General features: G+C 41.6%; 1 protein-coding gene, 1 long non-coding RNA gene and 1 pseudogene across 4 annotated transcripts; 1 reads left to right on the top strand and 2 right to left on the bottom strand.

Moving 5' to 3' along the window:
- Nucleotides 1-10,556: 10,556 nt before the first annotated feature.
- LOC104660954 (zinc finger protein 254) lies at nucleotides 10,557-110,273 on the bottom strand. Of its 2 annotated transcripts, XM_030913522.1 has the most exons (7): nucleotides 110,107-110,273; nucleotides 92,671-92,766; nucleotides 90,447-90,601; nucleotides 53,580-53,663; nucleotides 27,918-28,044; nucleotides 27,344-27,439; nucleotides 10,557-12,685 (listed from the first exon to the last, which is right to left on the bottom strand). In XM_030913522.1, exons 3-7 carry the CDS (start codon nucleotides 90,486-90,488, stop codon nucleotides 10,953-10,955), a joined length of 2,082 nt encoding a protein of 693 aa, XP_030769382.1. In that variant the 5' UTR covers nucleotides 90,489-90,601; nucleotides 92,671-92,766; nucleotides 110,107-110,273; the 3' UTR covers nucleotides 10,557-10,952. The 2 variants fall into 2 exon arrangements, with proteins under 2 accessions (XP_030769382.1, XP_030769383.1); XM_030913523.1 differs by lacking the exons at nucleotides 27,344-27,439; nucleotides 27,918-28,044; nucleotides 53,580-53,663; nucleotides 90,447-90,601.
- LOC104660953 lies at nucleotides 43,003-43,743 on the top strand (annotated as a pseudogene). The gene has a single exon (XR_747792.2). The product of XR_747792.2 is annotated as a mitochondrial import inner membrane translocase subunit Tim17-A pseudogene (transcript).
- Nucleotides 88,965-90,046, bottom strand: LOC115892352. The gene is made up of 3 exons (XR_004052242.1): nucleotides 90,003-90,046; nucleotides 89,238-89,672; nucleotides 88,965-89,137 (listed from the first exon to the last, which is right to left on the bottom strand). It is a non-coding gene; the product is annotated as an uncharacterized LOC115892352 (long non-coding RNA).
- Nucleotides 110,274-144,179: the final 33,906 nt, after the last annotated feature.

Consider the following 144,179-nt stretch of genomic DNA (forward strand, 5'->3'; position numbering starts at 1 on the left):
ATCACTTGAACCTAGGAGGCAGAGGTTGCAGTGAACTGAGATCGTGCCATTGCACTCCAGCTCTGGGTGACAGAACAAGACTCCATCTTGGGGAGGGGGGAATAAGTCTTTCAGAAAACACATTAACCAAGTGAATAAAAGTAATGGGACAGATTGGCATCACGTGCTGATACATATAGGATGATGCAACATGACTTTGGTGAGATTACTGGTCAAAAAACAAATTATAATCTGAATCTGATCATGAAAAAAATGTTTTATGTAAAGTTCAAGCCACATCTGTTGCCCATGTTTTGTAATTTCTAATAGTGTATCTAAATACTCTCTCTTTAGCATTCTAGAAGGTAAATTTATTTGAATTCATTCCCTTACGTATCTTTCTAATTATTCCAGGCTATTAATTCCATTATTTTTAAGTGTGCATTTAAAAATTATGTTCTTCACAGAGCTGATGGAGCATTCAGGTGGAACATAAATGGTGCACTTTTCTCCCTCACTGATATCTGAGGACCCAGCACCATCCCCAATAAGAATGTTTTATATTCCCACCTGCCCAGGCTGATCTGTTAACATAGGGAATACTTTCAATTATTTCAGCATAAAAATTCAAGGTGAGTATCAGTTGTGATATGTAAGAAACCTGGATGGAGAGAATAAATATAAGGCTCTGATATATAAGGCGAATTATTTTAAAGAGGTCCTTTCACTGTCATGAGAAACGAAAAGGCAGTTGAAATAATCTTCTTAGGCAAAAGCATCAGAAGTAGAAATGTAAATGATTGCAATTCTAAACACATGACATTCTAAAAGAAAATGTGGACAGTTTTTACCTGGGACATGCTTATGTGAATCAACCATTTTTTCTCTTCTCTGATTCCTTCTCAGGAGAGATTATCTGAACAAATCACCCCATTTATCTTGAGAATGTGTCTTTAAAGGCATCAGGGCAGACCCTATGAAGGAAGCAGACTGCTCCTGCAGGACCCTGTAGACACTCCAGATACTGTGAGTGCCCCAACTGCAGAAGTGAGAAAGGGAGACCCTCCTCTCCAGAACACATACCCCCACTGGAGAAGCTGAAAGTCTGTTTGTGGGATCACTTCCTGACTACCTGGAGCTGCGTCAAATTAGAGCGCCAAGCTGAGTGAAATACAGGGGTTGAGCAAGCAGAAGGGAGGCCCTGGGGGCTCGATAAATCCCCAAGCAGCCCATTCCTGCCTGGCACCACAGGGATCCATCAGGAGGGAGGACAGAGGAGCAAGGGGTAAAACTCCAAGTGGAGAAGGACTTCCTTAGCTGAACTTTGTAACAATTTGAACAGGGCAAGAAGCGTTCTTGTCAGAACTCAGAGAAAGGCGTGAATCTGGCTTGCAGACTTCACAAGTGGGGAAGAAGTAAAGCCCTTTTTTTCCGCAGCTGGAAGGCAGAAAGCCTTGGGCAATTTTCAAGCCCAACTAGCCTTCCACCTGGAAACAGACTTGGGGTTCCTGTAGGGTGCACAGTGGGAATGAGACTGGCCCTATGGTTTGCATGGGGGCTGAGTGAGGCCTGTGACTACCCACTTTCCCCCATTTCCTTGACACCCTGCATGACTCAGCAGAGACAACTATAATCCTCTTAGGTACACAACTCCAGTGACCTGGGATTCTCACCTGCATCCCCTATACCAGCCACAGCAAGACCCGCCTAAGGAAAGCCTGAATTCAGACAGGCCTAGTGCCCCCTGCACCCGATGGACCTTCCCTATCCACCCTGGTAGTGGAAGACAAAGGACATATGATGTTGGGAGTCCTAAGGACCCACCCATCACCAGTCCTTCTGCACACTACTACAGCTGATGCTTTCTGGGAAGCACTACTTCCTGGCAGGAGGCCCACTAGCAAACAAATAAATAAATAAAGCATTAAACCACCAAAACTAAGGACTCCCACAGAGTCCATTGCACCCTTCACCACCTCCACTGGAACAGGCACTGGTATCCATGGCTGAGAGATCTATAGTCGATTTAAATCACAGGACTCTGTGCAGACAACCCCAAGTATCAGCCTGGAGCAGGGAAAACTCACTGGGTGGCTAGACCCAGAAGACACACAACCAATCACTGCAGCTCAGCTCACAGGAAATCATATCCACAGAAAAAAGAGAACACCTTGTGGGTCAAAAAAATCTAAACTTCTTTCAGCCCTAGACCTTCCCTTTGACAGAGCCTACCCAAATGAGAAGGAACAGAAAAGCAAATGACAAAACAATGTTTATCAACACCCCCCTAAAAAATCACACTAGTTCACCAGCAATGGAACCAAACCAAGAAGAAATCCCTGATTTATCCAAAAAAAGAATTCAGGAGGTTAGTTATTAAGCTAATCAGGGAGGGATGAGAGAAAAGTGAAGCCCAATGCAAGGAAATCCAAAAAAATCATACAAGAAGTGAAGGGCAAAATATTCAATGAAATAGATAGCTTAAAAACAAACAAATAAAAAACAAAAAATTCATGAAACATTGGATACACTTTTAGAAATGTGAAATGATCTGGCAAGTCTCAGCAATACAAATTAACAAGTAGAAGAAGAAATTCTGAGCTCAAAGACAAGGTATTTGAATTAACCCAATTCAAAAAAGACAAAGAAAATAGAATAAGAAAATATAAACAAAGCCTCTAGGAAGTCTGGAATTACGTTAAATGACCAAACCTAAGAATATTTGGTGTTCCTGAGGAAAAAAACAATTCTAAAAGCTTGGAAAACATATTTGAGGGAATAATCAAGTAAAACTTCTCTGACCTTGCTAGGGACCTAGACATACAAACATAAGAAGCACAAAGAACAGCTGGGAAATTAATAGCAAAAAGATCTTCACCTTAGCACATTGTGATCAGGTTATCCAAAGTTAGGACAAAAAAATCTTAAGAGCTCTTACAAGTTAGAAGGGACTGGGGCCCCAACTACGGCTTCCTCAAACAAAACAATTATCAGTCAAGAATTTTCCATCCCATGAAACCAAGCATCATATATAAGGAAAGATACAGTCATTTTCAGACAAACAAATGTTGAGAGAATTCACCATTACCAGGCCCCTAATAGAAAATCTGCTAAGAGAAACTCTAGTTCATAAAATAAATCCTGGAAACATATCCAAACAGAATCTCTTTACAGCATAAATCAAACAGGATTTATAAAACAGAAATACAAGACAAAAAACAAAAATGACAAACCGAAAAACAAAAAAAGGCCAGGCACAGTGGTCCACACCTGTAATCTCAGCACTTTTGGGGGCTATGGCGGGCAGATCACAAGGTCAGGAGTTCAGGACCAGCCTGGCCAATATGGTGAATCCCCGTCTCTACTAAGTACAAAAAAGTTAGCCATGCGTGGTTGCGGGCACCTCTACTCCCAGCTACTTGGGGGCCTGAGGCAGGAGAATCACTTGAACCTGGGAGGCGAAGTTGCAGTGAACCAAGATGGCGCCACTGCACTCTAGCCTGGGTGACACAGTGAGATTCCATTTCCAAAAAACAAAACAAAACAAATCACCAAAGTATGCGGGCAACAAAGAGCATAATGAACGCAGTGGTACCATACATTTCAATATTAACATTGAATGTAAATGGCCTAAATGCTCCACTTAAAATAGAACTGCAGAATGGATAAGAACCAACCAACTATCTGCTATCTTCAGGAGACTCACCTAACACATAAGGACTCACATAAACTTAAAGGGGTGGAAAAAGGCACTTCATGCAAATGGACACCAAAAACAAGCAGGGGTAGCTATTCTTTTATAAGACAAAACAAACTTTAACAGTGGTTAAAAGAGACAAAGAGGGGCATTATATAATGGTAAATGGCTGGTCCAACAGGAAAACATCACAACCCTAAACATATATCCACCTAATACTGGAGGACCCAAATTTATAAAACAATTGATAACAGACCTAAGAAATGAGATAGACAGCAACAACGTAATAGTAGGGAACTTCAACTCCACTGACAGCACTAGACAGGCCATCAAGACAGAAAGTCAACAAAGAAACAGTGGATTTAAACTATACCCTGGAAAAAAATGGACTTAACAGATATATATATAAAACATTTCATTCAACAACTACAGAACACACATTCTACTCAACAGTGTATGGAACTTTCTCCAAGACAGACCATATGATAGGTTATAAAATGAGCCTCAACCATTTAAGAAAATTGAAATTATATCCAAGCACTCTCTCAGACCACAGTGGAATAAAACTGGAAATCAACTCCCAAAGGAAACTTCAAAACCACGTAAATATACGGAAATTAAATAAGCTGCTCCTGAATAAGCACTGGGGCAAAAACCAAATCAATATGAAAATTAAGAAATTCTTCAAACCGAATGACAATAATGACACAACCTATCAAAACCTCTGGGACACAGCTAAGGTGGTGCTAAAAGGAAAGTTCATAGCCCTAAATGCTTACATCAAAAAGTCTGAAAGAGCACAAACAGACAATCTTAGGTCACACCACAAGAAACTAGAGAAACAAGAACAACCCGAACCCAAATCCAGAAGAAAAAAAGAAAATAACCAAGATCAGAGCAGAACTAAATGAAATTGAAACAAAAAAATACAAAAGATAAATGAAACAAAAAGCTGCTTCTTTGAAAATATAAATAAAATTGATAGACCACTAGCAAGATTAAGCAAGAAAAGAGAGAAAATCCAAATAACCTCACTGAGAAATGAAACAGGAGATATTATAACTGACACCACTGAAATACAAAAAATCATTCAAGACTACTATGAACACCTCTACACACATAAATTAGAAAACCTAGAAGAGAAGAATTCTTGTAAAAATGCAACCCTCCTAGCTTAAATCAGGAAGAACTAGATACCCTGAACAGACCAATAACAAGCAGTGAGATTAAAATTGTAATTTAAAAAATTACCAATAAAAAGTCCAGGACCAGATGGATTCAAAGCAGAATTCTACCAGACATTCAAAGAATTGGTACCAATCTTCTTGACACTATTCCACCAGATAGAGAAATAAGGAACTCTCCCTAATTCATTCTATTAAGTCAGCATCACCCTAGTACCAAAATCAGGAAAAGACACAACTATGAAAGAAAACTGCAGCCCAATATCCTTGATAAACATTGATGCTAAAATCCTTAAAAAAATACTAGCTAACCGAATCCAACATGTCAAAAAGATAATCCACCATGATAAAGTGAGTTTCATACCAGGGATGCAGGGATGGTCTGACACACACAAGTCAACAAATGTGATACACCACAAAAATGGAACTGAAAACAAAAATAGCATGATCATCTCAATAGATGCAGAAAAAGCATTCAACAAAATCCAGCATCCCTTTGTAAGTAAAACCCTCAGCTTGGTCTGGCACACGGTGGCTCACGCCTGTAATCCCAGCACTTTGGGAGGCAGAGGCAGGCAGATCACCTGACGTCAGGAGTTCAAGACCAGCCTGACCAATATGATGAAACCTCGTCTCTACTAAAAGTACAAAAATTAGCCAGGCATGGTGACATGTGCCTGTAATCTTAGCTACTTGGGAGGCTAAGACAGGAGAATCGTTTGAACCCAGGAGGCGGAGGTGTGGTGAGCCGAGATCATGCCATTGCACTCCAGCCTGGGCAACAAGAGCAAAACTCTGTCAAAACAAACAAACAAAACCTCTTAGCAAAGTTGGCATACAAGGAACAGCTTAAGGTAATAAAAACAATCTAAAACAAACCCACAGCCAACATAATACTGAATGAGGAAAAGTTGAAAGCATTCTCTCTGAGAATGGAAACAAGACTAGGATGCCCACTCTCACCAGCATAGTCCTGGATGTCCTCCCCAACATAGTCCCGGACGTCCTCCAGAGTTATCAGACCAGAAAAAGAAATAAAGGGCATCCAAGTCAGTAAACAGGAAGTCAAACTGTCCCTGGTTGCTGATGATATGATAATTTACCTCGAAAAGCCTAAGGACTCCTCCAGAAGGCTCCTACAACTGATAAAAGAATTCAGCAAAGTTTCTGGATACAAGATTAATGTACACAAATCAGTAGCTCTTTTATTCACCAACAGAAACCAAATGGAGAATTAAATCAAGAACTCCCCTTTTACAATAGCTGAAAAAAAGAAAAAGAAAAACTTAGAAATATACCTAATGAAGGAGTCAAAAGACCTCTAAAAGGAAAACTACAAAACACTACTGAAAGAAATCATAGATGACACGAACAAATAGAAACACATTCCATGCTCAAGGATGGGTAGAATCAATATTGTGAAAATGTCCATACTGCCAAAAGCAATCTACAAATTCAGCACAACTCTCATCAAAATACTACCACCATTCTTCACAGAGTTAGAAAAAATAATTCTAAAATTCATATGGAACCAAAAAAGGGCCCACAAAGCCAAAGAAAAACGAAGCAAAAAACAAATCTGGAGCCACCACACTACCTGATTTCAAACTATACTACAAAATCATAGTCTCCAAAACAGCATGGTATTGGTATAGACACACACAACAATGGAACAGAGAACCCAGCAATAAAGTGAAATAATTACAGCCAAGCAATCTTCAAAAAAGTAAAAATACATAAAGTGGGGAAAAGACACCCATTTCAACAAATGGTGTTGGGATAATTGGCTAGTCACAGTAGGAGAATAAAACCGGATCCTCATCTCTCACCTTATATATATATAAAAAAATCAACTCAAGATGGATTAAGGACTTAAACCTAAGACCTGAAACTATAAAAATTCTGGAAGATAACAATGGAAAAAACCTTCTAGACATTGGCTAGGCAAAAATTTCATGACCAAAAACCCAAAAGCAAATGCAGTATAAACAAAGATAAATAGCTGGGACTTAATTAAATAAAGAGCTTTTGCATGGCAAAAGGAACAATAAACAGACAACTCACAGAGTGGGAGAAAATCTTCACAATCTGTACATCTGACAAAGGACTAATATCCAGAATCTACAAGGAACTCAAATCAGTGAGAAAAAAAAAAATCAAATACTGTGCTAAAGACAATTCTCAAAAGAAGATATACAAATGGACAACAAACATATGAAAAAATGCTCAACATCACTAATGATCAGGGAAATGAAAATCAAAACCACAACGCAAAACCACCTTATTCCTGCAAGAATGGTCATAATCAAAAGATCAAAAGACTGTAGATGTTGACATGGATGTGGTGATTAGGGAACACTTTGTAAAAAGTAACGTAGAGGTTCCTCTTCAAAGTTTTTTCCCCCCATCTAATTAGGAATAAATGGTAACTTTTCTTAGAAGCAAAATTTATTCAAAGACTTGTACTCCTAAATATTTGCCCTGGCATGCTTATAGTGGTCCACGCAAGCATTAGGTCATAGCCTGTTCCTCCTCCTTATTTAAAAGTGGTTTTACCTTTCTTAGCATTCCACAAGTTACTCACTCCTTTCTTTGTTCTCCTTTACCTTTGCCTCTTTTAAAAACTTCTAAGTTGCTAGCTAATCAGGACAAATACAGAATGTGAGGTCCCATTCCAGCCAACGGAAACCAGACACAGCAGTAGGGTAGAAGCGTCAGGTTATAAATGACCCTGTCTCCTTTGTTCATTGTACTCTCATGGCAAAACTGCTGGTGAGTGTGCACTTTCTGCTGGAAGTAAAAATGGCCTTATTAAACAAATTAAATTTATGTTCAAGTGCTATTTCTTTATGGCACTAAGGAACAAACATTTCAAACAACTTCTACACTGCTGTTGGGAATGTACACTAGTACAGTTGCTATGAAAAACAGTGTGGATGATATTCCTTAAAGAACTAAAAGTAGAACTACTATTTGATCCAGCAAGCCCACTACTGGGTATCTATCCAGAGAAAAACTAGTCATTATTTGAAGAAGATACTTGCACATGCATGTTTCTAGCAGCACAATCCGAAACTAAAAAAATCACAGAACCAACTGAAAAGCCCAGCAATCAATGAGTGGACACACACACACACACACACACACACACACACACACACACCGGACTACTACTCAACCACAAAAAGGAATGAATTAACAGCATTTGCAATGACCTGGATGAAACTAGAGACTGTAATTCTAAGTGAAGTAACTCAGGAATGGAAAACCAAACATCATATGTTCTCACTGATATGTGGAAGATAAGCTATGAGGACACAAAAGCATAAGAATTATACAATGAACTTTGGGGACTTTAGGGAAAGGGTGGTGGGGGGGGAGATAAAAGACAACTTATATGGTGGAGTGTTTCCTGCTCAGATGATGGTTGCACCAGGATCTCACAGGTCACCACTTAAGAACTTATTCATCTAACCAAATACCACAGGTACCTCAATAACTTAAGGAACAGCAAAATTAAAAAATATATATAGTCTTATAATTACAGACCAGCTCACATAATACTTCTAAAACTATTACATAGGTCAGGCATAGTGGCTCACGCCTGTAATCCCAGGACTTTCAGAGGCCAAGGTGGGTGGATCACCTAAAGTCAGGAGTTGAAGACCAGCCTGACCAACATGGTGAAACCTCATCTCTACTAAAAATACAAAAATTAGCTGGGCATGGTGGCGGGCACCTGTAATCCCAGCTACGTGGGAGGCTGAGGCAGGAGAATTGCTTGAACGTAAAAGGCAGAGATTACAGTGAGCCAAGATCGCACCATTGAACTTCAGCCTTGGTGACAGAGCAAGATTCTGTCTCAAAAATAAATAGATAAACAAACAAACAAGCAAACAAGTAACAAAAAAAACAAAGTTGTGGGTCTAGCATGAGTACCAGTCAAGTTAAAACATAGAATTCGCATGGGGAGATTCTGAATCATAAGCCCAAAGACTGTACAGTAATAAATTCAACACAAAGCAAATAGCATAAATTTGGTTTCAGCATTTTTGAAAATTTTTGTTTTCTAGTAAATTAGACACTTCATTAAAATAATTTATTTTGTTCCAATGTTGCTTTTTGCTGCTGAAAACTTTCAAACCTGTACTCACACAAATATACTTAATCCATAATTTATTTACACCTAAGGTTTATCTTTAACAGATGTATATATATTTAATTTTATGTAAATCAATTCTAAGAGTCCATATGTGCTTGCAGGCAGAGGCCACATGCTCAAAGAAAAATATATTAAAAATTTTAAAAATATTTATTCAGAACTCAGGAATGTATGGATTTTACGTTTGTATATAATTTTTTATTATGACCATAAAAATGACCCTGTAGTCAATAACAATTGTAAATTTAAAAATAACTAAAACAGTAGAATTGAATTGCTTGTAATAAAAAGAATAAATGCTAGAGGTAATGGATATCTCATTTCCTCTAATGTGATTATTATATACAGTATGCCTGCATCAAAATATACCATATATGGCATACATATATACACATATTATGTATCCACAAAAATTAAGAAAAATAAATTTAAATCTGAAAATAAGAATAAAAATTTAACCCATAGGAAGAATATTCTTTAACTTATTGGCAATTTAAAGTCACTGGCAAAAAAGATTGCTAGAGATGTCAGTCCATTATCTTACAAAATAGTGTACTGTTATCATCTTTTACCTACACCCTTGAGTAAGGTGGAATAGGTTAATGTTAGTGGCATAAGAACACTTCATTGAATTCACAATAGTATTTAACTAATGTTAAAAATGTTGAATTGAAAAGCGAAGTTCACACATAATTTATAATTTAAAAATATACTGCATATTATTCCATAGAAGTACAATTAATAACATATAACTTAACTAAAATTAAGAATATTTTTCATTCATAATAATGAACACCTACCTCATGCATCACTCATTATAACTTAACCACAAAGAGCCTCTCTACTTAAATTTTCATCATGCATCTTACATTTTAATGTCCTTATCTTTTCATAGAAAAGATCATAAATAATGCCTAATAAAAAAGAATCTCATATATTTTATGCAGCAACAATTAGTCACATGCTTTCACATGTGAATACACTAGGAATGATGAAACAGCATGAAGTAATTTAAAGAGTTTAGCACATTATTCACTTTTTTAAAAATCTGTATTTTTTTAAAAAAGTACTTTGAATGTAAAATTATATACAAAAATGTTTACACAAATTTTAGTTTGTATTATTTTCTACACTCAGCACTCATTTAGTGTAATGTCTAATGTTTGAGCACCCTAGATATTTCTACTGTGAATTGTTCCCTGATATACTCATAGACTTAATTTTGGATTGAATATCTTTCATATTTAATGCATCTACAAAAATATTTTAGATGAACACCTCGGTGGTTTGTAATTTGTAGTTTTTGAAAAAATGTTTTTCCAAATTCATTACACTTGCAGGGTTTTCTTCAATATAAACTCCCTGATGTTCAACAAAATTTTAACAACTGCCTGAGGGTTTTTCTCTAGTACAAAATGTGTACAATAAGATCTGTGATGCAAGTAAAGATATTACAATCCTCTTCATATTTGTAGTGCTTTTTCAAAATAAATACTCTTCTATAAAGACATATTTTCTGATCTTCTGAGAGTATATTTTAATGCTTTTATTTAGTATTAACTCTATGATTTTGAGTAAGATGTGGGCAGGCATTAATGGCTTTTTTACTTTGCCTATATTTGTACATTTGTTCTCAAGTATAAATGCTTTCCTGTGCAATAAGGTGTGAGCATTGGTTCGAAGCTTGGCCACATTGTTCACACTGGTGGTTTTCTCCAGTATTTATTATCTTACCTACAATCAAGTGTGACAATCATTTAAAGGCTTTGTCACATTCTTCACATTTCTAGGATTTTTCAGCAGAATGATTTTCTTTAAAGTTTGAGGTATTGTCAAAAGCATCAGCACCTCTCTCAGGTTTGTAGTTTCTCTCCAGTATGAATAATCTTATATCTATTAAGAATTGAGGACTTTTATAGGCTTTGGCACATTATTCATACTTGTAATATTTCTCTCCAATATGAGTTATCCTATCTGTGGTGAGGTGTGAGGGCTGGTTAACGGCTTTGCCACATTTTCCCCATTTGGAGGGTTGCTCTCCAGTATGAATTCTCTTATGTTTAGTTAGGGTTGAGGACCAGAAAAAGGCTTTGCCACATTCTTCACATTTGTAGGGTTTTACTCCAGTATGAATTACCTTATGTTTAGTAAAAGTTGAAGACCGGCTAAAAGATTTGCCACATTCTTCACATTTGTAGGGTTTCTCTCCAGTATGAATTCTCTTATGGTTAGTAAGGATTGAAGACTGCTTAAAGGCTTTGCCACATTTCTCACATTGGTAGGGTTTCTCTTCAGTATGAATTATCTTATGTTTAGTAAGAGTTGAGGACCAGTTAAAGGCTTTGCCACATTCTTCACATTTGTAGGGTTTCTCTCCAGTATGAATTATCTTATGCGTAGTAAGGGTTGAGGATTGGCTAAAAGCTTTGCCACATTCTTCACATCTGTAGGGTTTCTCTCCAGTGTGCATCCTCTTATGTCTAGTTAGGGTTGAGGACCATATAAATGTCTTGCCACATTCTTCACATTTGTAGGGTTTCTCTCTAGTATGAATTCTCTTATGTTTAGTAAGGGTTGAGGACCAGATAAAAGCTTTGCCACATTCTTCACACTTGTAAGGTTTCTCTCCAGTATGAATTATCTTATGTGTAGTAAGATTTGAAGATCGATTAAAACCTTTGCCACATTCTTCACATTTGTAGAGTTTCTCTCCAACATGAATTATTTTATGTGTAGTAAGAGTTGAGAGTTGCTTAAAAGCTTTGCCACATTCTAAACATTTGTAGCGTTTCTCTCCTGTGTGAATTATCTTATGTGTAGTAAGGGTTGAGGATTGGCTAAAAGCTTTGCCACATTCTTCACATTTGTAAGGTTTCTCTCCAGTGTGCATCCTCTTATGTCTAGTTAGGGTTGAGGACCATATAAATGCTTTGCCACATTCTTCACACTTGTAGGGTTTCTTTCTAGTATGAATTCTCTTATGTTCAGTAAGGGTTGAGGACCAGAAAAATGCTTTGCCACATTCTTCACACTTGTAAAGTTTCTCTCCAGTATGAATTATCTTATGTGTAGTAAGATTTGAGGGTCGATTAAAAGCTTCACCACATTCTTCGCATTTGTAGAGCTTCTCTCCAGCATGAATTATTTCATGTGTAGTAAGGGTTGACAGTTGCTTAGAAGCTTTGCCATACTCTGCACATTTGTAGGATTTCTCTTCAGTATAAATTTTCCTATGATTATTAAGGGCTGAGGACCAATTAAAGGTTTTTCCACATTCTTTACATTTGTAGGACATCTCTCTCTGATAAATGCTTTTGTGTTGGGTTTTATGTGAAAGCATGTAAAATGGTTTGACACATTTTTTACCTTTGGAAGATTTCTTTTCAGTATGTCTTATCTTATGTCTGTTTGAATTTAAAAATTTAAATAAGACTTTCAAATATTTATCACTTTGAAATACTTTGCTCTGAGCAGTTGTGAAACACTGGTTATATGCATTATAACCTTCTTTGTTCACCTTACACTCATCCACACTTTTATAGCCTTTTCTTAACTGTAAATTCTCAGGTCCATATTTTTCATGTCTTCTCAGTATTACTTTTTGAAAAGAATCATCCATGCCCTGCTCTGGCCAAAGGTCTTGAGCAAAATGAGGACATATACCTGAAAAAATAAATACATAAATAAATTACTCCATTTACTAGACTCAGATGAATATAGTTTTAAAATCTTACCTATAAAATTATACAAACTACATAAACAAGATGGCACTGCAAAATACCACAGGCCCTAATTCTTTCATAGACATAAATGTAACAAAAATATACAGACCAAAATACATCTGTGGAAAAGTTATAAATGAGTCAAGTGTGTGCAGTGTCCCAGGTGAGCACAATGCAAAAGAAACACGTGGAAGAAAAAGAAAAGTTTGTTAAATTTACTCAACACATCTTTTCCTGGTTCCCACTATAACATAGTGCCTTTACAACTAAATTGCCAACTCTTGGTTTCTGTTTTAAAAGAAAGGTAAAATACTGGCACATTCATTGTCATTTCTGGCTTTTAGTGGTTTTTCTTGACACTGGTTTCTGTCTCTCATGACATAAAGCACTGAAAGAAATGGTGGTATATTTTGGAATGAGAGTTTGAGTCTGCTGAGACCAAAGAAAAATGTTACAGCAGCAGACAGACTGCAGTACCACAGATATGGAACAGGTGTAGCAAATGATGACTGACTCTACAAAGTAACATGAGTAAACTCTCTTAACTAAAGAATAAACACAAAATTTCAGACAACACATATCCTAAGAACATGTTTAAGGAACTCCCATAATCAACAGCCAAGAAAATTATTTTCAGAATATGCCAGGACAAAGCTACATTATGAAGATTTTGACAAGAAGCTTTTTTTAAAGTCCAAATCTCAATCAAAGATTATAATATATACAAAATAGGGCAATACAATCCCACCAAAAAATCATAAAATTTTCTGAAACCATAAAAAAGATGTATACATTAATTTTAATATTTGGTAATAAACTGAATACTGATTAAAATAGGAACAGAGACAACTATGGAAAATTAGAAAAATTAGGATGAGAATAAAAAATATTTAAGATATCAAAAAACAGAAATTGTGGAGATAAAATATACACCAAAAAACTGACAGATCCTGAAAGTAAAAAAAAAAAAAAGATGCAAAAATAAAAAAGCTCAACAAACAAACTAGAATAAGAAAAAGATATTTATTACAAACACATACATAAGCACAATTTCAAAAGTCACAGACAAAAAGATTATCTTTGAAGCTGCAAGATAAAACTGATGTGCCAGGTCAGGCACGGTGGCTCACACCGGTAATCCAGGCACTTTGGGAGCCTGAGATGGGCTGATCATCTGAGGTCAGGAGTTTGAGACCAACCTGACCAACATGGTGAAACCCCATCTCTACTAAAACTACAAAAATTAGCCAGGCGTAGTGGTGCATGCCTGTAATCCCAGCTACTCAGGAAGCTGAGGCTGGAGAACCACTTGAACCCGGCAAGTGGAGATTGCAGTGAGCTCATGTCGCACCACTACACTCCAGCCTGGCTGAGGGATACAGTGAGACTCTGTCTCCAAAAAAAAAAAAAAAAAAAAAAAAAGAAAAAGAAAAAGAAGTGATGTGCCATTTACAAACATACTCTTATGAGATAATCAGTGAACTATTAACAAAAATTTTTCAGGCCATAAGGGAACTGTGTGATGTAGTCATGAAAAAAATTGTGAAAAAAAAAAGCTTCAATTAATTGAGAATAATACCATCAGTGAATCTGTCACGCCAAATAAAAAAAGTAAACACCTTCCAAAGTAACCAAATTCTAAAAAAGTATATTGGAAGTGCATATGCCCTACAGATAAAAGGTGCTGAAAACAGTTCATTCTACTGAAAATAACATGATTTTTTTAAAAAAAACAATAATATAAAAATATATGATTTTCTGGGAAAAAATATGCAAATACACAAAAGTAGAAATTCTTAGCATTACCCTAGTGGTGCAGAAAACATTTTTAATTATTCTCTGAAATTTGAAGGATAAAAGCATAGAAATCATCATAAATATTCATTAATGAATATACAATATAAAAAGATACCATTAACAACATCAATGACAAATTTGAGGGAAGGTGTAATAAGAACAAATTTTTGTATACAACTTAAGTTTATTTACCAGATTAAAATATGTTGTTGTATCTTTTAGAGATTATGTGTAACACCCCAAGGTACCACAAAAATATTTGTATAAATACACAAAACAAGTGAAAGCCTATCAATACAAATATCAAAAAGACACAAAGATGGAAAGAGAATAAAAGACAAAGATGGAAGGATCAAATAAAATACTTAATAAAGTAACAATCTTTCTATTTCAGAAAATTATTTAAATATATATAAAATTAACTTTTAAATTGAGACATACTTTCAATAAATAGTTTTATTAAAATATTTTAAAAACCGAGATTCATCTTGCCTTTCTACACGAGTCAGTTGAAATCCAATGATAAAAAAAGACTAGAAGAGGCAGGAAGAAAGTAGACATTCCATGAAAATATTAATCAAATGAGAGCAGAAACAGTCAAAATAATCTTACACAAGCTACATCTTAAGTGAAAAATTATAATATATTATAAAATGTACTTGAAATTAAAACTCCAAAGAAACAAAGAAGGACATCAAAAAATAATAGATTTATTCACTGGGAACCTATGAAGAATGTGTGTGTGTGTGTGTGTGTGTGTGTGTGTCTCACATTAGGGTTCCAAATATATAAAGCAAATATTGACAGAATGGAAGAAACACACAGAAAGCAATATAATTATAGCAAGATATTTTAATACCACACTTTCTGCAATAAAAGTAAAATAAGAAAGAATGTTAATAAGCAAACAGACTACTTAAAGGCGGTATAAAACAATTATTCCAGAGTTATGGAGAACACTCCTCAACAACATCAGAATACACACCCTTCTCAATAGCTCATACATTTTCCTTGATAAACCACATCTTAAGCCAAAAAGGAAGTCTTACCAAAATTTTTAAAAGTAAACTTCTATGAACTACTCTCTATGAGTAAAACGGAGTATGAGTATCCAACAATAAGAGAGAAAAACTGAAAAATTTACAAATACATAGAAATTAAACAACACACCCTTGAGTGTGCTTTTATACAAAGGTGGAAATAGTTAATATTGTGAAAAGGTCCATCCTGCTCAATGCAATCCACAGACTTAATGCAATGTTTTTCAAATTTCTCATTGCATTTTTGAAGAAACAGGAACAGCAACCCCAAAAGTATACAGAATCGCAAGAGACAATAAAGTACCCAAAAATCTTCAAAAAATAAAAGAAACAATGCTGCAGACATTAAAGTTCTTGATTAAAACACACTACAAAGCTACAGAATTAAAACAATTTGGTATGAGTATAAAGGTGAAAAAGTAGACTAATAAAATAGAATGCAGCACATATATAAACGTTCACATACACGGTCATATAAGGAGTCATTTACATACTCATAATTATTGCAGCATTGTTACTGCAAGCCAATAGGTAAAAGCAATGCAAATTTCTTTCACCAAATCATTCAGTAGACATAATTTGAAATATAAAAATTCTGAAATATTACTCAGTCTTCAAAAAGCAAGAAATACTGTACCAACTGTAAAGATAAATGTTGATGGCATTATGCAAAATGAAATTAGCCAGCCACAAAAAGACAGATTGTATGAGATACATGAAGGAGTTACACTCTTAGAAACAAAGAACAGAGTGGTGTTCACAAAGTGCCATAAAACAGAAAAAATTGGGGCCAGGCATGATGGCTCACACCTGTAATCCGAGCACTTTGAGAGACCCAAGCAGGTGGATCACCTAAAGTCAGGAGTTTAAAACGAGCCTGACCAACATGGTGAAACCCCATCTCTAATAAAAAATTAGCCAGGCATGATGGTGGGCACCTGTAATCTGAGCTACTCAGGAGGCTGAGGCACGAGAATCACTTGAACCTGGGAGGTGGAGGTTGCAGCGAGCTGAGATGGCGCCACTGCACTTCAGCCTGGGTGACAGAGCAAGACTCCACCTCAAAAAAGAAAAAAAAAAAAGAAACAATTGGTAATCAATAGGTATTAAGATTTAACTTTGCAACACAAAAACATTTTAGCAATGTGTTGCATGGCAATGTCAAGATAATTAATATGACTAAACTGAGTATTTAAAAATATTTTGTGGTAAATTTTGTTATTTTTTTGACAAGTAAACAATAACACCCAAAAGTGATACAGTTATGATAGTTATAAATTATATTCAAATCCAAAAGTGTTTCTCCCAACAAAAATCATATAGATTCATAAATAGGATGTTGAAATTACAAGAATTTTATGAGTACTCATCTACACAGGATTAGAAAACCATTCACAACAAACCTAAACGACAAATATACAAGTAATTAAAACAACAACAACAAGGGTAGCCAGGTGCGGTGGCTCACACCTGTAATCACTTTGGGAGGTTGAAAAGGGAGGATCAAGAGGTCAAGAGTTTGAGACCAGTCTGGCCAACGTGGTAAACTATCTCTACTAAAAATACAAAAATTAGTCAGGCGTGGTGGTGGGCACCTGTAATCCCAGCTACTCGGGAGGCTGAGGCAGGAAAATCACTTGAACCTGGAAGGCAGAGGTTGCGGTGAGCCGAGATCAGGACACCGCACTCCAGCCTGGTCAACAAGAGCAAAACTCTGTCTCAGAAAAAAAAAAAACACAACAACAACAACAACAAAAAATAAGGATAACATTTACACAGGCAAACAAACATAGAAATAATTCCACTGGAAAAAAACATATGGCTGATTCATATTTGATTTTTCTCCACATTGTCTTAAATTGTACAAAGTTACATATTGTCATGCACAATTATGATATATACTACAAAATCAAAACACAAATAACGGATGTGTGGTGGCACATGCTAGAATATATAACACAAAAATATAAAATTGCAAAACAAAATTAAAACATGGAATGTAAAATTTAATTAGATACCATCAAGTAGATCAATATATTCATTAAGGGAATCTTAGAAGAATATGGGAAAAAAATAATACAGTGGTTACTTGAAGATAAAGGGTGAGAACTTCCCAAATTTTGATGTAATAAAAGAAAAAAATTGTAACCAAGAATATTTGATTTAAATTTATTTCCCTTTAAGAATAAGATGAAAATTAAAAATTTCCAAAATAAAAGGTGAGGGAGTTCATCACCACTAGCACAGTTCTACAAAAAAATGCTACATGGTGGCCAGGCACTGTGGCTTATACCTGTAATTCTACAGTTTTAGGAGGCCAAAGCTGTCACAACACTAAAGACCAGGAGACTCAGATCAGCCTGAGTAATACAGCTGAGACTCTGCATGCCGGGCGCGGTGGCTCACGCCTGTAATCCCAGCACTTTGGGAGGCCGAGGCGGGAGGATCACAAGGTCAGAAAATCGAGACTATCCTGGTGAACACGGTGAAACCCTGTTTCTACTAAAAATACAAAACATTAGCCAGGCATGGTGGTGGACGCCCGTAGTCCCAGCTACTCCAGAGGCTGAGGCAGGAGAATGGTGTGAACCCGAGAGGGGGAGGTTGCAGTGAGCCGAGATCGCACCACTACACTCCAGCCTGGGCAACAGAGTCAGACTTTGTCTCAAAAAAAAAAAAGAAAAGAAAAGAAAAAAGAAATGGGCCAGGCACGGTGGCTCACGCCTGTAATCCCAGCACTTTGGGAGGCCAAGGCAGGAGGATCACAAGGTCAGAAAATCGAGACTATCCTGGTGAACACGGTGAAACCCTGTTTCTACTAAAAATACAAAACATTAGCCAGGCGTGGTGGTGGACGCCCGTAGTCCCAGCTACTCCAGAGGCTGAGGCAGGAGAATGGTGTGAACCCGAGAGGCGGAGGTTGCAGTGAGCCGAGATCGCACCACTACACTCCAGCCTGGGCAACAGAGTCAGACTTTGTCTCAAAAAAAAAAAAAAAAAGAAAAGAAAAAAGAAATGGGCCAGGCACGGTGGCTCACGCCTGTAATCCCAGCACTTTGGGAGGCCAAGGCAGGAGGATCACAAGGTCAGAAAATCGAGACTATCCTGGTGAACACGGTGAAACCCTGTTTCTACTAAAAATACAAAACATTAGCCAGGCATGGTGGTGGATGCCTGTAGTCCCAGCTACTCCAGAGGCTGAGGCAGGAGAATGGTGTGAATCCGAGAGGTGGAGGTTGCAGTGAGCCGAGATCGCACCACTACACTCCAGCCTGGGCAACAGAGTCAGATTTGGTCTCAAAAAAAAGAAAAAAGAAATGGGCCAAGGCACGGTGGCTCACGCCTGTAATCCCAGAACTTTGGGAGGCCAAGGTCAGGAGATCCAGACCATCCTGGCTAATATGGTGAAACCCTGTTTCTACTAAAAATACAAAAAAAAAAAAAAAAAAAAAAAATTAGCTGGGCGTGGTGGGGGGCGCCTGTAGTCCCAGCTACTCTGGAGGCTGAGGCAGGAGAATGGTGTGAACCCAGAAGGCGGAGCTTGCAGTGAGCCCAGAATGCGCCACTGCACTCCAGCCTCTGGGCAACAGAGGGAGACTCTGTCTCAACAACAACAACAACAACAACAACAACAAAAAGAAGGTAAAATGAGTCAACTTTGTTTAAAAATAAAATAATACTGGACAGCATCATAAAACCATACATAAAAATAAAGCTCTCTATTAAATGTAAATATACAAATGTATAAATCTTTACTATCATAATGATGACGCATAAAACCCTTAAGAGGTCTTCTGTAGAATATTTAAAACAATAAAATCTGCATAAATATGTTAATACACAAAATAAATTTTAATATTAATAAACTGAAAAATATAGAGGTATAATTTTTATATTCAATTGAAGTTGTCATGAGATTAAAATAGATTGTTTTAATTTTTAGATGTTTTACGTGAACTCCATTTTTAACATGATATGGTTTAGCCGTGTCCCAACCCAAGACTCATCTTTAATTCCCATATGTTGTGCAAGGGACATGGTAGCAAGTAATTGAATCATGGGGGCAGATCTTTTCTGTGCTGTTCTCATGATAATGAATAAGTCTCATGAAATCTGAAGGCTTTATAAGGCAGTTTTCCTGCACAAGCTCTCTTTCTTTTGTCTGCCACCACGTGGGACATGCCTTTCACTTTCCACCATGATTGTGATGACTCCTCAGTCACACGAAACTGTAAGACCAATAAACCTCTTTCTTTTGTAAATTGCCCAGTCTGAGGTATGTCTTTATCAGCAGCATGAAAACAGACTTTTTCATGCTGTTTTGATTATGAAGATAATATTTCTAGAAACAACACAAAACAAAATTTAAAAAATAATTCAAGCTTGTCACTATACAATTAAAAGGCAATAAAACAGTAAATAAGGAAAAACATACCACTCAAACACATAAAACAATAGCAATAAAACTAATAATTTCATTTTAAGAAATAATTTTAAATATAAATTAATTAAACTACTTAATAAAAAGAAATGTAATATCAGGACTTTGGGAGATTAAGGTGGGCTGATCACTGGATCTCAGAAGTTTGAGACCAGTCTCAGCAAGGTGGCAAAACCCTGTCTCAACCAAAAATACAAAAAAACTGGCAGGGCATGATGCTACACACTTGTAACCCAACTACCTGAGAGGCTGAAATCAGAGAATTTTCTGAGTTTGGGAGGTTGAGGCTGCAGTGAGCCATGATCACAACACTGCAAACCAGTCTGGTTGAGACAGTGCGACCCTATTTCAAGAACAAACGAATAAGGCTGGGCGTCATGGCTGATGCCTGTACTCCCAGCACTTTGGGAGGCTGAGGCAGGTAGATCACCTGAGGAGTTCAAGACCAGCCTGGCCAATATGGTGAAACTCTGTCTCTACTAAAAACACAAAAATTCACCAGGCATGGTCGCACACACATGTGGTCCCAGCTGCTTGGGAGGCTGAGACAGGAGAATCACTTGAACCTAGGAGGCAGATGTTGCAGTGAGCCAAGATTGTGTCACTGCACTCTAGCCTGGGCAACAGAGTGAGACTTCATCTTGAAACAAATTTAAAAAATTAAAAAAATTAAAGTTTGATTATTTCCTTAAACCATATGTGGAAAAATCTTTTAATTAGACATAAGAAGATAACGTTTTTTGTTTTTTGAGTCAGAATCTCACTCTCTTGCCCAGGTTGGATGGAGTACAGTGGCATGGTCTCTCCTCACTCCAAGCTCTGTCTCCTGGATTTAAGTTATTCTCCTGGCTTAGCCTCCCGAGTAGCTGGGATTACAGGCACCCACCACCATGTCTGGCTAATTTTTTGTATTTTTAGTAGAAACAGGGTTTCACCATATTGGCCAGGCTGGTCTCAAACTCCTGACCTCATGATCCACCTCCCTCAGCCTCCCAAAGCACTAGGATTACAGGTGTGAGGCGCCACTCCAGGCCGCATAACTTCTTCATCATTTAAAAATATATAGGGGAAACACATGACAATAATCTTGGCGCCACTTTCTTAGATACGACATTAAATGCATAAGCAACAAAGAAAAAAACAGAAAAATCTATACTACACTTCAAAATTTCTGCACATCTAAGTAAACATTTAATAGAGGAACAGGACCTCATAGAAAATGGGTGAAAATATTTACAAATCACATGTGATAGGAGTCAATATTCAAAAAATATAAACAACTTTTAAAACTAAACAATGAATTTGAATGAATTTATTTAGAAATAGGCAAATAATTGAAATACATTTTCATCAAAAAAACACAAATAAAAAATTTGAAAGGACACACAAAATTTCTCATTTCTAGAGAAATGCATAAAAATCACAATGAAAAAAAATTCCCTCACACCCATTTAAATGGCCACTATCAATTTTTTAAAAACACCAAATCTGTTGATGATGCAATAAAACCCTTGGCCAGGCTGTAGTCCCAGCACTTCGGGAGGCTGATGCAGGCAGATTTCAAGGTCAGGAGTTCAAGACCAGCCTGACCAACATGGTGAAACCCCATCTCTACTAAAAATACAAAAATTGGCTAGATGTGGTGGCACGTGCCTGTAATCCCAGCTACTCAGGAGGCTGAGGCAGGAGAATTCCTTGAACCTGGGAGGTGGAGGTTGCAGTGAGTCAAGATCGTGCCACTGAACTCCAGCCTGGGTGACAAAGGGAGACTCCGTCTCAAAAAAAAAAAAAGAAATCCATGTGAATTTTTGGTAGAAAACTAGGACGCACATATTATTTTATAATGTTATAAATGTACTTCAAATAAAAATAAACTATTATCAAATACAGCAATTACATTTACGAATCTGTATCTAAAATATGCAAGAAAAGACCTTGAAGACATGTTTGATACAATGGAATATTATTCAGCCTTAAAAAAAATCTTATCACATTTAAAGACACACTTTGAGAATATTATGTCCACTGAAATAAACCAGTTACGAAATGATGGATGTTATGATTTTACTTATATGAAATATATAAAATAGTCACACTCACAAAAACAGAAAGTGGAAGGGTGTTTTTCAAGGGCTGGAGAGAACATAAAACAAGTAAATGTTATTTAATGGATATTGAGTTTTAGTTTTAGAAGATGTAAAACTTCTAGAAGTCTTTAGCAAAACAATGTGAATATAGTTAACATGCCTGAAATATACAGGTTTTTTGTTTTTTGTTTTTTTTGAAACAGGGTCTCAATCTGTAACCCAAGATTGAATGCAATGGCACAATTATGGCTCACTGCAGCCTCACAATCCCAGGCTCAAGTAATCCTGCCCCTCAATCTCTAAAGTAGCTGGGATCACAGGTGTACATCACCATGCCTGGCTATTTTTTAGAAAAAAAAAATGTTTATATAGAGGGTGTCTCCATATTTTGCCCACGTTTGTCTCAAACTTTTGAGCTCAAGCAATCCTCCTGTCCTCTCAAAATCCTGGTTTTAAAGATGTGAGCCACCACCATGCCTGGCCTTTACATGTACATTTAAGTAGCTTTAAGAAGGTAAATTATATGTTAAGTGTTTTTACAACAAATTTTTTTTTTAAACTGGAAAAAATACAATATACGTATTTTTAAAAATTACCTTCAAATCACGAAAGTGTTTTTCTCACACAAAGGAAATACATATTTATCATTAAACACATGGTGAAAATAAGACTATTTCCAAGGCTACTCACTTGAGACAAGATAAAACCAACATTGAAAATGAGCTAAGAGGCCGGGCACGGTGGCTCATGCCGGTAATCCCAGCACTTTGGGAGGCCAAGGCAAGCTGATCACCTGAGGTCAGGAGTTCGAGACCAGCCTGACCAATATGGCCAACCCTGTCTCTACTAAAAAAAATAAATAAATAAATACAAAATTAGCCAGGGATGGTGGCACATGCCTGTAAATCCCAGCTACTCAGGAAACTGAGGCTGGAGAATCACTTGAACCCAAGAGGCAGAGGTTGCAGTGAGCCGAGATCATGCACTGCACTCTAGCCTTGGCAACAAGAGGAAAACTCTGTCTGAAAACAAAAAGAAAAGAAAAAGAAAATGAGCTAAAAAAGAATATATACAATATATACAAGTAAACTACAACCAAATTTGGGTTATATTTGTAGCTATAAACACACACATATAATCTCACTGTGACAGACATATGGCTCATTTATCTTTTAATTAAACCAGACACTGACTTAAAGTATACAAACAGAATTGTAAATTGTCTAAAATTATAATGCATGAAATTGACAGACACAATAAACTGATATTAAGAAACTTGCACTAAAAAAAACACTAATATAGAACCGTAAGACAATAACGAAAGAAATGTTTACTCATAAAATCTAGTTGGCAACAATAACGTACAATAACAAATAATTTGTCTAGATAACTGCAATGTTTGACTGTAACTGTGCATTCAGGGAAGGCAGGCGTTTTAAATTACTGGCATCTGTTATGTGGCAATAAAATTTTAGACAAAATGCAGTAAAATCGTAAATAGGAGATGCTAATGAGAAACTTTTAATAGATAAGCATTTGACAGATAAGACAGTCAATTTTTATGTTTTAAATATATGTTATTTTACACAAAAAACTACTGTAATCCAAGTTTAGAAGCAAAGAATAGTCTTACATTGCTAAATTATGTATATATTTAGCAGAATATGGTTAGAGCCTCACATATAAAACAAATATTGGGGGAATAAATTATGTTATTATTTAGATATAGGCTGATAAAAGTGGCTGAAATTTCTATAATTCCTTTTTTTTTTGAGATGGAGTCTCCACTCTGTCTCCCAGGCTAGAGTGCAGTGGCACGATATTAGCTCACCGCAACCTCCACCTCCCAGGTTCAAGCGATTCTCCTGCCTCAGCTTCGCTAGTGGCTAGGACTACAGGCGCGTGCTGCCACGCCTGGCTAATTTTTTATATTTTTAGTAGGGATGGGGTTTCATCGTGTTAGCCAGGATGGTCTCAATCTCCTGACCTCGGGATCCACCCGCCTCAGTCTCCCAAAGTGCTGGGATTACAGGCATGAGTCACTGTACCGGGCTCTATAATTCCTTTTTGCTTGCCTGCATGCTAGTTATCTAATTCAGGCACAACGTGTATATTCTAGTATATTGCCCTAAATGTCTGACTCTAAAATTACAGACAAATTTGAAGTAGAAAATAGTAAAAATTTACATGGAGAGTGACATTAATAAGATAAAAAATTAAAGGTGCACTATTTGCTTATTCTCCAACAGCAAGAAAATTTGTCAGCCATTGCTGACAAAAATGCCTTTATTAGAGAACCAGGCATCATGGTTCACACCTGTAATGACAGCTACATGGTACATAAAAGTTGGAGAATTGCTTTCGGTCAAAATATTAAGACCTGCCTGGGTTACGTTACAAGACCCCAGCTCAAAAATAAGTGCCTTTAAAAGTAACTCTGAGATACAGGAAAGGAGTTGTGAAACTCTGCTAAAGCCCAAGATTGAAGGTAATCCTTTTTAGAAGGCAGGCCCTCATTCAGGTGGCAAACTACAGAACTACTGTTTTTGGCTACAGACAAGAAATTGTTCTACCGAACTTGGTTCCCCTGAGAATTTTAAACTTACTCTGTAAATGTCCCAAACTCTTCCCAGTCACAGTGTGGGGGAGGTCCTGCCTTTCCAGAGGCCTGGAGAAAGATACCCATTTATAGCCATGCTGGCAGGCCTGCAGACCTTGACCCTTACTGTGGTCCCAGGAGCACTTCCATAACTCAGTTCCAGCTCCCTGAGCCATAGTTCATGGCCAGTTTTGCCTATGTGGAAACCCAAAGCTACCTGGGAAAATCCGCTCTTGTACTTGTCATCCACATCCTGATATAAAACCCACCATAGGCCGGGCGCGGTGGCTCAAGCCTGTAATCCCAGCACTTTGAGAGGCTGAGACGGGCGGATCACGAGGTCAGGAGATCGAGACCATCCTGGCTAACACGGTGAAACCCCGTCTCTACTAAAAAATACAAAAATCTAGCTGGGCGAGGTGGCGGGCACCTGTAGTCCTAGCTACTCGGGAGGCTGAGGCAGGAGAATGGCGTAAACCCGGGGGGCGGAGCTTGCAGTGAGCTGAGATCCGGCCACTGCGCTCCAGCCTGGGCGACAGAGCGAGACTCTGGTTCAAAAAAAAAAAAACAAAAAAAAAAACAAAAAAAAAAAACCCACCATAGGCAGGCCTGACTGCAGAAACCTGCCCTTAGGTCTGCCCTGCAGAGCAAAGTCCTGAAGAATATTCACTCTGTCCAAAAATTAAATGAGAATTACAACTATCCAAGCTCCTTTTAACAAGACAGCTAAAGGTGGACTCTTGTGCAAACTCAGCAGCCTTAAGGCCAAGCTACAACCCCGCTTTACTACAAACCCAGAGGGCATTTTATCACTCTGTGGGCCCAACAAAAATACATTTTTACTTTCTGAATCCAGTTTATAAAAACTTGAAGAGGTGGCCGGGTGCGGTGGCTCAAGCCTGTAATCCCAGCACTTTGGGAAGCCGAGACGGGCGGATCACGAGGTCAGAAGATCAAGACCATCCTGGCTAACACGGTGAAACCCTGTCTCTACTAAAAACTACAAAAAACTAGCCGGGCGAGGTGGCAGGCGCCTGTAGTCCCAGCTACTCGGGAGGCTGAGGCAGGAGAATGGCGTGAGCCCGGGAAGCGGAGCTTGCAGTGAGCTGAGATCCGGCCACTGCACTCCAGCCTGGGCGACAGAGCGGGACTCCGTCTCAAAAAAAAAAAAAAAAAAAAACTTGAAGAGGTGTTTGTTCCTTCAATTTTTTTTTTTTTTTTTTTGAGATGGAGTCTCGCTCTGTTGCCCAGGCTGGAGTACAGTGGCGCGATCTCGGCTCACTGTAAGCTCCGCCTCCCAGGTACACGCCATTCTCCTTAGTCAGCCTCCCGAGTAGCTGGGACTACAGGCGCCCGCCACCACGCCCAGCTAATTTTTTGTATTTTTAGTAGACACGGGGTTTCACAGTTTTAGCCAGGATGGTCTTGATCTCCTGACCTCGTGATCCACCCGCCTCGGCCTCCCAAAGTGCTGGGATTACAGGCATGAGCCACTGCGCCCGGCTGCTCCTTCAAATTTAGACACTAATGCAAAACTAGCTTCTATTTTAACACAGCGCTCGAAGTATATGGAAGGCAAAATAGTCAAAAGAAAAATTTAAAGTCATTGAAATTGAAGACCAGTAAGTAAAATGTTGCTGTTTGTAGATCATGTAATCATATATAGATATAAATATAGTATATTAAAACCTGTTTAAACTAATGAATACACTCAGTTAATTAGCAAAATATAAAATTAATATACAAGTATAAGTTATGGTTCCATACACTTAAAACAAACTATCTGATAAAATAGAGGAAAAAAACAATCTTATATACAATAGCAATGAAATAATCAATTTTAGAACAAATTTAAACAAGGAGTTCATAAATCTTTTAAGTGAAAGATACATCAATGAACAAAATTAGAGAAGACACAAATACATTTTAAAATATTTTATTTCTACTGAAAGTATTGATTTCTATTGAAAGAATAAGTATTGTGAAACTGCTATATTATCCAAAGTGACCTGTAGATTCAATGAACTCCCTATCAAAATTTCAGTGTTTTTCTTCACAGTAATAAAAAATACAATCCTAAAATATACATGAAACTACAATAAACTTTGAATAGCCAAAGCAATCTTGAGGAAAAAGAAGGAAGCAGAAAGACATCCTACTTTGTAATTTCAAACTAGATTTCAAGACTACAGTAATGAAAACTGGGATGAAATATGCAGGAAAAAAAAAAAAAAAAACCAATAGAACAGAAACTACTACTGTCACACATTTCAGATGTGATGCAAAAAGAGAACTTAAAAAACAGTTTAACAGAGTATCTCAAAATTATGGAGATATCTGTCTGTCCACAAAACAAGAAAAAAGAAGTCAGACTGCACACTCTTTTGTATGCCATGAACAGTACTTTGGCTGTCACTGTAAACTTGAAGGAAGATCATTGAAGGGAAAGTAGAATTCTTAGATTTTATAGGCATAAGCAGAAGATACCCCTATGTGACAGTATAATTTAAAAAATTTTTTTTAGGCTTCCCAGAAACTGTTTCCTTTGGAACACAGCTTCCCAAATTAAAGAGTGGCTTTCTTCTTGACTTTGGACCTCTCAACCATGTCATCTGTTGTATTCATTCTCACCTACCTGGGGACTCATCCGCCATCTCATGTCGTATCATATTCCAGGGCTCTTTTCCTTGCTCCAGACAGGTGATCAGGTCTGGCTTAGAGACAGCAATACCTGTTTTATTAAAAATAACTAACATGAATCTTGCTCATATTCTCCAATTACCAACTTAGTAATGTGCTCAGCAAAGAGGATATAATAGAATATTCTAACAACTTTATTCCAATATACTAATTTATAAAAGAGATTTTTAAATATTCAGAAAATATTTAATTTTTTAGGTTCTTAATTTCACTGCCTGGTACTACTGAATCAAATTTGGTGATGCCAATTAGATTTTAAGGTATAACAATATTTCATGCCACTAAACTTCTGAAATTAGCCTTAATCTAAAGTGCAGGACACAGATCAGCTCAGGAATGTGGAAAGTTCAGGTCAAGATGAAACATCTTGAAGAAATTCTTTTCTCAAGACAAATCCCCACTATTTTCTTGAAGACAGAAATCTGAAAGCATAAATTACCAGAAAACATTCTACAAAAGAGAAATGAAAGCTTTAGTAATTAGGAATTTTTTATTAAAGTTATCCTCACCCAGGAAGGCCAGGTTTCTGTAGTTCTCTAACATCACATTTCTATATAAATTCTGCTGTGCAATGTCCAGGTGTTGCCACTCCTCCAGAGAGAATTCTATGGCCACATCCCTAAATGTCAACAGTCCCTGGAAAACACACACAAACACACATATTTACCGAGTGGCTATGGGCAGAATTTTTCATGTGATTCAAGGTAAAATTAGAGTAAACAGAACTGATTCTGACTTATAAGAGTGATTGAAATTATCCAATAAAATAATTGTCAACACATAAACATTTTCTAATGTATTCTCTAACTCTGAGAAAAGACAGTGGAAAAATATTCACAACATCAGCGTATATATGATAATTGTCTGGATGATAAAATGTAAAATTGAGGGCATAAACACTAACATGCATTTTTGAGTGCTATATTTACATAATACAGAATGAGTTATGTATATTTTTCAGAAGAAAAAGACATAGTTCTTTATATTTTTCAGACAAAATAGACATCTTGAGTTAGAAGGTTCACTCAAATTTTAATGTGTACAATAAACTGGACATCTTGTTAATGCAGATTTTTTTTTTTTTTTAGGAGATCTGAAATAAAGTCTGAGTTACTGAATCTCTGCCAAGCTCACCAGTAATGCCAGTGTTTTGGCCCCAAAAGACTATTTTGTCAAACATCCAGTAAGTGGAAGAGCCTGTGTTTTTTTGTTTGTTTGTTTCAGTTTTTCTAGCCTGTAAACAAAGATGAGAGCTTTCATTTACCAAAGAAAAATAAATGCAAAGAAAATGTAAAAAAAAAAGGGGGGCAGCCAGATTAAATGTGATGGTTTATGCACATCAGTTCCATAAAGATGCTTAATGATGAAGAGAAAAATAACTCTATAGTGAAAAAAATCTGTAAGAGAGATTATTAAGTGAGTTATTAACATCAACATCAACTGCACTAGGACAAGTTTTTATAGTGTGCTGATGCACCCAGAAGGACATGGCATTACTACTGAGATACTGTCCCCACTAAAGTAAATTACAGTCTGAATTTAACCATAAAAAAAATCAGTTTTATGGAAAGTTCAAGATACAGATATCTTTCATGTTCTGCAATTTTTAATAGTGATTTTAAGTAGTCTTTCTATGGCACCCTAATAAGGAGGTATCTCTTGATAATTTTTTCAGAACTTTCTGGGTAATAAATGGCATCCTGTTTAAATGAGCATTTTCTTAATTGTGTAATGCATACCGATAATAAAGAACACAGAACCTCAACATTACACATTCTACATATTTACTAAGAACCCCAGGGTTTCCCCATAGAAATATTAAGTATCCACACCTCTCCATGTTCAACAGCCACAAGGAGAACATTTTTAATATTGCAGACCACAAATTCATGGTAAGAATTCTGCATGGCATATAAGAAGCCATGATGTAGAGAAGGCTCTGGTATATAGAAAAATTTTTCAGACACCCTTGACTATCATAAACATTTTTAAAAGTAGTTAAGATAAACTCATTAGGGAGAAAAAACACAGGTATAGAAGTGAAGATTTGCAAGTACTAAATGCATGGCATTCCAAAAAGCAGAGTAGACACAGCTCTTGATCTAAGACATGTTTAGCTGAAGAAAAATCACTTTTTCTCTTTCTCCTCCTCCTTTAGAATTCTTTCTCAGATGTGATTTTCTGGACTAATTACACCTGCATCTTGAGAATATGCCTTTAAAATTCTGAGCACCACATGTTCACCTGTTACCACCACACTCAAAGTCAGAAGGCCCAAGACAGAAAAACTCTACCCATTTCTGTCCTTTATAACAATAGAGATTCAGGAACAATGAGCTGCTCCACAGAGATAAAAATTTAAGTTTCTCTTTTTTATGTCCCCAGGTGCTCTCCCCTGTTACAAACACTGGCAATTTCTGCTACAGTAATAGAAATATTGAATCCCAGCATTTCGGGAGGCCAAGGCAGGTGGACACCTGAGGTCAGGAGTTCGAGACCAGCCTGGCCAACAGGGTGAAACCCCGTCTCTATCAAAAATACAAAAATTAGCTGGGCATGGTGGCAAGCACCTGTAATCCCAGCTATTCGGGAGGCTGAGGCAGGAGAATCGCTTGAACCCGGGAGGCGGAGGTTGCACTGAGCCGAGATCGTGCCATTCATAAAACTCCAGCCTGGGTGAGAGAGCGAGACTCCATCTCAAAAAAAAAGAAAAAAAAAAGGGCAAGAAATATTGTCCACAGTGTCCTGTCCTTATCAAACCCAAACAGAATAGGTTCCTGGACCATTCTTTAGTGCAAAGGCGGAACTTAACTCTGATGAATGTATCTTGAACTCCACGTATTTGGTTCTGGCACCTGAGAGTCACATGAGGCACTTAATTAAAACAAATAGATGCTTTCACCCAGAACAGAAACTGTGAAACGGGTACAAGTAAAGAGATTTCTGTGAATTGCTCATGAGATTCTAATTAGCAGCCTGAGCTTATAACCACTTACCTAAGCATTGTCATTCTAGCTTTAATGAGCTTATAAATCACTTAGTAAACATGGCCCCACTCTATGTAATGTGATTCTGCAGGTTTGGAAATGGACCATAAATGGGTGTTCTAAACAAGTCTTCTATCAATGCTGGTGTCACTCTCTCTGAGTTCATTATTAGCATTAGTCAGAAAAATGAGGCACAGCACAGAGCTCCTTACACTCAGCAGTTTTGTAACAACACAAGTACTTCTGATGCAAATGAAGACAACCATTCTCTATCTTAAAGTATCATATTATTTTCTAGCTCTTTAAAGTTTACAGAGAAAACAGCAGCAACCTCTGAGTAAGTCTGCATTTGGAAAACAACATGTGCACATGTCCTAATGCAATGTTTATTAAGCAGGTACTATGTGATCAATAGGATGTTGCAAAGCACTGTGATAGCACATTATTTGATTCTAATAACACCCTGTGAGTTGATACTAAGTGTCCAATAAGTCCAAGGATTTAGAATAAAGACCCAGCATTTTTATTTCCTCTTCTGTTTATCTTTCATTGATTTTTTTTAAATGCACAGAATAAAACCTAAATGCAGACAGTTGAGAAGGATACAAATAGAGTTTAATGAAATGTAGATGAATTTTTATTGTGTTTATATTTGCTATTTTGTGACTTGTGAATCAACTACTATATCTGCAGGAACAGAAAACAAGCTGCTAAATGGAATGTCTCTGTAAACACTGGTTTTAATATAAAATTAATAAATTAAGACCCTATAATACATGTTATATTTTCCAGTTATCTGCCATTGGGTTTCAGAAAATTGTGAGCACCAACTCTAAAAAGGCAACAGGATTTATCACCCAAAACTCTGATCTCTTCTAGTTAGTTGTGTGAGGCAAGACTCCAGGGTAGGGAAAGACCTAAATAAGGCCTTCAAAAAGGGTGAATCTGAACAGGGCTGGGGGAGGGTGTAGAGCTGATGTAAAATTCTATTCTTTATGCCACTGGGGAGTATTTTTATTTCTGTTTCTTTTTTTTTAAGCTTACCTAAAAGAAAAAAAAAAAAACTTAAATCTCAAGAGTTTGTGTAATTTTAATCTTTTTTAGCCCCACTGCCCTCTCAATTTTTTATCACATACTAATAAGCAATTTAAACAAATCCCTTAAGGTTTTCTAGAATAATTTTTAGAAGATAAGTATTCTTAGCAAGGCAAAAAAATAAATAACTTTGTTTATTAATATAAGCTCAGGTAGAGACATCAGAAGTCACAATATAAAGAAAATGGCCCAAATAAAGCCCATATTTTTGCACACATCTATTTATTGTACCCACCACGATGCATAATTAAATCATTTATCCAGTTGCTAGTCTAGACTAAAAGTTCCTGCATGGTAGGGACCATGACTGCTTCATCTATTTTTCTAATGACTATATGAAATGGAAGCAATTAGTTTATCTGTTTGAGTCTGCAGACCTCCTCCTTGTTTTTCACCCAAGTATCAGGGAACTGGAGAAACTCTCATCTGGGTACCAACCAAAGACATCTCTTGTATGAGGGGAGGAACAATCACAGGATGATTCATTTCATTTATACTAAGACAGAAGCAAAATTAACCAGTCTTGTCAGCCTGACGCAATTCTGTTCTGGAGATTCTCAAATGTCTCAAAGATGCCTAGGTGATTGTGAGAGCATTTCCAGTGACTCTGGGCTGACGGTTCAATAATAAGCCAGCAGGAGAGACTCAGGCTGATTCTAAATAGAAAATGGAAGTACCCTGGTGGAGCTTCAGAACCTGGATCACCTGTCCTGATTAGCTAGCTTTTGGGTATGTAGAAGTGCAAGAATACTCTAGTATCACATTCTCCAGGTAGGTATATCTCTCAGGGATCTAGCTACTTTGTGGCCTTGATCTCTCACTCCTCAGATGCTTGTTTACACTTAGAGATTCTGCCATCAGATTCTATTTACACCTGGAGCCTCTCACATAACTAGCAGGTGAACACACAAGATGTGAAAAAGTCAAAGAGCCACACTCTCAAAGGAGGGATCTAAAATGTCTATGTTGACATCTCACAATGCAGAAAATGCCTCCTGTTGGTTTTCTGTATATTCTCAATCTCAAGTCAGACCCTGTTTCGTAAAAAAAGAAACAGAAATAAAAAGGCAGAGACCAGACCTTATTTGCAGATTCTAAATAAAATAAACATCACTCTGCATTTTTGGCTGTTACAGAAAGTGGAATACAATCAAAAATCTACTCATAGAGGCTGCTCTTGAAAATTCTAAGTAATATTTTACCTAAAAAAAGGCTGATACAGGTTGGGTCCCATGGCTCATGCCTGTAATTCCAGCACTTTGGGAGGCCAAGGCAGGTGGATCCCCTGAGGTCGAAGATCACCTGAGGTCAGGAGTTTGAGACCAGCCTGACCAACATGGAGAAACCCCATCTCTACTAAAAATACAAAATTAGCTGGGGAAGGTGGCCCATGCCTGTAATCCAGCTACTTGGGAGGCAGAGGTAGGAGAACCATTTGAACTCGGGAGGCAGAGGTTGCGGTGAGCCAAGATCAAGCTATTGCACTCCAGCCTGGGCAACTAGAGCAAAACTCCGTCTAAAAAAAAAAAAAAAAAAAAAAAAAAGCTGACACAACATGACTAAAAGTAGACGGTTTATTTGGGCCAAGTTTAAGTATTGTAACTTGAGAAGAAATATTCAAGATGCCTGGAATTTACACTTTGATTAGCAGCAGTTACAAGTGGATTTGCGAAGGCAAAAAAAAAAAAAAAAAAAAAGAGAGAGACATACAAACTTGTTTGTCAAAAATTCTTGTTTAAATAAATAACTTTAATTATTGATTGACTGTACCCTATGGGTAAGGGTATACAATATAGTGTCCAGTGTGTCATTATTAATTTAACTTACACCTACTTGTGGCAATAGTGAACAGTTTCAAAAGATGAATACATAGTTGAAGGAAGGGAGAAAGACTTAATTGTGCTCTTATTTTAATGTCTCTCTGAGTTTCATAAGTAAAAATAGTTGCATTCTCGAACAAAAGTTTTAGATTTTTCTTTTCTTTTCTTTTTTTTTTTTTTTTCAAATTTCAAGACCTAGATTTAGAATTTAGAGCTGCAGACTTAGGTCCCAGATGGGTGGAGTAGCAGCAGTTGTTACATGCAATTGTGAGCATTTTAGCGAGAGAAGGAAAAGAGAAGTGGAGATTCTCATGTCTCCGTATCAACTCAATGCACACTGTTACTATGATTAGGTTTCTGGGCTCCATGGTCTCTGAATCAGTTTCAGTTCTGAAGATTTCAGGAGTCATTGAATGAAGTAAAATGATTAATATCTGCTCTATAAAGTTTGCTGAAATCTGGTCTAGCCACTCTAGATACCAAATAGGCAGAGACACAATTCTGCCTGCATCTTTAGGTGACAGCATGCACTTTACAGCATAATTGTGAGCTGACTGGAAGACTACGAGGGAAAGTCCCCTCTACAGTAAAGCTTGGTTGGTACCTTATGTGTTTATAATATGTCTGGTAATTCTAGACAGCATTTGGAAAATATAATTTTTTTAAAATTCTCTTTAGCCCCAGAGAAACCACAATCATATAACAGAAAGAAAACTGTTTCATTACACAGTTAAATCTGAATGTCACATATATTACAGTCAGTCTACTTAATAGATTGAAAAGACAGAAAGACAGTTACCATAATTAGTTCACAAGCAGAAGACTTTACAGCACCATGTCATACATAGTTCATCCTAAATTCACCTGGTAACTGGGGAGGCCATCCATGTATGCTAATTGGTTATATTCAATGACAAAATAAGCTTTTCACATCTTCATGACAGAAGGTAGTTTTGCAACTTCAAGCCAGGTAACTGCTTAAGGTAGACTTTCACTATTCTACAATAGTGATTGAATAGGGTGCTATCCTTTTGACTACTTGCATTTTAAATCAGTGGCTCTCTACTCCCTGAGGACTGGGCTAGAGCATTCTTGCTTCACCTCTTCTGGTGGCCAGTGCCCTCTTTTGTTTCCTACCATCTGCCACTGATGTACAGCCCACAGCACAGGGCTCACGGCTGGCAGCTCACATCTTAGGTGAATGCCAATTGTCACAGCAGCACTTCATTGTCACATCAAAGAGTGAAGCCTGGCTGGGCACAGTGGCTCATGCCTGTTATCCTAGCACTTTGGGAGGCCGAGGCTGGTGGATCATGAGGTCAGGAGTTCGAGACCAGCCTGGCCAACATAGTGAAACTCCATCTCTACCAAAAAAAAAAAAAAATAGCTGGGTGTGCTGGTGGGCACCTGTAATTTCAGCTGCTTGGAGGCTGAGGCAGAGAATCGCTTGAACCTAGGAGGCAGAGGTTGCAGGGAGCTGAGATCGTGTCACTGCACTCCAGTCTGGGAGACAGGGAAAGACTTTGTCTCAAAAAAAACAAAAAAGAGTGACGCCTGAGCTGCAGAAGGAGAGCCTGCAGGCCTCTTGGGTAGAACTGCACCTTCACAATATGGTAATGAGAGCATTATTTAAGCCACAGTTTCTATTTATAATGGTTACATGGAAAAAATACTGCTGGATTTCCAGCATGCATCCAAATAAAGATAGCTCCAAGAGTTCTCACTGTGATAGCCCATGTCTTTCAGAGATATTATGGGATACTAATAGAGATTCTAAAACAGACATACAAAGCATTCAAAAGAAAAACAGCTCTCACTCCAAGAAAGATTATACTGAGAAAAAAGGAAGTTAAAAGCGTCTTTAAAAAAAAAACCTGAGATTAGATATAAGATTGATCAAGTCAGCCAGAAAATATTCCTCTAAAAAGAATTTCTCTCTAAATACTCAGAGTGCATAGCTACTCTCAGCATGAGTAACATGAGTATTATGAAGAAAGGGGGCATATTATCAGTGGAATTTTAAGTTTTTATTCATCTCTGCTGCTCTCATCTAGCCACTGAAGGCAGAATCTATATTGAAATATATTTGACAACTTCCACCAGTACTTTTGATAAAAAATTAAAATCTGACTGTGATAGTACAATGGAATATATATGAGCCTGCAACATAGCTTACTAGAGAGTTATTACAGTTTTTGGGTGGCCACATCACTTGCCTTTATTTGTCCTGTAATAGCAGCATTCCAATTTGTGAAATGAAAGACACTAACATTATGCTTATTTATAATTATCCCTATTGGTTAAATTAATAAGCCTATCAGACTAACATCTACTGTAAAAATTTGGTAGTAAATTTTCTTTGGATATTAAACATAAATATGTAAGTATGAATAATTTTAACGTACTACTCATGATGTATGTGGAATCTTTAAAATTTTTCTGTAACTATAATTCAGTTCAAAAACTACATTTCAAAAGTATGAATCACAACACTAAAATAGCTATTTAAGGAATTCATTTAAAGTAAATAGTATGGCTTTATTCATATTATTGTAGAAAATACTAGTGAATGTATATGAATGAGACTGTCTACAAACACTGCACATAACTATACTAATTGTACTGAAGTAATAAATAGAAACCAAGGTATGACAACAGACTCCACTGTTCAGTTTATAAACTGAACTTTTGTTTGTTTGCTTGTTTTTTTAATTTTATTTTTGAGACAGAGTTTTGCTTTTGCTGCCCAGGCTGGAGTGCAATGACATGATCTCAGCTTACCACAACCTCTGCCTCCCAGGTTCAAGCAACTATCCTGACTCAGCCTCCCAAATACCTGGGATTACAGGCATGCGCCACCCTGCCCTGCTAATTTTGTATTTTTAGTAGAGATGGGGTTTCTCCATGTTGGTCAGGCTGGTCTCGAAATCCCAACCTCAGGTGATCTGCCCACCTCAACCTCCCAAAATCCTGGGATTACAGGCATGAGCCACCACGTCCAGCCATAAACTAAACTCTTTTTGCTTTTGTAGTATAAATACTTCAGCCTGCAAACAATCGCCATGGATAATCAGGTTTCTGTCAAACAACTTAGTATCTTTTAATCTTCATAATTCTGTATTGCTAAATTTTATCTTTTATGCTCAGCTTTTGTGTGCTTTTGGAATGCGCTTTACTCTGAACAAATCTGTGTCAACTTTAAAAGACTAAAAATCATAATAATCTTTTGCCAAAGCAAAAACAAAGCAATTAATCTCAGGTCCCAGATAAAGACAATCCTGAGACAAAAAATATGACAAAAGGTTTATTTTGCTGTTAATATGACTTACATATATTTCAAAAAAACAGGGATAAAAATCTACACATAATCTAAATGTTTAAGAAAAGAGGTTTTAGTAAGATATTTTCTCTTATTTTAATGTAGACTAAGCCTCTTATTTCTAATTTATATTTTGTTTTACAACAGACAGGTCTCTAAACATGTCCTTGAACTCTTGGACATCTGAATTTTGCACACTGTGCGCACACCTAAGAATGATTATGGGAGAAAAAGCAGAAGACAGAAAGGTGTTATATAAAATTCATGGGTTCACATGAATAAAGCAAGTTCTTAGAGACCTATGAAGAGTTTCAGATTCTGACACAATAATAGTGGGAGACTACAACATCCCACAGGCACTAATAGATAACTGAAGAAGGCAATTAACAAAACATTAGGATCTAAACTCCACACTTGACCAAATAGTCCTAATAGACATCTACAGAAGTCTTCATCTAAAAATAACATAACATACATTATTCTCATCATCATGTGGCACATACTCAAAAACTGACCACACAATCAGAAACAGAATAATCCTCAGCAAATTCAAAAATCTCAAAATTATACAAACCCAAACACACAGACCACAGATGAACAGAAATAAAGTTCAATAAAAATATAACAACTGATACAATTACATAAAAATTAAACAACCTGCACTTGAATAACTTTTTGGTAAGTAACGATATTAAGGCAAAAACCAAGAAGTTCTTTTAAACAAATAAGAACCAAAAAACAGGCCAAGCACGGTGGCTCATACCTGTAATCAAAGCACTTTGGGAAGCTGAGGCAAGCAGATCACATGAGGTCAGCATTTCGAGATCAGCCTGGCTAACACAGTGAAATCCTGTCTCTACTAAAATTACAAAAATTAGGCAGGCATGGTGACACATGCCTATAATCCCAACTACTTGAAAGGCTGAGGTAGGAGAATGCTTGAACCCGAGAGGCGGAGGTTGCAGTGAGTTAAGACTGCCATTGCATTTGGCCTGGGCAACAAGAGTAAATCTCCATCTCAAAAAAAAAAAAAAAAAAAAAAAAGAACCAAAAAACACATCAGGATCTCTGCAATATAGCTAAGATGGCGTTAAAGGGAAATTTATAGCATTTAATGCTTAAATCAAAAAGTTAGAAAGATCTTCATTTTACAACCTGACATCAATAAAAGAATGAAAGAAGCAAGAGCAAATCAATCCCTAAGGTAGCAGCAGACAAGAAATAACCAAAATCAGATCTAAACTGAGATTTAGACATAAAACTTCACAAAACATAAAAAAATCCTGGAATTAAATCTATGAAAAAAATAAATAAACCACTAACCAGATTAATGCAGGAAGAAGGGGTGACCCAAATAAATACAATTAGAAATAACAAAAGAGACATTACCACTGACCCACAAAAATATCTTGAAGTCTACTATGAACACCTCTGTGCACACAAACAAGACAATCTAGAAAAAATGAAAAAAGTATTGAACAAATACATCCTTCCAAGAATGAACAAAAAAGAAATGAAACCCCTAAATAGATGAATAAGAAGCTCAAAAATTGAATTAGTAATAAATAGCCTACCAACCAAATAAAGCCAAGGACCAGACAGATTCACAGCTGAATTCTATCAAATGTACAAAAAAGTGCTGATATTATGTCTACAGAAACTATTTTAAGCAATTAAGAAAAAGGAACTTCTTTCCAACTCATTATATAAGAACAGCATTATTCTGATGCCAAAACCTGGCAGAGATAAAACAAAAACAAAAAAAAATTAAGGCCAATATCTTTGAACATTGATGCAAAAATCTTCATCAAAACACTGACAAACCAAATCCAGCAGCATATCAAAAAGCTAACCCAGTATGATCAAGTAGAATTTATTCTGGGAATGCAAGGTTGGTTCAACATACACAAATCAATAAATGTGATTCATCACATAAACAAAACTAGATAGAAACCACAAGATTACCGCAATAGATGCAGAAAAAGCTTTTGATAAAATTTAACATCTTTCATGTTAAAAACCCTCAACAACCTAGCCATTGAAGGTACATACTTTAAAATAATAAGTTATCTATGGCAAACCATCAGCAAACATACTGAATGGACAAAAACCTGAAAGTGGATGGGTGCAGTAGCTCATGCCTCTAATTTCATCAATTTGGGAGGCCAAGGCAGGTGGATCACCTGAGGTCAGGATTTCAAGATCAACCTGGCTAACATGGCAAAACCCTGTCTCCACTAAAAATACAAAAATTAGCCAGGTATGATGGCAGGTGCCTGTAATCCCAGCTACTCAAGAGGCTGAGCAAAGAGAATCACTTGAACCCAGAGGGTTGATGCTGCAGAGGGCCGAGATTGTGCCACTGCACTCCAGCCTGCAAGACAAAGTGAGACTCTATCTCAAAAAGAAAAACAAACAAACAAACAAGCAAACAAAGCATTCCTCTTTGAAAACTTGCACAAGGCAAAGGTGTCTTCTCTCAACACTACTATTCAACATAAAATTGGAAGTACTGGTTATAGTAATTAGGCAAAACATAAAAATAAAAGGCATTTGGCCAGGCACGGTGGCTCACGCCTGTAATCCCAGCACTTTGGCAGGCCAAGGCGGGCAGCTTATAAGGTCAGAAGTTCGAGACCAGCCTGGCCAACATGGTGAAACCTCACCTCTACTAAAAAAACAAAAATTAACCAGGCACAGTGGCGGACGCCTGTAATCCCAGCTACTCGGGAGGCTGAGGCAGGAGAATCGCTTGAACCTGGGAGGTGGAATTTGCGGTGAGCCAAGACTGTGCCACTACACTCCAGCCTGGGTGACAGAGCGAGACTCCATCTCACAAAAATAAAAATAAAAATAAATAAAAGGCATTTAAACAGGAAGAGAGGAAGTCAAACAATCCCTATTTGCAGACAACATAATTCTCCATCTGGAAAACCATATAGTCTTAGCAAAAAGCTCTTTAACTTGGCAGAAAAGCTCTTTCTTGGCAGAAAAACAATTTCAGTATCATTTCAGTATACAAAATAAGTGTACAAAAATTAGTAGTGTTCCTGTAAATCAACAACATCCAAGCCAAATACGAATCATAAACACAATCCCTTCACAACTGCTGCAAAAAGAATAAAATGTCTACAAATACCACGAAGGTGAAAGAGCTCTATAAGAATTGCAAAACAATGCTTAAAGAAGTCAGAAAAGGCGCAAATGGAAAACAACTTTATGCTCATAAACAGAAAAGACCAATATCCTAAAAATGATCATAATGTCCCCCAAAATATTTATAGATTTAATGTTATTCTAATCAAATGACCAAAATATTTTTAACAGAAAAAAAAAAAAAAAAAAACTATTGTAAAATTCATGTAAAACCAAAACAGAGTCTGAATAGCCAAGGTAATCATAAGCAAAAACAGCAAAGCTGAAAGCATTACATTACCTGTCTTCAAACTATACTTCAGAGCTACAGTAAACAAAGCAACATGGAACTGGTACAAAAACAAACTCATAGACCAATGTAACAGAATAGACAGTCCAGAAATAATGTCACACACCTACAACCATCTGATCTTCAACAAAGGTGACAATAGAAATGTGGAAACAATTCCCTATGCAATAAATGGTGGTGGAATAACTAGCTAACATTATGTAGAAGACTGAAACTGGACCCCTTTATTACACCATATACAAAAATCAATTCAAGATTAATTAAAGACTGAAATGTTTATTTTAACATTATAAAAAACCCTGGAAGATAACTTAGGAAATACCATTCTAGACATAGAATCTAGTAGAGATTTCATGATGAATATACCAAAAGCAACTGCAAAAAAAGCAAAAATTGACAAATTGGACCTAATTAAACTAAAGAGCTTCTTTACAGCAAAGGAAACTATCAACACAGTAAACAGACAACCTACAGAATAATAGGAAATATTTTCAAACTATGCCTCTAACAAAGGTCTAGTATCCAGAATCCATAAGAAACTTAAACAAGTTTACAAGAAAAAAAAGACCTCACTAAAAAGCAGGCAAAAAAACATGAAAAAGATGCTTCTCAAAAGAAGACAAACATGTGGCTAACACACATATAATAAAATGCTTATCAATAATTATTGGGGAAATGCAAAGAAAAACCATGAGATACCATCTCACGCCAGTGAGAACGGCTATTAAGCCAAAAAATAGATTATGTCAAGGTTGCAGAGAAAAGGGAATACTTACATACTGCTGTTAAAAGGGTACACTGCGGTGGCTCAAGCCTGTAATCCCAGCACTTTGGGAGGCCGAGACGGGCGGATCACGAGGTCAGCAGATCGAGACCATCCTGCCTAACACGGTGAAACCCCGTCTTTACTAAAAAAATACGAAAAAAAAGAAAAAACTAGCTGGGCGAGGTGGCGGGCACCTGTAGTCCCAGCTACTCGGGAGGCTGAGGCAGGAGAATGGTGTAAACCCAGGAGGCGGAGCTTGCAGTGAGCCGAGATCCGGCCACTGTACTCTAGCCTGGGCGACAGAGTGAGACTCCGTCTCAAAAAAAAAGGGGGGGGTACATTGATTCAACCACTGTAAAAAGCAGTGTGGCAATTTCTCACAGAACTAAAAACAGAATTACCATTTCCTCAAGCAACCTCATAATTGGGTATATACCCAAAGAAATATAAATTATTCTGTCATAAAGACACATGCACAAGGGTGTTCACTGCAGCACTATTCACAGAAGCAAAGACATGGAATCAACTTGAATGTCTATCAATGGTAGACTGAATAAAGAAAATATGGTATGATCAGGCACAATGGCTCATGCCTGTAATCCCAGCACTCTGAGAGGCCAAGACAGGTGGATTGCCTGAGCAACATGGAAAAATCCCATCTCTAAAAAACTACAAAAATAAAAATTACCTAGGCATGGTGCTGTATGCCTGTAGTCCCAGCTACTCGGAAGGCCGAGGTACAAGAGGATTGCTTGGCCCAGCGTGATGGCTCACACCTGTAATCCCAGCACTTTGGGAGGCCGAAGCGACAGATCACCTGAGGTCAGGAGTTCAAGACCAGCCTGGCCAACATGGTGAAACTCCGTCTCTACTAAAAATACAAAAATTAGCCAGGCATGGTGGTGGGCGCCTATAATCCCAGCTACCAAGGAGGCTGAGGCAGGAGAACTGCTTGAACCCAGGAGGCATAGGTTGAGGTGAGCTGAGATCACCTATTGCACTCTATCTTGGGCAACAAGACCAAAACTCCATTTAAAAAAAAAAATTAATCACATAGGAACACTTCTAGGAGGTACCAAGTTTCATCACATAAAATGTAACATTAAACTCAAAAATCAAAATAACAGGATATTGGGCTGGGCGCAGTGGCTCACGCCTGTAATCCCAGCACTTTGGGAGGCTGAGATGGGCAGATCACTCGAGGTCAGGAGTTCCAGACCAGCCTGGCCAACACGGTGAAACCCCATCTCTACTGAAAATACAAAAACTAGCCAGGTGTCGTGACACATGCCTGTAGTCTCAGCTACTCAGGAGGCAGAGGCAGGAGAATCAGTTGAACCTGGGAACTGGAGGTTGCAGTGAGCTAAGATTACACCATTGTACTCCAGCCTGGGTGTTGCAGTGTGACTGTTCATCTCAAAAACAATCAAACACACAAAAAAACACAGGATATAGAACAAAGATACTATCAAAAATTTACCCTTCTAAAAAAAGGAATTGAAGTTTTCAGGAATCTATGTAATTCATCAATTATCTACCACATTGTTTTATGGAAATGTATTCATTGTCTACAGCTGAAATTGAAGAGAGTTTTTTCTTTTTTTCCTTGGTAGCTACCAGTCTAAAAGCTAGATGGAATTCTGTTTGAAATCACTCAGCCACAGGCCAAGCATGGTGGTTCATTCCTGTAATCCCAGCACTTTGGGAGGCCGAGGCGGGCGGATCACCTGAGGTCAGGAGTTTGAGACCAGCCTAACATGGTGAAACCATCTCTACTAAAACTACAAAAATTAGCCAGGTATGGTGGTGTGTGCCAGAAATCCCAGCTACCAAGGAGGCTGAGGCAGAAGAATCGCTTGAACCCGGGAGGCAGAGGTTGCAGTGAGCCAAGATGGCACCATTGCACTCTAGCCTGGGCAACAGAGTGAGATTCTATCTCAAAAAAAAAAAAAAAAAATCACTCAGCCATAAAAAAAAACATGCCTGAGAAGCTTGCTAAACTCACTCTGAGAAAAAGGGAAATGAAAATTTTCAACAAATAAAATATATTATTAGATATTAATGTTTTTGAAACTCACCTCTTTTATGCCCTTTGTAAATATTTTCTTACCTTTCAAGCTCTAATAATAAAACGCAATATACAGTTAAAAAACTGAGGTGTCCAACATGGAGGAGTACGCACGAGAGCCTTGCCCATGGCGAATTGTGGATGACTGTGGTGGGGCCTTTACGATGGGTACCATTGGTGGTGGTATCTTTCAAGCAATCAAAGGTTTTCGCAATTCTCCAGTGGGAGTAAACCACAGACTACGAGGGAGTTTGACAGCTATTAAAACCAGGGCTCCACAGTTAGGAGGTAGCTTTGCAGTTTGGAGAGGCCTGTTTTCCATGATTGACTGTAGCATGGTTCAAGTCAGAGGAAAGGAGGATCCCTGGAACTCCATCACAAGTGGTGCCTTAACAGGAGCCATACTGGCAGCAAGAAATGGACCAGTGGCCATGGTTGGGTCAGCTGCAATGGGTGGCATTCTCCTAGCTTTAATTGAAGGAGCTGGTATCTTGTTGACAAGATTTGCCTCTGCACAGTTTCCCAATGGCCCTCAATTTGCAGAAGACCCCTCGCAGTTGTCTTCAACTCAGTTACCTTCCTCACCTTTTGGAGACTATCGACAATATCAGTAGGACTTCTTTCCTAGGATTTCTTTAACAGAACGAGTTGTAGTTCAAGAAGGATTTCAGAAGATCAAGTTGTACAGTCTGTTTTTAAAACCATAGGTGGGACAGCTATGGCCAATAGGCTATAAAGAGACATTTAGCACTTTTTTCTATTTAAAGGAACAAGGGGGGAGGGGTGCTAAAAGATAATACATTTATTTATTCACACTTGAATTACATTTGTGATAAACATAAATGTTTAGGGGCGGAGCAAGATGGCCGAATAGGAACAGCTCCAGTCTCCAACTCCCAGCGCGAGCGACACAGAAGACCAGTGATTTCTGCATTTTCAACTGAGGTACTGGGGTCATCTCACTAGGGAGGGCCAGACATTTGGTGCTGGTCAGCTGCTGCAGCCTGACCAGCGAGAGCTGAAGCAGGGCGAGGCATCGCCTCACCTGAGAAGCACAAGGGGGAAGGGAATCCCTTTTCCTAGCCAGGGGAACTGAGACACACAACACCTGGAAAATCGGGTAACTCCCACCCCAATACTGCGCTTTAAGCCAACTGGCACACCAGAAGAATATATCCCACACCCGGCCGGGAGGGTCCCACGCCCACGGAGCCTCCCTCATTGTTAACACAGCAGTCTGCGGCGATCTATCCGCAAGGCAGCAGGGAGGATGGGGGAGGGGCGCCCGCCATTGCTGAGGCTTAAGTAGGTAAACAAAGCCGCTGGGAAGCTCAAACTAGGTGGAGCTCACAGCAGCTCAAGGAAACCTGCCTGTCTCTGTAGACTCCACCTCTGGGGACAGGGCACAACAGGGGAAGCAGCAGAGGCCTGTGCAGACACGAATGACTCTCTCCGACAGCTTTGAAGAGAGCAGTGGATCTCCCAACAGGGAGGTTGAGATCTGAGAAGGGACAGACTGCCTGCTCAAGTGGGTCCCTCACCACTGAGTAGCCTAACTGGGAGACATCCCCCACTAGGGGCAGTCTGACACCCCACACCTCACAGGGTGGAGTACACCCCTGAGAGGAAGCTTCCAAAGTAAGAATCAGACAGGTACACTTGCTGTTCAGCAATATTCTATCTTCTGCAACCTCTGCTGCTGATACCCAGGCAAACAGGGTCTGGAGTGAACCTCAAGCAATCTCCAACAGACCTATAGCTGAGGGTCCTGACTGGCAGAAGGAAAACTATCAAACAGGAAGGACACCTATACCAAAACCCCATCAGTACGTCACCATCATCAAAGACCAGAGACAGATAAAACCACAAAGATGGGGAAAAAGCAGGGCAGAAAAGCTGGAAATTCAAAAAATAAGAGCGCATCTCCCCCTGCAAAGGAGCGCAGCCCATCGCCAGCAACGGATCGAAGCTGGTCAGAGAATGACTTTGACGAGATGAGAGAAGAAGGCTTCAGTCCATCAAACTTCTCAGAGCTAAAGGAGGAATTACGTACCCAGCACAAAGAAACTAAAAATCTTGAAAAAAGAGTGGAAGAATTGACAGCTAGACTAATTAATGCAGAGAAGGTCATAAACGAAATGACAGAGATGAAAACCATGACACGAGAAATACGTGACAAATGCACAAGCTTCAGTAACCGACTCGATCAACTGGAAGAAAGAGTATCAGCGATTGAGGATCAAATGAATGAAATGAAGCGAGAAGAGAAACCAAAAGAAAAAAGAAGAAAAAGAAATGAACAAAGCCTGCAAGAAGTATGGGATTATGTAAAAAGACCAAATCTACGTCTGATTGGGGTGCCTGAAAGTGAGGGGGAAAATGGAACCAAGTTGGAAAACACTCTTCAGGATATCATCCAGGAGAACTTCCCCAACCTAGCAGGGCAGGCCAACATTCAAATTCAGGAAATACAGAGAACGCCACAAAGATACTCCTCCAGAAGAGCAACTCCAAGACACATAATTGCCAGATTCACCAAAGTTGAAATGAAGGAAAAAATCTTAAGGGCAGCCAGAGAGAAAGGTCGGGTTACCCACAAAGGGAAGCCCATCAGACTAACAGCAGATCTCTCGGCAGAAACTCTACAAGCCAGAAGAGAGTGGGGGCCAATAGTCAACATTCTTAAAGAAAAGAATTTTCAACCCAGAATTTCATATCCAGCCAAACTAAGTTTCATAAGTGAAGGAGAAATAAAATCCTTTACAGATAAGCAAATGCTTAGAGATTTTGTCACCACCAAGACCACCTTACAAGAGACCCTGAAGGAAGCCCTAAACATGGAAAGGAACAACTGGTACCAGCCATTGCAAAAACATGCCAAAATGTAAAGACCATCGAGGCTAGGAAGAAACTGCATCAACTAACGAGCAAAATAACCAGTTAATATCATAATGGCAGGATCAAGTTCACACATAACAATATTAACCTTAAATGTTAATGGACTAAATGCTCCAATTAAAAGACACAGACTGGCAAACTGGATAAAGAGTCAAGACCCATCAGTCTGCTGTATTCAGGAGACCCATCTCACATGCAGAGACATACATAGGCTCAAAATAAAGGGATGGAGGAAGATCTACCAAGCAAATGGAAAACAAAAAAAAAAAGCAGGGGTTGCAATCCTAGTCTCTGATAAAACAGACTTTAAACCATCAAAGATCAAAAGAGACAAAGAAGGCCATCACATAATGGTAAAGGGATCAATTCAACAGGAAGAGCTAACTCTCCTAAATATATATGCACCCAATACAGGAGCACCCAGATTCATAAAGCAAGGCCTTAGAGACTTACAAAGGGACTTAGACTCCCATACAATAATAATGGGAGACTTCAACACTCCACTGTCAACATCAGACAGATCAACGAGACAGAAAGTTAACAAGGATATCCAGGAATTGAACTCATCTCTGCACCAAGCGGACCTAATAGACATCTATAGAACTCTCCACCCCAAATCAACAGAATATAAATTCTTCTCAGCACCACATCGCACTTATTCCAAAATTGACCACATAATTGGAAGTAAAGCACTCCTCAGCAAATGTAAAAGAACAGAAATTATAACAAACTGTCTCTCAGACCACAGTGCAATCAAACTAGAACTCAGGACTAAGAAACTCAATCAAAACCGCTCAACTACATGGAAACTGAACAACCTGCTCCTCAATGACTACTGGGTACATAACGAAATGAAAGCAGAAATAAAGATGTTCTTTGAAACCAATGAGAACAAAGATACAACATACCAGAATCTCTGGGACACATTTAAAGCAGTGTGTAGAGGGAAATTTATAACACTAAATGCCCACAAGAGAAAGCAGGAAAGATCTAAAATTGACACTCTAACATCACAATTAAAAGAACTAGAGAGGCAAGAGCAAACACATTCAAAAGCTAGCAGAAGGCAAGAAATAACTAAGATCAGAGCAGAACTGAAGGAGATAGAGACACAAAAAACCCTCCAAAAAAATCAATGAATCCAGGAGTTGGTTTTTTGAAAAGATCAACAAAATTGACAGACCGCTAGCAAGACTAATAAAGAAGAAAAGAGAGAGGAATCAAATAGACGCAATAAAAAATGATAAAGGGGATATCACCACCGACCCCACAGAAATACAAACTACCATCAGAGAATACTATAAACACCTCTACGCAAATCAACTAGAAAATCTAGAAGAAATGGATAATTTCCTGGACACTTACACTCTCCCAAGACTAAACCAGGAAGAAGTTGAATCCCTGAATAGACCAATAGCAGGCTCTGAAATTGAGGCAACAATTAATAGCCTACCCACCAAAAAAAGTCCAGGACCAGATGGATTCACAGCTGAATTCTACCAGAGGTACAAGGAGGAGCTGGTACCATTCCTTCTGAAACTATTCCAATCAATAGAAAAAGAGGGAATCCTCCCCAACTCATTTTATGAGGCCAACATCATCCTGATACCAAAGCAGAGACACACCAAAAAAAGAGAATTTTAGACCACTATCCCTGATGAACATCGATGCAAAAATTCTCAATAAAATACTGGCAAACCGCATTCAGCAGCACATCAAAAAGCTTATCCACCATGATCAAGTGGCCTTCATCCCTGGGATGCAAGGCTGGTTCAACATTCGCAAATCAATAAACGTAATCCAGCATATAAACAGAACCAAAGACAAGAACCACATGATTATCTCAATAGATGCAGAAAAGGCCTTTGACAAAATTCAACAGCCCTTCATGCTAAAAACGCTCAATAAATTCGGTATTGATGGAATGTACCTCAAAATAATAAGAGCTATTTATGACAAACCCACAGCTAATTTCGTACTGAATGGGCAAAAACTGGAAAAATTCCCTTTGAAAACTGGCACAAGACAGGGATGCCCTCTCTCACCACTCCTATTCAACATAGTGTTGGAAGTTCTGGCTAGGGCAATCAGGCAAGAGAAAGAAAGAGTATTCAGTTAGGGAAAGAAGAAGTCAAATTGTCCCTGTTTGTAGATGACAGGATTGTATATTTAGAAAACCCCATTGTCTCAGCCCAAAATCTCCTTAAGCTGATAAGCAACTTCAGCAAAGTCTCAGGATACAAAATTAATGTGCAAAAATCACAAGCATTCTTATACACCAGTAACAGACAAGCAGAGAGCCAAATCAGGAATGAACTTCCATTCACAATTGCTTCAAAGAGAATAAAATACCTAGGAATCCAACTTACAAGGGATGTAAAGGACCTCTTCAAGGAGAACTACAAACCACTGCTCAGTGAAATCAAAGAGGACACAAACAAATGGAAGAACATACCATGCTCATGGATAGGAAGAATCAATATCGTGAAAGTGGCCATACTGCCCAAGGTTATTTATAGATTCAATGCCATCCCCATCAAGCTACAAGTGAGTTTCTTCACAGAATTGGAAAAAACTGCTTTAAAGTTCACATGGAACCAAAAAAGAGCCCGCATTGCCAAGACAATCCTAAGTCAAAAGGACAAAGCTGGAGGTGTCGCGCTACCTGACTTCAAACTATACTACAAGGCTACAGTAACCAAAACAGCATGGTACTGGTACCAAAACAGAGATATAGACCAATGGAACAGAACAGAGTCCTCGGAAATAATACCACACATCTACAGCCATCTGATCTTTGACAAACCTGAGAGAAACAAGAAATGGGGAAAGGATTCCCTATTTAATAAATGGTGCTGGGAAAATTGGCTAGCCTTAAGTAGAAAGCTGAAACTGGATCCTTTCCTTACTCCTTATACGAAGATTAATTCAAGATGGATTAGAGACTTAAATGTTAGACCTAATACCATAAAAACCCTAGAAGAAAATCTAGGTAGTACCATTCAGGACATAGGCATGGGCAAGGACTTCATGTCTAAAACACCAAAAGCAACGCCAGCAAAAGCCAAAATTGACAAATGGGATCTAATTAAACTAAAGAGCTTTTGCACAGCAAAAGAAACTACCATCAGAGTGAACAGGCAACCTACAGAATGGGAGAAAATTTTTGCAACCTACTCATCTGACAAAGGGCTAATATCCAGAATCTACAAAGAACTCAAACAAATATACGAGAAAAAAACAAACAACCCCATCAAAAAGTGGGGAAAGGATATGAACAGACATTTCTCAAAAGAAGACATTCATACAGCCAACAGACACATGAAAAAATGCTCATCATCACTCGCCATCAGAGAAATGCAAATCAAAACCACAATGAGATACCATCTCACACCAGTTAGAATGGCAATCATTAAAAAATCAGGAAACAACAGGTGTTGGAGAGGATGTGGAGAAATAGGAACACTTTTACACTGTTGGTGGGATTGTAAACTAGTTCAACCATTATGGAAAACAGTATGGCAATTCCTCAAGGATCTAGAACTAGACGTACCATATGACCCAGCCATCCCACTACTGGGTATATACCCAAAGGATTATAAATTATTCTACTACAAAGACACATGCACACGTATGTTTATTGCGGCACTATTCACAATAGCAAAGACTTGGAATCAACCCAAATGTCCATCTGTGACAGACTGGATTAAGAAAATGTGGCACATATACACCATGGAATACTATGCAGCCATAAAAAAGGATGAGTTTGCATCCTTTGTAGGGACATGGATGCAGCTGGAAACCATCATTCTTAGCAAACTATCACAAGAACAGAAAACCAAACACCGCATGTTCTCACTCCTAGGTGGGAACTGAACAATGAGATCACTTGGACTCGGGAAGGGGAACATCACACACCGGGGCCTATCATGGGGAGGGAGGAGGGGGGAGGGATTGCATTGGGGAGTTATACATGATATAAATGATGAATTGATGGGTGCTGACGAGTTGATGGGTGCAGCACACCAACATGGCACAAATATACATATGTAACAAACCTGCACGTTATGCACATGTACCCTAGAACTTAAAGTATAATAAAAAATAAAAATAAATAAAAATAAAAATAAAAAATAAATAAATAAATGTTTAAATCGCTAAAGGAAAATACAATGTGCTTGAAAGATGAAGGACCAAAGGGCCAAAAAACAGTAAAATATGATCATCATCTCCTTGGGGACTTCTCTGCCTTGTTTTGTGTGTTCTGCTATTCAGACAATAAAAAGCTGGTGGAACTTACTCTTTAAGATAAGTTGTAGACTTCGACGTTTCATGCTTATGTACTTCAAATAATGCATGTTTTATAGTTAGTCCCTCATCACTTGAAGTGACTTACGAGAATTATGCAGAGTCAACATGGATCATTTCACACTGAGATGCTTTATGGATTGAAGGATATGGTAAAATATTTACACTTTACTTTGAAAGTAAAATACACTATGTCTTGGTTTTGAGGATATTGGATACAAAACTCTCTTCCTTTAGGGCTACTGAGTCTTGATTCCTGATCATCAGAAATTTCACCAGAAACAACTTGCTTCCAATATACCCAATTCTATATGAAGAATTCATGGAGAGTGTACTGGCACTGGAAGAGTTTAGTGTTTCTTGTATGCTTGAAAATAAAATATGTACTGTTTTGAATGTGAAAAAAAAAAAAAAAAAAAAAAAAACTGAGGTGAGCTGGGCACAGTGGCTCAGGCCTGTAATCTCAGCACTTTGGAAGGCCCAGGCAGGTGAGTCACTTAAGGCCAGAAGTTTGAGAACAGCCTGGCTAACATGGTGAAACTCCATCTCTACTAAAACTACAGAAACGAGCTGAGTGTGGTGGTGCACACCTGTAGTCCCAGCTATTTGGGAGGCTGAGGCATGAGAATCACTTGAACTCAAGATCTGGAGGTTGCAGTGGGCCAAGATGGCACCACTGTACTTCAGCCTGGGTGAGAGAGGGAAACTCTGTCTCAATAAAACAAAAACAAACCTTCGGTCAAAATAAGTGAAAAAACCTTTTCAAGACACAGATATGTCTTAATCATGTGTCAAGTCAGGCAACCCAAATATTTGAGAGACTGTCCCACCCCATCCTACTCACTAAAGTGCTCAATAACCCCCTCTCAGGAGACTCTGAACTATGCTCCATTGAGTGCCTCAGGCGCATTTTATTCCTCAAGTTTTTACACCATCTCACTGGGGTCAGTTTTTTGGGGTTTGTTTTTGTTTTTGAGGAGAAGTCTCACTCTGTCGCCCAGGCTGGAATGCAGTGGCGTGATATCCGCTCACTGCAACCTCCACCTCCGAGGTTCAAGTGATTCTCCTGCCTTAGCCTCCTGAGTAGCTGCGATTACAGGCGTGTACCACTACACCCAGCTATTTATTTATTTATTTATTTATTGTATTTTTAGTAGAGATGGGGTTTCACCATGTTGGCCAGCTGGTCTTGAACTCCTGACTTCATGATCCGCCCTCCTTGGCCTCCCAAAGTGCCAGGATTACAAGCGTGAGCCACTGCGCCTGGCCCTGGTTTTGTTTTGTTTTGTTTCTAAAATTTTTTTACTATTTTTCTGCCCTCTAAAGGAAACCAGGAGTTAGAAACTATTTGTTTTCTCCTCAATACTAGTACCTGACTGGCTGACCAGCAATGTGTCTTTAAGAAATGAAAGCTGGGTTGGGTGAAGACAATATTAATGTCTCAAAAAATTAGCTTTAAAACAAAAAAAGTGCACCAGGAAATGCCTCTTAGACTCAGGGCATCCACCTGCACACTTGGGAAGCTACACTCAATACCTCAGATTTTCCTATGAGAGAAAATGACCCAGAAGCTGGTATTTACTAGACACTCTAGCAGACACAGCCACGGTGGGTATCTTAGTTTATCCCAATACAGTTCTGAAACCCAGGTCCAAGAAAACCGAACAGTGACTGAAGACACATCACACTATAGTTTCCAAAAGGAAAACTTGACCCAAAAACATTCTGATAAGATATCTGTGTCTAGGGAAAATAGAAGAAAAAAACACACAGAGATATTTTACAATAGTGTCACGAGATTCTTTGCTTTCTTCTCATAGGAAATATTTACAAAAAGAAAACAAACCTTTTTAAATGTGCCATCAAATGCTGTCAAAAAATGATTAATTGACCAGGCGAGGTGGCTCACGTCTGTAATACCTCGTCTGTAATACCGAGGCAGGCGTATCGCTTGAGGCTAGGAGTTTGAAACCATCCTGGCCAATACAGTGAAGCCCAGTCTCTACCAAAAACACAAAAATTAGCCAGGTATAGAGGCGGGAACCTGTAATTCCAGCTACTTGGGAGACTGAGACAAGAGAATCGTTTGATCCCATAAGGCAGAGGTTGCAGAGAGCCTAGATCGCACCACTGCACTTCATCGGGGCGACAGAGCAAGCCTCTGTCTCAAAAATTTAAAAAAAAAAAAAAAAAATTAAAATAGGTATCAAAATGTACACTAAAGGACAAATAGATGATAAAGTGAATTAGGGAGGGGAAACTGGCATTTGGGAATGTCAGAAGAAACGGGACATTTAGTATTTTCCTGCAAGCCAGAGTTAGGCTGGAGGAACAGGGGATGAGGGGTGAACTTGAAGCCCTGCTTGGGACACACGTGAAAATTTCAGAAAAAAATCAGTCCCCTATGGAATGTGAAAATAATTAAGTGGCAGGCAATTAGATTGAGGTGGCTCTAGTCCCCAGATTTCTACTTCTAAAAATAAAAATCTAAACTCAAGAGCATTTTTTGGTATATTACTACATTAGCAGAAACAAAATTCAGGCTTAACCAAGAATAAGCTGCCAATTGAGCTCTGATTACATTACCAGGCTATTTCTACCTTGAATGTAAAAATCAAGAAACTAGGCTGGGCATGGTGGCTCACTCCTGTAATCCTAGCACTTTCGGAGTCCGAGGTGGGTGGATCACCTGAGGTCAGGAGTTGGAGACCAGCCTGGCCAACATGGTGAAACCCCATCTCTACTAAAAATAAAAAAATTGTGGTGGCGCGCGCCTGTAGTCCCAGCAACTAGGGAGGCTGAGGCAGGAGAATCGCTTGAACCCAAGAGGCGGAGGTTGCGGTGAGTCGAGATCACACCACTGCACTCCAGCCCGGACAAAAGAGTGAGACTGTCTCAAAAAAAAAAAAAAAAAAAAAAAAAAAAAGCTAGATAACTGTACCTAGCCAATTATTGAATTTGGTTTTCTTTATCATGAACCTCATAACAATCTTTTCTTCAAGCCCCTTCCATGGACCACAAATTACAAACCACAGCTGGGTGCTGTACAATTTTTTCAATCATTCTTTTATTAAATTACTTAGTATTTTTGCAGTGACGCCCATAAATTTTTAATGGGAAAAAAGAGGGCCTGGGAACCCCACAGACCAAAGCTCTTCCCTTTCATGAACAGGCTACCCGAGTCAGGATTCTCCCCTGACGACCATCCCTGGGTCCCTGCACAATTTGGGAGAGAGGCGGGACTGCGGGTCACTGCGCAGGGAAGAGACAGGACGCCTGGGGATCTGGCTGTCAGCGTAGCCGCCATCTTATTTCTGCAGGGGACTGAGGCCGAGCTGGGCAAGGAGAACTCCGGGCGCAGATTGTGGAGCTGACTGCCGGGAGGCCTGCGTCCCGCTACAACCGCTTCCCACCAGTTCCAACCAGCCCCCTCCCTCTCTCGGGATGTCGGACTGGAATTCTTACCATTTCTAGGCTTCTAGGGGGTCCCGGCATCTTAGCTGTGGATCTCCAATACCTGCTGGTAACAGCACCACAAACGCGGGGCCTCTAGGAGCAGAGGATACAGATCAGTGAAGACAGACCTGGAGCTCCGGTGGCAGCAACAGACAAAGGCCCCGCCATATGCCGGAAGCCGCCCTGTCCGCTCCAGCTGTGTGCCTGATTGGACAGTTCCCAGCCCAACGTCCCTGATTGGATAACGTTTAAGGCCCCGCCTAGTCAGACCCTGAGTGATAGAAGATGTGATCAGACGCTGGGCTGAAAAAAGAGTGACAGCCTAAGCTGCAGCCTTATCAGGCAGGGCTTCCTCCCTGAGCTGAGCCAGGCCCACCCCAGAGCATGGGAAAATTCTATATCCGTTTTGCTCTCTCTCTCTTTTTCAACGTATTCAAAATGTGAACAAACATATTTTATGTATATTAATACATAAAATTTTTGTTCAAGAGAAAATCAACTTTTACTTTAGTAATAATGTATTATCAGTACTAAAGCTAATTTACTAAACCGTTATAAGTAAATCCATCATCTGGGCGCGGGGACTCACGCTTGTAATCCCAGCACTTTCGATGGCCAAGGCGGGCGGATCACATGAGGTCAGGAGTTCAAGACCAGTCTGACTAACATGGTTGAAACCTCATCTCCACTAAAAATACAAAATTAGCTAGGCGTAGTGGCATGTGCCTGTAATCCCAGCTTCTCGGGAGGCTGAGGCAGGAGAACTGCTTGAACCCAGGAGGTGGTGGCTGCAGTGAGTGTAGATCGCGTCATTACACTCCAGCCTGTACAACAAGAGTGAAATTCTGTCTCAAAAAAAATAAAAGAAAAAAAAATTAGCTGGGCATGGTGGCGCGTGCCTGTAATCCCAGCTTCTCAAGAGGCTGAGGCAGCAGAATTCCTTGAACCCTGGGGGCTGAGGTTGCAGTGAGTCAAGATCTTGCCACCGCACCCTAGCCTGGGTGACAGAGCGAAACTTTGTCTCAAAAATAATAATAACAAAAATAAAGTCCCTCGAATTTTTTTGACCATTCTAGATTTTTATACATATTTTATGATCTCTTATCAATTTTTACTTTTTATTTTTTGTCTAGGCAAATTCTAGCTCTGTCGCCCAAGCTGGAGTGCAGTGGCGCCATCTCAGCTCACTGCAACCTCTGCCTCCTGGGTTCAAGCGATTCTCCTGCCTCAGCTTCCCGAGTAGCTGGGATTACAGGCATGCATCACCAAACTCGGCTAATTTTTTGTATTTTTAGTAGAGACGGGGTTTCACTGTGTTGCCAAGCTGGTCATGAACTCTTGGCCTCAGGTAATCCACCCGCCTCAGCCTCCCAAATTACTGGGATTACAGGCGTGAGCCATCGTGCCCGGACATTTTTTAAGTTTTTATATTTTATTTTATTTACATTATTTTTATGTTTTCAATTTGAAACAACCTTTAAGTAATTTCAAAGTGGACAAAATGTTTCTAACTTTCTTCATCAAAAGCATATTTTGCTTTTGTTTATACACTCTCTTTTTTATTTCTGGGAGCGAGGCTTGTTCTTTCACCCAGGCTGAAGTGCAGTGGTGCAATCTTGACTCACTGCAACCTCTGCCTCCCAGGTTCAAGCGAATCTCCAGCCTCAGCCTCTGAAGTAGCTGGGACTACAGGCGTAAGCCATCAGGCCCGGTTTATTTCTGTATTTTAAGTACAGACTGGAATTTGCCTTGTTGCTCAGGCTGGTCTGGAACTCCTAAACTCGAAATGATCTGCCTGCCCTGGCCTCCCAAAATGTTGGGATTACAGATGTGAGCCACTGCACCTGACCTTTGTTTATACACTCCCTATGAAAAATTGGTTTTCTTACAGCTAGAAATCTTAGTTTTATATATATAAATTACATTTACCCTTAACAAACTAATTTTTAATGAAATCCCTAGAAAGTAATTTTGAACTGTTTTGTATCAATATTTGTAGATAAAAAAAATTTATGTTTTTTAATGTTTATTCAAATTTTCTGTTAAGTAACAAATCTAAATATAGTTAGCTTTTCTATATCATGTTTAAAGAAAATTGTGGGCTGGGCGCAGTGGCTCACGCCTGTATTCCCAGCATTTTGGGAGGCCGAGGTGGGTGGATCACGAGGTCAGGAGTTCGAGACCAGCCTGGCCAATATGGTGAAACCCCGTCTCCACTAATAAATACAAAAATTAGCTGGGCATGGTGGCGCGCACCTGTAGTCCCAGCTACTCTGAGGCTGAGGCAGGAGAATCGCTTGAACCTGACAGGCGGAGGTTGCAGTGAGTCAAGATCAGATCACTGCACTCCAGCCTCGGTGACAGAGTGAGGTTCTGTCTCCAAAAAAAAAGAAAAGATTGTCACTTATGATGGCTCATGCTTATAATCCCAGCACTTTGGGAGGCCAAGAAATGAAGACTGCTTAAGCCCAGGAATTCGAGATCAGCCTGGGCAACATGGCAAAAACATGTATCTAAAAAAATACAAAAGTTAACTGAGCATGGTGGCCTGCACCTTCAGTACCAGCTATTCAGGAGGCTGAGGGAGGAGGATTGACTGAACCAAGGAGGTCGAGGCTGCAGTGAGCCCTGATCAAGCCATTGCACTCTATTCTGGGTGACAGAGTGAGACCCCTTCTGAAAAATAAAAAAATAAACCAAAAACAGCCAAAGCACAGAAAGTTAAACTTACGGGGTTTGGGGTTATTTTGTTTTTGTTTATTATTGTTATTATTTCCAAAGTTTCTAAGGTACAGATGATGTTTGGTTACATGGATAAGTTCTTTTGTAGTGATTTCTAATATTTAGGTGCACTCATCTCCCAAGCAGTGTGCACTGTACCCAATATGTAGTCTTTTATCCCTCACTCCTCTCCCACCCTTGCCACTGAGTACCCAGAGTCCATTTATATAATTCTTATGCCATTGCATTGTCATAGCTTAGTTCCCACTTATAAGTGAAAACATATAATGTGTGGTTTTTTATTTCTTAGTTAATTCACTTAGAATAATTGTCTTCAACTCCATCGAGGTTGCTGCAAATACTATTATTTTATTCCTAGTTATAACTGAGTAGCATTCATTGGTGTGTATATATGTATGTATATATACACACATATGTGTGTGGCATATGCCACATTTTCTTTTTCTACTCATTAGTTGATGGGCATTAATTAGGCTGCTTCCATTCTTTTGCAATTGCAAATTGTGCTGCTATAAACATGCATGTGCAAGTGTCTTACTCATATAATGACTTCTTTTTCTCCATGTAGATACCCAGTAGTGGGATTGCTGAATCAAATAGTAGTTCTACTTTCGGTTTTTTTTTTTTTTTTTTTTTTTTTTTTTTTTGAGACGGAGTCTCACTCTGTCGCCCAAACCAGAGTGCAGTGGCCGGATCTCAGCTCACTGCAAGCTCCGCCTTTCGGGTTCATGTCATTCTCCTGCCTCAGCCTCCTGAGTAGCTGGGACTATAGGCGCCCGCCACCTTGCCCGGCTAGTTTTTTGCATTTTTTAGTAGAGACGGGGTTTCACCAGGTTAGCCAGGATGGTCTCAATCTCCTGACCTCATGATCCGCCCGCCTTGGCCTCCCAAAGTGCTGGCATTACAGGCGTGAGCCACTGTGCCTGGCCAATCACACACATTTAAAAAATGCACTGGTGGGCAGGTGCAGTGGTCTGAGCAACAGACCAACACTCTGCCTCAAAAATAAATAAATAAATAAATAAATAAATAAATAAATACATTGGTTTGATTCAGCATGGTTGGACAACTCAAGCAGAGGGCTCCCAGGTAAATTTAAATATTTTCTGGTTGACAATTGGTGGAATTTATCTGAAAACCTGGGATCAACAAAAGGGAATTTTTAGGTTAAAGTAAAGAATTGTGGAGACCAAGTTTTACTGTGCAGAGAAATCTCTCAGATAGCTGACTTCAGAGACAGAACAGGTTGTAAAGTGTTTCTTATCAGACCTAAAAGGGTGGTTGGCTCTTAGTTGACTATCTCCTGGATCTGCACAGGAAGAAAGGAAAACAAAGGGGGAAGGAGATTCTCTACAGAATGTGAGTTTTTCCCACAAGAGACTTTGTGGGGCAATTTCCAGATATGGCAAGGAAATCTATTTTGGGTTTAAATACTTTTTTCTTGCCTCATAATGTTATGAGAGAGTTAGACTGAAAAGTAAGTCATGACATATAGGGTCAAATAAACTGCATCTGATGGGAATTTATGGTTTGTAGGGCATGACTCCATATATCTCCTAGGTACAAATTTGGGCAAGATAAAAAATCAGAGGTCAGTCCTCAGTCCTCCTCTTGGCCAAAAAGCATTCCACAGAATGCATATGCAAGCTAACAGCAGCAGGTCCTATGGTACTAGGAAGGGTTCTTCCTAGAGTTATCTGATCTGCTCATTAGGTGAGCTCCCACAATGCTAGGAAGGCTCATTTCTAGAGTAGTCTGGTTGGTGGTAGTTTTAAATATCAGCAATTTGGATAATGCTATGAGGACATAGTCTGACCTGATGTAACAGTCAATTGTTTAAAGGGTGAGATGGAGTCAGGCCTAGGTTTAGTCTAAAATAAAAAAATCTTGGATAAAATCTATTTTCTGAGCTATCGTGATGCAGGTCTTTAATTGTGCCTTTCCTTCTGCTGTATCCAGCATAACATCTTCAAAAAATATATAAAAAGATAGCAAGAATTAGGCACCCAAAAGGTTATACGTAGAGTCAGAGGGCAGTAAACAGCCTCTGACTGTTTACTAACCAGCCAAAAAGCCACCGCATGCATCATCATACTTTTTGATCAGACTCACAATGTGTTTATCCTCCTTATAAAGGGTTATTTGGACCTTGTGATAAATCTTGAGAATTGTGGGACCAACACTAAATTAGAATTTAATAAATTTAACTTTTTTCCAGCCAATTTATCTCCATAGGTATAGCATCCTGAGGAGTGTATAAATTCAATGCAAGAAATGCCTGGTCCTTGGTGTCTAAATTGTTACAGACTTGTTAACAGTAGACAAATCTATTTTTCCTCCAATTTTTGTGTTGCACCATATACTGGTATTTGGGAGAGAAAAGGTTTTGTCACAGGAGAAGTCATATAATTCTACAGTGTCAGTTTTCCTGTGGCAGGATTCCCTATGACTGAGGGCCTTAACAGTCAAAAGACTTAAAGCCAATCAATTGTCCCAGGCCAGATAGGAATGAATGTGGACAGGAATTTGTTTTCTCTTTTTGTTTTTTGTGTGTGTGTGTGAGATGGGGTCTCGCTCTGTCGCCAGGCTGGAGTGCAGTGGCATGATCTTGGCTCACTGCAACCTCCACCTCCCGGGTTCAAGCAATTCTCCTGCCTCAGCCCCCTGAGTAGTTGGGACTACAGGTGACTGCCAGCACATCCGGCTTTTTGTATTTTTAGTAGAGACAGGGTTGCACCACATTGGCCAGGATGGTCTCGATCTCTTGACTTTGTGATCCGCCCGCCTCCGGCCTCCCAAAGTGCTCGGATTACAGGCTGAGCCACCGCGCCCAGCCCGTTTGTTACTTTTTAAAATTATGTTAAATAAAAAGACCGACAGAAAAACCAAAAGGAAACGTTACAAGACGGATTTATTTTTAACTTCTGTGTTGAGCTGCTGTGAGCTTGGTTTTTGTTAAAGACTTTTTTTTCTTTTTGAGACGGAATCTCACCCTGTCGCCCACGCTGGAGTGCAGTGGCGCAATCTCTTGCACTACAAGCTCCGCCTCCCAGGTTCACGCCATTCTCCTGCCTCAGCCTCCGGAGTAGCTGGGACTACAGGCGCCCGCCACCATGCCCGGCTAATTTTTTGTATTTTTTTTTTTTTTTTTTTTTTTTTTTGCTTAGTATGGATGGGGTTTCACCGTGTTAGCCAGGATAGTCTCGATCTCCTGACCTTGTGATCCGCCGCCTCGGCCTCCCAAAGTGCTGGGATTACAGGCAAGAGCCACCGCATCCGGCCCAGTTTTTGTTAAGGACTTAAAGGAATTAGCTGTAGGAAACACAAGCATTGTTCTGAAAAATTAAATAAAATAAATAATTTTGAATAATTTTAATAATTAATTAATTTACTATTGAGGAACACATTTACCATAGTTACAGTGTTTCTACGCATGAAGAGATGTGCTCTGCTGCAAGGGTTTGTGATAAAGAATTTTCTTAATTACTATATTTCGTGAGACTTTTTTTTTTTTTTTTTTTTTTTGAGACAGAATTTCACTCTTGTTGCCCAGGCTGGAGTGCAATGGCACGACCTCGGTTCACTGCAACCTCTGCCTCCAAGGTTCAAGTGATTCTCATGCCTCAACCTCCAGAGTAGCTGGGACTACAGGTGCATACCACCACACTCAGCTAATTTTTGTATTTTTAGTAGAGACGGGGTTTCACCATGTTAGCCAGGCTGGTCTCGAACTGCTGACCTCAGGTGATCCACCCTCCTTGGCCTCCCAATGTGCAGGGATTACAAGTGTGAGCCACCACACCCACCAGAATTATTTCTTTTAGTAGTTTAGAAATCTCAATTGCCCTTTCAGACTGCGTAGGAAAAGCCTCAATCCAAACAGTAAAGGTGTCAATGAATGCCTAATAAATATTTAAACCCTTTACATGGGGGCATCTGATATAGTCTATTTGCCAATCTTCACCAGGGTATGTTCCTCTATGCTGAACAGGCCTTACTAAAGGAGGAGGTAAACACTGGTCATTTGGGTTGTTCCAGGCATATAGTTCACAGGCCTGAATGACCTGGTCTACTCTTTTAATTATTTTTCTATAAAAAGCCAAGATATTAATTTAAACAGGGAATTTATTCCCAAATGAGTAGAGTCATGCAAATGTTTAACTATTTTTTATTGATTAGCACCTCGTATCAGGTTTATCGGAGTGTCTGGCAAAATGCCTGCTATTTCAATAAGAGTTCCCTGTCATCCACTGGGTGTCTTTTAGCTTATAGAACTCCTTGTACTTGGTGTGGGCTTAAACCTCAGGGTGTTGTTCTAAAGTCAGTTTATTGGCTTTATCTACCAAAAGAGAAGTTGCTACAACTTCCCTGAGGCATCCAGGCACAATAAGAAAATTATGTAAGAAAACCAAAGTCACTGAAAAACCGCTTAGAGATTAGGTAAAATGGCATCTATGGGCTTGTCAATCTATCCCTGTGACCATACAGTTTTGGGGTGACAGAGACCCATTATAATGGGTCAAAACAGAGTAAGCAGCCCAGAAGAAAGTTAATATTCTTTTTTTTTTTTTTTGAGATGGAGTCTAACTCTGTCACCCAGGCTGGAGTGCAGTGGTGTGACCTCGGCTCATTGCAACCTCCGCCTCAAGGGTTCATGATTCTCTTGCCTCTGCCTCCTGAGTAGCTGGGATTACAGGCATGTGCCACCACGCCCGGTTAATTTTGTATTTTTAGTAGAGATGGGGGTTTCTCCATGTTGGTCAGGCTGGTCTTGAACTCCCGACCTCAGGTGATCCACTCGCCCACCTCAGGCTCCCAAAGTACTGGGATTACAGGCATGAGGCAACGCACACGGCCTCTTTTTTTCTTTCTTTTTTTTTTTTTGAGACAGTCTCTGTTTCCCGGAATGGAGTGCAATGGCACGATCTCAGCTCACTGCAACCTCCACCTCTCAGGTTCAAGCAATTTCTAGGTACGTTTTTGTATTTTTAGTAGAGATAGGGTTTCACCATGTTGGCCAGGTAGTCTTGAACTCCTGACCTCAAGTCATCCACCCACCTCGGCCTCCCAAAGTGCTAGGATTACAGGTGTGAGCCACCACACCTGGTGAAACTTCATATTCTTACTTGCCATGGCAAAGCTTACTGAGACTTTTCCAGATATATGGCTAGTTGTCTGATGGAAACGGTGATAGAAGGTCTCAGGTCCCGTCACTCTTGGGTGCTTGCCTGGCTGTTTTACCAGTCATTAGTTCAGGTGCTGATGGCTCTCTTCAGAACACTGGACAAACCCTCTTCCAATGGTCAGTTTTCTTACAGTGTACACCCTGATTTATGCCCAAGGCACAGTGACTCTGATGCCCAAGTTTGGGCTTCCCACTTTTCAGCTTCCCTTGTTCAAGCCAAGACCCAGGAGGGCAACCCCATTTGGGAGGTTAGCTTAAGGTTGCAACCAAGAGCTGCAACTTATGGGAGGTTCTTCTTCCTCTTTCTGCTTCCTCCGCTTTGTCCCTGTTATTAAAAACTAAAAATGCCACGTCCAAAGCTGTTCCAGAGAAGTTTGGGAACCCATAGCTGCTTTTAGTAGTTTTCTATAGATAGGGACAGACTGGGTTATAAAATGTACTCCCAGAAGGGTGTATGTTTTCTTGTGGCAAGCCCAGTGTTACTATATTTCCTGATTGCCTCAACTAAATGCTATTAAAACAAAGTTGGATTGTCATCTCTGCCCTGAGAAACTTCCTTAACCTTTTCATTGTTAATGGGTTTTTTCATACATTTCTTCATCTGTTTCAACAAACAAGTGACCATATGATCTCTTCTTCCAAGTCCTCACATCCCCTTTGATAGTTCCACTCTAGATCTTGATCTGGAACTGCTATACCTCCTGTCTGATATATATTATGGTTCGGGTTATGAGCCAATACCTCATCTGCATGAATCCTAGCTGTCCCCAAAATGCATTGTTTTTCTTCCACTGTACAACACAGAGACAACAAAATATACAGATCCTGCCATGTTAAACTGTAGATCAGAGTTAACTTCTCAAGCTCACCTATGAATTTTCCTGGATCTTCAGAGAAATGACCAAACTTGTCTTATTATAGAGCCAAACCAGACAGAGAAAAGGGGACACATCCTCTCACAGGTCTTCTTCCCCATTTGCAACCTCTGTAAGTGATCAAAGATTTCCCCTTGGAAGTCGATAGGCAGTTCCACTACAAGTAGTACTCACAGGGCTAAGTTCTTCTGGAAGTGGTGGGTATAGAGTAGGACTAGACGGGTAAGGAGGGATGACAAATGGTTCTCAACAGAACTTTCAGGTGTACTAGTGGGAAAAAGGACCAACACATCTGAACCTTCAGACCTGAGAGAAAGAGGTTCCGCTTCACCCAAAAATGTCCACTGAACCAAGTGGCAGGGGGCTTGTAATAAAGGATCATCTTGTATGTCCAACTCTTTTTCTTCTATTTCTCTCATGAAACATGGACATGCCTGCTGCAGGGTTTCATTCTGACTGAGCAGCAAAAATACTCGAACATATGGTATTTTATCCCATTTTCCCTACCACTTACAGAACAAATTGAGTTGAAGTATACATACCCATTAAAGGCAACTTTTCTTGTATCTTTCTGAAACTGCTTGCTGCTTTTCCATGCTTACCATGCTTAAGAAAGGGCACACTCTTAACCCAATCTGTAATCTCTGTTCCTGAGGTTTTAGTGACCTGATGTTTCTCTTTTGTCGTAGACAGCCCTGAAGATGAGTTTTCACACCAGAGAACAGAAAGGTCAAGATATGCTTGAAAAAGCTGATGGGGAGCATCGGGTCAGGAAAGACCAGGCTGTCTTAAGCATTCAGAGACACCTATGTAACTGTCCTTGCAATTAGGAGCCAGGCCCCAAAAAGCTTCCCACTGCATGTGTCTTTGACCCTAGGCTCAGGCACAAAAGAAAAGTCACATAACCTAGGCCCTTCACCTAGTTATATGTCACAGTCACCCCAGGCGGAAGCACCCAGGCATGGGGAAAAAATTATGTAGGTGCTGAGACAAGTGATCTGTGACAATCTCCACTGTTGACAGGTCTCAGAGACAAAAAATAGTCATATCATCTTGTTTAGTAGGCCAAGGACATTCACGATGTCTTCTGTGGACAAAGAACAGGCAGAAATATTACATCACCTGTGTGTTGTGCCTAGGGATTAGTCAGTCCCCCTTCTGTGGTCAGGGCCCAGGCAGGAGCAAAGAGTAACATCACATAGGTACTTGGCCCAGATATGTTACAATGTCTCCTAGGGAAAAGCCTATGTAAAAGTCCAGAGTAGGGGGCCTTCTCTTTTGGCTTTGGAGCTCCCCTCCCTCTGTCTCTGTACAGGGGAGCTTCTTCCTTCTGTCTTCTCCCTTCCTTCTTGCCTATTAAACTCTCCACTCCTTAAAACCAAGAAGAAAAAAAAAAAAGTGGAGAGTAACATCAAATAAATGATGGGTTCAGAAATACAGCAAAAATGGTCCCTGTAGTCAGGATATAGGTAGGAGATTCATATTACCTGGGTGTTAGACCCAGCAATATGTTATAATAGCCCATATGGGCAGGGCATAGAAAGGACAAACACATTACCTGGGTGCAGGGACCAGTGATATGTCACAATGTCCTCTGTGGCAGGAACAAGACAAGAGCACAGGGTCACATCATCTACATACTGGTTCCAACAATATGTCCCAATCCTATCTGTGTGCTAGGCCCAGGCAGGAGAGTCAAATCCCTCAGGTTTTGAGCAGAGATGTGTGTCACAATCACACACGCAGAAAGGCTCAGGAATAACATGAATAATTCCTCACATATTCCCGTTATAGGTATGAGAGGCAAGACCATTTGGAAGCTGGGTCTAAGTTCACAAATCACAATTTCAATATGGATGAATTCATGAAAAAGAGCCTCAATCTCTCCTTCAGACGGTCTTCTCAGTAAAATCATGCCTCACAGGTGTGCTGAATCTTGATCTGAGTCAGCAGCCCAGCTGTGGACCAGATCCACATATGGGAGTCAATTTTGCAACTTTCCACTGCCTCCAGGGGTGAGATTCAGAACTTCAGAAGTAGGTTGTGTTTTTCTAAAAGGATGACATATTTACTGTTGACTGGGTGTGAAAACCAGTATCACAATGTCACCTGTGTGCTGGGCCATGTAAGGGCATTCAATGCATTACCTGAGGACTTTATGCAATATGCACGTGAGTCACAATCCACTCTAAGACATTTGTGATGGTATGGACCCTTGAAAGTAGGCGTTGCTCTGATCCCAGAAATGAGAGTCAACATCTCCTCAATTGGCGGATCCATATAGGAGAGTCCTCATCTGCCTATGAGCTACATTTAGAAGTGAGTCATCATTTGTAGCTTTAGAAATGAGCCATTCCTGGCTAGATGTCTGCATATCACAGTCACAATTCCAACTGTGGACTGTATCTACATATGAGATTTAGGACCTCACCAGTGGGTTCTGTCTATGTTGAGGTTACAATTATAACGAGTGGCAGGATGTTCTTTTTTTCTTTTTCTTTTTTGAGACAAAGTCTCGTTCTGCTGCCCAGGATGGAGTGTAGCGGCACGATCTCAGCTCACTGCAACCTCCGCCTCCTGGGTTCAAGTGATTCTCCTCCCTCAGCCTCCTGAGTAGCTGGGACTACAGGTGAGTGCCACCACACTTGGCTAATTTTTTGTATTTTTAATAGAGATGAGGTTTTACCATGTTAGTCAGGATGCTCTCAATCTTGTGACCTCGTGATCCACCCACCTAGTGCTGAGATTACAGGCATGAGCCGGCCTCCCAAAGTGCTGAGATTACAGGTGTGAGCCACCACGCCTGACAGGATATTCCCTTTTTTTTTTTTTTTTTTTTTTTTTGAGATGGAGTCTCACTCTGTCACCAAGGCTGAATGGCAGTGGTATGATCTCGGCTCACTGCAACCTCCGCCTCCTGGATTCAAGCGATTCTCCTGCCTCAACCTCCTGAGTAGCTGGGATTACAGGCACCTGCCACCACGCCTGGTGAGTTTTTGTATTTTTAGTAGAGATGGGGTTTCACCATGTTGGCCAGGCTGGTCTTGAACTCCTGATCTCGTGATCCACCCATCTCACCCTCCCAAAGTGCTGGGATTACAGGCTTGAGCCACCATGTCCAGCCAGGATATTCTTTTAAGAAACACAATCTTGGGCTGGGAGCAGTGGCTCACGCCTGTAATCCCAGCACTTTGGGAGGCCAAGGCGGGCGGATCACCTGAGGTCAGGAGTTCAAGATCAGCTTGGCCAACATGATGAAAACCCATCTGTACTAAAAATACAAAAATTAGCTGGGCTTGGTGGCACACACCTGTAGTCCCAGTTACTCGGGAAGCTGAGGCAGGAGAATCACTTGAACTCAGGAGGCAGAGGTTATAGTGAGCTGAGATCATGCCACTGCACTTTAGCCTGGGTGACAAAGTGAGACTTCATCTCCAAAAAGGAAAAGAAACACAATATCATCAGTGTTTTTGTCCCTTGATGACACTCTATGTGCCACCCGAGGGCTTTATACAATATTTGAGAGAGTGGTAATTCTCTATGACCTTGGCAAAAAGAAGAGACTAAGGATTATTTTTGTTTTCCTAAGCCTAGCTAGGAGAGAGTATAACTCTTTTATTGCCTGGTTCAAGGTATATGAATCATCATAGCAATTGCAAGTTGAAGCAAGATATATGTCCCAATGACTGGGTGCAGTGGCTCATGCCAGTAATCCCAGCACTTTGGGAGGCCAAGGCAAGTAGATCACCTGAGGTCAGGAGTTAGAAACCAGCCTGACCATCATGGTAAAACCCCGCCTCTACTAAAAATACAAATATTAGACCAGTGTGGTAATGCATGACTGTAATCCCAGCTACTTGGGAGGCTAAGGCAGAAGAACTGCTTGAACCCAGGAGGTGGAGGTTGCAGTGAGCCAAGATCACATCACTGTACTCTAACCTGGGCAACAGAGTGAGACTCTGCCTTAAAAAAAAAAAAAAAAAAAAAAAAAAAGACGAGATGGGCATAGGCCACAAGTCACATTACCTGGGCGCTGGCCCAGTGATATGTTACAATGGTCTCTTTAAGCAACACCCTGAGAGGATAGACACATACCAGGTGGCTGATCCCAGTGATATGTCACAATCTTTTATTTGTGCATGGTGCATGTAGGTGAGGAGAGTCACATTTCTTAGGTGATGGATGCCAAAATATGTCACAAGGCCATCTGTGTGGAGGGCCCAGGCAGAAGTCTCTCATCCCCTAATGTCAGATGCAGTGATATGTAACAATATGTGAAATATGAAAGGTCCAGCCAAAAGATGAGTTACATCATCTAGGTGCTGGGCCCAGTGATACATCACAATTATCTTGTGGCAAGGTACAGGCTGAGGAAGAGTCACATCACTACCTAGGTGATAAATAAAAAGTTATTTCATAATACTCTTGTGGCCAGGGCTTATGTGGAAGACTCACGTTACCTGGGTGGCAGACCCAGCTATATGTCACAATGTAAAATGTTTGTAGGGCCCAGACAAGAGAAAAGAGTTCCATTATGTAGGTGCTGTGCCCAGTGATATATCACAATCCCTTTTTGGTAAGAGTCCAAGCTGTAGAGGAAACTTCGCATCACCTAAATGCTGTATTCAGCAACATGTCACAATTCCCTCTGAGAGGACAAGCCAGGAAGAAAAGTCACATCACCTAGGTAAAAGACCCAGAAATATTTTATAATGCTCTCTTTGTGTAGGACTCAGGAAGAAAACAGGAGTCAGATAACATAGGAGCTGGACCCAGCTATATGGCACAATCACTACAGTAGGCAAGGCCTTGGCATGAGAGGAGAGTCACATCAGATAGGTGCTGGGCCCAGCGATATGTAACGTTTCCCACTGTGGACAGGTCCAGAAAGATAAAAAGAGTCCTATCATTTAGGCGACTGACCCAGAGATATGTCACAATGACGATTTGGGCAAGAACCAAGCAGAAGAATCACATCCCCTGTGTGCTGGGCCCAGCAATAAGTCACTCTCGCTTCTGTTAGTGTGACCCAGGCCCAAAGATATATTATAATCTACCCATGGACAGAGTGAAGATGAGAGAGGAGAGTCACATAAAATAGCTGACAGGCAGAAAACTCACACCATCTAGGTTTAGGGCCCAGCAATATGTCACAATGTTTTACATGGGCAAGTCCAAGAAAAAAAACATATCCCTTTGGTGCTTAGTTCAGTAATATTTCACAATCTTTCCTGCAAGAAAAAACTAAGAAATAAAAGAAAAAAAATTAGCTATATGCTGTGAAAGGTCACAATACTTCCTGGGAGCAGAGACCAGGTAATACAAGAGAGTCACATCACCTGTGGGATTGGTGCAAAGACTTTTTTTTTTTTTTTTGGAAATGGAATCTCACTCTGTTGCCCAGGATGGAGTGCAGTGGCATGACCTCGGCTCACTGCAATCTCCACCTCCTGGGCTCAAGCGATTCTCCTGCCTCAGCCTCCTGAGTAGCTGAGACTACAGGCACCCATTACCACACCTGGCTGATTTTTGTTTTTGTTTGTTTATTTTTAGTAGAGACAGGTTTTCACCATATTGACCAGGCTGGTCTCAAACTCCTGACTTTGTGATCTGCCCACCTTGGCCTCCCAAAGTGCTGGGATTACAGACATGAGCCACCGTGCCTAGCCACAAAGACATTTCAAAATGCCTCCTGTAGGCAAAGCCCAGGCATAAAAGTTACATCACCTGAGTATTAAACCCAGCAATATGTCACAATGGCCCAAGTGGGCAAATCACAGGCAGAAGTGTCACAAATTGTCAGTGCAGGGTCCAGCAATATGTCACAATATCCCCTGAAGGCAAAAACCTAAAAGAAGAGTCACATAAGCTAGGTGCTGGATGTAGCAATATGCTACAATTTCCCTGTAAGCAGGGACCAACAGAAGAAGAGAGTCACATCCTCTGGATGCTGGGCCCAGTAATGTGTCAACCATCTTTCCTGTAATAAAGACCCAGGCAGGAGAAACACATCATCTGGTTGCTGACCACAGCAATATGCCACAACTTTCTGTATAGGCAGGGTGTAGGCAGAAGAGTCACATCTCCTGGATGAGGAATGCAGAGACATGTCACAATGCCCCCTGCAGGAAGGGCCTAGGTAGGAGACTCCCATCCCTTAGGTGTTGAGTTCAGCAATACGTCACAATACCCAAATATGTGGAGCCTGAAAAAAAGAGGAGAGTCGCATCACCTAGATGCGAGGCCAGTGATATGTCACAATTTCTCTGTGAGCAGAGATCAGGTAGGAGAAGAGAGTAACATTACCATGGTGATGGGCATTGAGTTATGTCACAAGGTCCCCTGTAGGAAGGCCCAGAAAAAAAGTTACATCCATCACCCAGGTGTTGAACCCAACAATATTTAACAATGTCTAATGTGATATATTGAGCCACAATATGGCACAAGATGTAAGGCACACTTGGGAGAGTCACATAACATGGGTGCAGGATTCAGCAATAATTGACAATACCCAAAATTTGTGGGATTCCCACCCCCCCCCCCCAAGAAAAGAGGAGAATCAAATCACCGAGCTGCTGGATTCAGTGATAAATCACAATCTTACCTTTGGACAGAGACCAGGCAGCAAAATCAAATCACACAGGTGCTGAAGGTAGGCATATGTAACAATCATACCCACAGGAAGGTCCAGTAATGAATTAACAATCCTGTACAGGTCCCAGTTCTAGGTATGAGAGTCACCACATTTCCCATGTTGGGTCTAAGTATGGTAGTGACAATCTCACCAATGCACTGGATGGGAGCCTGAGACCCTTCATTCCTCCTATAAACTCTTTTACTCTGGCACTAAGCCCAGGTAGAATTTTCATGGGGTCAGACAGAATTCTCATCTGCCAATGAACTCGGTTTAGAAATAAGTCATCATTCCAACTCTGGCTGGATGTTCACATTATGATAGTCACAATTTCAACTGCTGACTGTGTGTGTGTGAAATTCAGGGCCTTACCAGTGGGCTCTGTCCATGTGTGAGAGTGACAATCCTAACAATTGGTGGGGTGTGCACATGAGAACCACAATCTCATCTGTGTGCTGAATGCTGAAATGATACTCTCTGTACCACAAGAGATTTATTTTTTAAATCTAATTTGTTTTTTGTTTTTTTTTTTTTTAGTCCGAGATTTGCTCGTTACCCAGGTTGGAGCGCAATGGCACAATCTTGGCTTAATGCAGCCTCCGCCTCCCAGGTTCAAGCGATTCTTCGGCCTCAGCCTCCCAAGTAGCTGGGATTACAGGCATGTGCCACCACACCTGGCTAATTTTTTATATTTAGTAGAGATGAGGTTTCACCATGTTGGTCAGAGTGGTGTCGAACTCCTGACCTCAGGTGATCCACCCACCTCAGCCTCCCAAAGTGCTGAGCCACTTTGGGAGGCATGAGCCACCATGCCCAGCAAGGGATTGATATAGTATGCAAGAAAGTGGTAATTTCCTATGACTTTGTACAAAAAAGGAGACTCTGGATCTTAATCATTACCCAAGGCCTAGCTATAAAAGACAGCCTCTCTCCTAATGGATGGTTTGAGGTATGAGACTCACCATTGCACCTGTGAGCTAGGCCAAAATATAATTTACAATCCTACCTACGAATAGGCAGAGAGGAGAAGAGTCACATCACTTGGGTTTTTGGCCAGGAATACATCACAATCTTTACTGAGGGCAGGAACCAGACAGGACTGTCACATCACTTTAATACTCAGCTAGGAATACGTTACAACCTTCTCCTGAAAGCAGGATACAAGCAGCAGAGTCACATCTCCTGGGTGCTGAGTCCAGCAATAGGTAACAATGCTTTCTATGGTCAAGGCCTATGTAGGAGAGACACATCACCCTGTACCTGGGCCTAGTGATAATTCATAATTTTTCCTGTGGGCAGAATGCAGGCAAAAATGGAGTAACATCTCCTAGGTGATTGATGCAGAGATATGTCACAAGGCCCTCTGTAGACAGGGCCCAGACAGAAGCCTCCCATTTTATAGATTTTGGGCCTAGTAATATGCCCTAACATGCAAATATAGGGCTTAGGAAAAAAAAAAAAAAAAAGGAGTCACATAACCTGAGTGCAGACCCTAGCAATATGTCACAATGCACTCTGTGGGCAGCGCCAAGAAAAAAAGACATCACCTGTGTGGAAGGTCCAGCCATACGTCACAATGGCACCTGTGGGCAGCACCAAGGCTGGAAGAGAGTCACATCTTTGAGGTGCAGAATCAAGAGATATGTCACAATCTCATCTCTGGGCTGGGCCAAGGCAGGAGAGTCAAATCACTACAGTGCTTAGCAGACATAATCACACCTGAAGGAAATTCCAGGAATGAGATTAGAAATTTCATACATGTCCACATTCTAGATATGAGAGTCAACACCTCCTGTATGTTGGGTCTGAGTACATGAGTAAAAATCTCAAGAGCTGACAGACTTTTTGCAAGAGAGCCACAATTTCTTCTGCAGACTTATCCTTTCAGTGCAGTCACTGCCTCATGTGTGTGCTGAAGTTTCGTCTGAGAGTCACCAGCCCACCTGTGAACCAGATCCACATATGATAGTCAATTCTCCAACTTTCAACAGCCTCCACGTGTGAGATTCAGAACCTCAACAGTGGGATATGTTTATGTGGGAGAATGACAATCTTTATTGTTGCCTGGATGTGCATTCAAGAACACTATCTCACCTGTGTGCTGTGCACTCCTGTGACACTCTCCATGTCACCTGAGGGCTTTATACAATATGCAAGAGTGGTGATCCTCTGTAACCTTTGTACAAGAAGGAAATCCAGAATCTTTTCTGTGGTTCTAAGCCCAGAGTCAATATCTCTCTAATTGGCTGAGTCCAGATAAGAGAATTCTCAACTTCCTATGAGCTGGGTTTAGAAATGAGTCATCACCAGCTGGGTGCAGTGGCTAACGCCAATAATTCCAACACTTTGGGAGGCCGAGGTGGGCAGATCACCTGAGATCATCAGTTTATGACAGCCTGACCAACATAGTGAAACCCTCGTCTCTACTAAAAATACAAAGAATTAGCTAGGCTTGGTGGCAGGTGCCTGTAATCCCAGTTACTCAGGAGGCTGAGGCAGGAGAATTGCTTGAACCCAAAAGGCAGAGGTTGCAGTGAGCCGAGATCACACCATTGCACTCCAGCCTGGGCAACAAGAGCGAAACTCTGTCTCAATAAAAAAAAAATAATAATAATAATTTAAAAAAAGAGAGTCACCTGGTGCAGTGGCTCATGCCTGTGATCCCAATACTTTGGAAGGCCAAGGTGGGTGGATCCCCTGAGGTTGGGAGTTCAAGACCAGCCTGACCAACATGGAGAAACCTCATCTCTATGAAAAATACAAACTTAGCTAGGTGTGGTGGCATATGCCTGTAATCCTAGCTACTTGGGAGGCTGAAGCAAAAGAATCACTTGAACCCAGGAGGCGAAGGTTACAGTGAGCCAATATGGTGCCACTGCACTCCATGCTTGGGCAACAGGAGTGAGACTCTGTCTCAAAAAAAAAAAAAAAAAGAAAAAGAAAAAGTCACTATCTTAGCTGTGGCCATATGTTCACATATGACAGTCAAAGTTCCAACTGTGGAATGCACATTGATGTGAGATTCAGGATCTCACCAGTGGGTTCTGTCCATGTGTGAGGATGACAATTCTTCTAAACTTTGGTGGTGTATTCATAGGACAATCACTATCTCATCTGCATGGTGGACCCTGTTATGACATTCTGCAACACACTAGGGCTTTACATATGTGAGGGAGTTGTAATTCTCTATGACTTTTGTATAGAAAGAAGAGCCAGGATCTTCTTCCAACCCCTAGGTGTTTGTTTCGGTAATATGTCACAATAATCAAAATACGCAGGTCTCAGGCAAGTGAAAAGTCACATCACCTAGGTGCTAGGTCCAGCGATCTGTCACAAACTTTTCTTTTGGCAGTACTGAAGTGGAACAGAAAAGTCAAATCGCCAAGATAATGAATGAAAAGATGTGTTAGAATAGTTCTGTGTGAGAGCCCATGCAGGAAAGTCACATCACCATGTTGTTGGACCCAGAGACAGGTTGAAATACGCTGGCCAGGTGTGGTGGCTCACACTGGTAATCCCAGCACTTTAGGAGGCTGAGGTGGGTGGATCACCTGAGGTTGGGAGTCCGAGACCAGCCTGACCAACATGGAGAAACCCCATCTCTACTACAAATACAAAAATTAGCCGAGCTTGGTGGCACATGTCTGTAATCCCAGATACTCGGGAGGCTGAGGCAGAATTGCTTGAACCTGGGAGATGAAGGTTGCGGTGAGCTGAGATTGCGCCATTGCACTCCAGCCTGGGCAACAAGAGCGAATCTCAAAAACAAACAAACCAAAAAAACACACAAAAAAAGATGCATGCAGGTCTCAGGCACAAGAGGAGAGTAACATCACTTAGGTGCTAGATGCACCTAAATGTACCTCACAATTTCTTCTTAAGCACAACCCAAGCAGTAGCAGAGACTCCTATCACCTAGGTTCTGGGTCTAGCAGTATTTCACAATACCCCTGAGGGGAGGACATAGGTAAAAAAGTCACATTACCTAGGTGAGAAGCCTAGAGATATGTCACAATGTCCTTTGTGAGTAGAGCTTATAAAGAAGAGGAGAGACACAGCCTAGATGCTGGGCTCAGCTTTACATTCCAGTCACCCCAGTGGGAAGAAGCCAAGAATGAGGAAGAGTCACTTCACATAGGAGCTATGTCAAGTGGCATATCACAATTCCCACTGTGGACAAACCCTAGAAGAAAAGAGGCACATCAGAGTCACATCACATAGGAGCTACATCATGTGGCATATCACAATTCCCACTGTGGACAAACCCTAGAAGAAAAGAGGCACATCAGAGTCACATCACATAGGAGCTACATCATGTGGCATATCACAATTCCCACTGTGGACAAACCCCAGAAGAAAAGAGGCACATCAGAGTCACATCACATAGGAGCTACATCATGTGGCATATCACAATTCCCACTGTGGACAAACCCCAGAAGAAAAGAGGCACATCAGAGTCACATCACATAGGAGCTACATCATGTGGCATATCACAATTCCCACTGTGGACAAACCCCAGAAGAAAAGAGGCACATCAGAGTCACATCACATAGGAGCTACATCATGTGGCATATCACAATTCCCACTGTGGACAAACCCCAGAAGAAAAGAGGCACATCAGAGTCACATCACATAGGAGCTACATCATGTGGCATATCACAATTCCCACTGTGGACAAACCCCAGAAGAAAAGAGGCACATCAGAGTCACATCACATAGGAGCTACATCATGTGGCATATCACAATTCCCACTGTGGACAAACCCCAGAAGAAAAGAGGCACATCAGAGTCACATCACATAGGAGCTACATCATGTGGCATATCACAATTCCCACTGTGGACAAACCCCAGAAGAAAAGAGGCACATCAGAGTCACATCACATAGGAGCTACATCATGTGGCATATCACAATTCCCACTGTGGACAAACCCCAGAAGAAAAGAGGCACATCAGAGTCACATCACATAGGAGCTACATCATGTGGCATATCACAATTCCCACTGTGGACAAACCCCAGAAGAAAAGAGGCACATCAGAGTCACATCACATAGGAGCTACATCATGTGGCATATCACAATTCCCACTGTGGACAAACCCCAGAAGAAAAGAGGCACATCAGAGTCACATCACATAGGAGCTACATCATGTGGCATATCACAATTCCCACTGTGGACAAACCCCAGAAGAAAAGAGGCACATCAGAGTCACATCACATAGGAGCTACATCATGTGGCATATCACAATTCCCACTGTGGACAAACCCCAGAAGAAAAGAGGCACATCAGAGTCACATCACATAGGAGCTACATCATGTGGCATATCACAATTCCCACTGTGGACAAACCCCAGAAGAAAAGAGGCACATCAGAGTCACATCACATAGGAGCTACATCATGTGGCATATCACAATTCCCACTGTGGACAAACCCCAGAAGAAAAGAGGCACATCAGAGTCACATCACATAGGAGCTACATCATGTGGCATATCACAATTCCCACTGTGGACAAACCCCAGAAGAAAAGAGGCACATCAGAGTCACATCACATAGGAGCTACATCATGTGGCATATCACAATTCCCACTGTGGACAAACCCCAGAAGAAAAGAGGCACATCAGAGTCACATCACATAGGAGCTACATCATGTGGCATATCACAATTCCCACTGTGGACAAACCCCAGAAGAAAAGAGGCACATCAGAGTCACATCACATAGGAGCTACATCATGTGGCATATCACAATTCCCACTGTGGACAAACTCCAGAAGAAAAGAGGCACATCAGAGTCACATCACATAGGAGCTACATCATGTGGCATATCACAATTCCCACTGTGGACAAATCCCAGAAGAAAAGAGTCACATCATCCTGGTGGGAGGCCCAAACAAATATCACAGTGACTCCTGTGTGCAGGGACCAGGCAGAATAATTACATCACTGTTTTGCTTGCCCCAGCAATAAGTCACTCTCTATTCTGTGGGCACGGCCCAGGCAGAAGAGGAAGGTCACATCACGTAGGTAAAAAGGGCATTTACCTCAGTTTTGCCCATAGGAGAGATTGTAATGGGTCAAGAAATACGTCACAATGCTCCCTGTAGTCAGGCTTCAGGCAGAGGACTCACATCTTCTTAGTGCCGAGCCCAGCCATATGTCTCAATGCCTTCTAAGGGCAGAGCCAAAGCAAAAAATAGTAACAACACCTTAGTGTTAGGCACAGTCATATGTCATAATCTCTTTTGTGAGCAGAACCTAAAAAATAGTATCACATCAGCTAGGAGCTGGGCCCAACAATATGTCCCAATATCTCCTGTGATTAGGGAAGAGCCAGGAAAAGTAAGTCACATTTCCAGGATGACTGGTGAAGACATATATTACAATCCCCTCTGTAGACAGGTCCAGGATGAAGTGTTACATCACCTAGGTGTTGGACTCAGCAATGTTACAATGGCCTATGTGTTTAGCGTACAAGCAAAAGATTAACATAACATAGGCCCAGCAATATGTCACAATACATCTGAGAGCAGCACCAAGGCAGAAGAGTCGACTCACGTCACCTGGGGGCAACACCCAGCAATATGTTACAATGACCACTGTGGGCTGTATCAAGGCAGAATAGAATCATACTACCAAGGGTCTGGGCCCAGTGATATGGCACTGTGAGCTGGGACTAGGAAAAAAAGACAAATAATTCAGATGCTGGGCTAAGATGTATATCACATGACACTTGTAGAAAGGTCTTGTGATATTAACAATTACTCATGTTCTGAGTCAAAGGATGAGTCAACACCTCCTGCGTGTTGGATCTAAGTACAGGGGTCACAATCTCAATGGTGGACTGGATCTGTGCATAAGAGCCTCAATTTCTTTTGCAAATGATGTGCCTTAGTCTGGGCATGGTGGCTCACACCTGTAATCCCAGCACTTTGGGAGGCCAAGGTAAGCAGATCACTTGAGGTCAGGAGTTCAAGACCAGCCTGACCAACATGGTGAAACCCCAGCTCTACTAAAAATACAAAAAATTAACTGGCACAGTGGTGGGCACCCAAAATCCCAGCTACTCAGGAGGCTGAGGCAGGAGAATCACTTGAACCCAGGAAGCAGAGTTTGCAGTGAGCCAAGATCACACCACTGCTCTCCAGCCTGGGTAACAAGAGCAAAACTCCATCTCAAAATAAATAAATAAATAATGCTCCTTAGTGAAGTTGCAGTCACAAAGGTGTGCTGAATTTTGGTTAATAAGTCACTAACCCAACTGTGGACAAAATCCACAAATGAGAGTCAATTTTCCAACATTGAACTGCCTCTAAAAGTGCGATTCAGAACCTCAAAAGAAGAGTGTAAGTGGATGAGTCTTTGGTACTGACTGGGTGTGAATATAAATTTCACAATCTCACCTGTGTGTTTGTCCCTGTCAGGGCACTCTCTTGTGGACTGTATATGGTGTGCATGAGAGTTGCAACCTGCTCTGAGAACTTTGCGCTGCTTTGGACCCATGATCTAATGTGACCCTAAGTCTAGGTATGAGAGTCAACATCTCTCCAATTGGCTGGGTCCAGAGAGGAGAGTCCTCACCCACCTATAAACTGGGTTTAGAAATGAGTCACCATGTCAACTGTGGCCACATGCTCACACATGATAGTCACAATTTTAACTGTGGACTGCATCCATTCACAATTATGATCTCATCAGTGGGCTTTTCTATATGTGAGGATGACAATCCTAAAAATTGGCAGAGAGTGCTTACATGAAACATGATCTAACCAGTTTGCTGGGTCCTATGATGACATGCTCTGTACTATCCGAGTGCTTTATACAATATACAAGAGAGTGGTAATTCTCTATAACCTTCATACAGAGAGCAGACCAGCATTTTACTCCTTTCTTTTTTTTTTTTTTTTTTTGCGAGATGGAGTTTCACTTTTGTTGCCCAGGTTGGAGTGCAATGGCGTGATCTCAGCTAACCACAACCTCCGCCTCCTGGGTCCAAGTGATTCTCCTGCCTCAGCCTCCTAAGTAGCTGGGATGACAGGCACGTGCCACCATGCCTGGCTAATTTTTTGTATTTTTAGTAGAGACAGGGTTTTTTCCATGTTGGTCAGGCTGGTCTTGAACTCCCAACCTCAGGTGATCCACCCACCTTGGCCTCCCAACGTGCTGGGATTACAGGCGTGAGCCACTACACCCAGCCAGGAATTTTACTCCTTTTTCTAAGCCTAGCTGTGAGAGACAGTATCTCTTCTATTGGCTGGTATGAGGTATTAGAGTCATCATCAAACCTGTGAGCTGGGCCGAGATATATGTCACCAACCGACTTGTCACTCAGGAGAGTGACATCACCTGGATGCTGGGCAAATGATATCTAATTTTTTTCCCTGAGGACTGTGAAAAGGCAGGACAGTCACATCATCTGGATTTTTAACCAGTGGCATGTTACAATTTTCTCCTTAAAGTTATGCACATGCAGGAGACACATCACCTGGTGGCTGGGCCCTGCAGTGTGTCACAATCATTCCTGTGGGCAGAGTGCAGGCAGAAAAGGCATCACATCTTTTATGTAATGGATGCAGATATATGTCATAAGAACCCTTGTGGACAGGGCTGAGGTGGGAGCCTCCCATTTTTTAGGTGTTTGGCCCAGTGAAATGTCACAATAACCAAAATATGCGGTTGTTAGACAGAAGAGTCACATCAACGAAGTTCTGGTTTGAGTGATATGTCACAATCTTTCCTTTTGACAGGGATCAGAGAGGAGTCATATCACTTAGGTGATGAACAACAAAAACAAAAAATGTCCCAGTAACCCCATGCTCATGGTACATGTGAGAGAGTTGAATCACCCATGTGTTGAACCCAGTGACATGTCAAAATGTACAATTTATGCAGGGTCCAGGCAGGAGAAGACAGTATCTTCACCTAGGTGTCAGGCCCAGTGATACATCACAATACCTTATGTGACAGAGTCCAAGCAGTGGGGAAGAGTCACATTACCTAGGTGCTGAGTCAAAAACTATGCCACAAAAATCACTGAGGGGAGGGCCCAGGCAGGAGTCAAATTACCTAAATGAGGGGCTCAGCGATATGTTGCAATGACCTCTGTGGGTATGAATCAGGAGAAACAGGACAGTCACATAATCTAGGTGCCGAGTAAAGCTATATGACACAATCACCCAAACTGATAGGTCCAGGCAAAAGAAGGAAGTCATATCACATAGGTGTTGGGCCAAGTGATGTGTCACAATCCTCATTATGGACAGTTCCCAGGAAGAAAAGGAGAGTCACATCATCTAGATGATGAACCTAGAGATGTCACAATAAGCCATGCAGGCTGGGATCATGCAGAAGAATGGAATCATTTGTGAGTTGATCCTAGTATAAGTCACTCTCCTTTTTGTGGGCATGGACCAGGCAGGAGAGTCATAACATCTAGGTGCTGGGCCCAGAGATAGGTCACAATCTCTACTATTGGCAAAGCCCAGGTAAGAAGGTAGAGTCACATCAAATAGTTGATGGGCCAAGAGATATGTCACAATGCCCCCAGTAGGCAGGGTTTAGGCAGGAGACAAATTACATTGGTGCTGGGCACTGCAGTATGTCATAATGCCTTTTAAGGGCAGTATGCCTTTTAAGGGCAGGGCCAGGCAAAATAATTTTGCTGATGGGCCTAGTTGATGTGTCAGTTTTTTTGTGGGCAGAATCTATGAAGAAGAGGCAAGTCACATCAGCTTGGTGCTGAAACCAGCAATAGATAGCATTATCCCACAGTGAACAAGGACCAGGCAGGTGAAAAGATTCACATCACCTTGGTGACTGGCACAAAGGTATGTAACAATATCCCTGGAAGGCAGTGGCCTGGCAGGAAAGTTACATCACCTGGGTATTGAAACCAGTTTCACAATAGCCTAAGTAGACAGGGCACAGGTGGCAGAATTCCATCACCTGGGTGTTGAGCCCAAGGATACGTCACAATGTTCCTGTGGGCAAGGCTCAGGCAGGAGAGAAACATCTTCTAATTGCTGGGTCCAGTGATGTCACAATCTTCTCTGAGGGAAGAACGCAGGTAGAAGAGAAGACTCACATCTTTCTAGATAATGAGGCCAGAGACATGCCACAAAGCCTCTGATAGGCAGGGCCCAGGAAGGAACCTCTCATCCCCTAGGTGTCAGGCCCAGAGATATGTCACAACATTCATAATATGACATGCTCTGACAATAAAGGCAAGTTAAATCACCTAAGTGCTAGGGCCAGGGATATGTCACAATTCCTCTTTCATCAAGACCCAGGCATAAGTGGAGAGTCACACCACTTGGGTGATGAATGAAAAGATACATCATCATGCCCCTGTAGGCAAAGCCCATGCAGGAGAGTTACATCACCTAGGTTTTGGCCCCAGTGATGTGTCAAAATATATAATGTATGCAGGGTTTAGGCAGGAGAAAAGAGTAACATCACCTAGGATCCTGGCTAAGCAATATATCAAACTCTCTTTTTGGAACTATTGCAAGCACTAGAGGAGAGTCACATCACCTAAGTTCTCAGTCTATCAATATGTCACAATGCCCCCTGTGAAAATGACTGAAGAATAAGAGGAGAGTAACATAATCTAGGGGCTAGGCTAAGCTGTGTGTCACAATCACACCTGTGAGCAGGGCCTAGGCATGAGAGGAGAGTCACATCAAGTAAGTTCTGAGCCACACGATATATCACAGTCCCCATATGGACAGGTCCCAGGAAGACATCACCTAGGTGCTGGGCAAGAAACATGTGACAATGTCTCTTATAGGCAAACATAGGGTAGGAAAGGGGAGGTGATAACATTAAACATCTGATGGGCCAAGAGATATGTCACAATGCCCCCTATGGGCAGGATTCCAGGCTGGAGATACACATCACCTCAGTGTTGGGGCCATGAATATTTTATAGTGCCTTCTGAGGGCAGACCCAAGGCAAAAGAGCAACGTCATTATGCTGTTGGGCCCAGTGGTATGTTACAACTTTTGCTGTAGGTGGAACCTAGAAAGAAGAGAAGAGTCACACCAGCCACCTACTGGGCCTAGCCATATGTCACAAGATGCTTTGTGAGAAGGAACTAGGCAGTAAAAGGCAGTCACATCACCTGGGTGATGAGCACAGAGATGTGTGACAATGGCTCCTGCAGGCAGAACCTAAATAAAGGAGTTACATTTTCTGGGTTTTAGACCCAGTAATACGTCACTATGACCCATGTGGGCAAAGTAGAGGCAGGAGAGAAACATAATCTAGGGGTGATGACAGCAATATTTTACAGTGCTCACTGTGGTCAGCACCAAAGCAGGAGAGAAAACTCCCATCACTGGCCAGGCACGGTGGCTCATGACTGTAATCCCAGCACTTTGGGAGGCCGAGGCAGGTGGATCACCTGAGGTCAGGAGTTCAAGACCAGCCTGACCAACATGGAGAAACCCTGTCTCTACTAAAAATACAAAAATTAGCCAGGCATGGTGGCGCATGCCTATAATCTTAGCTACCTGGGAGGCTGAGACAGGAGAATTGCTTAAATCCAGGAGGCGGAGATTACTGTGAGCCGAGATTGCACCATTACAGTCCAGCCTGGGCAGCAAGAGCAAAACTCTGTCTCAAAAAAAAAGAAAAAGAAAACTCCCATCACCTGCATCACCTGGATGCAAGGCTCAGTGATATGTCCCAATGCCTAAAAGCACAGAGGTAAGAAAATAGAGTCACATCACCTAGTTTCTGGTCCAGCGATATGTCACGATTCCATCTGTGGGTTAAATCCAGGCAGGAGAGTAAACTCACTCGGGTTCTACACAGAGGCATGTGTCACAGTCACACATGCAGGAAGGTCCAAGATGAGATTAACAATCCTGTACACATCCTGCTTCTGTGTGCAGCAGCAAGGCAGGAGAGGAGACAATTATTACCTGGGTGCAAGGCTCTGAGATATGCTACAATGTCTTTTTCAAATAGCACCAAGGCAGGAGAATAGTTACATCATCTAGGTGCTGGGTCCAGCAGTGTGGCACAATCCTATTTGTAGGCTGGGCCAATTCTGAAGAATCACATTACTCAGCTGCTGGGCAGAAGTGTGTCAAAATCGCACCTGAAGGAAAGACCAAGGATGAGACTAACAAGTCTCATGTCCTGTATATACCACAATATGTCCTGTATATACCACAGTTCTTGGTATGACAGTCAACACCTCCTGCATGTTAAATCTAAGTACACAAGTCACAGTTTTTAGAATGAGCTGAATCACTGAATGAGAGACTCAATCCCTTTTACTGGCTGTGTCACCTTAGTGGAATCACAGACTAACAGTGTGTTCAATCTTGGTCTGAAAGTCACTAACTTAACTGTGGACTAGATTCACTTATAATAGTAAATTTTCCAACTTGCAACTATCTCTGGATATGAGATTCAGAACCTCCAGTGGACTGTGTTGATGTGAAAAGAGGATAATCTTTACCGTCGGCTGGGTGTGCGTGAGTGTCAAAACCTAAACTGTACACTGAGCCTAGTTAGAACACTCTCTTTACCAACCGAGGAATTTATAAGGTTCCCATGTGAGTCGCAATCTTTTGTGATGGGGAGACATTTGTGCTGGTATGGACCCATGATCGTACCTGTGGCTCTATGCCCAGATATGAGAGTTAACACCTCTATAATGACTGGATCCAGATATGAGAGTTGTCACCTGCCTCTAAGCTACGCTTACTAATGAGTCACCACCTCAGCTGTTGCCTGATGTTCACATATGACAGTCACAATTTCAACTCTGCGCTGCATCCACATGGAAGATTTAAGATCTCACTAGTAGGCTCTATCCATGGATGAGGGTGACAATCTTAACAACTGGCAAAGTGTGCATGCATAAAACACAATCTCATCTGTTTTCTAGAGCCGTTATGACACTCTGTGTACCACTTGAGGGCTTTATACAATATATGAGAGAGTGTAATTTTCTCTGACCTTTCTACAAAGGGGAGAGTGAGAATCTTACCCATGTACCTAAGCCCACATATGAGAGGTAGTATGTCTCCTATTGGCTGATTTCAGATATGAGAGCCAACATCATACCTATGATCTGAGCAAAGACATATGTCACAATCTCCCCTGTGGATAGGGAGTGAGCAGGAGAGTTACATCATCTGGGTAACAGGCCAGGGATATGGCACAATCTTCTCTGAAAGCAGGTACCAGGCAGAAGAGTTAAAACCTGGGTGCTCAGTCAGTGATATGTTAAATTTCCTCCTGAAACCAGGGCACAGACAGTAGAGTCACATCACCTGGGTGCTGAGACCAGTGATATGTCACAGTGCTCCCTGTAAGCAAAGCTCAGACAGGAGAAACACATCACCTGATTTCTGAGCAAGAAGATACATCACAATCTCTCATTGTGGGGAAGCCTTGGTAGAAAAGGAGAGTCATATCAAATAGTTGATGCTCTTAAAGATATGTCACAATGCTTTGTTGTCATGGTCCATACAGGAGACTCATGTCACCTTGTTGCTGGGCCCAGCAATATGTCACAATACCTTTTGAAGTCCAGGGCAAGGCAAAACAGTAATGTCACATTGGCATAGAGCTCCACAATATGTCTCAATCTCCCTTGCCAGCAGAACTTACGATGGAAGAAGAATCACACTTGTTTGGTACAGAGCCAAGGGATATGTCACAACTCCCTCTGTGAGCAGGGACCAGGCAGGAGAAGACAGTCACATCACCTGGGTAATGAGTGGAAATATATGTCATAATGCTCCTTTTTGGCAGTAGAGTTACATTACCAGGGTGTCAAACCCAGCAATACGGCACAATTGCTTATGTGGTCAGGGGACAGGCAGGAGAGTCACATAACCTGGGTATAGGGCCCAGAGACATGTCCCAATGCCTTCTGTGGGCAGTGCCAAGGCAGGGGAGGAGACTCGCATCAGTTAAGTGTAAGGTCCAGTGATAGGTCACAATGGCCCCTGTGAGCAGCACCAATGCAGAAAAATAGAATCACATCCCCTCAGTGCTGGGTTCAGCAATATGTCACTATTCCATCTGTGGGCTGGTCTTAGGCAAGAGTCAGATCACTCAGGTGCTGGGCAGAGAAAAATGTTACAATTAAACCTGTGGGAAGGTGCAGGGATGAAATTAGCAATCCCACACATGTTCCGGTTTTAGGTAAAGGGGGTTAACCCTTCCTATATGTTGTGTCTAAGAACAGGAGTTACAATGTCAACAGTGAACTAAATTTGTACCTGAGAGCCTATACTCCTCCTGTGGACTTTGTCTAATTAGTGAAGTCACAGCCTCATAGGTATGCTGAATCTTGCTCTGAGTGTCACCAACTCACCTGTGGACTGGATCCATATATGAGAGTCAATTTTTCCACCTTTGGCTTTCTCTATGTGCTATCCAGAACTTCAAAAGTGGGCTGTTTATGTGAGAGTGATGATGTATACTGTTCGATAGGTGTTCATATGACAGTAAAAATCTCCAGGCCGGCTGCAGTGGCTCATGCCTATAATGCCAGCACTTTGGGAGGCCGACGCAGACAGATCACAAAGTCAGGAGATTGAGATCATCCTGGTCAGCATGGTGAAACCCCCTTTCTACTAAAAATACAAAAATTAGCTGGGCATGGTGGTATGTGCCTGTAATCCCAGCTACTCAGGAGGCTGAGGCAGGAGAATCACTTGAACCCAGAGGCGGAGGTTGCAGTAAGCTGAGATCACACCACTGCACTCCAGCTGGGGTGACAGAGTGAGACTTCATCTCAAAAAAAGAAAAAGAAAAAAAGAAAATCTCCCGTGTGCTGGGTGTTGTTAGTACACTCCTTTTTTTTTTTCTTTTCTTTTTTTTTTTTTTGTGAGACAGAGTCTCGCACTATCAGTCAGGCAGAAGTACAGTGGCATGATCTCGACTCGATGCAACCTCCACCTCCCGGGTTCAAGCGATTCTCCTGCCTCAGGCTCCCAAGTAGCTGGGATTACAGGGCCCGCCACCATGCCCAACTAATTTTTTGTATTTTTTAGTAGAGTCGGGGTTTCACCGTTGGTCAGGCTGGTCTCAAACTCCTGACCTCGTTTCGCCCACCTCAGCCTCCCAAAGTGCTGGGATTACAGGCGTGAGCCACAGCGCCTGGTTAGTACACTGTCTATACTACTCAAGGTCTTCATCCAGTATAAATGAGAGGCACAATTTACTCTTAAATCATGTTTGTAAGCACCCATGACCATACTTGTGGCCCTAAGCCTAGGTATTAGAGTCAACCTGTCTCTACTTTGTTGGGTTTAGAGAATAGAGTCCTCATCAGCCATGCTCTGAGTTTAGAAATGTGTCACCATCTCAACTGTGACTGGAGGCTCATATATGACAGTCACAATTCCAATTGTGCACAGTGTTTGCATTTGAGATTCTGTTTGCATTTGAGAGTCAAGACTTCAGCCATGGGCTCTTTCCTTGTGTGAGGGTGATAATCCTAATAGTTGGTGAGGTGTGAATATAAGAAACAATCTCACTTTTATGCTGTGACCTGGGATAACACTCTTTGTAACACTCGAGGGCATTATATGATATGTTGGAGTGTGGCAATTCTTTATGACATTCATAAAAAGAGAAGACCAAGGTTGTGACTCATTTATCTAAGGCAAGCTATGAGAGACACTATTTCTTCTAATAGCTGACTTGAGGTATGCGAGTCATCATTGCACTTATAAACCAACTATAGTATATGTAACCATTTAACCTGTAGGTAGGGAGTAAGCAAGAGAGTCACATCACCTGGGATTTCAGCCAAGGATATCTCACAATCTTCCCCGAGGGAAGGAACCAAGCAGGAGTGTCACATCACCTGGCTGCTCAGCCAGGGATGTTACAATTCTCTCCTGAAAGCACAGCACAGGCAACAGAGTCACATCACCTGGGTGCTGAGCTCAGCACTATGTCACAATGCTCTCTGGGGGCAAGACAGAGGCAGAACAGCCACATCACCTGGTGTCTGGTTCCAGGGATATGTCACAATCTTTCCTGTGCAGGGCAGGGTACAAGCAAGAAGTGCCACCTTTTAGGTCATGGATGTAGATATATGTCACAAGGTCCCTGTGGGCAGAGCCCAGGCAGGAGCATGTGATCCCATAGGTAGTGGGCCTAGTAATATTTTACATTATCCAAAATATTTGAGGCCCAGAGAAAACAGGAGAATCACATCACCTAGGTGCTGGGTCTAGTGATATGTCCCAATCGTCCCTTTTGGCAGGGCCCAGGCAGAAGAATTACATCACCTAGGTGATGAATGAAAATATAAGTTATAACACTTCTGTGGGCAGGGCCCATGCAGGAGATTCACATCACCGAGGTGTTAGAACAAGCCACATGTCAATACATAATGTACAAGAGCAACCAGGCAGCAGAGGAGAGTCACATCACCTAGGTTCTGACCCAGCAATATATTACAATCCCTTCTTAGGAAAAGCCCAGGAAGTAGAGGAAAGTCACATCACCAGGGTACTAGGCCCAGTGATATGTTCAGTGTTCTCTGTGGAAAGCACTAAGACAAGAGAATAGACTCACATCACCTAAATGTTGGGTCCAGAAATATGGCACAATCCCATCTGTACATTTGGCTCAGGCAGTAGAGTCAAATTACTCAGGTGCTAAAAAAAGGTGTATGTCACAAACACACCTGAATTAAGGTCAAGGTATGAGATTAAAAATTTCACATATTTCGTAGTTCTAGGTATGAAACATAATACCCTCTGTATGTTGGGTGTTAAGTACATGAGTGACAATCTCAATGATGGTCTGGATTTGTGTATGGGAACTTCAGTCCCTCCTGCAAATTGTGTCGTTTCAGTGAAGTCACTGACTCACAGGTGTGCTGAATCTTGGTCTCAGAGACACTAACCTCTCTATGGACTGAATTAACATGAGATTTAATTTTCTAACTTTCAACTGCATCTGCATATGAGATTCAGAACCTCAACAGTGAGCTGTGTTTATGTGGAAGGATGACAGTCTTTACTGTTGGCAGGCTATGCATATGAGTGTCACAACCTCCCCTGTGTGCTGAGTTCTGTTAGGACACTCTCTTTACCTCTTGACAACTTTACACAGTATGTGAGAGAGTGTGAATTCTTTATGATCTTCATACAAAGAAGAAACCCAAGACATTACTCATTTTCCTGACCCTGGCTATGAGAGACAGTATATCTGCTATTGGTTGTTTAGAGGTATGAAAGTCATATTGCACCTGTAAGTTTGGATAATATGCATCACAATCCACCAGTGAACAGGGATTAACCAAAAGATTCACCTCACCCGCCTTTTGGGGCAGTGATATGTCACAATCATCTCTGAGGGCAGGGACAGGGCAGAAGTGTCACATCACCTGGGTGTTCGATTAGGGATATGTTACAATCTCCTCTTGAAAGCAGAATACAGTCAGCAGAGTCACATCACCTGGATGCTAGGCCCAGTGATATGTTACAATGATCTGTGGGCAAGGAGCAGGCAGGAAAAACACAACACCTGATTGCTGAGTCTGGTGATTTGCCACAATCTTCCCAGTGGTCAGGGTGCAGGCAAAAAGGGGAGTTAAATCTCCTAGATAATGGATGCAAAGACATGTTGCAAGGCTACTTATGTGCTGGGCTCAGGCAGAAGCCTCCCATTTCATGGGTGTTAAACTCAATGATATGTCACTATACCCAAAATATGCCAGAAACAGGAAAAATAAAAGAATCACATCATCTAAGTGATGGAAAGATGATAAAATACTTCGGTGGGCAGTTCCCATGCCATAAAGTTGTATCACCTAGGTGTTGAATCCAGGCATATGTCACAACACACAATGCATGCAGGGCTTAGGCAGAAGAAGAGAGTCACAACACATAGGTGGTGAGTCTAGCAATACATCACAATCCCTGCTTGGGCAAAGCCCAAACCATAGAGAAGAGCCACATCACCTATGTACTGCGCTCAGCAATATGTCACACTACCCCTTATGTGGAGGGCCCACGCAAGAGAGTCACATCACCTATATAATGGGCTCAGCAATATGTCACAGTACCCACTTTGGGGAGGGCCCATCCAAGAGAGTCACATCATCTAAATTATGGGCCCCAAAATATGTCAAAATGCTCTCTATGAGTACAGCTCAGGAAAACAAAAGAACCACACCACCTAGGGTTTAGGCCTAACTATATGCAATAAACACCCCAGTTCGCAGAGCCCACGCATGAGAAAAGAGTCACATCACCTAGGTGCTGGGCCCAATACGTTTTTTGGCAGTTCCCAGGTAGAAGAGGAGTGTCACATCACCTAGGTGATTAATAGAAAGATATTTCATAATACCTCCATGGGCAGGGCCCATGCAGGAGAGTTGCATTACCTAGGTGTTAGACCCAGTGATATGTCTCAACACACAATGTGTGCAGGTCCCAGGCTGGAGATGAGAGTCCCTCATCTAGGTTCTTGACCCAGTGGTATGTCACAATCCCTTTTTGGGCAGAGATGGAACAGCAGAGAAGAGTCACATCACCTAGATTCTGGGCCCAGCAATATGTCAAAATATCCCAAGAAGAGGGTCCAAACAAAAGTTACATCGGCCAGGTGTGGTGACTCATGCCTGTAATCCCAGCACTTTGGGAGGCCAAGGCAGGTGGATCACTTGAGGTCAGGAGTTCAAGACCAGCCTGGCCAACATGGTGAAACCTCGTCCCTACTAAAAATACAAAAATTAGCTGGCTATAGTGATGTGTGCCTATAATCCCAGCTACTCAGGATGCTGAGGCAAGTGAATCACTTGAACCCAGGAGGCGGAGGTTGCAGTGAACCAAGATCGCACCACTGCACTCCAGCCAGGGCAACAGAGCCAGACTCTGTCTCAAAAAAAAAAAAAAAAAAAAAGAATTATATCACCTAATTAAGGGATTAAGGGTCTCAGAGATAAGACACAGCACCCCTCATGGACAGGGCTCAGGAAGAAGTGTGTAGTCACATAACATTTGAGCTGGTCCCAGCTATGTGTCAAAATCACTCCAGTGGGCAGGGCCCTGGCATAAGAAGAGAGTCATATCGAAGCTAGGTGCAGTAGCTCATGCCTGTAATCCCAGCACTTTGGGAGGTCAAGGCAGGCGGATCACCTGAGGTTGGGAGTTGGAGACCAGCCTGACCAACATGGAGAAACCCCATCTCTACTAAAAATACAAAAAAAGTTTGCCAGGCATGGTGGCGCATGCCTGTAATCCCAGCTGAGCCCAGATAGCACCATTGCATTCCAGCCTGGGCAATAAGAGTGAAACTCTGTCTTAAAAAGTAAATAGTCACATAATGTAGGTGCCTCGCCAAGCAATATGCCACAATCCCCACTGTGGACAGGTCCCAATGAGAAGAGAGTCACACAGTCTCAGTGATGGGCCCAGACATATGTTACAGTGACTTCTGGGAGTCAGCAGAAGAATCATATCACCTGTATGCTACATTCAGCAGTAAGTCACTCTCTATTCTATAGGCAAGGCCCAGGCAGGAGAGGAGAGTCACATCACCTTGGTGCTGCATCCAAAGATATGTCACAATCTCTTTTTGGTCAATGTCCAGGTAAGAGAGAAGAGTCACATAAAATAGTCAATAGGTGCCAAGAGCAATGGCTCACATCTGTAATCTCGGCACATCGGGAGGTCAAGGCGGGCAGATCGGCTGAGGTCAGGAGTTTGATATCAGCCTGGCCAACAGCGTGATATCTTGTCTCTACTAAAAACACAAAAATTATCCGGACTTGGTGGCACACACCTGTAGTTTCAGCTACTCTGGAGGCTGAGGAAGGAGAATCACTTGAACCCAGGAGACAAAAGTTGAAGTGAGCAGAGATCACGCCACTGCACTCCATCCTGGGTGACAGAGTGAGATTCTGTCTCAAAAACAAAATTAAAATAAATAAAATATAATACAATAAATAAAATAGTCAAAGGGCCCCAGGTATGTTACAATGCACCTTGTAGGCAGGGTCCAGGCAGGAGACTCATATTACATTTGTTCTGGGCCCAGTAATACATCACCACGCCTTCTGAGGGCAGTGCCATGACAAAAGAGTAATGTCACCTTAGTGTTAGGCCCAGTGACATGTCACAATATCCCCTGTGGGCAAAAACCTAGGAAGAGGAGAAAAGTCATGTTAGCCAGGTGCTGAGCCCAGTGATACGTCACAATCCTTTCTGTGAGTTGGGGCCAAGCAGAAGAGAACTGCATTACCTGTGTGATGGATGCAGGGATATGTCACAATGTCCTCTGTGGGCAGGGCCTAAGCAGTAGAGTTATATCACCTGGGTTTTGGACCCAGCAATATGTCACAATGGGCCACATGGGCAGGGCACAGGCAAAAGAGTCACATAACCTACATGTGGAGCCCAGCGATATGACACAATACCCCCTGTGGAAGAGCCAAGGCTGGAGAGAAGATTCACACCACCTGGGTACAAGACCCAGCGATATGTCACAATGTCTTCTGTGGGCAGTGCCAGGGCAGTGGAATAGTTACATCACCTCAATTCTGGGTCCAGCGATATGTCACAATCCTTTCTGTGGGCTGGGCTCAGGAGGGAGCATCAACTTACTCTGTTGCCGGGTAAAGTCATATGTCATAATCACACCGTCAGACATGTTCAGGGATGAGATTATACATCTGGACTGGAAAGAATCAACACATCAAAAATATGACCAGACCATGCACGGTGGCGCATGCCTGTAATCCCAGGAGTTTAAGACTATCCTGGGGGCCACATGGTGAGACAACACCTATATTAAAAAATAATAATTAAATAAAAAAAAATATATATATATATATAAAACACCAGAGCCTGAAAAACAGCAAGACCACATCTCTTCTTAAAAAACAACAACAACAAAAAAGAGATAGATGATTGATTGATTGACTGATAGATAGGTAGGTAGGTAGGTAGGTAGGTAGTTGAGAGAGAGAGAACCAGTCATGGTGGCTCACGCCTATAAGCTCAGTACCTTGAGAGGCTGAGGCCAAGTGATTGCTTGACTGCAGGAGTTTGAGATCAGCTTGGAAAACATGATGGAACTCCATCTCTACAAAAATAAAAAGCAAGATATACAAAATAATGTGCCAGTGTGGTGCCGTATACCTTTAGTCCCAGCTACTAAGGAGACAGGGGGTCTGAGACAGGAGGATCACCTGAGCCCAGGGAGGTCGAGGCTGCAGTGAGCTGTGATCAGGTAACTGCACTTAAGCTTGGGTGAAAGAAATCTAAAACAACAGCAACTTCAGTATTCAGGAAGGAGCATGAGAGAGAAAAAAAACGCAAAAAACAAAAACCTACAGAACTCAATGTACTGTGGAAACAAACTCAAAGTGGAGCTAGCAAACAAACAAACAAACAAACAGAACGATCCCCAGATCCTCAGCTATTTGGGAGGCCAAAATGGGAGGATCACCTGCATGAGTCCAGGAAGGTGGAGGGCACAGTGAACCATCATTGAACTTCTCTGCTGGACCTAAGCGGTACTGCACTGGCGAGAGCCATCTGGTCCATCTTAAACATTTTAAGCTGGTGACCAAGTCCTACGCTTGTGGCTTACATCCTGTAGACCTGGTGGCCAGAAGGAAAAGCCAGCTGATGGCGGAGGCAGAAGCCCACTGGTTCCACCCTACAGGCCACGTGTGGCACTCGCGGCCTGAAGCTGTCCCCATTGGAAACTTATTCCCCCCAAGGTGGCCCACCTCAGCGGCCGGCCTCTAAGTCCACCGGCCTTCCTTCCTAAGCTTTCAATCTCTGATCAACCCAAACGTGAGGCCAGCAGCCTCAAGTACTGGCCACAGCTTGCAGCCCACATCTGGTCACCTGATGGCCTGACCAGGAAGCCACTGGGTCCACCCTGCCAGCCATGTGTGGCGCTCACGGCCAAAGCCATCCCTCTGGCAACTAAGTCTGAAAGCTTCCCACCTACTCTGGGCGACAGAGCGAGACTCCATCTCAAAAAAAAAAAAAAGAAAAGAAAAGAAAAAAAGAGCCGGCGCAGTGGCTCACGCCTGTAATCCCAGCACTTTAGGAGGCTGAGGCTGGGCGGATCACCTGATGTCAGGAGTTTGAGACCAGCCTGACCAACATGGAGAAACCCCATCTCTACTAAAAATACAAAATTACCTGGGCATGGTGGCATATGCCTGTAATCCCAGCTACTCAGGAGGCTGAGACAGGAGAATTACTTGAACCAGGGAGGTGGAGGTTGCAGTGAGCTGAGATCGTGCCATTGAACTCCAGCCTGGGCAACAAGAGTGAAACTCCATCTCAAAAAAAAAAAAAGAAAAAAAGAAAAATGTAGAATAAAGAAAGAAATGAAGGAAAGAAACAAGCAAGCAAGCAAGAAAAGAGTGACAGCAAAAAAAAAAAAAAAAGGAAGAATGAAAAGGAAAAAGAAGAAAATAAAAGTGGGCAGAACATGGTGGCTCAAACCTATAATCCCAACACTTTGGGAAGCTGAAATGGAAGAACTAGCTGTTGACACAAGCCTGAGAACATAGCGAGGCCTTGTCTCTACTACAAGAAATAAAAAATTTAGCCAGGCATGATGGCATGCTCGTGTAGTAAGAAAGAAAACAGGCAGGAGGAAAGGAGCGAAGGAAAGAAGAAAGGTAGAAAGGAAAAAAGAAACCAAGTTCTACAAGGAAAAAAAATCAAAAAGAAACAAAAAGAGAGAAATATAAAAAAAAAAAAAAGGAAGAGAGAAATAGAGGGAAAGACAGAAAGAAAGAGACAGAAAGGGAGAAAAAAATAGGAAAATAGGAAAGGAGGCCAGGAGCAGTGGCTCACACCTGTAATTTCAGCACTTTGGGAGGCCGAGGCAGGAGAATCCCTTGAGGTCAGGAGTTCGAGACCAGACTGGCCAACATGGCAAAACCCTGTCTCTACTAAAAAATACAAAGAATTAGCCAGGCATCATGGTGCACGACTGTAATGCCAGCTATTCAGAGGCTGAAGCATGAGAATCACTTGATCATAGGATTCAGAGGTTGCAATGAGCTGAGACTGCACCACTGCACTCCAGCCTGGGCAACAGAGCAAGACTCTATCTCAAGGGAAAAAAAAAAAGAGGAAAGAAAAAAGATGAAAAAACAGAACCTAAAAAAAGAGAGGCAGAGAAGAAATTAGCGCTGGTTGAAGCCTCCAGGAGGCCACACCAGCTGTTTGCCCACCTGCTGTGCAATGACCTTAGATGTTCAGAAGCCACTCCCTCTACCCTGAAGAGCTATGAGATATGTGAAACACTTGCTGTCCACATTGTGACTCTCATGCAAACAAAATATACGGTTTCATTGTTTGAATCCTGTGGTTTCTTTCAGCCCACTTTTACTGATTTAACCTAGTTAATGTATATTTTGAATTGTGTGTATGGCTTCAGAACTAAAGTTGATAATGAAATCTCAAGTTTTGATAGCCCAGGAAGTGCATAAATATCTAATTTCACGTGAATTGATTTGAGGGAAAATTACCAGTGGAATGCCTTGGTCTGCTTATCTGATAGAATCAATTGTTGTACATAAAACAGATCTACACACACATATATATTATAACAAAATAAAGGAAGACAAAAAAAAAATCTGGCTTCTTGACCTTCGAACCTCTCACCCAGGCCACCTACCATCTTTACTCCCACTTACCTGGCTGTGCAGCTATGGTCTCCTCACTCTTCACAGTCCAGGGCTCTTTCTTTCCCTCCAAAAAAGTCACCAGGTCCAGCTTAGAGATGGCAAGACCTGTTTTTTAATAAAAAGTCAGATGACTCATGCTGGAAGATCTGTAATTTCCAGCTCAGTACTGTGCTCAGTAGAGAAAAGGGAACATTGGGGGGCGGAGCAAGATGGCCGAATAGGAACAACTCCAGTCTCCAACTCCCAGCGCGAGCGACACAGAAGACCGGTGATTTCTGCATTTTCAACTGAGGTACTGGGGTCATCTCACTAGGGAGTGCCGGACAATCGGTGCTGGTCAGCTGCTGCAGCTTGACCAGCGAGAGCTGAAGCAGGGCGAGGCATCGCCTCACCTGGAAGCGCAAGGGGGAAGGGGATCCGGTTTCCTAGCCAGGGGAACTGAGACACACAACACCTGGAAAATCGGGTAACTCCCACCCCAATACTGCGCTGTAAGCATACAGGCATTCCAGGAGAATATATCCCACACCTGGCCGGGAGGGTCCCACGCCCACGAAGCGTCCCTCACTGCTAACACAGCAGTCTGCCGAGATCTATCCGCAAGGCAGCAGCGAGGCTGGGGGAGGGGCGCCCGCCATTGCTGAGGCTTAAGTAGGTAAACAAAGCCCCTGGGAAGCTCGAACTGGGTGGAGCTCACAGCAGCTCAAGGAAGCCTGCCTGTCTCTGTAGTCTCCACCTCTGGGGACAGCGCACAGCTGAAGACCAACAGGGGAAGTAGCGGGAGCCGGTGCAGACGCGAACGACTCTGTCTGACAGCTTTGGGGAGAGCCGCGGATCTCCCAACGCGGAGGTTGAGATCTGAGAACGGACAGACTGCCTGCTCAGGTGTGTCCCTGACCCCTGAGTAGCCTAGCTGGGAGAAATCCCCCACTAGGGGCAGTCTGACACCCCACACCTCACAGGGTGGAGTACACCCCTGAGAGGACACTTCCAAAGGAAGAATCAGACAGGTACACTTGCTGTTCAGCAATATTCTATCTTCGGCAACCTCTGCTGCTGATACCCAGGCAAACAGGGTCTGGAGTGGACCTCAAGCAATCTCCAACAGACCAACAGAGAGTCCTTCTGACCGTCAGAAGGAAAACTATCAAACAGGAAGGACACCTATACCAAAACCCCATCAGTTCGTCACCACCATCAAAGACCAGAGACAGATAAAACCACAAAGATGGGGAAGAAGCAGGGCAGAAAAGCTGGAAATTCAAAAAATAAGAGCGCATCTCCCCCTGCAAAGGAGCGCAGCCCATCACCAGCAACGGATCAAAGCTGGTCAGAGAATGACTTGGACGAGAGGAGAGAAGAAGGCTTCAGTCCATCAAACTTATCAGAGCTAAAGGAGGAATTACGTACCCAGCGCAAAGAAACTAAAAATCTTGAAAAAAGAGTGGAAGAATTGACAGCTAGACTCATTAATGCAGAGAAGATCATAAACGAAATGACAGAGATGAAAACCATGACAAGAGAAATACGTGACAAATGCACAAGCTTCAGTAACCGACTCGATCAACTGGAAGAAAGAGTATCAGCGATTGAAGATCAAATGAATGAAATGAAGCGAGAAGAGAAACCAAAAGAAAAAAGAAGAAAAAGAAATGAGCAAAGCCTGCAAGAAGTATGGGATTACGTAAAAAGACCAAATCTACGTCTGATTGGGGTGCCTGAAAGTGAGGGGGAAAATGGAACCAAGTTGGAAAACACTCTTCAGGATATCATCCAGGAGAACTTCCCCAACCTAGTAGGGCAGGCCAACATTCAAATTCAGGAAATACAGAGAACGCCACAAAGATACTCCTCGAGAAGAGCAACTCCAAGACACATAATTGCCAGATTCACCAAAGTTGAAATGAAGGAAAAAATCTTAAGGGCAGCCAGAGAGAAAGGTCGGGTCACCCACAAAGGGAAGCCCATCAGACTAACAGCAGATCTCTTGGCAGAAACTCTACAAGCCAGAAGAGAGTGGGGGCCAATATTCAACATTCTTAAAGAAAAGAATTTTCAACCCAGAATTTCATATCCAGCCAAACTAAGTTTCATAAGTGAAGGAGAAATAAAATCCTTTACAGATAAGCAAATGCTTAGAGATTTTGTCACCACCAGGCCTGCCTTACAAGAGACCCTGAAGGAAGCCCTAAACATGGAAAGGAACAACCGGTACCAGCCATCGCAAAAACTTGGCAAAATGTAAAGACCATCGAGGCTAGGAAGAAACTGCATCAACTAACGAGCAAAATAACCAGTTAATATCATAATGGCAGGATCAAGTTCACACATAACAATATTAACCTTAAATGTTAATGGACTAAATGCTCCAATTAAAAGACACAGACTGGCAAACTGGATAAAGAGTCAAGACCCATCAGTCTGCTGTATTCAGGAGACCCATCTCACATGCAGAGACATACATAGGCTCAAAATAAAGGGATGGAGGAAGATCTACCAAGCAAATGGAGAACAAAAAAAAGCAGGGGTTGCAATCCTAGTCTCTGATAAAACAGACTTTAAACCATCAAAGATCAAAAGAGACAAAGAAGGCCATTACATAATGGTAAAGGGATCAATTCAACAGGAAGAGCTAACTCTCCTAAATATATATGCACCCAATACAGGAGCACCCAGATTCATAAAGCAAGTCCTTAGAGACTTACAAAGAGACTTAGACTCCCATACAATAATAATGGGGGACTTCAACACTCCGCTGTCAACATTAGACAGATCAACGAGACAGAAAGTTAACAAGGATATCCAGGAATTGAACTCATCTCTGCACCAAGCGGACCTAATAGACATCTATAGAACTCTCCACCCCAAATCAACAGAATATACATTCTTCTCAGCACCACATCGCACTTATTCCAAAATTGACCACATAATTGGAAGTAAAGCACTCCTCAGCAAATGTAAAAGAACAGAAATTATAACAAACTGTCTCTCAGACCACAGTGCAATCAAACTAGAACTCAGGACTAAGAAACTCAATCAAAACCGCTCAACTACATGGAAACTGAACAACCTGCTCCTGAATGACTACTGGGTACATAACGAAATGAAAGCGGAAATAAAGATGTTCTTTGAAACCAATGAGAACAAAGATACAACATACCAGAATCTCTGGGACACATTTAAAGCAGTGTGTAGAGGGAAATTTATAGCACTAAATGCCCACAAGAGAAAGCAGGAAAGATCTAAAATTGACACTCTAACATCACAATTAAAAGAACTAGAGAGGCAAGAGCAATCACATTCAAAAGCTAGCAGAAGGCAAGAAATAACTAAGATCAGAGCAGAACTGAAGGAGATAGAGACACAAAAAACCCTCCAAAAAATCAATGAATCCAGGAGTTGGTTTTTTGAAAAGATCAACAAAATTGACAGACCGCTAGCAAGGCTAATAAAGAAAAAAAGAGAGAGGAATCAAATAGATGCAATAAAAAATGATAAAGGGGATATCACCACTGACCCCACAGAAATACAAACTACCATCAGAGAATACTATAAACGCCTCTACGCAAATCAACTAGAAAATCTAGAAGAAATGGATAAATTCCTGGACACTTACACTCTCCCAAGGCTAAACCAGGAAGAAGTTGAATCCCTGAATAGACCAATAGCAGGCTCTGAAATTGAGGCAACAATTAATAGCCTACCCACCAAAAAAAGTCCAGGACCAGATGGATTCACAGCTGAATTCTACCAGAGGTACAAGGAGGAGCTGGTACCATTCCTTCTGAAACTATTCCAATCAATAGAAAAAGAGGGAATCCTCCCTAACTCATTTTATGAGGCCAACATCATCCTGATACCAAAGCCTGGCAGAGACACAACAAAAAAAGAGAATTTTAGACCAATATCCCTGATGAACATTGATGCAAAAATCCTCAATAAAATACTGGCAAACCGGATTCAGCAGCACATCAAAAAGCTTATCCACCATGATCAAGTGGGCTTCATCCCTGGGATGCAAGGCTGGTTCAACATTCGCAAATCAATAAACGTAATCCAGCATATAAACAGAACCAAAGACAAGAACCACATGATTGTCTCAATAGATGCAGAAAAGGCTTTTGACAAAATTCAACAGCCCTTCATGCTAAAAACGCTCAATAAATTCGGTATTGATGGAACGTACCTCAAAATAATAAGAGCTATTTATGACAAACCCACAGCTAATATCATACTGAATGGGCAAAAACTGGAAAAATTCCCTTTGAAAACTGGCACAAGACAGGGATGCCCTCTCTCACCACTCCTATTCAACATAGTGTTGGAAGTTCTGGCTAGGGCAATCAGGCAAGAGAAAGAAATCAAGGGTATCCAGTTAGGAAAAGAAGAAGTCAAATTGTCCCTGTTTGCAGATGACATGATTGTATATTTAGAAAACCCCATCGTCTCAGCCCAAAATCTCCTTAAGCTGATAAGCAACTTCAGCAAAGTCTCAGGATACAAAATTAATGTGCAAAAATCACAAGCATTCTTATACACCAGCAACAGACAAGCAGAGAGCCAAATCAGGAATGAACTTCCATTCACAATTGCTTCAAAGAGAATAAAATACCTAGGAATCCAGCTTACAAGGGATGTAAAGGACCTCTTCAAGGAGAACTACAAACCACTGCTCAGTGAAATCAAAGAGGACACAAACAAATGGAAGAACATACCATGCTCATGGATAGGAAGAATCAATATCGTGAAAATGGCCATACTCCCCAAGGTTATTTATAGATTCAATGCCATCCCCATCAAGCTACCAATGAGTTTCTTCACAGAATTGGAAAAAACTGCTTTAAAGTTCATATGGAACCAAAAAAGAGCCCGCATTGCCAAGACAATCCTAAGTCAAAAGGACAAAGCTGGAGGCGTCACGCTACCTGACTTCAAACTATACTACAAGGCTACAGTAACCAAAACAGCATGGTACTGGTACCAAAACAGAGATATAGACCAATGGAACAGAACAGAGTCCTCAGAAATAATACCGCACATCTACAGCCATCTGATCTTTGACAAACCTGAGAGAAACAAGAAATGGGGAAAGGATTCCCTATTTAATAAATGGTGCTGGGAAAATTGGCTAGCCATAAGTAGAAAGCTGAAACTGGATCCTTTCCTTACCCCTTATACGAAGATTAATTCAAGATGGATTAGAGACTTAAATGTTAGACCTAATACCATAAAAACCCTAGAAGAAAATCTAGGTAGTACCATTCAGGACATAGGCATGGGCAAGGACTTCATGTCTAAAACACCAAAAGCAACGGCAGCAAAAGCCATAATTGACAAATGGGATCTCATTAAACTAAAGAGCTTTTGCACAGCAAAAGAAACTACCATCAGAGTGAACAGGCAACCTACAGAATGGGAGAAAATTTTTGCAACCTACTCATCTGACAAAGGGCTAATATCCAGAATCTACAAAGAACTCAAACAAATATACGAGAAAAAAACAAACAACCCCATCAAAAAGTGGGGAAAGGATATGAACAGACATTTCTCAAAAGAAGATATTCATACAGCCAACAGACACATGAAAAAATGCTCATCGTCACTCGCCATCAGAGAAATGCAAATCAAAACCACAATGAGATACCATCTCACACCAGTTAGAATGGCAATCATTAAGAAGTCAGGAAACAACAGGTGTTGGAGAGGATGTGGAGAAATAGGAACACTTTTACACTGTTGGTGGGATTGTAAACTAGTTCAACCATTATGGAAAAGAGTATGGCAATTCCTCAAGGATCTAGAACTAGATGTACCATATGACCCAGCCATCCCACTACTGGGTATATACCCAAAGGATTATAAATTAGTCTACTACAAAGACACATGTACACGTATGTTTATTGCGGCACTATTCACAATAGCAAAGACTTGGAATCAACCCAAATGTCCATCTGTGACAGACTGGATTAAGAAAATGTGGCACATATACACCATGGAATACTATGCAGCCATAAAAAAGGATGAGTTTGCGTCCTTTGTAGGGACATGGATGCAGCTGGAAACCATCATTCTTAGCAAACTATCACAAGAAGAGAAAACCAAACACCGCATGTTCTCACTCATAGGTGGGAACTGAACAATGAGATCACTTGGACTCGGGAAGGGGAACATCACACACTGGGGTCTATCATGGGGAGGGGGGAGGGGGGAGGAGGGAGGGATTGCATTGGGGAGTTATACATGATATAAATGATGAATTGATGGGTGCTGACGAGTTGATGGGTGCAGCACACCAACATGGCATAAGTATACATATGTAACAAACCTGCACGTTATGCACATGTACCCTAGAACTTAAAGTATAATAAAAAATAAAAAAAAAAAAAAAAAAAAAAAAAAAGAGAAAAGGGAACATTATATGAGATTTTTAAAAATTATTCCCCAAAATACTGTTTCCTACCAGCTTCTTTAGAATATGTAGGAAGTATTTTAAGTTTAGAAATTCTTTATTTTTTTTCTTCCTTCCCTCCCACCCTCCCTCCCTCCCTCCTTCCCTCCCTCCCTTCCCTCCCTCCCTTCCTTCCTTCTTCCCTCCCTCCCTCCCCCGCTCCCTTCCTTCCTTCTTCCCTCCCTCCCTCCCCCGCTCCCTTCCTTCCCTCCTTAACTTCTAAGCTTCAAGTTTGGATGAATCAAAACTAAGGGGGAGGGCTGGAAACACTAGGAAGATTTTTTTCTACATCAACAAACTTACAATTTTTTTTTTTCCTGAAAGCGAAACTCTGAAATTCACTCAGACAAAGCACTACCTCCCAAGGAGACATTCTAAAAAGGAAAGAAATAAAGCCCTTGTTGTGTTGTAACCCAGCGAGTTGTAGAGAAACACCACACTCTGAGACTAATTCAGGAGTCCTTTATTGCCTGTGGCCAAGAGACGGCTAGCGCTCAAAATTCTCTCAGCCCCGAAGAAGGGGCTAGATTTCCTTTTATACCTTGGTCTAAAAGGGGAGGGGGGAGCCTAGCTGAAGCAATTTTACAGAAGCAGAACGGGCAAAACGTTAAAAAGATAAATGGTTACAGAAACAGTTACAGAAAAAATAAACAGTTCCAGGTGCAGGGGCTTAAATTATCACAAAGTGATAAACCCAGGGGCTTCGAATGCATTCCCAGGAGGTGCTGGTACAGCTTGCCTCAGTATCTTATCAGTAAGTGTATTCCTGGATGTGTTTGGAGTCAGCTTTCACTAGTTATGTCCGTAAGGGAGTGGGGTAAGGGGGCTGCAAGCGAAGAAACTAAAATGGACTCTGTCCAGCTCTCTCAGCTACGAGAGACAATCGGGTTAAAACAAAGCAGGGTATCACAGTTATTAGACATTAGATATTTTGAAGGCAAGTTATTCCGACTCAGAGACAACGTATGTATAGTTCTCTAACATCAAATCTTTATACATATTCTGCTGAGGATTCAGGTATTTTTACTCCTCCAGAGAAAATTCTATGACCACACCCCTGAATGTCAACAGTTTCTGTAACAAAAATAAATAACACATTGATCATGCAGTGAAGGATAGAGTTCCTAATTTGACCCAAGATGAAATAAAAAAGTTAAGAGAAGAACTGGTTCTGACTTATGAGTAACCTGAGTTATTAAATAAGATACTTTTAAACACAGTAATATTTCAAATATATTCTCTAATTCTGTGGAAATAGAATAATATAAGATCCACAAAACTAGCAGAAATATGTACATATAAAACAAAATCTAAACAGGAATCAATAAAAGAATACACAGTTTTGAGTGCTATTTTTGGTTTTTTTTTGTTTTTTTTTTTTTTGAGATGGAGTCTTGCTCTGTCTCCAGGTTGGAGTGCAGTGGTATAATCTCGACTCACTGCAACCTCCGCCTCCCGGGCTCAAGCAATTCTCCTGCCTCAGCCTCCTGAGTAGCTAGGATTACAGGCACCCGCCACCACGCCCAGCTAATTTTTTGTATTTCCAGTACAGATGGGGTTTCACCATGTTGGCCAGGCTGGTCTCAGACTCCTGACCTCGTGATTTGCCTGCCTCAGCCTCCCAAAGTGCTGAGATTACAGGCGTGAGTCACCATTCCCAGCCGAGCTTTGCATTTTGCCCCTATTTATCTGACTTGAAATTTATCTCAAAAGGACTTATGAGCCAATACACAGAGATAACTGTAAAACAACATCCAGAGCAGTTTTCATAACTGAGTAATATAAACAAGGCAACAACAGAAAATTGATCAAATGATGCTTACATTTTATGCATACACCCATAGAAATGGTAACTATGTATACATGAAAAGTGGGAGAGTAGAACATTTCTGTTTAAATGAAATTAAGAAATATTTTAAATTGTATAAAAATTATAAGCCTTTTTGTGTATGCTTTTTTGTGTTTCCTAAAACAAGGATGAAGATCAAAACATTTAATGATATAAACTAAATTAAGAGCTATTGTTACTGAATCAGGTGTTTTTTAAAATGTTTTTGCTTTGGCTGGTACAGTGGCTCATGCCTGTAATCCCAGCAGTTTGGGAGGCCGAGGTAGGTGGATCACCTGAGGTCAGGAGTTTGAGACCAGCCTGACCAATATGGTGAAATGCCATTTCTAGTGAAAATACAAAAATTAGCCAGGCGTGGTGGCATGCACCTGTAGTACCAGCTCCTCGGGAGGCTGAGACAGGACAATTGGTTGAACCCAGGATGTTAAGGTTGCAGTGAGCTGAGATCACGCCACTGCACTGCAGCCTGGGTGATGACAGAGTAAGACTCTATCTCAAAAAAAAAAAACAAAAAAAAAATTTTTGGCTTTATGTGCCACGTTATATTTTAGATTTTTAAGATGATATATTAGTTATATATTATTTTTTGTTCTCTTTCTCTGAAAATACAAAAAATAAAGTGCATGCTTGTAAAATAAAGATGAAATAAAATAAAAACCTACAAAACTAATGCCTTTTTTAGAACTTCCAGTTTCAAAAGCTGATATCTACAGTCAACAAATACAGATCATTTGTTCGCCAAAGCAAGCTATAAGCAAAAAGCAAACAAAAAAACCTAAAAAGAAAAAGACACAGAGTTTTTGGATTAAATGTGACAATTTATAAACCTCACTTAGGAAACCTATCCATCCAAGGTACTCATTTCATAATAAAGAGAAAAATATCTTTATAGAGAAGAAACTTGTCAGAAAACACCTTAGCCAGATGAATAAAGTTAGTGTAAGCTGTAATTAGACAAATTGGATCCAGAGGCCAATGCACAGATGGGCCCATAATTACTGCTATGATATTGGTGGAGGGAAAAGTAAATACTAATCTGAATCTAATAATGAAAAAACAGAACCTGAAGGGAAGACACAGGTACTGGTATTTCTTCAAACCTAACTGGAAGCCTGGGCTAAGAACCACTTAGCTGACCATTGCTTCTCAAGCTTCGATGTGCATATAGCTCATTTGGTATTCTAAGCCACTCTCTAACTAATGTGATTCTGCAGGTTTTGGAGGGGTCCAGAAATTAACTTGTTTATTGAAAGCTCCCTGTTAATGCTGATGTTGCTCTCCAGCACTCAGAGAAAGCAGGCATAGCACACAGAGTCCCTTACATCTAATACCCTTATTGCAACACAAATACTTTTTGTTACAGTGAGGACCACAAGTCACTGTCTCAGAGAATCAGATGCTTCGTCAGCTTTTTAAAGTTTACAGAAGGCTGGAGAATGTAGTAATGTCTACATCTGCATTTGAACAACAACATGTACACATACATTAATACGGTGTTTATTGAGCTTGTACTATGTGCTCACCAAGTATGCTATAATATACTGTGCTGGGAAACTCGTATGGTGTCAGCTAAGCCTCAAAAAACTTTGAAAGGTGGGTACTAAGTGTCTCATAATTCCCAGTAGGATTTAGATGACGGCTTAGGCTATTTCTTCTGGTTTCCCTATCACTATAAAAGCTAAAGACACACAGATGGGAGGGATATAGAAAGGAAGGGGTAAGTAGAGAGACTTTTAATTGTTGTGTTTCTATTTACTTTCTCATGACTGTGGAACAACTATTGGATCTGCAGAAGTGTAAAACAGGTTGCTGTGTAAAATGTAAGCACTGGTTTCATTGAGAAAGAAAGACATTAAGAGTCCAAATGTATACTCCTTTGTTCCCATTTATTTGCTTTTGTGTTTGGAAAAATTGTGAGCTCCAGCTCTGAAGAGACACCAAGGGTAGACACCTGTTTCACACTTCTGCAGATCCAATAGTTGTTCCAAACAGGAGTCTGATCTCCTCTAATTGGTTCTGTGAGGGGAGATTTCAGTGTGGGTCAGACCTGGACAAGGCTCAAAGAGGGTAGGTCTGGATAGGGCTGGGGCAGGGAGCTGGCCCTCATCTTCTCATCTCTATGCTGCTGGCTTATTTTGTGTTCTATCTTTTCTAAGCTGGACCAACAAGAGCTTGACTCCCAGAATTTTTCTGATTTTAATGGTTTAAGCTTCATCTCTATTCTGCATGACACACTAACAACCGATTTAACCAAAACATGTAGTACTTTCTATAAAAACTATATTAGAAATGATTCTTAACAAGGGAAAAGCAACAGAAATAATTGTATCAACTCTTCTGTCTATGATGTCCCTTCAGGTGGTGACTTCAGAACTCACAACATAAGAGCAGTGTCCCAAATAAAGCCCAAGTCTTCTGTGCAACTCCCTTCTTCATTCTGATCACATTACTCTTAATTCAACCATGTATTTATTGGCTCTAGAATAATAATTCCTGAATAGTAGAGTCCATGACTGTTTCACCTGTTCTTCTAATGGCAAATAATAATAATAATAAAAGTAATGTGTTTACCTATCAATTTGAGCCTCCAGACCTCCTACTTGTTCTTCACCCAAGTATCAGGAAACGAGAGCAACTCCCATTTGGATGTCAAATAAGAATATTCCATGAGGGGAGAAACAAGCCCTGGATTACTCACTCTTCTTTGAGATAAGAGGAAGAAGATTGGACTGTTGTCAGCCTGACCCCAGTCTGCACAGGACACCCCCAAATGCCTCAGACTTTTAGGCGCTAGTGAAAGGGTCTGTAGTGGCCCTGGGTTGATGCTCCAAAAGTTATTCAAACAGAGGAGACTCAGCCTGACTCTGTGGGGCCAGAATAAAAAATAAAACAGCTGGCCAGACGCGGTGGCTCATGCCTATAATCCTAGCACCTTGGGAGGCTGAGGTGGGCAGATGACTTGAGATCAGGAGTTCGAGACCAGCCTGGCCAACATGGCGAAACTCCATCTCTACTAAAAATAAAAAATTAGCCAGGCATGGTGGTGGGTACCTGTAATCCCAGCTATTTGGGAGGCTGAGGCAGCAGAATCACTTAAACCCAGGAGGTGAAGTTTGCAGTGAGCCGAGATTGCACCACTGCACTGCCAGGGCCACAGAGTGAGACTCCGTCTCAAAAAATAAGAAAAAATAACAAATAACAAAAACTTAAAAAATAACAATGAAACTGCCTCTAATTCTTGATCCTGATCTGATATTACCTACAGCTGTTCAGCTAACTGTTGGGTACAAGGACAAGAATACTTTTCTTGGCCAGGCACAGTGGCTCACGCTTATAATCCCAACACTTTGGGAGGCCGAGGCAGGCATTTCACCTGAGGTCAGGAGTTCGAGACCAGCGTGACCAACATGGAGAAACCCCGTCTCTACTAGAAATACAAAATTAGCTGGGCATGATGGCACATGCCTGTCATTCCAGCTACTCAGGAGGCTGAGGCAGCAGAATCACTTGAACCTGGGAGACAGAGGTTGCAGTGAGCTGAGGTAACGCCACTGCACTCTAGCCCGGCAACAGAGAGAGACTCTATCTCACTTAAAAAAGAACAAAAAAAAAACAACTTTCTCCAGTAATACAATTCACACATAGGAAATGGGGTTGTACTCATGGCTCTAGACAGTTGTGGCCCTGACTTCCCTCTGCTAAGGTGCTTCTTCACTCTTAGAGATTCTGCCACCAGATTCAGTTTACACCAGGAGCTACTCACACAATCTTAAAAGTTCACTGGACAAGATCCAAAGCCTGGCCCTGTCTTGTGAATCCCAGGTGGATTTCAGCCCTTATGTGTGGATTCTAGGTACCATTAACTTGGATCCATATTGTGTTACAGCGAGGAGAGGAAAAGTGCAGGAGAAATCCCCACATGAAGACTGCACCAACACATACTGGAGAACCCTATTAGCTGGACTCAAAATTTGGAACTGCAGATTTCAGTTTAGGAAGGCAGAAAAGCAAGTCAAAGGCACCCTTGCCACGTGCATAGGCATTTGGACAAGAGAATAAGCAAAATGTTTAGATTCTCAGGCTTACTCAATGCAAATGTGTGAACCTGGTTGGGTTTTCAGGCCACATGGTATTTGAAAGAGTTTCACATCTGAAGATGCCAGGGGCATGGAAAGACAGAGCTGGAATAGTTAATTGTTGCCCTATAGTAATTTTTGTAGAAATCTGGTAAAAGTATGCTATCAACGATTGTAGATCCCAAATACGAAGAAAGGCCATTCTGCCTGCAGACTTTGAGGGCAGTGTGCACTTTACTGAACAATTGTGTGTTGTGAATGGAAGCCCAATTGCACAATTGTGTGTTGTGACTGGTCCATACAGAATGAAGCATGGTGGGCACATTGTGTTCATATCCTGTTTAGTAATTCTGGACAAACTTAGAGAAACATAATTATAAACAGAATTATCTGAAACCTCAGAAAAATTATCCACAATTGGAGAACAGAAAAAAAAAAAAAAAAAAAACTTTATTATGGAATTACACCAGAATGTGAAAGGCATTATAAGCAAACTGCTAAGAAATTGCAAAGACACTCAATTGCAAATAGCCACCATAATTAGTTCTCAGGTAGAAGACTTGACAGCACCATTTGTCACATACAGTTTATCTTAAATTCACCTAAAAACTGGAGGTCTTCTCTGGTTGCTAATTGGCTATATTTAAAGGAAAAATAAACTTATGTATTCATGAGAAGTAGTTTTGAAACTTAGAGCTAGGACTGTGCTAAAGGTAAACTCCTATCTTCCAACAGAAAATGGAATAAAGCTCTCCTTTCTTTGCTATTTACATTTTAAATAAATGATTCCTAGGTTCTAAAAACAGACAGTCCTGAGTCAAAAATACTGACAAAAAGCCTACTTAGCAGTTAGAATAATTTGTATATATTTCAAGTAGGCAGAAAAGACTTATATAAAAGTTTTCTGGCCAGGTACAGTGGCTCACGCTTGTAATCCCAGGACTTTTGGAGTCCGAGGCACGTGCATTACCTGAGGTCAGGAGTTTGAGACCAGCCCAGCCAACATGGTGAAATTCCGCCTCTACTAAAAGTACAAAAAATTAGGGCTGGGTGTGATGTCTCATGCCTATAATCCCAGCACTTGGGGAAGCCAAGGCAAGCAGATCACCTGAGGTCAGGAGCTTGAGACCAGCCTGACCAACATGGAGAAACCCCATCTCTATGAAAAATACAAAATTAGCTGGGCGTGGTGGCATGAGCCTGTAATCCCAGCTACTCAGGAGGTTAAGGCAGGAAAATCACTTGAACCAGGGAGGTAGAGGTTGTGGTGAGCCGAGATCGCACCATTGCACTTCAGCCTGGGGAACAAGAGTGAAACTATGTCTCAAAAAAAATAATAAAAAAATAAAAAAACAATTAGCCAGGCATTGTAGCTCATGCCTGTTATCTCAGCTACTTGGGAGGATGCAGCAGGAGAAGTGCTTGAGCCTGGGAGGTGGAGGTTGCTGTAAGCTGAGATTGTGCCACTGTACTCCAGCCTGGGTGACAGAGCAAGACTCTGTCTCAAATAAATAAATAAATAGATAAATAAATAAAAAAATTGTCTAAAGTAAATCCTTTAAGAAAAGGAAAGAGAAAAATCTTTTACTTTCAAGGATAAAGCCTGTATTTCTAATTTTTATCTGTTCTTATGACAGCCAGGTCTAGGGCCATAATTTTGAACTCATGGACATCTGACTCCCAGTAGGTGCTGGATTCAGGCACCTGAGGCACACTGTGTACATCAGAAAGGGTTTGTAGAAAAGTAAAAGACAGAAGAGGGAAAGGGGCTATCAAGGACCCATGAGTAGGGGACAGTGCATGGTAGCTGGAAAGACTGGTTTATGCTATAGATACTGATTCAGGCAGGGCTATGTTCTGACATATTCCTGTGTCCATGCAGGTGGATGAGATTATGATTGGTAATCCATAAGCCCAGGGTGATAGAGAGAACCAGGCTGCTGCTTCAGGTTCAGGGTTTGTGGTAGGAATAATCCAGGAGTTCTCGAGGCACTTGTGTAAATTCTTTGGTGAGAAATTTTAGAAGCAAAGGCACTACAGAGTCATTCCTCAGGTCAAGTCCTCTTGTTTTGTGAAGGTTCTGGCCACACCCATTCCTAGCAGGTATGTTCATGAGTAGGCGGAAATCATTGGTGATAACAGGTTGAGGGCAGGGAGTCTGTTTTCAGAACTCTTTTCTTCCAAGCATGCAGTCCCCTTTCTCCCCGGGAAGAGATCTGGAATCACAGGACAATGTGCACTGTGACAGCCTGTGTACAGGAGAAAAGAGTTCCCCTTCCCAGAGAAACTAAGAGTCTCCTCCAGCTCAAACATCTATGATATTCTTTTTCTGACAACAAATGTGTGGAGTTTGCTGAACAGCAACCAATTCTTCAACACCAATTGGTTGTCCACTAATTCAATTCTGATACCTCCTTGAGTCAGCATAGACCCCACAAGTTCAGGGCTCAGTCCCACAATACTGCCACCACTGCAGATGCCAGTCACAATTCCTAGGGGCTCATCTATACTTCTGAGCCAGTTCCTATAAATTGGGGGCTCTCATAATCTTCTCAAGTTAAATAATGATACAGCTACTCACAGAACTTAGCAAAACATTATACTTGCATTTACCAGTTTGTTATAAAAGATACAAGTCAGGAAAAGCTAAATGTAAGAAACGTACAGGGCAAAGAAAACTCATGGTAGAAGATGAAGTGGGCAGGTAAGAGCAGTGATTAAAGAAATTCCTGAACCTTTGTGTTTTTCAAGAGCATCTTACTGCAAAGAAACACCCTTGCTATTTTTGATATCATGAAGCCACAGACTGTCTAAATTACTACTTTTTTTGCCTTACAAACAATTAAATAATACATTTGTTTTTAGTAGTCAGAACAAAATACCTGTTAATCAAACTTTGCTTAGGTTTCTTTCTTTCCTCAGGCTCCCAAATTTTGACCCAACCACAACCCCTTTATGTTCCTCTTTTTTCTTTGAGACCGAGTCTGGCTCTGTCACCAGGCTAGAGTGCAGTGGTCCAATCTCGGCTCACTGCAACCTCCACCTCCCAGATACAAGTTATTCTCCTGCCTCATCTTCCCGAATAGCTGGGAATACAGCGTGCCACCAAGCCTGGCTAATATTTTGTATTTTTATATTAAAAATACTGCACCCGGTCTATGTTCCTCTTAAAAACAGGCTGACTTGGCCCAGGTGTGGTGGTTCATGCCTGTAATCCCAGCACTTTGGGAGGTCGAGGAGGGTTGATCACCTGAGGTCAGGAGTTCTGGACCAGCCTGGCCAACATGGTGAAACCCCATCTCTACTAAAAACACAAAAAATTAGCTGGGCATGGTGGTGTGCCTTAATCCCAGCTACCTGAGAGGCTGAGGTGGGAGAATTGTTTGAACCTGGGAGGCGGAGGCTGCAGTGAGTGGAGATCGCACCAGTGCACTCCAGCCTAGGCAACAGAGCCAGACCCCATCTCACAAAAAACAAACAACAACAAAAAAAAACCAGGCTGACTTCTGGGTAAAATATTCCCTAATCTAGCATCTGCTTTCACCATGTTCTATCCCTCCCTCCCCTTCCCACTTTTTTTCTGACTTTGTTTTCTTCTCCTTATGAAAGAAAGTCCTTTTCTCTCTAACCTTTAAAATTCTTCAATATCTTATAGCTGGTGCTTTCCCCTTGTTGCAATATTCCTTTAAAATTAAGTAACTTCATTAAGCTGCGCATGACGACAGGTGCCTGTAATCCCAGCTACTCGGAAGGCTGGGGCAAGAGAATCGCTTGAACCCGGGAGGCGGGGGCTGCAGTGAGCCAAGATCGCACCATTGCACTCCAGCCTCGGCGACTAAGAGCAACTCCGTCTCAAAAAAAAAAAAAAAAAAAAAAAAAAAAAAAAGAAGTAACTTTTTTCCAGGCACAATGGCTCACACCTGTAATTCCAGCACTTTGGAAGGCCGAGGTGAGTGGATCACCTCTTGTCCAGAGTTGGAGAACAGCCTCGCCAAAACGGTGAAACCCCGCAAAAATTAGCTAGGCGTCGGGTCACCTGCTTGTAGTCCTAGCTACTAGGGAGCCTGTGGCGGAAGGATCGCTTGAATCTGGGAGACAGAGGTTGCAGTGTGCCGAGATCGTGCCACTGTACTACAGCCTGGGTGACCGAATGAGGCTCTGGCAAAAAAAAAAAAAAAAAAAAAAAAAAAAAAAAAAAACTACTTACCTAAATCTAAATTTGTCATATGTCACAAAATCTAGAAACAACTTCAGAACAATAACAACTCTATTCCCAGAAAGAGCCTCCCAACCCCATTTTTGTGCCAATCCCAACTGCGTCTGCCTGTGGATTTATAGGTTTTCTGAGCCCTGTAGCTTCTCTAAGCATAAAGGCTCTGTCCATGGTTATTGTGAGCAGCTGGGACATCTGCAGGGGAGGCTCTGCAGGCAGAACTAAACTATCCTTAGCTTGGAGTCACTGAGTTCAGATTTCTATTTCCCGGTCAGGCAGAGGCGGGTGGATCACTTGAGGACAGGAGTTCCAGACCAGCTTCCACCATGGCAAAACCACTTCTCTACTAGAAATACAAAACTAGCCAGGCGTGGTGGCGCGGGTATGTAATCCCAGTTTTTCGGAGGGCTGAGGCACGAGAATCGCTTGAGTCTGGGAGGCGGAGGTTGTAGTGATCGCGCCACTGCCCTCCAGCCTGGGCGACAGGGCAAGACTCCGTCTCAAATAAAATGTTTAAGAAAAGAGACTTGGGAGCCCCACCTACCGCAGCTCCTGCCACGAACACACCGAGTCAGGATTCTGCCCTGATGATCCGCCTGGCATGCCTGAACAATCTGGGAAATACTCGGGACTGCGTGCAGAGCTGCCCAGGGAGCTCCAGATAGGGCGCCGCAGGGACCGGGCGGAACGCGGGGGTCCTGGCTGCGGGCCCAGCCGCCATCTTGCGGCTAGAGGGGCCTGGCGCGCAACTGCGCCAGGAGGGACTCAGGTCGGAAACCCGGGAGCAGTGAGTAGACCAGTCCCGCCGATTACACAGCCCGCTCTCTCCTCTCGGGATGCCCCAACCCGGCACGCTCACCCTTTTCCAGCTTTCAGGATGTCCTGGCATCTTAGCTGTGCGTCTCTCCCGACCTGCAGATCACAGGGCAACAGAGGCAGTCACAGAGTCACCAAGGACTCTCGAGGTGAAGAATGTAAAAGAGTGGAGACAGATCCCAAGCTCTGGTGGGAGCGACAAACAAAGGCCACGCCAAATGGCGGAAACCACGCCCTCCTCTTCAACTGTGCGCTTGATTGGGCGGTTCCCGCGCCAGCGCCAATGATTGGATAAAGCACAGGCACTCTCCCCATACCACCCCCGCCCCCCGCCCTCCTCTCAGCATTAGTGCGTTTTATGAACAGAAAAACAGGTAGGCCAGGCACAGTGGCTCACGCCTGTAATCCCAGCACTTTGGGAGGCCGAGGCGGGTGGGTCACAAGGTCAGGAGTTCAAGACCAGCCTGGCCAAGATGGTGAAACCCCGTCTCTACTAAACATACGAAAATTAGCTGGGCGTGGTGGCAGGTGCCTGTACTCCCAGCTACTGGGGAGGCTGAGGCAGGAGAATCACTTGAACCTGGGAGGCAGAGGTTGCAGGGAGCCACGATCGTGCCACTGCACTCCAGCCTGGGCGACAAGAGTGACTCTGTCTCAAAAAAGAAAAGAAAAACAGGCTAAAGTAGGTAGGGTAAAATGCACAAGGAATTACAGCTAATTAAGAAGTGAGTTGAGACTTGAAATGCACTTGCTCTTTCCCTTGCCTGGGTCTGCTTGTATAATGCATCTTATTTGCTACTTAAGGGTAAGAAAAGATCCTTTGGATTTTTTTTTTTTTTTTTTTTTTTTTTTTTTTTTTTTTTTTTTGAGACCGAGTTTCACTCTTATTACCCAGGCTGGAGTGCAATGGTGCGATCTTGGCTCACTGCAACCTCTGCCTCCCGGGTTCAAATGATTCTCCTGCCCCAACCTCCCGAGTAGCTGGGATTACCCCGAGTAGCTGGGATTACAGGCATATGCCACCATGCCCGACTACTTTTGTATTTTTAGTAGAGACAGGGTTTAACCATGTTACCCAGGCTGGTCTCCAACTCCTGACTCCACGCTGCTCTGAACTCGTGACCGCCCGCCAGAGCCTCCCAAAGTGCTGGGATTACAGGCGTGAGCCACCGCGACCGGCCCATTCAGACATTTTTAAAACAACTTTTTAATCATTTTGATAATGCAGGAAAGACCTTCATCCCATCCCTGAGCCCCTTTCTCACCATGCTGTACCACACTGCTGACCACATCTTGGGATGTCCATTTGGAATGGGGCTGGGGTAGAGGGCAGCAGAGGCTGAGAATGGTTAAGCAAGAATTACGTTACCCAAATTTGTTCATCTTAGAAAGCCTCCTCTATCGTTCCGTGTGAAGTGGCTATTCCAGGGTAATTGTGCCCTGACTGCGCTGCATCTCAGTCTGACTTCTCTTTTTTAAAATCACTGGATTACTCTCACTAACTGGGTATATCATTTTCTATTTGAAAATGGCCAACAGTCCTTTGTGGGCATCCTGATTTGATTTGCTAGTTTAGACCCTGGAGATAGAGGTGAGGAAATATTGGGCCACATCAGAATACCTTATTCTCACTTAGAGGATATATAGGAATTTCTTAATATCTAACAGTTTTCTCAATAGAAAAAATTTAACAATGATAGCTTACAGGGCAGAAAGGGGACACAGATGACACAGTCTTAGAAGTTTAATTTGGTCATAAATTTTTTTGTTTTGCTTTGTTTTTGGAGACAAGGTAAGGGTAAGAAAAGATTATTCGGATTTTTTTTTTTTTTTTTTTTTTGAGACCGAGTTTCACTCTTATTGCCCAGGCTGGAGTGCAATGGTGCGATCTTGGCTCACCACAACCTCTGCCTCCCGGGTTCAAATGATTTTCTGGTGCCCAGGCTGCAGTGGAGTGGCACAAGCATAGTTCATAATTTGGTTGTAATAGTTCTTTTTTTTTTTTTTTTTTTTTTTTTTTTGACGGAGTCTTGCTCTGTCGCCCAGGCTGGAGTGCAGTGGCCGGATCTCAGCTCACTGCAAGCTCCGCCTCCCGGGTTCACGCCATTCTCCTGCCTCAGCCTCCCGAGTAGCTGGGACTACAGGCGCCCGCCAGGTCGCCCGGCTAGTTTTTTGTATTTTTAGTAGAGACGGGGTTTCACCATGTTAGCCAGGATGGTCTTGATCTCCTGACCTCGTGATCCGCCCGTCTCGGCCTCCCAAAGTGCTGGGATTACAGGCTTGAGCCATCGCGCCCGGCCGGTTGTAATAGTTCTTATAAAAATATTTTTGGCTGGGTTTGATGGCAAACACCTGTAATCCAAACACTTTCGAAGACCATGGTGGAATGATTGCTTAAGCCCAGGAGCTCAAGACCAGTCTGGGCAACATAGTGAGACTCGGTTTCTGGAATAATTTTAAAAATTGGCTTTTGTGTGATGTTACATGCCTATAGTCCCAGTGGCTTGAGAGGCTGAGGTGGAAGGATCACTGGAGGTTGAGGCTGCAGTGACCCATCATTTGGCCACTGCATTCCAGCCTGGGTGACAGAGGGAGACCTGTATGTGTACACACACACACACAAACATATACATACATACACCCCCACACACACACGCATATACATATATACATATATGCGCATGTGTGTGTGTGTGTGTGTATTATCAAAATAATATGTATGTCGAAAGAAATTCAAGCACAGAAGAAAAATGAAAGACCATGGTGGGGAATGTGATAAAAGGTGAGTGTGACTCCTACAGCTCAGTGAGGCTTGGTTTCCATCTTAAGGAACTGCTGTCCCACACTGAAACCACAACCCAGCACATGCCAATTCTCACACTATTTATACTTTGCCCAAAAGCAACAGAAGGAGGTCAACATCATCATTTGTGGCATGGATGTCTATTCCCCACTGAGACCTTTTAAAAATGTTATTGTCTTAAACCCTCTTCCTTCTAATAAAGTCTATACAAATACATACATACAAGCCTGAAACTACTATAAATAAAATATCAGGGGTTTTTTTTGGCCAGACGCGGAGACTCATGCCTGTAATCTCAGCACTTTGGGAGGCCGAGGCGGGCGGATCAGCTGAGGTCGGGAGTTTGAGACCAACCTGGCCAACATGGAGAAACTCCTTCTCTACTAAAAATACAAAATTAGCTGGGTGTGGTGGTGCATGCCAGTAATCCCAGCTACTCAGGAGGCTGAGGCAGGAGAATTGCTTGAGCACAGGAGGCAGAGGTTGCAGTGAACTGAGATTGTGCCATTGCACTCCAGCCTGGGTAACAAGAGCAAAACTCCGTCTCAAAAAAAAAAAAAAAAAAAATTAGGTTTTTAAATTCCCATAAATAAACAAGCAAACACAAAAACAGCCATTCTGATTGAGGAGATAGTGGGATAGAGGGGGTTAGGAGGCTGCTCACATCACCTCCAGGCCCCATGTGGAGGAGGGGATGGAGTCTAGGAAGACCCTAGCTAGTCACTTGTTCTGACTGGGCTTTCCCCCCGCTCTACACTTTAACCATTTCCTGGGAAGAGCTTAGGAACCTAAGAGTGAGGAAGGGCCTCCCCTCACAGGTTATTGGTGAGGAGGCCTTCTGAGACTCTGTGAGAAGCTAGCACAGTGCTTGACAAGTACCTGTGGGAACTGTCATCCTCTGTAACTATCATGTGGCCTTGGAGTGTTCAGATGGCCTGGCCTGGCCTGGGGCTTGGCAGAGCTGTTTGAGGGTCAGCTGCTTTAGGCTCCCACTTTCTCATCAATCAAAGTGGCTGTTTTCATGTCTGTTTGTTTATTTTGGTTTTTAAAATCCTCATATATAAATAGAAAGTGCAGCTGGAGGTGCCAAGTCTCAGGGTCTAGAGCTGTGCCGCTTGGACTTTCTTGCTGGCCTGTGGCCAGGTGAACTCTGGGTGTGAGATGATTCCCACCCTGGATCTACAATCCCCATCACCTCTCCCCAGGCCCTGAGAAACCAACACAAGGCAGTGCTAAAGAGCAGGTGAGTGATGGGCATCAAGCCCATTCACGAAGATTTGAATGCTATCTGGGCTGAAGCTGTCGACAGCAGGGACTATGTCTGCCTTGGCTTGTCATGGCTCCACCCACAGATGTGCCTGCCCTGTGCTGTTTCTCCAGCAGCCAGCGATCCATGGCCTTGAGCCTCTTGTACCATGCCTGCTTCTTCATGTTGATCATGGTTTTTTAAAAAAAATTCCTGAGATGGCACTGCTGGATATGAGTGCTGGAAAGGGGGAGGCACCTTTGTCCTAGGGAATTGGGAGCTAACCAGATCCCTCCTGAGTGCCCCCCACAACAAGTGGGGAGTGGTGCTGCACTAAATGATGCCCCCCGAATATGTATTTGCACTGGCTCAATGAATACACGATGCAGAGGCCTAAATGAAAACACGTGAATGGTGTATGTGGCCATCAGCGTGCTACTGGGAAACAGGTGCCTCTCATTCTCCCCAGGAAGTGTGGAATGTGTCCATGCCCTTGGGTGGCCTTCTTAACTTGTACACAACTGCAGGTCTGTTCTGAGTGAATGACATGCAGATGAGATTTCTCAAGTCATTCATATGTTTGACATTGTGGCTGCTGCTTTTGGTACCACTACCCCCAGGCCCCAATCTGGCTTAAAGTCCAGGCTTTAGGTCAAAAAGACGGAGGGCTTCCTGTGTTCTGGGATGGGAAGTTGCAGATCTCTGGTAGCACTGCGGGTTGGGGTACACTTAAGTTTTGTGCAGGATGTGAGCTGCAGTGGTTTTATTAATTATGATTGGCCTGGCCTGGTTGTAGCTCTGGGTGGGGAGAAGGAATTAGCAGTGGCGTTCCCCCAGATATTCATGTGCCCAGCCCTGGCCTTCCTGCCCTCGGGCCCGGAAGTAAGCACCACCACAGACTCTGATTTGCCTCCCTACTCCCTGTACCCCAGATGGGAATACCTTGAAGGCTACAATCTGAATGTATTATTCTCCCCATTTTAACCAGACCTGCCTAACACGCGATGAGGGCATGAGGGCAGGATGGGTGGGGGACCTGGGGAGAACCAGAGTGGAATCATAAATCCCTGGGAAAAGTTAAAGGTACAGAAGTGGTGGTTACCTCTCCATGAAGCCCAGCTCCCTACCTGATTCTTGCCACACAGCCCCTCCTACAGACACTGGCTTTGGGGGTGGTTGGGGATCTCTATAGGCCCGGGCTGCTCTCTGTCCCCACCTACCCATGCTCCTTCTCTGTTTTGTTGTTGTTGTTTGTTTAGTTTTGTTTTGTTTTTCAGATGGCAGTTTTATTATTATTACCCAGGCTGGAGTACAATGGCGCGATTTCGGCTCACAGAAACTTCTACCTCTTGGGTTCAAATGATTCTATCTCAGCCTCCCGAGTAGCTGGGATTACAGGTGCACAACACCATGCGTGGCTAATTTTTGAATTTTTAGTAGAGAAGGGGTTTTGCCATGTTGACCAGGCTCGTCGCAAACTCCTGACCTCAGGTGATCGGCCTGCCTCAGCCTCCCAAAGTACTGAGATTACAACCGTGAGCCACTACACCTGGCCCCTATGCTCATTCTCTTTGCCTGCTGTTAGGGGCCTAATGTGAAGGAGAAAGCAGGTCCTCAGCCCTAGGTATAGCTGAATGTCTTTTGGAGTGTTTGAAGCATGCTTTATGTCTTAGAAATTCTAAAAAGTAAAACAAATTCCAATAGTAATGTCTGTTAGTTTTCCTGAGCCAACTGGAAGAGAAGGATTTTTCACCTGAAATTTTTAAATGACACCCAAGGATAGCCACCAGTGTCTTGGCCGTGGAAACCTCCTATGTGCTTCCTGCCCCCAGTTTGATTTGCAGCCTCGTGATTGTTTTGTTCTGAATATACTTTCCTCTGGTGAATATGGTTCACATGGTTAACACCACTTCATGAGGGGGGAACATCATGTAGAGCTGAGAATGGATTGTCTTTAGTTACCACTGTGCCTCTTTGTCACCTGAGAGGCCCATTTTTCCTGGCTGATTCCATAAGTGTGTTAGTGTTGTCAGACACCTCTGGACAACTCGAATGACAAGGGGCTGTTGTTTTATAAAGGAAACAAAGGCTTTAGATGTGAAATCCTTCTTTTCTTTTTCCCTTCTTTTAGGTGAAATACTTCAATTTTTTTTTTTAAGGGTAAACAGTGGTATCTTAGCAGGTTTAGAGTGCAAATTGGCATGTGCTAGGTTGTGGTTTCAGTGTGGATGGGCAGTTCCCATGATGGAGAAGCAGATCTTACTGAATTGCAGGAGCCACACTTTCTGTCTTTCACATCCCCCACCGTGTGTGTGTGTGTGTGTGTATGTGTATGTGTGTACACATACAGGTCTCACTCTGTCACCCAAGCGGGAGTGCAGTGGCTGAATGCTGGGTCACTGCAGCTTCAAACTTTTAGTCTTAAGTGATCCTGCCATCTCAGCCTCCCCAGGAGCTGGGACCATAGGCATGCACCAGCCTGCCTGGATTTTTTTTTTTTTTTTTTTGGTATTTTTTTTAAAGCAGAGACAAAGCCTTGTCATGTTGGGTAGGCTGGTCTTGAACTCCTGAGCTCAAGCAATCCACCCACATTGGCTTCCCAATGTACTGCAATTACAGACATGAACCACTGTATCCAGACTAGTTTTATTATCTGATTACACAAGTGTATTTCTTCATAATTCACTGAGCTTTACTTGAATGAAGAATTTGTGCATGTATTTCTCTACGCATGTTACGTATCAATAAAAAATTACGTAGTACATATTAGCACAAAATGCTAACTCACTATCTCAAAATAACAGCAGTATTTTTTTTTTTTTTTTGCTTGTTTCATGGTGAGACACACTCACTCAGAACATGATCATACTTCTCTGCTATCATGATATCCTTACTTCACAGTTTTTTATGGCTCTACAAACAATAGAAATAAAGAAAGGGGTCCCTTATGTGCACTTACGGGGTATACGTAAATGTAGAGAATTTTGCAGCCAACATTATATATGAAAAAACTTATACCTTGATAGATAAAAGATGAAGGGCCAATGTGGGTGAAAAATTTTTAGAGGATATTTGTTCCCTCACAATATCAGAAACAGAATATTGGTCCACTGCTCTTAACTTACTTCATAAGTTAAAGACAACTTTTTCACAATACGTTAAGCAGCATTGCCAGGATGCCCTTACTCTTCTGAATGGCCATCATTTGTTAGGTCTTTCTTTCCATGGTATAGAGTAAATGAGGCAATGGTTAGAAATGTATCCTCCCTAATAGGCCTGTATGGCGGATTATACTGTAAAGGCTATGGTTACACAATAGATTTTAAATTTACTTACTAAAGTTGTGCTAAATAATATTATCTCTTTTAATTACTTATCGGATGAACAGAGAAGTACCTGGGAACTTGCTAACACTGGTAGTTGCACTTGGAGAAATACATCGGGTAGGCTCCCTGAGCCTACTCTGCATCCACACAGATGCAGTTGTAGAGGATTAATGAACAGTGTGCTTGGTTGAAATGAGCAAAGCACTTATCTAGCTAACTATTCGACCTATTTAATTTTAGTTGGTTGTTCATGGGGACCCTGGCTAAAAAGCATGCTTCAAACTCTTGGTATCATCTTCCTGATAGTTAAAATAGTAGTATCTTCCTACTTCACTGTATTCTCTCAAAAGTTATAAATGTTTGGATGTGGCCATCTCTAGAATGTCAAATGGTCTCTTTTAAACCAGAATGACAGAAACTCAAAGACATATGTGACTATGAAGACACCATAACCTATGAATGACATGATAAGGACAAAAACCCAAAATAGGCCGGGCACGGTGGCTCACGCCTGTAACCTCAGCACTTTGGGAAACTGAGGTGGGTGGATCATGAGGTCAGGAGTTTGAGACAAGCCTGGCCAACATAGTGAAACTCCATCTCTACTAAAAATACAAAAATTGGCCTGACGCAGTGGCTCAGGCCTGTAATCCCAGCACTTTGGGAGGCCAAGGTGGGAGGGTCATGAGGTCAGGAGATGGAGACCATCCTGGCTAACACGGGGAAAACCTGTCCATACTAAAAATACAAAAAATTAGCCATGCAGGGTGGCACAGGCCTGTAGTCCCAGCTACTTGGAAGGCTGAGGCAGGAGAATCGCTTGAACCCGGGAGGCAGAGGTAGCAGTGAGCCGAGATAGTGCCACTGCACTCCAGCCTGGACAACAAACTGCGATTTCATCTAAAAAAAAACAAAAAAAGAAAAAAATAATGGAAACAGAGTGGGACTAGAGCCCTGAGTTTTGGTCACACCATGACCTATGTAAGAACTTAAACAAATGGGGTGATTTTTTTTTCTTTCCTTTTTTTTTTTTTTTTTTTTCCTGAGATGGAGTCTCACTGTGTTGCCCACACTGGAGTGCAGTGGCACGATCTGGGCTCACTGCAACCTCCACCTCCTAGGTTCAAGAGATTCTTCTGCCTCAGCCTCCCAAGTAGCTGGGACTACAGGTGTATGTCACCACGCCCGGCTAATTTTTGTGTTTTTACTAGAGACGGAGTTTCACCATATTGGCCAGACTGGTCTTGATCTCCTGACCTTTTGATCCACCAGCCTCGGCCTCCCAAAGTGCTATGATTACAGACCTGAGCCACTGTGCCCGGCCTGGAGTGAATTTTTTAAACAAAATTATTTATGGTCATCATCTGGACTGAGCATGTGCACTCATCTCAAACAGACCAAAACTAAACAAAATGAGTCACTCATGCTGAAAGTGAGCTTATCAAACCTAAAATTTAAGAAAATAGGTAGATCTTAAAACAGACCAATTTTTCTTTGGGAGGCCAAGGTGAGCAGATCACCTGTGGTCAGGAGCCTGAGACCAGTCTGACCAACACGGAGAAACCCCTGTCTCTACTAAAAATACAGAATTAAGACCGGGTGCAGTGACTCATGCCTGTAATCCCAGCACTTTGGGAGGCTGAGGCGGGTGGACCACCTGAAGTTGAGAGTTTGAGACCAGCCTGACCAACTTGGAGAAACTCCTTCTCTACTGAAAATACAAAATTAGCTGGGTGTGGTGGCAAACGCCTGGAATCCCAGCTACTTGGGAGGCTGAGGCAGGAGAATCACTTGAACCTGGGAGGCAAAGGTTGCAGTGGGCCGAGATCATGCCATTGCACTCCAACTTTGGCAACAAGAGTGAAACTTTGTCTCAAAAAAAAAAAAAAAAAAGGCAAAACAAAATACAGAATTATCTGGGCATGGTGACACATGCCTCTAATCCCAGCTACTCCTGAGACTGAGGCAGGAGAATTGCTTTAACCTGGGAGGCAGAGGTTGCAGTGAGAGAAGATCATGCCACTAAACTCCAGCTTGGGCAACAAGAGTGAGGAACTCTGTCTCAAAAAAAAAAAAAAAAAAAAAAAACCAGACCAATTTTTGTTTCTTCTGTAAATAGCAGATTTCAACACAAGGAGATCCCCTGTAGTCTAATCCTTTAAAAATAATAATAATAAAATAATAACCTGAAGTTCTTGCTTCCACTTTACAAAACCCACAGTTCTGCTATTTCACAATGGGATTTAAGACTAAATAAGTTCATTTTTCATTTTGACACAGTGATATCAATGTCTAAATTTTGGTCTATCTCGGCCGGGTATGGTGGCTCATGCCTGTAATCCCAGTACGTTAGGAGGCAGAAGCAAGCAGATAACTTGAGGTCAGGAATTTGAGACCAACCTAGGCAACACGGTAAAACCCCATCTCTACTAAAAATACAAAAATTAGCTGGGCGTGGTGGCACACACCTATAGTCCCAGCTACTTGGGTGGCTGAGGTGGGAGAATTGCTTGAACCTGTGAGGTGGAAGTTGCAGTAAGCTGAGATAGTGCCACTGCACTCCAGCCTGGTGACAGAGCAAAACTCTATCGCAAAAAAAAAAAAAAGTTTTGGGCTATGACCATAGGGAGAAATTGTTAAATTAATTATACCCTAAAGCTGCCCCTTTTCCTGTTTATTTAGTCAATAGTTTTTGTTTGTTTGTTTTACACAGTAAACTGAAACCTAACTGGATATGTGAATAGACTGTACCCATTCTTGTACCAACCACTGTGGTTTGGTCAATAAAAGGATGTCAACTGTTCAAACCATGTTCAAATAAGGCAAACCTCAAGCTATAATCAATCTGGCTGTTTCTGTACCTCACTTCCATTTTCTGTATGTCACTTTGCTTTGTCCGTAAGTCTTTGTCCATGTGGCTATGCTGAAGTCTCTCTGAGCCTACTCTGGATTCACAGGCTACTCTATTTGCAAATCACTCTTTGTTCAATTAAACTCTGTTGAATTTAATTTCTCTAGTTTATTTTTTATTTAAAAATTTTTCCAGGCCGGGTATGGTGGCTCATGCCTGTAATCCCAGCACTATGGGAGGATGAGGTGGGTGGATGATAAGGTCAGGAGTTCAAGATCAACCTGGCCAATATGGTGAAACCCTGTCTCTACTAAAAATACAAAAATTAGCAGGACATGGTGGCATGCACCTGTAATCCCAGCTATTCTGGAGGCTGAGGCAGAAGAATCGCTTGAACCTGGGAGGCGGAGGTTGCAGTGAGCCAAGATTGCACCACTGCACTTCAGCCTGGGCTACAGAGTGAAGACTCTATTTCAAAAAAAAAAAAAATTTCCTCAAATTTTTTTCTATCATTAAAATGAATAATGTGTTTTTGGGCTTTAATCTTCTAAACTCATCCCTCATCTATTTTCTCAAATTATTTTGTCCTTTCAAAATGTTTCTGCATTTTTTTTTTTTTTTTTTTTTTTTTTTTTGAGACAGAGTCTCACTCTGTCTCCCAGACTGGAGTACAGTGGTGTGATCTCGGCTCACTGCAACATCTGCCTCCTGGGTTCAAGCCTCCGTCTCCCAGGATCAAGCGATTCTCCTGCCTCAGCCTCCCGAGTAGCTGAGACTACAGGCATGCACCACCACGCCAGGCTAATTTTTTCTATTTTAGTAGGGACAATGTTTCACCGTGTTGCCCAAGGTTGTCTTGAACTCCTGAGCTCTGGTAATCTGCCTGCCTTGGCCTCCCAAAGTGCTAGGATTACAGGCGCGTGAGCCACTGTACCCAGTACATTTTTTTTTTTTTTTTTTTAATGACACAGAGTCTTGCTCTGTCACTCAGGCTGGTGTGCAGTGGCGGGATATTAGGTTACCTGTGTCTTCCAGGTTCAAGCGATTCTCCTGCCTCAGCCTCCTGAGTAGCTGGGACTACAGGCACGTGCCACCATGCCCAGCTAATTTTCTATTTTTAGTAGAGATGGCATTTCACCATGCTGACCTGGATGATCTGGATCTCTTGACCTCATGATTCACCCACCCCGGCCTCCCAAAGTGCTGGGATTACAGGCATGAGCCACCGCACCCAGTCGTTTTGTTGTTGTTGTTGTTTTGTTTTGTTTTGTTTTTAAATCCGGAGTCTTGCTGTGTCATCCAGGCTGGAGTGCAGTGGCATGAACTCGGCTTACTGCAACCTCTACCTCCCAGGTTCAGGCAATTCGCCTGCCTCAGCCTCTCGAGTAGCTGGGATTACAGGCATGCGCCACCATGCCTGGCTAATTTTGCTGTATTTTTAGTAGAGACGAGATTTCACTGTATTGGTCAGGCTGGTCTGGGTCTTCTGACCTTGTAATCTGCCCACCTCGGCCTCCCAAAGTGCTGAGATTACAGGCGTGAACTCCCGCGCCCAGCTGAACAAGTTTCTTGAGGTGAAATAGTTGTATAAACCACATATGAAAAAAGGCAGAATGATAGTGATTTCAAAAATTGTAGCAATTTTTTTTTTTTGAGACACAGTTTCACTCTTGCCCAGGCTGGAGTGCAGAGGCATGATCTTGGCATCTTGGCTCGCTGCAACCTCTACCTTCTGGGTCCAAGTGATTCTCCTGCCTCAGCCTCCTGAGTAGCTAGGATTCCAGGCAGCCACCACCACACCCAGCCAATTTTTTTTACATTTTTAGCAGAGACAGGATTTTACCATGTTGGTCAGGCTGATCTTGAACTCCTAACCTCTAGTAATCCACCCACCTTGGCCTCCCAAAGTGCTAGGATTGCAGGTGTAAGCCACCGTGCCTGGCTGCAATTTTTTATCTTTTTTTATCTTTTTTTTTTCCGAGATGGAGTTTTGCTCTTTTTGCCCAGGCTGGAAAGCAATGGTGCAATCTTGGCTCACTGCAACCTCTGCCTCCAAGGTTCAAGCGATTCTCCTGCCTGAGCCTCCCGCGTAGCTGGGATTACAGGCATGCACCACAATGCCTGGCTAATTTTGTATTTTTAGTAGAGATGGCATTTCTCTATGTTGTTTAGGCTGCTCTCGAACTCCTGACCTCAGGGGTAATCTGCCCCCTCACTCAGTCTCCCAAAATACTGGGATTACAGGCATGAGCCACCACATCTGGCCCTTTTTGTCTCTTTTATATTCATTTCCCAATGCTTTTACAGCTCTTCCCATTGAAATACAGAATCTGGTTTCCAAACCATATATCTGGCTGGCCTTATTTGCTCAGGGCAATGGAAATCTGTGAATATGACAGTGGGCTAGTTTGGAGCTTAGGCTCAAAAGGTTTCGAATGCTCCTGTTTTTCTTTCAGAATGCTGCCATCTCCATGAGTAAAACCCATGTTAGACAGATGGAGGATAAGATAACATGAGAAGGAGAAGCAAGGTGCCCCCGTTGACAGCCCCAGAAGCAGATGCTCACTGTCAGAAGTGCAGCTGCCTAGTCAACAAGCAGCTGATGATACATGTCTGAAGGAGCTCAGCTGAGACCAAAAGAATGGTCCCACTGAGCCCAGCCTAAATGGCTGACCATTTCAATTATGAGCTAAAAAGTTTTGGATGGTTTGTTATGCTGCGGTAGCTAATACATGCACCCAGTGCAGATAGGATGCCAGGATTCAATGACAGGTTGGTTATTAGTTATCTTCTAGCAGTGGGCACCCTAAAAGTTTAGATTTTTTCCCCTAATTTAAAGTTGGATGTCTTGTGAAATAATGTTGAGTAATGAAAAAATACATGCAGACATATATGCATGTAATTGGTCCTTATCCTCACATAGTCACCCACAACATAGGAAAAAACAGATGACTGCAGCCTGACAATTAGGGCCAAGGCCAAATAGCAGAATAAGTTTGCCTTAACCTATTTTCTTCATATCTAAACATTGGAAATCAAGTTTGGCCCCAGCATTTCTTGTTCAATGGAAGAAAGATGGACAACACGTAGCCAGCAGTGGTCTGCCTGTGGTTATTTTATTCTCGTTACCTTCTGCCTTCTCTATGGCCATTATCTGTTTCACCTTTTTAACTGAAGAAGTTGTTGGTAGGTAGAGGCCTCCCTTGTGGCAGAAAAGGGATGTCCCTTTACCTCCACTGACATTGAAGCTGTACTTCAATGTGGCAGCTATTGGCTATGTGTGGCTACTGGGTGCCTGGAATGTTCCTGCTTTGAACTGCAATGTGCTAAAAAGGTAAAATACAGAGTTGGTTTCCAAAGTTTAGTTCCAAATATATATATACTTTATTAATAAATATTGTTCACATATTAAAATAATAATATTGTGGGAGCTGGGTGTGGTGGCTCACACCTGTAATCCTAGCACTTTGGGAGGCCAAGGTGATCAGGGTGGATCACCTGAGGTCAGGGGTTCGAGACCAGCCTGGCCACCATGGTGAAACACCATCTCTAGTAAAAATATAAAAAAATTGGCTGGGCGCGGTGGCTCAAGCCTGTAATCCCAGCACTTTGGGAGGCCGAGACGGGCGGATCACGAGGTCAGGAGATCGAGACCATCCTGGCTAACACGGTGAAACCCCGTCTCTACTATAAACTACAAAAAACTAGCCGGGCGACGTGGCGGTGCCTGTAGTCCCAGCTACCCGGGAGGCGGAGACAGGAGAATGGCGTGAACCCGGGAGGCGGAGCTTGCAGTGAGCTGAGATCCGGCCACAGCACTCCAGCCTGGGTGACAGAGCGAGACTCCGTCTCAAAAAAAAAAAAAAGCCCGTCTCTACCAAAAATAAAAAAATTAGCCAGGTGTGGTCATGGGTGCCTGTAATCCCAGCTACTCTGGAGGCTGAGGCAGGATAATGGCTTGAACCCAGGAGGCAAAGGTTTCAGTGAGCCAAGATCGCACCACTGCACTGCAGCCTGGGGAACAGAGCAAGACTCCATCTCAAAGAGAAAAAAGAAAAATGTATGGGAGTCACTGCAAAAATATTAAAGAATTGAATGAAAGTGTTGTTCAAAAATTGTAGTTTGTGGTCAATGAGAGGAGCTTGAAGGGAAGACTGTTTTTTTTTTTTTTTTTTTTTTTCTGACTTCAAGTGATCCACCCGCATCAGCCTCCCAAGGTGCTGGGATTACAGGCATGAGCCACCTCCCCCAGCCAGAAAGACTTTTTTTGAGATGCATGATGCAAAAACTTAAATTCAATAATCGGTTAGTTACAGTTACATAGTTTCTTACTTTTTACCTGGAGTGTAAAAATTTCCTGGTTATGTAGTCAGAGCTTAATTGACAGTTTGTAGTTGGTTAAGCCTAAATTTTGTTTCTCTTGATGCAGTAATTTACCAAAAAAAGCATGTCAGTTAGATTTTTTAAAAGTAGGAATTCAAGGATTAGAGCTACCTCAGTGGAATTGCCTGCCACTTAAATATTTTCAGACTCCACAGGGGACTGATATTTTCCTGCATTTTTCACAGATGTCCCAAGCAGCTTCTCAAGTCTACCCTTTTCCCCTCATTCTTCCAGCCTAACTCTGGCTTGCAATAATATACTCAATTAACAGCTGCTTCTGACTATTCCAAATGTCAACTTCCTCTCTCTAATTCACATTATTAACTATTTGTCCTTCAGTGTACATTTTTGATACCATATTTTAATTAATCATTTTTTGACGAAGCATTGGATAGCACATTTAAAGAGATTTGTTTCTGTTTGTAAATATCTCCCGTGAGAAGAAACCAAAGCATAATCCCGCGATACTGTATTGTGAAAAAAAAAAGAAAAGAAAAGAAAAATCTCTGTGCCTCTTTTTCTTTTATCTTCCCTAGGCACACAGGGATCTTATAAGAATGTTTTGGGGTCAAGGATTTTTGTGGTTTTTTTGGAAGCTGTATTGGGTGATGTGTTCTCAGGCACCCCGGGTTTCACTACTGTCTGTGAATAAACCAATATACCTGCCATGACTATGTCTGCTAGAGTGTCTAGTGAATATCAGCTCCTAAGTCATTTTCTCCCATAAGACAACCTGAGGTACAGAGTGTAGCCTCTCAAGGGAGCAGTCAGTTGAATGCTTGATGCTGATAGGAATCTCGTGGTGTACTCTTCCTTTGAAAAGCTAACCCCCTGAGACATTTAAGATTGTCTTCACTCGGGCTGGGTGCAGTTGCTCACGCCTGTAATCCCAGCATTTAGGGAGGCTGAGGTGGGCAGATCACCCGAGGTCGGGAGTTTGAAACCAGCCTGGCCAATGTGGTGAAACCCCGTCTTTACTAAAAATACAAAAATTAGCTGGGTGTGGTGGTGCACGCTTGTAATCCCAGCAACTTGGGAAGCTGAGGCTGGAGAATTCCTTGAACCTGGGAGGTGGAAGTTGCAGCAAGCTGAGATTGTGCTACTGCAGTCCAGGCTGGGTGACAAGAGTGAAAACTCCACCTCAGGAAAAAAAAAAAAAAAAAAAAAGATTGTCATCATTCAACTCAGCTTCCATTTCTTGAAGAGTCATTGCTGGTCAGCCAATCCAATGCTGGTATTGAGGGAAAAACAGACATAATTTCTGCACCCTGGATTCTCTAAGTTTTGTGAAAAATAAATAATATCCCTAAAAACAAAAAATGAAAAGCTGACCCCAATGAGATTGTGCAAGAACTTGTGAAGTAAAATGTACTTGGGGAACTCATTGGGGCATAGTGTAGTGTCTCCTAAGAGGGTGGTCACTGAGCACTTAAGTGAGCAAGATGAGGTGGGAGAATCTCAAGTGATTGGATGGCCTGACTTGACACATGAATGAGACATATCTGTTTTCTAACCAGCACTGCCACTCCCTGGGTTTGTTACCTTGAAAAGTTTTGTTCACTTATATTAACATCAGTTTTTTAACTATAAATTGCATATTATTAGTAGAGCTTGAAATGTAAAGTATTTACAAGGGCCTAAAGCAGGTGAGTTTCAGAAGAATCTAATCATATATTTCTTTGGTTTAAAATTCTCATTTACCTCTTTCTTTTTCTCTTTCTTCCCTTTTTTTTTTTCTTTTTTAGAGATGGAGTCTTACTTTGTTGCCCAGGCTGGAGTGCCAGGGTGTGATGTGGCTCACCACAACCTCTGCCTCCCTAGTTCAAGTGATTCTCCTGCCTCAGCCTCTGGAGTAGGTGGGATTACAGGCACCTGCCACCACGCCAGCTAATTTTTGTATTTTTTTACTGGAGACAGGGTTTAGGCATGTGGGCCAGGCTGGTCTCCTGACCTCAGGTGATCCATCCATCAACCTCCCAAAGTGCTGGAATTACAGGCGTGAGCCACTGCACCCAACCTTTTTTTTTTTTTTTTTTTTTTTTTTTTTTTTTTTGAGATGAAGTCTCGCTGCGTTACCCAAGCTGGAGTGCAGTGGGGTGATCTTGGCTCACTGTAATCTCCACTTTCCAGGTTCAAGCGATTCTCCTGTTTCAGCCCCCTGAGTAGCTGGGATTACAGGTACCCACCACCATGCCCAGCTAATTTTTGTATTTTTAGTAGAGATGGGGTTTCACCATGTTGGCCAGGCTCATCTTGAACTCCTGATTTCAGGTGATCTGCCCACCCCCACCTCCTAAAGTGCTGGGATTACAGGTGTGAGCCATAGCACCTGGCCTCACCTGGCTAATTTTTTGTTTTTAGTAGAGATGGGGTTTTGCCATGTGGACTAGGCTGGTCCCAAACTTCTGACCTCAGGTGATCCATTTTCCTCAACTTCCCAGACTGCTGGGATTACAGGTATGAGTCATGGTGCCCGGCCTAAAAATTCTCATTTACCTTTTTCTTTCCCAGGGTGAGTTTAGAAATTTTCTCAGGTGCATTTTTTTATGGCTAAGTGATTTCCAACTGAATTCCCAGGCATCGCTATTAGAATGTTAGCTACCAAGGATAAAAATAAGGGAAATCTTTCTTTTATTTTGGCTGCAGGAAATAAATAGGTTTCCACAAGAAAATGTGGTAGATAACTAGTGAGTCACATCGACTCATTAAAACATCAGTTTCTCTTTTTACAGGGTAAATTCGTGATGTGAATATTTTGTGATTTTTATTTCTGAGTTTTATGCTAAATTTTATGAGATAAAACTTCAGGCTGGGTGCGGCGGTTCACAACCATAATCCTAGCACTTGGGGAGGCTGACACGGGCAGATTGCCTGAGCTCAGGAGTTCAAGACCAGTCTGGGCAACATGGTGAAACCCCATCTCTACTAAAAGACAAAAAAAATTAGCCAGGCATGGCAGTATATGTCTGTAGTGCCATCTACTTGGGAGGCTGAGGCAGGAGAATTGCTTGAACTCAGGAGGTGGAGGTTGCAATGAGCTGAATTTGTGCCACTGCACTCCAGCCTGGGTTACAGAGCAAGACTCTATCTCCAAAAACAAACAAACAAAAACTTGGTACCTCATAGAAGTGTTCTTGTATTACTAATTGTTTACTACATGATTTTTCATGGAAATAGTACAATAATACATTTGTTGTCTGAAGGGAATGGATAATTTTGCTTTCCTTGTAGAGTTATGAAATATAAGCACCTTAAAATTTCTTCTTTTTTTTTTTTTTTGCATGAACCTTGTGTTTGAGTAATTTTGCTGGATTTTTCAAACACTTACTTTCAAAATCCAAGTGAGTGGCTGGGCGCAGTGGCTCATGCCAGTAATCCCAGCACTTTGAGAGGCCGAGGCAGGTGTATCACCTGAGGTCAGGAGTTTGAGACCAGCCTGACCAACATGGTGAAATCCTGTTTCTACTAAAAGTATGAAAATTAGCTGGGTGTGGTGGCAGGCACCTGAAATCCCAGCTACTTGGGGGGTGCTGCAGGAGGAGAATCGCTTGAACCCGGGAGGTGGAGGTTGCAGTGAGCCAAGACTGTGCCGTTGCACTCCAGCCTGGGCAACAAGAGTGAAACTCCCTCTTGAAAAAACAAACAAATAACAACAACAGCAACAACAGAAAAGAAAACAAGTAACTCTGATGTGGAAATTAAAGCTTGATCATAGTGACTCCAAGTTAAGGCTAATATTGAGCCTGCAAAATGAGTTTATTATAGGTCCAGTTAGTTTTTTTTTTTTTTTTGAGAACCTCTCCTGCAGGTGTCCCAGCCTGCTCACTCCAGCCATAGAAGAAACCTTTATAGTGAGAGAAGCTGTAGAGCCCTGGAAAGCTGGGGACCCACAGGCAGATGCTGTTAAAGTTAAGATAGAAGGGGACTGGGAGGGTCTTACTGAAGATAAGGTTGTTCTTGTTTTGAGACAGTTTCCAGACTTTGCAAAGTAAAACAAAGTTAGATTTATATATAAAAAAAATTAAGTTCCAAAGGAGTATTGCAACAGGAGGAAGTACCAACTATAATCCTTAAAGCTTTAAAGATTGCAAAGTTTAGGCAGAGAAGTGTTTTCTTTTATGTGGAGACACAAACAAGATTAGAAAGAAGGTGGGAGGGGAATGGCAAATGGAGAGTGAAAAAATCAGATTCTAGATCAGAGAATGTTTTACCCTGAAGTTAGTACGTTCTTAGGAGAGACCTAAAATGGAGTTGTATGTTGGCTTAGGCAGAGGGTAGCTCAAAGTTCAGGAGCCTGTGGGAAGATGATAGACTTAAGAGAAGTTTTTTTTTTGTTTTGTTTTTTGAGAGAGAGTCTCACTCTGTGGCTCAGGCAGAAGTGCAGTCACATGATCTTGGCTCACTGCAACCTCCGTCTCTCAAGCTCAAGCAATTCTCCTGCCTCAGCCTCCCAAGTAGCTGAGATTACAGGCGTGTGCCACCACACCTGGCTAATTTTTGTATTTTTAGTAGAGATGGGGTTTCGCCGTGTTGGCCAGGCTGGCCTTGAACTCCTGACCTCAGGTGATCCACCTGCCTCAGCCTCCCAGAGTGCCGGGATTAGAGGAGTTAGCCACTGCACCCAACCTGATTTAAGTGAAGTTTCATTTAGAAGTATTTTATTTTTACCACTGAAGAAAAATTCAGCTGATTTTTAAATGAGAACAAGAAGGAAATGTGCAGAGTCTATGTCTGACTATGTGATAGGTGAAATAAAGAGCATCTAAAGCATAATGGGAAGGATGTTTCTTTTCATAAATGGTTCCTGGAACACATAATAGATAGAGAATTTTATTTTATTAATCACAACTATTTACCAGGATTTTCTATGTGCTTCATCTTTTGCCACCTCTTTTCTTTGCCCGGCACATATTTTTCATTTGACTTTTCCTGGATTGTATATATATATATATTTTAATTATACTTTAAGTTCTAGGGTACATGTGCATAACATGCAGGTTTGTTACATATGTATATTTGTGCCATGTTGGTGTGCTGCACCCATCAACTCATCAGCACCCATCAATTCATCATTTATATCATGTATAACTCCCCAATGCAATCCCTCCCCCCTTCCCCCCTCCCCATGATAGGCCCCAGTGTGTGATGTTCCCCTTCCCGAGTCCAAGTGATCTCATTGTTCAGTTCCCACCTATGAGTGAGAACATGCGGTGTTTGGTTTTCTCTTCTTGTGATAGTTTGCTAAGAATGATGGTTTTCAGCTGCATCCATGTCCCTGCAAAGGACGCAAACTCATCCTTTTTTATGGCTGCATAGTATTCCATGGTGTATATGTGCCACATTTTCTTAATCCAGTCTGTCACAGATGGACATTTGGGTTGATTCCAAGTCTTTGCTATTGTGAATAGTGCTGCAATAAACATACGTGTGCATGTGTCTTTGTAGTAGAATAATTTATAATCCTTTGGGTATATCCCCAGTAGTGGGATGGCTGGGTCATACGGTACATCTAGTTCTAGATCCTTGAGGAATTGCCATACTGTTTTCCATAATGGTTGAACTAGTTTACAATCCCACCAACAGTGTAAAAGTGTTCCTATTTCTCCACATCCTCTCCAACACTGTTGTTTCCTGATTTTTTAATGATTGCCATTCTAACTGGTGTGAGATGGTATCTCATTGTGGTTTTGATTTGCATTTCTCTGATGGCGAGTGATGATGAGCATTTTTTCATGTGTCTGTTGGCTGTATGAATGTCTTCTTTTGAGAAATGTCTGTTCATATCCTTTGCCCAATTTTCGATGGGGTTGTTTGTTTTTTTCTTGTATATTTGTTTGAGTTCTTTGTAGATTCTGGATATTAGCCCTTTGTCAGATGAGTAGATTGCAAAAATTTTCTCCCATTCTGTAGGTCGCCTGTTCACTCTGATGGTAGTTTCTTTTGCTGTGCAAAAGCTCTTTAGTTTAATGAGATCCCATTTGTCAATTTTGGCTTTTGCTGGCGTTGCTTTTGGTGTTTTAGACATGAAGTCCTTGCCCATGCAGTTGAAATGCAGAAATTGGAGCAAGATGGCCGAATAGGAACAGCTCCAGTCTCCAACTCCCAGCGCGAGCGACACAGAAGACCGGTGATTTCTGCATTTTCAACTGAGGTACTGGGGTCATCTCACTAGGGAGTGCCGGACAATCGGTGCTGGTCAGCTGCTGCAGCCTGACCAGCGAGAGCTGAAGCAGGGCGAGGCATCGCCTCACCTGGAAGCGCAAGGGGGAAGGGGATCCGTTTTCCTAGCCAGGGCAACTGAGACACACAACACCTGGAAAATTGGGTAACTCCCACCCCAATACTGCGCTGTAAGCATACAGGCACACCAGAATATATCCCACACCTGGCCGGGAGGGTCCCACGCCCACGAAGCCTCCCTCACTGCTAACACAGCAGTCTGCCGCTATCTATCCGCAAGGCAGCAGCGAGGCTGGGGGAGGGGCGCCCGCCATTCCTGAGGCTTAAGTAGGTAAACAAAGCCGCTGGGAAGCTCGAACTGGGTGGAGCTCACAGCAGCTGAAGGAAGCCTGCCTGTCTCTGTAGTCTCCACCTCTGGGGACATCTCACAGGTGAAGACCAACAGGGGAAGTAGCGGGAGCCGGTGCAGACGCGAACGACTCTGTCTGACAGCTTTGGGGAGAGCCGTGGATCTCCCAACGCGGAGGTTGAGATCTGAGAACGGACAGACTGCCTGCTCAGGTGTGTCCCTGACCCCTGAGTAGCCTAGCTGGGAGAAATCCCCCACTAGGGGCAGTCTGACACCCCACACCTCACAGGGTGGAGTACACCCCTGAGAGGAAACTTCCAAAGGAAGAATCAGACAGGTACACTCGCTGTTCAGCAATATTCTATCTTTGGCAACCTCTGCTGCTGATACCCAGGCAAACAGGGTCTGGAGTGGACCTCAAGCAATCTCCAACAGACCAACAGACAGTCCTTCTGACTGTCAGAAGGAAAACTATCAAACAGGAAGGACACCTATACCAAAACCCCATCAGTACGTCACCACCATCAAAGACCAGAGACAGATAAAACCACAAAGATGGGGAAGAAGCAGGGCAGAAAAGCTGGAAATTCAAAAAATAAGAGCGCATCTCCCCCTGCAAAGGAGCGCAGCCCATCGCCAGCAACGGATCAAAGCTGGTCAGAGAATGACTTGGACGAGAGGAGAGAAGAAGGCTTCAGTCCATCAAACTTCTCAGAGCTAAAGGAGGAATTACGTACCCAGCGCAAAGAAACTAAAAATCTTGGAAAAAAGAGTGGAAGAATTGACAGCTAGACTAATTAATGCAGAGAAGATCATAAACGAAATGACAGAGATGAAAACCATGACACGAGAAATACGTGACAAATGCACAAGCTTCAGTAACCGACTCGATCAACTGGAAGAAAGAGTATCAGCGATTGAAGATCAAATGAATGAAATGAAGCGAGAAGAGAAACCAAAAGAAAAAAGAAGAAAAAGAAATGAGCAAAGCCTGCAAGAAGTATGGGATTACGTAAAAAGACCAAATCTACGCCTGATTGGGGTGCCTGAAAGTGAGGGGGAAAATGGAACCAAGTTGGAAAACACTCTTCAGGAAATCATCCAGGAGAACTTCCCCAACCTAGTAGGGCAGGCCAACATTCAAATTCAGGAAATACAGAGAACGCCACAAAGATACTCCTCCAGAAGAGCAACTCCAAGACACATAATTGCCAGATTCACCAAAGTTGAAATGAAGGAAAAAATCTTAAGGGCAGCCAGAGAGAAAGGTCGGGTTACCCACAAAGGGAAGCCCATCAGACTAACAGCAGATCTCTCGGCAGAAACTCTACAAGCCAGAAGAGAGTGGGGGCCAATATTCAACGTTCTTAAAGAAAAGAATTTTAAACCCAGAATTTCATATCCAGCCAAACTAAGTTTCATAAGTGAAGGAGAAATAAAATCCTTTACAGATAAGCAAATGCTTAGAGATTTTGTCACCACCAGGCCTGCCTTACAAGAGACCCTGAAGGAAGCCCTAAACATGGAAAGGAACAACCGGTACCAGCCATCGCAAAAACATGCCAAAATGTAAAGACCATCGAGGCTAGGAAGAAACTGCATCAACTAATGAGCAAAATAACCAGTTAATATCATAATGGCAGGATCAAGTTCACACATAACAATATTAACCTTAAATGTTAATGGACTAAATGCTCCAATTAAAAGACACAGACTGGCAAACTGGATAAAGAGTCAAGACCCATCAGTCTGCTGTATTCAGGAGACCCATCTCACATGCAGAGACATACATAGGCTCAAAATAAAGGGATGGAGGAAGATCTACCAAGCAAATGGAGAACAAAAAAAAGCAGGGGTTGCAATCCTTGTCTCTGATAAAACAGACTTTAAACCATCAAAGATCAAAAGAGACAAAGAAGGCCATTACATAATGGTAAAGGGATCAATTCAACAGGAAGAGCTAACTCTCCTAAATATATATGCACCCAATACAGGAGCACCCAGATTTATAAAGCAAGTCCTTAGGGACTTACAAAGAGACTTAGACTCCCATACAATAATAATGGGAGACTTCAACACTCCGCTGTCAACATTAGACAGATCAACGAGACAGAAAGTTAACAAGGATATCCAGGAATTGAACTCATCTCTGCACCAAGCGGACCTAATAGATATCTATAGAACTCTCCACCCCAAATCAACAGAATATACATTCTTCTCAGCACCACATCGCACTTATTCCAAAATTGACCACATAATTGGAAGTAAAGCACTCCTCAGCAAATGTACAAGAACAGAAATTATAACAAACTGTCTCTCAGACCACAGTGCAATCAAACTAGAACTCAGGACTAAGAAACTCAATCAAAACCACTCAACTACATGGAAACTGAACAACCTGCTCCTGAATGACTACTGGGTACATAACGAAATGAAAGCGGAAATAAAGATGTTCTTTGAAACCAATGAGAACAAAGATACAACATACCAGAATCTCTGGGACACATTTAAAGCAGTGTGTAGAGGGAAATTTATAGCACTAAATGCCCACAAGAGAAAGCAGGAAAGATCTAAAATTGACACTCTAACATCACAATTAAAAGAACTAGAGAGGCAAGAGCAAACACATTCAAAAGCTAGCAGAAGGCAAGAAATAACTAAGATCAGAGCCGAACTGAAGGAGATAGAGACACAAAAAACCCTCCAAAAAATCAATGAATCCAGGAGTTGGTTTTTTGAAAAGATCAACAAAATTGACAGACCGCTAGCAAGACTAATAAAGAAGAAAAGAGAGAGGAATCAAATAGATGCAATAAAAAATGATAAAGGGGATATCACCACTGACCCCACAGAAATACAAACTACCATCAGAGAATACTATAAATGCCTCTACGCAAATCAACTAAAAAATCTAGAAGAAATGGATAATTTCCTGGACACTTACCCTCTCCCAAGGCTAAACCAGGAAGAAGTTGAATCCCTGAATAGACCAATAGCAGGCTCTGAAATTGAGGCAACAATTAATAGCCTACCCACCAAAAAAAGTCCAGGACCAGATGGATTCACAGCTGAATTCTACCAGAGGTACAAGGAAGAGCTGGTACCATTCCTTCTGAAACTATTCCAATCAATAGAAAAAGAGGGAATCCTCCCTAACTCATTTTATGAGGCCAACATCATCCTGATACCAAAGCCTGGCAGAGACACAACAAAAAAAGAGAATTTTAGACCAATATCCCTGATGAACATTGATGCAAAAATTCTCAATAAAATACTGGCAAACCGGATTCAGCAGCACATCAAAAAGCTTATCCACCATGATCAAGTGGCCTTCATCCCTGGGATGCAAGGCTGGTTCAACATTCGCAAATCAATAAACGTAATCCAGCATATAAACAGAACCAAAGACAAGAACCACATGATTGTCTCAATAGATGCAGAAAAGGCTTTTGACAAAATTCAACAGCCCTTCATGCTAAAAACGCTCAATAAATTCGGTATTGATGGAACGTATCTCAAAATAATAAGAGCCATTTATGACAAACCCACAGCTAATATCATACTGAATGGGCAAAAACTGGAAAAATTCCCTTTGAAAACTGGCACAAGACAGGGATGCCCTCTCTCACCACTCCTATTCAACATAGTGTTGGAAGTTCTGGCTAGGGCAATTAGGCAAGAGAAAGAAATCAAGGGTATCCAGTTAGGAAAAGAAGAAGTCAAATTGTCCCTGTTTGCAGATGACATGATTGTATATTTAGAAAACCCCATCGTCTCAGCCCAAAATCTCCTTAAGCTGATAAGCAACTTCAGCAAAGTCTCAGGATACAAAATTAATGTGCAAAAATCACAAGCATTCTTATACACCAGTAACAGACAAGCAGAGAGCCAAATCAGGAATGAACTTCCATTCACAATTGCTTCAAAGAGAATCAAATACCTAGGAATCCAGCTTACAAGGGATGTAAAGGACCTCTTCAAGGAGAACTACAAACCACTGCTCAGTGAAATCAAAGAGGACACAAACAAATGGAAGAACATACCATGCTCATGGATAGGAAGAATCAATATCGTGAAAATGGCCATACTCCCCAAGGTTATTTATAGATTCAATGCCATCCCCATCAAGCTACCAATGAGTTTCTTCACAGAATTGGAAAAAACTGCTTTAAAGTTCATATGGAACCAAAAAAGAGCCCACATTGCCAAGACAATCCTAAGTCAAAAGGACAAAGCTGGAGGCGTCACGCTACCTGACTTCAAACTATACTACAAGGCTACAGTAACCAAAACAGCATGGTACTGGTACCAAAACAGAGCTATAGACCAATGGAACAGAACAGAGTCCTCAGAAATAATACCGCACATCTACAGCCATCTGATCTTTGACAAACCTGAGAGAAACAAGAAATGGGGAAAGGATTCCCTATTTAATAAATGGTGCTGGGAAAATTGGCTAGCCATAAGTAGAAAGCTGAAACTGGATCCTTTCCTTACCCCTTATACGAAGATTAATTCAAGATGGATTAGAGACTTAAATGTTAGACCTAATACCATAAAAACCCTAGAAGAAAATCTAGGTAGTACCATTCAGGACATAGGCATGGGCAAGGACTTCATGTCTAAAACACCAAAAGCAACGGCAGCAAAAGCAAAAATTGACAAATGGGATCTCATTAAACTAAAGAGCTTTCGCACAGCAAAAGAAACTACCATCAGAGTGAACAGGCAACCTACAGAATGGGAGAAAATTTTTGCAACCTACTCATCTGACAAAGGGCTAATATCCAGAATCTACAAAGAACACAAACAAATATACGAGAAAAAAGCAAACAACCCCATCAAAAAGTGGGGAAAGGATATGAACAGACATTTCTCAAAAGAAGATATTCATACAGCCAACAGACACATGAAAAAATGCTCATCGTCACTCGCCATCAGAGAAATGCAAATCAAAACCACAATGAGATACCATCTCACACCAGTTAGAATGGCAATCATTAAGAAGTCAGGAAACAACAGGTGTTGGAGAGGATGTGGAGAAATAGGAACACTTTTACACTGTTGGTGGGATTGTAAACTAGTTCAACCATTATGGAAAACAGTATGGCAATTCCTCAAGGATCTAGAACTAGATGTACCATATGACCCAGCCATCCCACTACTGGGTATATACCCAAAGGATTATAAATTATTCTACTACAAAGACACATGCACACGTATGTTTATTGCGGCACTATTCACAATAGCAAAGACTTGGAATCAACCCAAATGTCCATCTGTGACAGACTGGATTAAGAAAATGTGGCACATATACACCATGGAATACTATGCAGCCATCAAAAAGGATGAGTTTGCGTCCTTTGTAGGGACATGGATGCAGCTGGAAACCATCATTCTTAGCAAACTATCACAAGAACAGAAAACCAAACACCGCATGTTCTCACTCATAGGTGGGAACTGAACAATGAGATCACTTGGACTCGGGAAGGGGAACATCACGCACTGGGGCCTATCATGGGGAGGGGGGAGGGGGGAGGAGGGAGGGATTGCATTGGGGAGTTATACATGATATAAAGGATGAATTGATGGGTGCTGACGAGTTGATGGGTGCAGCACACCAACATGGCATAAGTATACATATGTAACAAACCTGCACGTTATGCACATGTACCCTAGAACTTAAAGTATAATAAAAAAAAAAAAAAAAAAAGAAAATGCAGAAATCACCGGTCTTCTGTGTTGCTCGTGCTGGGAGTTGGAGACTGGAGCTTTTCCTATTCGGCCATCTTGCTCCGCCCCCTGGATTGTATATTTTATAATAAACTGGTCAACATAGCTATAGTGTTTTGCTGAGTTCTGTGGGTAGCTCTATCAAATTATTGAACTTTAGGTAGTTTATAGGAGTCCTGATTTTTTTTTTTTTTTTTTTTTTGGAGACAGAGTCTTGCTCTGTCACCCAGGCTGGGCTGCAATGCAGTGGCACAATCTCGGCTCATTGAAACCTCCACCTCCTGAGTTCAAGCAATTTTCCTTCCTCAGTCTCCCTAATAGCTGGGATTACAGGTCCACACCACCAAGACTGGCTAGGGAGTCCTGAAATTTTAAACAGTAGCTCAGAGGCATAGCTGGGCCCATGGGGTTTGTGACTGGCAACTGCACTAAGGACAGTGTCGTGGGACTGAACCCAGAGCCAGGGTGTGTGCTGATTCTGGGTGGTGTCAGAATTCAAATGTTAGACAATGAGTTGGTGTAGAACTGCTTGGTGTTCAGCAAACTACAAATTTGATGCCACAAAGAAAGATACCATTTCTTCTAGGTTTTCTAGTTTATTTGCATAGAGGTGTTTATGTATTCTCTGATGGTAGTTTGTATTTCTGTGGGGTCGGTGGCAATATCCCCTTTATCATTTTTTATTGTGTCTATTTGATTCTTCTCTCTTTTCTTCTTTATTAGTCTTGCAATTTTGTTGATCTTTTCAAAAAACCAGCTCCTGGATTCATTGATTTTTTGGAGGGAATTTTGTGTCTCTATCTCCTTCAGTTATGCTCTGATCTTAGTTATTTCTTGTCTTCTGCTAGCTTTTGAATGTGTTTGCTCTTGCTTCTCTAGTTCTTTTAATTGTGATGTTAGGGTGTCAATTTTAGATCTTTCCTGCTTTCTCTTGTGGGCATTTAGTGCTATAAATTTCCCTCTACACACTGCTTTAAATGTGTCCCAGAGATTCTGGTATGTTGTGTGTTGGTTTTCATTGGTTTCAAAGAACATCTTTATTTCTGCCTTCATTTCGTTATGTACCCAGTAGTCATTCAGGAGCAGGTTGTTCAGTTTCCATGTAGTTGAGTGGTTTTGATTGAGTTTCTTAGTCCTGAGTTCTAGTTTGATTGCACTGTGGTCTGAGAGACAGTTTGTTATAATTTCTGTTCTTGTACATTTGCTGAGGAGTGCTTTACTTCCAAATATGTGGTCAATTTTGGAATAAGTGCGATGTGGTGCTGAGAAGAATGTATATTCTGCTGATTTGGGGTGGAGAGTTCTGTAGATGTCTATTAGGTCTGCTTGGTGCAGAGTTGAGTTTAATTCCTGGATATCCTTGTTGACTTTCTGTCTCGTTGGTCTGTCTAATGTTGACAGTGGGGTGTTAAAGTCTCCCATTATTATTGTATGGGAGTCTAAGTCTCTTTGTAAGTCTCTAAGGACTTGCTTTATGAATCTGGGTGCTCCTGTATTGGGTGTATATATATTTAGGATAGTTAGCTCTTCCTGATGAATTGATCCCTTTACCATTTTGTAATGGCCTTCTTTGTCTCTTTTGATCTTTGATGGTTTAAAGTCTGTTTTATCAGAGACTAGGATTGCAACCCCTGCATTTTTTTGTTTTCCATTTGCTTGGTAGATCTTCCTCCATCCCTTTATTTTGAGCCTATGTGTATCTCTGCATGTGAGATGGGTCTCCTGAATACAGCAAACTGATGGGTCTTGACTCTTTATCCAATTTGCCAGTCTGTGTCTTTTAATTGGACCATTTAGTCCATTTACATTTAAGGTTAATATTGTTAAGTGTGAACTTGATCCTGTCATTATGATATTAGCTGGTTATTTTGCTCGCTAGTTGATGCAGTTTCTTCCTAGCATCGATGGACTTTACATGTTGACATGTTTTTGCAATGGCTGGTACTGGTTGTTCCTTTCCATGTTTAGTGCTTCCTTCAGGATCTCTTGTAGGGCTGGCCTGGTGGTGACAAAATCTCTAAGCATTTGCTTGTCTGTAAAGGATTTTATTTCTCCTTCACTTATGAAACTTAGTTTGACTGGATATGAAATTTTGGGTTGAAAATTCTTTTCTTTAAGAATATTGATTATTGGCCCCCAGTCTCTTCTTGCTTGGAGAGTTTCTGCTGAGAGATCCACTGTTAGTCTGATGGGCTTCCCTTTGTGTGTAACCCAACGTTTCTCTCTGGCTGCCCTAAACATTTTTTCCTTCATTTCAACTTTGGTGAATCTGACCATTATGCATCTTGGAATTACCCTTCTCAAGGAGTATCTTTGTGGCATTCTCTGTATTTCCTGAATTTGAATGTTGGCCTGCCTTACTAGGTTGGGGAAGTTCTCCTGTATGATATCCTGCAGAGTGTTTTCCAACTTGATTCCATCTTCCCCTCACTTTCAGGCACACCAATCAGATGGAGATTTGGTCTTTTCACATAATCCCATATTTCTTGGAGGCTTTGTTCATTTCTTTTTACTCTTTTTTCTCTACACTTCTCTTCTTGCTTCATTTCATTCATTTGATCTTCAATTGCTGATACTCTTTCTTCTAGTTGATCGAGTCAGTTACTGAAGCTTGTGCGTTCGTCACGTAGTTCTTGTGTTATAGTTTTCATCTCTATCAGTTCTTTTAAGGTCTTCTCTCATCGATTATTCTAGTTATCCATTCATCCATTCTGTTTTCAAGGTTTTTAGTTTCTTTGCACTGGTTACATAGTTCCTCCTTTAGCTCTGAGAAGTTTGATCGACTGAAGTCTTCTTCTCTCAACTCGTTAAAGTCATTCTCCATCCAGCTTTGATCCATTGCTGGTGATGAGCTGCATTCCTTTGGAGAGGGAGATACGCTCTGATTTTTTGAATTTCCAGCTTTTCTGTACTGCTTTTTCCCAATCTTTGTGGTATTATCTGCCTTTGGTCTTTGATGATGGTGACGTACTGATGGGGTTTTGGTGTGGGTATCCTTTCTGTTTGTCAGTTTTCCTTCTAACAGTCAGTACCCTCAGCTGTAGGTCTGTTGGAGTTTGCTTAAGGTCCACTCCAGACGCTGTTTGCCTGGGTATCAGCAGCAGAGGCTGCAGAAGATAGAATATTGCTGAACAGCAAGTGTTGCTGTCTGATTCTTGCTCTGGAAGCTTTGTTTCGGGGTGTGCCCCACCATGTGAGGTGTGAGGTATCAGTCTGCACTTACTGGGGGATGTCTCCCAGTTAGGCTACTCAGGGGTCAGGGACCCACTTGAGCAGGCAGTCTGTCCATTCTCAGATCTCAACCTCCATGCTGGGAGATGCACAGCTCTCTTCAAAGCTGTCAAACAGGGGAATTTACCTCTGCCAAGGTTTCTGCTGTTTTTTGTTTAGCTATACCCTGTCCCCAGAGGAGGAGTCTACAGAGGCAGGCTGGCCTCCTTGAGCTTTGGTGGGCTCCACCCAATTCAAGCTTCCTGGCAGCTTTGTTTACCTACTTAAGCCTTAACAATGGTGGGTGTCCCTCCCACAGCCTCACTGTCACCTTGCAGTTAGATCTCAGACAGCTGTGCTAGCAATGACGGAGGCTCCATGGGCCTGGGACCCTCTGGGCCAGGTGTGGTATATAATCTCTTGGTGTGTCATTTGCTATGACCCTTGGTAAAGCACAGTATTAGGGTGGGAGTTACCCGATTTTCCAGGTGTTGTGTGTCTCAATTTCCTTTGGCTAGGAAAAGGAATTCCTTTCCCCCTTGTGCTTCCCAGGTGAGGCGATGCCTTGCCCTGCTTCAGCTCTCACTGGTCAGGCTGCACCCACAGACCAGTGCCAACTGTCCGACACACTCCAGTGAGATGAACCCGGTAGGTACCTCAATTGAAAATGCAGAAATCGCCTGTCTTCTGTGTCGCTCATGCTGGGAGCTGGAGGCTGGAGCTGTTCCTATTTGGCCATCTTGGGTACATGTCCCCATTTCCAAAGCTTTTTTTTTTTTTTTTTTTTTTTAGATGGAGTCTCGCTCTGTCACCCAGGCTGGAGTGCAGTGTTGCAATCTCAGCTCACTGCAAGCTCCGCCTCGTGGGTTCACACCATTCTCCTGCCTCAGCCTCCCAAGTAGCTGAGACTACAGACACCCACCACCACGCCTGGTTAATTTTTTGTGTTTTTAATAGAGGCAGGGTTTCACTGTGTTAGCCAGATTGGTCTTGATCTCCTGACCTCGTGATCCACCCGTCTCGGCCTCCCAAAGTGCTGGGATTACAGGCATGAGCCACTGCACCCAGCCTACTTGTTCCTAGATTTTATTGATGGAGATTTGGTTTTTTCTTCTAGGCCTCTATTGGCTCAGAAATGTTGCCTTTTAAGTTCTACAGAAGAGTATTTGAACCTGGTGAATCAAAACAGATTTTATTCTGTGACACAAAACAGCGTATTCTAAAGCATGTTTACAGATATCTTCTAGTTTTTATCACTGGATATTTGATCTTATTTTATAGGTCTCAATGGGCTCCATAATGTCACTTTGTACATTGTACAAAGTGCATTTCTAACCTGGTGAATGAAATCATAGTTTTATTCTGTGATATGAACATCATGCCTTAAGCATTTTTAGACATAGCTTGTTTTTAATTTTCAGGTTGGGGTATTCTATTTTTCTGTACAGGCTTCAGTGGGCTCAGATATGTCACTTTGTAGATTCTATAAAAATAGTGTTTTGAACCTGGTGAATCAAAAAAAGTTTCCATTCCATGATATAAAACAGCACATCACAGAACATTTTCACAGCTTGTGTCTCCTTTTTATAGCTGCATTTCCAATTTTTCCTTATAGTCCTCAAATGGCTCAGAAATGTTACTTCACGTATTTTACAAAAAGAATGTTTATATCCTATTATCTAAAAACATGGGTTCCATTCTGTGATATAAAACAGCACATTACAAAGTGTTTTCACAGGTAGTATGTTGCCAGGTTTTATCACTCTATATTATTTTTTCCTTATAGGTTTCAACGGGCTCAGAAATGTCACTTCATATATTCTCCAGAATAGTGTTTGGACCCTGGTGAATGAAAACACTGGTTGCATTTCCTGACATGAAACACACATCTGAAAGCATTTTCACACATAACTTCTATCATTTTTAGAAATGGATATTCAATTTTTCTTTTTAGGCCTCAATGGCAACAGAGTGTCTCTTCATAAATTCTACAAAAGGAGAGTTTTGAACCTGGTGAATCAAGACACAGGTTTCCATTCTGTGATATAAAACATCACATAGCAAAGCATTTTCAAGCATAGATGCTTTATAGTTTTTACATATGGATATACTATTTTTACTTATAGACCTCTATGGGCAGAGAAATGTCATTTCATAAATTTTACACAGAGAATTTGAACAGGTGAATCACAACACAGCTTTCCTTATGTGATGTGAAACAGCAAATCACATAGTATTTTTACGCAGAGATTCTTCAGTTTTTAGAGATGGATATTTGTTTTTTCCCTGTAGGCCTCAATGGACTCAGAAATGTCCCTTCATAGATTCTACAAAAAGAATGTGTAAAACGTGGTGAATTAAAATAGAGGTTCCATTCTTTGATATAAAACAGCACATCACAAAGCAGTTTTGCATGTAGCTTCTTTCTAGTTTTTATCACTGGTTATTCCATTTCTCTTTATAGGCCTCAATGGGCTCAGAAATGTCACTTTGTAGACTCTACATAAAAATGTTTGAAACCTGGTGTATCAAAACATAGCTTCCATCCTTTGAGATGAAATGACACATCACAAAGCATTTTCACAGACACCATGATTCTCCTTTTTATCGCTAAATATATGTATTTCCTAATCACCTTACTTCATTGAGAAATGTCGCTTTGTAGATTCTACAAAAAGAGTGTATGAAACCTGGCATATCAAAACACAGGTTTCATTCTGTGATATGAAACAGATCATCACAAAGCATTCTCACAGATTGCCCTTTTCTAGTTTTCAGAGCTGAATATTCTATATTTACTTATAATCTGCACAGATTTGTCACTTCGTATATTATACAGAAAGTATGTTCGGAATCTAGTGAAACAAACACAGGTTCCATTCTGTGATGTGAAACAATACATCACAAAGCATTTTTAAATATAGCTTGTTTCAAGTTTTTATTGCTAGATTTTTTTTTATTGGCCTCAGTGAGCTCACAATGGCCACTTCATAGATTCTTCACAAAGCATGTTTAGAACTGAGTGAATTCAAAAGATGGTTTCATTCAATGATGTGAATTCCAAAGCATTTTCACTGATAGCTTGTTTCTTGTTTTTATCATATTCTTTATTTTAATAGGCATTAATGGGCTCAGAAATATCACTTATGGGCTCAGAAATGTCACTTCATACATTCAATGAAATGAGTGTTTGAAACATGGTGAATAAAACACAGGTTTAATTCTGTGATATGAGACAGAAATGACAAAGCATTTCCACATAACTTTTTTTACATTTTTTATCTCTACATGTTTGATTTTTTCTTATTGGCCTCAATAGGCTCAGAAATGTAACTTCATAGATTCTTCAAAAAGAGTGTTTTCAACCTGGTGAATCAAAACAAAGTTTCTATACTGTGAGAAATATTGACACATCATAAAACATTTTCACAGATTGCTTGTTTCCAGTTTTTATCACTGGATATTTGTTTTTTCTTTTTTATATGTAGGCCTTAATGGACTCAGAAAAATCACTTCACAGATTCTACTGTAAGAGTGCTTGGAACCCATTGTATCAAAACACAGGTTTTACTCTGTGGTATAAACAGCTCATCACAATGCATTTTCACAAATTGCTCTTTTCTAGTTTTTAGCACTGTGTACTGGATATTTATTATAGGCTTTAATGGGAAGAGCATTGTCACTTCATACATTTTACTGAATGAATGTTTGGAACCTGGAGAAACAAAATACAGGTTTGATTCTGTGATGTGAAATGGCAACAAATCAACTTTAAAGATAACATTTTCTAGTGTTCATCACTGGAGTTGTATATATATATATATATAATAGACCTCAATGAGCTCAGAATTGTCACTTTGTACATTCTATATAAATAGTGTCTGGAACCCTGTGATTCAAAAAGTGGTTTCATTCAGTCTAATGAAACAGCACATCACAATGCATTTTCACAGATAGCTTGTTTCTAGTTTTATCATAGAGTATTAGTTTTTTGCTTATAGGACTTAATAGATGAAGAAATATCACTTCATAGAT

Source organism: Rhinopithecus roxellana, chromosome 12, assembly GCF_007565055.1.
Source record: "Rhinopithecus roxellana isolate Shanxi Qingling chromosome 12, ASM756505v1, whole genome shotgun sequence".
NCBI classification, from domain to species: domain Eukaryota; kingdom Metazoa; phylum Chordata; class Mammalia; order Primates; family Cercopithecidae; genus Rhinopithecus; species Rhinopithecus roxellana.

Excerpts from the sequence above, each read along its gene's own strand:
- LOC104660954 (XM_030913522.1), bottom strand. The coding sequence starts at position 90,488 with ATGATGGTTCACTGTGCCCTCCACCTTCCTGGACTCATGCAG. Across the intron at positions 53,664-90,446 it reads ACCTTCCTGGACTCATGCAG|AGGCCCCGCGTTTGTGGTGC; the intron begins GTGATCCTCCCA and ends CTCTGCTCCTAG. Across the intron at positions 28,045-53,579 it reads CCCCTAGAAGCCTAGAAATG|GGACTGTTGACATTTAGGGA; the intron begins GTAAGAATTCCA and ends TGTGTTTTCCAG.